The sequence below is a fragment of the Xiphophorus hellerii genome, chromosome 14 (assembly GCF_003331165.1).
Source record: "Xiphophorus hellerii strain 12219 chromosome 14, Xiphophorus_hellerii-4.1, whole genome shotgun sequence".
NCBI classification, from domain to species: Eukaryota; Metazoa; Chordata; class Actinopteri; order Cyprinodontiformes; family Poeciliidae; genus Xiphophorus; species Xiphophorus hellerii.
The window spans coordinates 21,384,648-21,519,203 of record NC_045685.1 but is presented as its reverse complement, the minus strand read 5'-3'; the positions used below and the strand labels follow the sequence as shown (position 1 = coordinate 21,519,203).

The 134,556-nt window shown below is 37.5% G+C and overlaps 4 protein-coding genes across 4 annotated transcripts; all 4 read right to left on the bottom strand.

Moving 5' to 3' along the window:
- Positions 1–478: 478 nt before the first annotated feature.
- cldn7a (claudin 7a) lies at positions 479–7,890 on the bottom strand. Its single transcript, XM_032581993.1, has 4 exons — positions 7,525–7,890; positions 4,009–4,173; positions 2,840–2,924; positions 479–1,379 (listed from the first exon to the last, which is right to left on the bottom strand). The coding sequence occupies exons 1-4, from the start codon at positions 7,745–7,747 to the stop codon at positions 1,211–1,213; spliced, it is 642 nt and encodes a 213-aa protein (XP_032437884.1). The 5' UTR covers positions 7,748–7,890; the 3' UTR covers positions 479–1,210.
- A 3,175-nt stretch (positions 7,891–11,065) lies between these two features.
- chrnb1l (cholinergic receptor, nicotinic, beta 1 (muscle) like) lies at positions 11,066–26,466 on the bottom strand. The gene is made up of 11 exons (XM_032582253.1): positions 26,005–26,466; positions 22,804–22,937; positions 21,790–21,834; positions 20,517–20,626; positions 20,274–20,382; positions 19,926–20,073; positions 19,649–19,834; positions 18,744–18,967; positions 17,788–17,969; positions 13,846–13,984; positions 11,066–12,575 (listed from the first exon to the last, which is right to left on the bottom strand). The coding sequence occupies exons 1-11, from the start codon at positions 26,090–26,092 to the stop codon at positions 12,435–12,437; spliced, it is 1,506 nt and encodes a 501-aa protein (XP_032438144.1). The 5' UTR covers positions 26,093–26,466; the 3' UTR covers positions 11,066–12,434.
- Positions 26,467–30,435: 3,969 nt separating this feature from the next.
- Positions 30,436–47,416, bottom strand: chrnb1 (cholinergic receptor, nicotinic, beta 1 (muscle)). Its single transcript, XM_032584343.1, has 11 exons — positions 47,184–47,416; positions 44,282–44,415; positions 42,731–42,775; positions 42,265–42,374; positions 39,170–39,278; positions 38,940–39,087; positions 38,490–38,675; positions 37,879–38,102; positions 34,764–34,939; positions 31,205–31,352; positions 30,436–31,097 (listed from the first exon to the last, which is right to left on the bottom strand). The coding sequence occupies exons 1-11, from the start codon at positions 47,245–47,247 to the stop codon at positions 30,951–30,953; spliced, it is 1,491 nt and encodes a 496-aa protein (XP_032440234.1). The 5' UTR covers positions 47,248–47,416; the 3' UTR covers positions 30,436–30,950.
- A 10,394-nt stretch (positions 47,417–57,810) lies between these two features.
- Positions 57,811–132,930, bottom strand: fgf11a (fibroblast growth factor 11a). Its single transcript, XM_032584119.1, has 6 exons — positions 132,559–132,930; positions 131,403–132,239; positions 91,459–91,569; positions 78,339–78,442; positions 60,396–60,594; positions 57,811–59,342 (listed from the first exon to the last, which is right to left on the bottom strand). Exons 2-6 carry the CDS (start codon positions 131,593–131,595, stop codon positions 59,200–59,202), a joined length of 750 nt encoding a protein of 249 aa, XP_032440010.1. The 5' UTR covers positions 131,596–132,239; positions 132,559–132,930; the 3' UTR covers positions 57,811–59,199.
- Between the last annotated feature and the right edge of the window lie 1,626 nt (positions 132,931–134,556).

Sequence of the window (134,556 nt, the reverse complement as noted above, 5' to 3'; positions counted from 1 at the left end):
TTTTTCTAGAAACTTTCTGGTAAGTCTCAAAATATTGAGGTTTTATCTAGTAAACTTTTGACATTTCAAGCTCAGAAATTTCCAAGTTTTTTCTAAAAGATTCTGAATTTTGAAATTGCTTGAAATCCTTTGACTTTTCAAGCTCAGAAATTTTCATGTTTTTTTAATTCAAATTTCTGATATTAATCTCAAAATTTGACTTTTTTGGCAGAAATGTGCTCCCTTTCTTTTATCTACACCGACCCTAATACACTGTTGTAAATTTAAACATTGAAAATGTTTGCTAGGTGTTTTTAGCAACATTTGCAGTATTTTCTTGCAGTTTCTCTCAAAGGTTTTCCAAATCTCCAAAAATGCACTTATCATTGTCTAATGCTAACATTTGTTAGATTTAACGTAGGTCTGAGAAAAAATTCCAAACAAATCTGTAAAAAGGATTTCACAACACTGTAGGTAACAATTTGCAAACATCCCACACTTAATATCTGCAGTGTTTTTATTTATCTATATATTGGCATGTTAAAAATACTTTTTTCATACATTTTCTACGTTCCCATTATTCTGTAGTTACAGCTCAGAGTATAACAGTGTAAAATCTACATACCATGACACTACAGATCCTTTAAATCTACAAAAATAAATAGGAGTATAATCAGGGTAAAAAAAAAAAAAGGTGTTTATCTGAGCAGAGTTTCTAGCCGGCTGATTTGAAGAGTAATGGATGTCGTTTGGTGTACAATGAGGCCAGTGTGAGAAGTCACACCATGCTCACTTTAACGTCTATTTTAGTACACTGATATAATAAAACCTCACATGGACTGAGCTGCAACCTGCACACCATGGAGGAACTGATTACTTTCAATTACAAGACATGTGCTAATTACTGCTAGCGCTGACATACGGCTGCAAAAGTTGGCTTTAGTCCATAATATTAGGCTGCAACACAAAGTCTTGTGGATTTAATAGGGGGATCCAATTATAATGTGTCTGAGAAGACCAATGGTAAACAATTGTGGAATGTGAGGACGGAGTATGAAACATCTTTGATGAAACAATTCAGAGCAGTGTGTGACAATTAAATGCTCATTAAAGCCCAACAAGGAGTGTCACTGTTTCACATCTTCGGTTCTGCTTCGTTGACGCTGCAACAATTGTTTTTTTGTTTGTTTTGTTTTTTTAACCCAGCAGTTCCAGCCAGCAGGGGGCGCTCTCAGACATATTCCTTGTTGCTGCTCGGAGGGCTGGAGCGAGAGCCGGGCATGTTTGGGTACCTGGATACCTGCTTCTTCCTGGGACAGGAGGCGGCCAGCATGGCGCCGCCCAGAACGTCGAGGAGGGCGCCGCCCCAAGCGATGAAGATGGCCACTCCAAATTCAAACCTGGGAAGACAAAGGTTACATTAAAGCTAAAATAATCAGTTTTTAGTTTTTCTGTTGTGTTTTTATTTCTTTTAAAGGGTACCTATATTAGAAAAATTCACATTTTTGTTATAGGTTCTTTCTTGTCCTCTATCTCTTTTAGCCTACTTTTTAATCTGCTTACACGCACACGCTGCAGCTTACATGACCATGTTTATGTGTGTCTGCCGGCAGTCATACATTAACAGACTGAAACTGATTAGACAAGCCTGGGAGGGCTCAGATTGAAGAAAAGAATAAAAAGCTAAACGCTACAATCTTTGCCTCACTTGGTTCCATCCATAGCATGAGCTCAGTGTGGCGCAGCGCTGGACGGTGAATGTAACTCTGCATATGTTCCATTTGTATGACCTGTGTGGCTTATAACATTTGATCATCTTTCAGCATTAAAGCCCGTTTTTATATGTAACCAAATCTCATTATTTCTCAAGGTAATTTACACTTAGGGGTTCTGGTCGGGTCCTGAAACTGGTTAACGGACCTGGTGGAGCACAGAGACAAAAATGAATTAACTCCAACATTTTCTATGTTTTTATATTTACATTTGGGTCACAACTGCTTAAAGAAAAACACCCAGTCATTTTCTGGCAACTAGTTAATGTTTTATGGTGTCTGGAAAATGAGCCATTTCAAAAACCTTCCAATTGTAAAGTCATATAGTGGCGCTACCTAGCAACCTAAACCAAACCCAGCCCGTTACCTAGCAACCTAAGCCAAAACCCAGCCCGTTACCTAGCAACCTAAACTGAATTCCAGCACGTTTGCTCTGCTAATGTTTTTCAAAGACGTACGGTTGTATAATTACGCATCTGTTTGGAGCCATTTTCATATGTTGGTGTAAATGATGAGTTGGGGACGTGGCCAGCAGCAGCTAATGTGGATTTAAAGTGACAAGACGCCCTAAAACAGAACTGAGCAAATCAAGCTAACAACTCCAAATGAAGCTAGCACCATCAACGTAAAGATAACAAGCTAATAGTCACTTGGAGTGTCTAACATTCACTCTGAAGCTAACACAAATAGCCCCATGAGCATATTTTCCAATATGGAAAGGTTTGAAATACCTTTTTATAATCATTTAAGTTAACTGGTCATGATACTTTTGAGCTTAAAGAGAAAGTATAGCTCTGGTGTGCAGAGTTTAGCTACATGCATGTAGCATAGTAGAGAAAATGCTGACAATGGAAACAATTTAGTTTTTTGAAACACCAGAACAAAACTCAAATTGAGTTACCATTTGTCTTCATTCTTGATTAGCATTTCTCAAATTAAGTTATTCCACAAAATCCACAAAACTAGGACTTGGCCAAAAAATAACAACAGTGATATGTAAAATGTTGCAATAACTAATTAAAGCAACAAACACAAAGGATTGATTTTACAATCACACAAAATACAGTGAAATATTTAGCTTTCCTTACTTGGTGTTGACCGGAGTGTAGGGGTTGTAGAAAGCTCTGATGACGTTGTGAGCAAACCAAGAACACGCCACAATGGCACACAGGCCTGCAGAGAGAGAGTCAACAGGAAAGATCAACCATTTCATTAACACATCAAAATTCAACAGGACAGAAACCATTTTTATCCCTTTTAACAGCAGCCCCCGCTGACTCCAGCACAATTGGCTGTCAGTGAAGTTTTCAAAGCCCTTTGGACGTCAGATGTTAGAATCAGAGCCAGCAGTGCTGGCTCTGAGGGCAAATGAGTGGGAAGAAAGAGCTTTGGACTTGGGATTAAACGTTCCCCGAGGTTCACTTATGGGCAGCAGCAGAACTGAGTACGTCTTTGATTCACACCAGTCCGGTTTAGACCGCTCCAGTACGTTTGCATAGGAAGTTTGAAATGTTTGGGGAGGTGTGAACGTGCAATCAAACTCTGATGCAGACCAAACAACTGAACTCGGGTTCGTCTACAAACCTTCGGCGAACCTTTGGTACGGTTTGAATGTATATGTGAATGCCAAGCGGACTGGAAACCACTCCAGAAGCAGGAAGTGAACAACGGTGCAGGGCTTGCTGGGTAAATAAAGTGACCCAGAATGCCAAAACAAACAAGCTAATTTTGCGCTAGCATGAGAAATGACTTGTGGCCTTTTACCAAAAACAAAAGAGAAATCCTACTACTGCTAAAATCTGACGCCACTCCATTTTTGTTTACATTTCATAAAGAATGAAGTTGACCAGCAACCCTCCCGACCTCACGACAGACACGGGTGTAGAAAAAATGGATGGATGGAAAGAATGAAGTTGCTCTCAGTGTCTTCTTCAGAGGTCTTCATGTCATTTGCTTCAGTGTTTCTTAGTGCAGCGCCACCACAGGCGAGGAGGGGAAGAGATTTTTCAAAGTGTTTGTTTCAATTGACACAACAGAGAGTGAAAAAGAGCTGCACCAGCAGAAAATGTAACAAGTGTAATGTTGATTCTCCAATTCAGCCAAGACCAGTTAGGAAACAACAACTGATACAACTGATTCTTTTGCAAAGAAATGTATGAAAATCTACAGAATGTTGGGAATGCACGTTTACATCTTAAATTAGTCCTATTCTTTAGCTCAAACTAACATCAACAGTTTGGAGCGTTTTCATCCTCACCTCCTATAAGCAGAATAATCCCTCCTATCATGGCAATGCGAGACTTGCGTAGTTTGTCACTTCCTCCACAGGTGGTGCACTTCATTCCCATGCAGGCCACGCCCAGACCCGCCACGGACACGATGATGCCGACTATCATCAAGGCGCGGGTCGCCTGCAGCGAGCCTGGAGAAGGAAACGAAGCAAAGATGGTGAGGCAGCTGGATATTCCCAGAATAAAGGAACGTGACGTTTTACGGCATTTACAAATAAAACAAGAAAAGGGAGAAGTAAATTTATTTTAAAAAAATCTCAGGAAAGATTTGATTTGATTAATCTCAGAAGTTTTTGAGAAGAAAATTGGAAATTTCTGAGTTTCAAAATGTGAACATTTGGACTTTTGAAACTCAGAACATGTTCCTTTTTTCTCCCAAATTTTCCAAAACTTTTTCTAGAAATGTTTTTAAATGGAAGAGTCCACAATTTGCTAAGAAAAACTCTGAATATTTAATATTATGTTGAGTTTCAAAAGTCAAACAATTTTCAACTGAGAAATTTCAAAGTTTTTCTAGAAAATCTCTGACATTGAGAAATCAAACATTTTCTATGTAAATGTAGAATTTTCCAGAAATCAGAAATTTCAAAAATCTGAAAATGTTTGGCTTTTGAAATTTAGACATTTCTACATTTTTTTCTACAAAGCTTAGGACAAACTCTGTCAATACCCTCAATATTAGAATTTTTTGACAGAAATGTACTCCGTTTTTTTTTCTTTCTACCAAAATACACCATTATAAATATGCAACTCCTGCTCAGGAAGGTTAGAAAATATCAGAAAAACACAAAAGTGGAAGTAGAAACATAAAAAATAGGGCCTGAGGCTTTATCTGAGTGACTAGAGGTTGTAAATTGACTTCCTGTTACTGGCAGGGAAGCCATGGGAGACTCATGAATACGCCAACAGTGAGAAACAACACAATTTTCTTCACTTGAACTGAATCCAAGTGGTAAAACCTTTCGTCAGCCTGTAAACCTTTCACAGGATGAGGCCCCTCTTTGTCCAAATCCTGCCTCTGTCCACCTAGAACCAGTCTGTGCCAGCCGAGGCCATCCCTGCCCTCCCCAAACAGACCAAACCGCCCAGCAGGGAGCGAGGGAGACTCGATATGACATGTAAATCAGAGGGAAATGGGAAACAACACGCAGGATTATGCATCTTACTTCTGATATAATCACATTCTTGTTTCTAAATTGACCTTCAAAGTCAAGGAGAAATCCACCGAGAAACTTTCACTTGTCAGGAGTACAAAAGTTAGGAAAGGGCCGTTTTCTGAACAACTGTAGATTCCTGTTGTCAGTTAAAACTTGAATGTTTCACCACTTTGCAAAGGTCTAAGCTTTTCCCCTGACTGGATTATTTAAAAACAATCCAGAAATCACAAAGTTTCCAGGGTCGAAAGTGGAAACTTCTCCCATAAATGCTTAAATTTCAACACAAACCATCGATCCAACCTTTTTATATTTGTTTATTGAGACTGACAATAGAAAAATAATTGATTTTAATAATTTCAGAGCAGATAAATTAAAAGATTTTACTTTAAGATTTAAAGAGATGCCATTTTGTGTTTTCCAAGCAAATAATGCTATTCCATAGCACAATCAGGTAACTGCTACTCTGAGTTAGGGTTGGACTATAAATCAGTAACAATATTTATCGCGATAAACACTTGATCAATATCAATAGTTAATAGATTTCTCAACAATTTCACTGAACTCTGATCCAGAGCCACACAGCTAATCTTGGCTGGTGGAATAAACTAGCTGACTCACTCCTTGGTTACCTAGCAACTCATTCATTCTTTGGTTTCCTAGCAACAACCTGCTGAGTAACTGCCACAGCAGCAGTTTAAGGCTTCACCTCATAACTGCTTAAAAAAAAATAAAAACAACGACGTGGAGTGAAAACTGTGGATAAAACAGGAAAGATCAAGCCGCCAGTCTGGCTGAATTTCAGATTAATCAATATTTTTATCAATATCGACTGATATAAAACATTGTAATATCGGGATTTTTCACCATTTTCTGACAGTTTATTATGAGACAAATAATCTGTGAAAAGATCAACAATTTACAGTTACAGAAAAACCGTTTATCCATCATGGTAACTAGACTGAGCATTCACAACAGGCTAAGCTAGCTGCAGCGTACCAGACACCAGATTGTGATTGGTAGCTCTAAAACCCGCCTCCTGGCTCTGATTGGTTATTTCTAGTTAGCGCTAGGAGAAGCTACATTTTTTCACAGATTATCTGCATCAGTCATTTTGTGACTGAGCATTTTGTCAGTCACAAAATGCTGACAGTTTCAAACAATATGCAAAATATAAAAGTTAAGTAGCTTTAAGGGTTGTAGAAATATCAGTATTTCTTTCTGAAGACGGATTATACGAGCCGCACTCGGCTTGTGACAACAGCTTGTTGACAAAAGGGTGAAACTCAGAAGTTTGTGTTGAATGTAACACAACCAGACTTCCTGTCACCGCCCGTCCTGAGAATCACACGGACCGTGTGCCGAGGGGTCAGAGGTACGAGACGTAGAGAAAGAGAAAACAACACATTGTTCACTGCAAAAACACAAAATCGTACCAAGTGTTTTAAAGTGCAAACATCTTAGTACTCTGGAAATAAGACAAAACTAACTTACAAGCAACTTTTCAGTAGGAAATAGGAGCTTGTTTTAAGTAAATAATCCCTAAATATTGATTTTAAAAAGTACTTGTTCCATTGGCAGATTATTTTGCTTATAAAAATACATTTTTCCATGTTATAAGGAAAATAATCTGCCAATGTTGAATCCTTAATCAACATTAAGGAATCAAAGAAATTACTCAACTAAGAGTAAAAAAAGTATTTGGTTAAAAGTCTACTCAGGTACTGAGTAACTGATCAAATTATCAATCATTTAATATGTAAATTTTACATCAACAGGTGGACCAAAATATGAAGTTAAGTGGAAATGTTGGTATTTTAAGAACTGGAATGACAATAATTCATAGGTAACAAAAAAATAACAAAATCAGGCACAATAATTTTTTTTCCAAATCAGTTTCTTTTAATAAAAACCTTATGAAACTTTAACTGCAGGTGTTTCTGTGTCTGGTGAATTTTTGGTTTAAACATGCTTGTTCTTCACTCAGTGGGTAGAAAATCCAGAAATTTTACTCAAGCAAGAGTAGAAATACTTGATAAAATTATTCAAGTAAAAGTAAAAAGTACTGTGTCGTAAAAATGCTCCTAAAAGCAAATTTCTAAAAAAAAAAAAAAAAAAGTTACTCAAGTAATTGAGTACCAACTCTGGTTATTTACATGAATTATTTTGATTTTGGTCTCATATTGTAGCTCAGTTAAATATTAAATGTGTGTAGCATTTCTACCAAACACTTTTTTTTCCCTCTTATTGAGTCATTTCTAATCTTTTACGTGAATAAAACCGTGTCAAAGTGTCGCTAATTTCGCGCGTGTTTTCGTCTCGTCTTACTGTCGAGCTGCAGGATGGAGTCGTATATTTTGCACTGCAGCTGCCCGGTGCTCTGGAAGGCGCAGGACATCCACAGCCCCTGGTACATGGCCACGGCCGTGATGATGTTGTCCCCGATGTAGGCGGACATCTTCCACTGAGGCAGGACGGTCCCCACGATCAGCCCCACGATGCCCACCAGAGACAGGAAGAAGCCCAGCAGCTGGATCCCGGAGTTCGCCATGATTCAGTCAAACGACGTTCTGTCCGCAAAGGTTAAAAATATCAAACTTCCGCAGCTCCGTTAGGTTCAATAAGGGGGATAAAACCTGCAGGCAGCGCAGATGGAGGTGAGGGACGGAGGGTGGGAACCACCGGGGGGGGGGGGGGGGGGGGGGGGGGGGGGGGAGTGGGAGTGATGCTTCCCACTTCTGTCCTGCGTGTCAAACCGCAGGAATTATTTAGGAAAATAATAATAAAAAGTTTACAGTTTGGTTCAACTTTTATCAGATTTAAACAGAAGATAAAAACAAACATTCAGGAGTTACTACAACATATAAAGGAGATGGAAATTTCTACCAAAAAATATGAGACATTTTCTAGAAAACAAAAATAAAAACGTAGAATAAAGTAAAAATAAAAAAAGTGACTTTTTAAGTCAGAAATATGGAAAATTCTTCTAAATAAATACATCAAAATTATACGGAAGAGGATTAGGGCCACCAAAAAAAAAAAGAGTTCTGACTTTAAAGTCAGAACTCTTTTTTTTTTTTCGGTGGCCCTAATCCTCTTCCGTAAAAATGAAAAATTTTGAGATCGACCTAAACACTTTCTAGAAAAAAAAAGAGAAGAAAATTTCTGGTTAAAAAGTTGAAAAATTGCTTAAGAAAATAAAACGATAACGATGGACATTGAACTCTGAATGAACATGTGAGATTAATCTCAAATTTGTTTTTGAAATAACACGGAAATTTTTCTAAAGAGAAAATTTTTGACTTATGAAATTCAGAAAATGTCCAAATGTCGAAAATGTTTAACTTTTGAAGCTCAGGAACTGTTTTTTTATAGACAATCTCAAAATGTCATTTTAAAAAAATATATTTTTAGCATGTTTTCAAACTATAAAATTTCCAAGTTTTTCCTAGAAATTTTTTTATATTAATCTAAAAATTTCTTTTTTTTCTCTAGCAAAATTGTGACTTTTCAAGATCAGAAGTACCTCATTTCTAGATTAATCCTAACATTTGCAATAAGAAAACCTGAATTTTTCTAGATAAAAACTCAGAACGGGTGACGGCCGGACTCATGGGATGCAACTTAACACATTTCAAAGTTTGGGGTTTTTTTTGCCCCCCAAGAAGATTTCTGAGATTAATCTAAACATTTTTGAGTTTTTTCTTATCTTCTCAACCTCAGAAATTTCTACATTTTTTCTAGAAAATTTCTGAGATTCATCTTAAAAATTTGCAAGAAAAACCTCCAAAATGTTGAGATTAATCTTGTAAATTTTCTAGAAAATCTTCAGTTTAAAAAGTCAAAAACCTGAAGCAAGATAAGTTTAGTCTGATTTAAATTCAAACAGCGAGCAAAAAAGGTTTATGTGTCTTTTTACTAGGTGGATGAAAATATTTGCTTTCAACTGTAATTCTTTTGTTTTTACTTTTTTGGCCCCAATTGTCTTCCATAGGTGTCACAATAGCTTATTTAGCTGTTTATAGTTAAAAAAAATGGTTTAAACGCAGTCTAAAAAAGGTCATACTCGGGTTAATGATGATATTTTGATTGATTCATCTCAAAGCTCGGTTCCTGCATATCAAACTCCTCTCCGTCTTGCTCTGATCCTTCAGTTTCTCACATTCTTGTGTTTCCAGCCTCTCCTGTCACTATAACTCTCCTCCATTCAGCTGCTGAAGCAACGAATACCCCATTGTTGCAGCGAGGAATTAATCTGCTTCTCAATTGAAACAAACGATAAAAGATTTCTACATTTTTTTGTATATTTGGATTAGAGAAAATAAGGAAAATTTGTGGATAAAAAAATCTAGAGGTCAGGAACATAATGGATGAGGAAGAGGAGCAGGAGAATCCCAGTCCTTCCAGTGCTGTTACTACTGGAAACCTGATTTATATGACATCCTAATCCAAAGAAAAACTCCCCACACCACCCATTTCCAGTCATCTCTACCCTTTTCCCACTTCTTTAAAGCGTAAACACACATTCATCTTGGTGGTTTCGCCGTCGCACAATGCTCAGAAGGAGCCAAAGAAGAAAAAAACGTCTAAATCAGCTTTGACAGCATTCCTCCAGGGGCTCTGCCTCCTCTTTCTGAGGCCTCCTGTGGGGCTGAGCTGAGCAGTACAGTACAAAGTCAACGGCTGAAGTGCTTTAAGTGGAAGTCACTGAGGCATCAGCGATAAAACACTTTTCTCCTGAAAAGGCTCTGTGGGGTGTGAATGAGGGCGGCGGCGCCTGTCCTCTTCTTGGTCTTGTGGCTTCATTCTTCTGGCCTGCAGTCGCTTCATTGGGCGTCAGGATGGAATGCAAGAAAAACAAGACTTAAAAAAAAAATGCTAGCAGAAATAAAATGCAACTAACCCCTAAATATATATATTGCTGATAACTTGTCTAAATAGATTATTTAGGGTTCTATTTCTCTGTTTGTGTGAATTTTGCTGAGCTGCAGTGTTGTTGCCATAACAACCAACAGTTTAAAAAAAAAAAAAATTTTATAAAGAAAAGTCAGAGTGGTCTAAGAAGTCAATAAATACAGCAACAAAGTGCCTCTATCTTCCTGACCAAGTCCCTCCCCTCCATCTAATTTCCAGTCTTAGCCACGCCCCCTCCATAGCTCCTGGCTCCGCCCACTTGGGCATTTTGCAGAATTTGTCAAAAGGCTTATGGTTTCATAGTTTTCACTTACACTGTAGAGGTGATCTATTATGCTTCCCTGAACAGGTTAAAAATATATCTGTGGTCTATTCAAAACATTTTAAATACATTTATTAAACAAAATTCTTTCAGTTCTGCCTGTTTTGAGCTTCTTTCAAAATGAGCTTCTTTAACAACTTCAAGCTGCTGCTGACCACACCCCCCATCTCAACGTTTACACTCACACATGAAAATGGCTGCAAACAGATATGCAATTATAGAACCGTACAGCTTTGAAAAGCAGAATTGGAAACTCCTGCACAACCAGCAAGAAAACAGTAAGTGGTGTCTGGATGGTAAGTCAACAACAAACCGCTTGTCTTTTCCAGCAGCCAATCCAAATGTGCTCGAGTTCAGCTGGGGTTGCTAGGAAACGGGCTTGGCTCGTGGAATATGACTTAATTTGGAGGTTTTTGAAACGACTCGTTTTCCGGAAACCAAAAAACATTAATTTATTGACAAAAACAGCTGGGTGGGCAGAGCTTGGGCCTTTTCAAACCAGTAAAGACACAAACAGAAAATAGAAACGTGCAAAATGTGAAATTTTCATAATAACTGAATTCATGGTTGTATCTCATGAAGATCTTTTTCATTTCCATGACTAAGTTTAACAAATAAAAGAGGAAAAAGAAATGAGTGATGAAGTTTTATTTACATAACCAAACTTAGTTGTGCCACTACAAACACTTTAGTCTTAATAATCCAGTTTCAGTTAATATCGTAAAAATTTAAATGCAGATTTATCCAACGTGGAAGAGGAGAATTACTGACTGAAAGCATTAGTTTGGAGTTCTAACCAATGTGTCTGTAATTCACGATAGTAGGAAAACATCACTTATGACAAAAAACTGGAGGCTAATCTAAAGCACAAACACTCTGACCAAGCAGATATATTTATGCTCCCCTTCTGACCAGCATTGTTACTCTGATGTGCTCAGGTTTGTTCAAATGCATGTTTACCCTGAATAACCAACTTTAAATGAACAATTGGTTGGTTGTGTGAGCCTCACTGTTTTCCACATAAACGTTTTTTCTTTTAACTCCACTACATCAATGTAGTTGTCAAAAAGTTATTTTATCCGTTACATGACTCAACCTGCGTAAATTTGTCCTAAAACGCTACTTTAAGCTAATGCTACACATGCTGTGGATGGAAGGGAAGTTAAAATTCGGATTATACTATAGATCCTGCCTAATGCTATCGCTTTCATTTTGCTCAGACACAGACGGGAAAAAAAGCAGCAACTAAATGTTGCTACTCTGTGTTGCTAATTATGGTAGCAACACAGAATAGCAACATTGGGTTGATTTAACATGATCTGTGAATGTCAGTGGATGTTTTGTACTAACAGTAAAATGATTTCTATTTTAAAATATGTACACTTTTGAGAGCCAGTAATAAGAAATGTTCTCATGTTTGAGATTTTAACTTATACATTTCTTCAGAGTTTCTTCCAGACTGTAATTTGGTATCTCAAACAAAAATAAAGGGACAGGAAAGTAAATCCCTTTAAGGATTTTAACAAATAAAACTACAGTTTTCAGTTGGATTTGACTGAAAATCCAATAAAAACACTAAATAACTATTACTATTATTATAATAATAATAGTAAAATCCCTGCTTCAGAATGTGGCTTTCTTAAACACAACAACAGAAGTGCAGCAATAAAACATGAAACAGCATTACAGAGGTTCCCTTAGCTGCTGCAGCCTTGATTAAAATACATACACTGCCCTCTACTGGATAAAAATATAAACTACACCCAGTGAGTTTTAAGTGCAAAATGCACAAAATTCAAGTTTTTGGTGCCATAAAACAGGACTGAATACATAAATTGTAGAAAAATAACACATTTGATTCAACATTTGGCATCTGTTTACTTTTCAGAGAAAGGCAACTTTACAAAACAAGCTGACCAGAACCAAACAGAACAGTTTGGTCAAGGAAAGTCCAACTTGGGGAGCGTTTGACCTGCACAGCGTGTTTTAGCGATGCTGTCCTTTATGGGAACGGGTTGTCCGGTGTGTAATTAAAACTAGCATCCAGGAACACGGCCAGGGTTCCCAGGGTGGTGATGATGACAAACAGCCACAGGAAGAGGCGGTCCACCACCAGGGCGATGAACTGCCAGTCTCCTGTCATCTGGAACACAAACGGTACTTCCTGTTAGCGCTGACTCGGCTCCATTCAGCGCCACAAATCAGAGCTGGTTTGGGCCTAATGGTGGATAAAGAACTCCGCTGTAGTACTTCAGTAAAAGTATTGATACTCATGGTTAAAGCTCGCTCAAATACAAGTAGCTCAGTCAAAACGTTCCTCAGGTTCAAGTACATAAGTAGTTACATATGAAAATACTCAAAAGTACAAATTGTGTTTTCTAATATCAATACATTTCTGTATATTTTATCTAAGTGCTTTTAGAGAACCCTGGAACTGGCTGACATCTACTAAAAGTCTACCCCCTGTGAAAACTTCTACGGCAGCATATTAGGGTCATTGTAGGAAGGAAAAAAACTTTCCACCAAAAAAAAACCACTCCAATATTTGTCACTTTTTTAACTCATGGAATGTCCAATTTGTGAGAAAACATTCTGAAATTTTGAGATTAATCTTTGAAATTTTCAAAGAAAAATTTTGAAATGTCTTAGTTCACTAGGTTTTTCTCGAACATCTGAGATTAATTGAAAAATGTGGGGGGTTTTTTTACAAATTGGACATTTTTTAGGTCAAAAAGTCAAAAACAGACTTTTGAATTTCTTTTTTAGTTTAAAAGTTGAAACTCTACATTTCCAAAGAGTTTCAAACGTCAAACATTTTTCAACTTCTGAAACTGAGAAATGTCCAAGTTTTTTCTAGAAATGTTCTGAGATCAATATCAAATTTTCGGAGTTTTTTTTCCTCAGAAATTTTGACTTTAAATCAGAAATTAAATTTTTTTTCTTCCAGAAAAGTTCTGAGATTAATCTTAAAATATCAAAGTTTTTTGGCAGAAATTTGTTCTTTTTTTTCTGTCTACGATGGCCCTCATATGCTGTTGTACAAACTTAAGAATAAAAATGTAATTAAAAAGTGACAAATATTTTCTTTTTCTATTATTATCATCATTTAAATCATACCAAATCCTATAAGAAGGAAAAAACAAGGAGATTCTCCCCACCAACAGCAACACTGGTAATGAAATGGTGCCATAATTAACATAGAAGCTTACAAACATCAGACATTGAGCTAACAGCGGACTACAAAGCCATTCTGAGTCAAAAGAACGAGCTTCCTAGAAATGTAGTGCAGTCGAAAGTTAAAAGTTCCCCAAAATCAATAATCAAATAAAGATACTCAAAAAATGTACTTAACTACAGTACTAAAGTAAAAGTATTTCTTTACAATCCGCCACTCGTACGGCCCAAACACTCACCGAATCGTCCGTGTCCTGCTTCTTCAGCTGCTCGGCTATGTAGGTCACGGCATCGATGGCCGACTTCAGGTTAGGAGGGAGGATCAGGCAGAACCGGTCCGAGTCCGGGAGCTGCTGGAGCTGCACTGTGCTCTCACACCTGAAATAAACGCACAAAGGGAACGAGTGAGGAATGAATTTCTAACTAACCCAAAATGTGGCTAGCTTAGCTACCTTAGCTTACTACCTCGTCATCATATTAATTTAATGAATTTTTGGTACCTGAATGAAAAATGGTGGAAATTTTGGCCTCAAAACATGAGTGACAATATAAAAACTAAGATAAAACTTGGCAGTTAGCAGTAACGTACTAACAGTTAGCACACCAGCTAGCATACCGTGTTAAAATTCTATCAGTAACTATGGTTAGTTTTTTGTATTGTATCAATTAAATGAACATTATTAAGATTTTGATAACAAAACATCTGACTGTACATACAAATTGATGCATCCAAACGGTACTTAGCATGTAAGATTAGCATACCAGCTTAGCATACGAGCTAAACGTAATCCATTAAAATTCTGTCACACTTAGCAGATTTAATGTGATGACTTTCTGTGTTGTTTCAGTTAAATAAACATTTAAGTTAGAATTCAGACCACAACAAAATCAAAACTGATAAATTCAGAGAAATCCTAGGATAAAAATTTTGCATATTAGCTTAAAACTAGAAAATTCCTGAAGAAATTTAACTGGGGCCTGCCAAAGTGTGCTGGTCGGTTTAGACACAGAGTTCTGATGCTAAAAATTAGCATGAAACTCTGCTTATAAAATATATATTATATATATAAAATATTAAAATATAATACTTATAAAGAAAGCACAGAGTAATTCAAACTACAGTTACAGAGAGCAACAGAAAAATGGGGGAGGGGCTGACAGTTACTGGTTGCCACGGCAACCACCAACTGCCAAGGGCGGAGTAACAGTAACTCACGTAGCAACAAAAGTCAGGAGAAAATACCTTTTTGACTCTACAAAATGAATTTAAAGAACAAGTAAACCAGTTTTGACAAACTTTACAGGTTATAAAATTGTTAAAACAAAACTCGTTTTTTAAAAGCGTGTGAGTTAAAGGCTCGATTGTAATTTCTAAACATTAGGGTGAGCGTTTTACGTTTTTAGCTTCGTCTCAAACCCAGGTAATCACAATGTTCAGCTCTCCAGCAATCTGCGGTATTGAATGTGGCCGGTATGCATCACGCACAGCACTATTAACTGTTCCTTTTCACTAATCTACAAACACACACATCACCCTTCAATCAGCTGCTTCATTCATGTGTTGTCACACCGTCTCTGTGTGTCTGGCTCATCTGAGCCCTCCCTCCTGCTGGTGCCACACTTCACCACCACGCACGCCGTGTAACTGTACACTACATACACAGACTGTATAATAAATGGCCTCACTGTGACAGGTGTGTGCACACTTATACAACCGGAATGCATTCAAAGAAATAAAAGTGTTCCAGGAATCGATTGATGAAGGACCAGGAAAGCTAATTGTGTATCCAGGACAGTAATTTGATGATAACAAATTTGCTGGACATTTTGAGATCATTTTCAAGTAATATATTGACAATAGTTCAGGTTCGCCCACTCGAAGACCAGTAAATTTTAATTTTGTACAGAACACTCCACACTGACACTGGAAGACATTTTAAATGTCCAAAAAAAGACCAAAAACAATTGTTTGTATTTATTTATTTCAAGTAGATCTATCACAATAAGTAATAAATCAATTAATCAGATCATAAATTAAAACTAACTAAAAACAATTTCCATTTGCATGATTTATAATTTTTCTCTTTCTACCAAAACCTTGACACCAGAGTCCAGTCTGGTGTTTTGGTCTCAACTAGCTCTATTTCGGAGGATAATTAAGTCTTCAGAAACTTCATAATTCATATTATTTGTCGTTTATCTATTTGGATATTCCAATGTTAAATGTTCATTAGAATTTAAAGTTGTGTTCTTGCATTATTATGCCATTACCTCCATATTACTTCAAAGTAGTTTCAAAACAACAATATTATCGTTTATCGCAATAACTTCTGGGACAATTTATTGTCAACCATCTGGACATGAGAAAAACACTTTTTTCCCCACAGTTTCTACCAAATTAAAACTCACAAACGGGTAAAATTAACCAAAATACCTTCAGTCTGCTTGCCTTGCAAGCTAAACAGCACAAGTAAAATGCAGATATGTCGATGAAAGCTCTTTGTTTCTACTCCATTGAACATCAGGCCTCTTGTGGCCCGATCACTCAACAATGGCGGCCATCTCTCCCTTTCTGTTCTTTCGCCACCCTCCACCTCCTTTCAGTGGGATTACCCCCTAATGCCCAACCTAAATAGAGGCTTAGTCGCTGGCGACTGTCAATGGAAGTGCGGGGCTTAGCTGAGGCTGAATCTGATGCCTCTGGAACGGGCCGGGAGATGCCGAGGAACCGGGCCTGGTTCATGAGAGCGCCGAAATGCTTCTGATGCCAGAGTCAAGTGGCAAGTTTCAGGAATTTTTTTTTCAACATTAGCCACAGTGAAGTCAGCTGTAACTTTATATCTTTAAAATAAACATGTACAAATGAAATAATTTATTTTTTTATTTACATTCCAAACAAATCCCAAAAAGTAGGCCGAGTTACAAATTCTGAAATTTCAAAGGTTAGGATGGGTCTGTCAGTTATATAAAACATGCTTCTTACATTTTTTTTTTTTTTACATGAAATCATTTGTAGATGATGAGATTTCAGTCGGGTTATTTCAGACTATTTTCTGTTTTAGGACGTCTTGTCGCTTTAAATCCTAATAAGCTGCTGCTGGCTCCCAAATCAACGTTTACACTCGCACGTGAAAAAGGCTACAAAAAGATGCGCAATTATACAATCATACGTCTTTGAAAAGCAGAAGTGGAGCTTCCTGCACACCCAACAAGAATGCAGCAAGTGGTTTCTGGATGGTAAGTCAACAACAAAGCACTTGCCTTTTCCAGCAGTCATTGTACAGCGCATACAGCGGTAAATAGCATAAATAAAATGAATAATGGAGGTGAAGACGCAAAGAAGGATTCATCATAAAATCAAAAAAATGATGGACAACCCTGACCATCCTCTTCATGAGACTGTCTTGGGAAAACAGAGTATTTTCAGTCAGAGGCGTCTTCAGATTCACTGTAATATAAACTGCTACAGGAGATGTTTCCTGCCAAAAGCCATCACTGTCGACGATAACTCTGACAAGAATTGAATTAATGAGTTACAACATCATTTAATTTCCTTTTCCTCGGCTGGGTTGCTAGGTAACGGCAAAGTGCTTTTTGAATGTGACTGTCACAATAAGCAATAAATCAATGGCATAATTAATTAAAACGCACTTGTTAATTTCCTTTCTGATATTTTTTGAAGGGCAATTTTGTTGAGATATCATATTCTATTTTATTTATGGTTTTATTTGCAAGTGGTTTTTATTTCCGTTTTAATTGTTTTTGTTGTTGTGTTTTATTTTGAATAATTAACAAATCTTCCAGTTAGAGTGTGAAATGTTCTGTACGAAATTAAAGTTTGTTTTTAACAGGGCTAGCTTGCATTATTGTTCCATTATCAATATATTACTTGAAAATGGTCTCAAAACAACAATAGTATCATTTATCGCAATAATTACCTTCCGGCAGAATATTTCATTGTGAAAGGCGTAATAGTGACTTAACAATCGGGGGGATTTTGAAACAGCTCACTTTCCAGACACCAAAAAACATTATTTATTGCCAAAAAGGTTTTATTTTTGTAAGCAGTAGAGACCTAAAAGGAAGTATAAAAATGTCCAAAATGTGAATTTTATATAAAAGGTCTCCTTTAATCTAAGAATTTGCTTTTTCTTTGATGTTAGACCTAAGCATAACCTTACCTCCCTCTCCATGGTAAGACAAGATCAGGGTTGATCTTGCGGAATAAGTACTCTCCTCCAGGTTGGCGTCCACTGAAAGCACGGAACGACGTGTCGTCCTTCTCAGAGTCCTTCTCCAGTAAAGGTTCTTCTGGGTTTGGTCTCATCATGCCAATGTATCTGGGCAGGATGTGAATGAACACCTGCAAATTTAGGTTTAACAGTAAAGCGAAGGTGTCAAATGGGATTTTTAAAGTGGTACTGACCCTTTACACGTAACATTACACTTTTCAGAAAGTGTGCCATCCGCCATGATGCATTAGATTTGTAGCCTACAGTTGATAGCCTAGCATCACTTTTATTCAGTTGATTTCACTGTAAAATGGTCATAGTTGCTACATGATCGGCTGCAAACAGACAAGTATGCAAACTAAACTTATTTTTTTGTGTAACTTTTAATGAGGAAGGAAGATGGTGGCAAAGGCTAGCAGGAAGGACTAGCAGACCTCAGTGTACTTGTGGATTTGAGCCAACACTTTTTTACAAAGTACACAGAATAACGTTCATATGCTTTATAAGCAAGTATGATGCAATCAGATATATGCATTATTGCACGTGTCTGATCTTTAGTAACCATGGAGACAATGCCGCACCACCATGTAGCCCATCATGTATGAACAAAACGGGTTAGCATCTAAACTTTTAAGTCAAACAGTGAAACGGTGTTTATGACAAGCCTAGCTAGCCATTTCCAACTTTTGTAACCACTGCCGTCTATTAGCCCCAACTATGTGTGCTACTTTAACAGACAAACTAGCTCAACTTGAACAAGCAGAAACTATAACTATATTGGAAAAAACAACTTGGAAAAACAATCATGTTCAATACTCCTGTTCCTAATTTACGATGTCCATCATGGCACGTCAACGTGATTAAGTGACGTAGTTGCAAAGTGTCAATAGAAAGGCGATTCTTACCTTTCTAACCCAGTTTGGCATGATGTGGGTGCTGGGCGTTCGGTGGTGCAGGTTGAGGACGACGACGCTCAGGATGACGGAGAAGGTGACCAGGATCATGGTGAACATGACATATTTGACGATAATAGGGATGCCGAGTGAAGTTTCAGGGACTCTGTCGGCCAGCAGCAACATAAAGACAGTGAGAGCGATCAGGACGGAAATGGAGAGAGTCATCTTCTCCCCTGGAAACAGAAGAGTAAAAAAACAAGTTAGGATTTATACACAAGCTCCCTATTAGAGCAAGAATAAATAGCTCCAAACAGTGTTCATATTTGCTTTAAAAGAGAGCAATTCTGATTTAAAAGATTTTGCCCATCTTTTACTTTTCCAAACCTAATAATGGAGTCATCATCTTTCGCTAAAAGTCCAATGGTCTCCTCACAATCTGAGAGCCTCCAACTGGTCAAACATTCATCGGCTCAGACAGAGTGTCTGCACCATGCAGCATGTGTCGTTTATGGCAAAGTAGTTTAAATCATGTGGAGTAAATTCAGGAAAAGTTGGCATTTTTTATCAAATTAAGGAGGTTTGGGTCGTTCTTTGAGCTAGCCATTTCCAACATTTGTAAACACAGCTGTCCATAAAACCCAAGTTACGATGACACATAAAGGACACTGTTCATAAAAAAAGAGGAGTACATTTCTGAAAGAGATTTGAGTTTTGAAAGTCAGAAAAGTTTCGACTTTTGAGACTTTTTTCTAGCAAACGTTTTACTTTTCAAACTCAGACATTTCAATGTTTTTTGTAGAAAATTTCTGACAATCTCAAAATGTCTGTTTTTTCTAGATGTTTTGCAAAAGGTCAAGAACAGCTTATGATGATCCCACATAAGGCATCAGTTTCTGTATTGATTTCATGCTGACCTGCTCCAGGAGGCAGGTAGAAGACGAATATAGCCAACACACTGGTGAGGATGCAGGGCACGATGATGTTGATGATGTAGAAGAGAGGCTTCCTCTCTATGATGAGGTAGAAGGTGATGTCCTCGTACAGATCATCTCCAACGTTCTTCCTGCTTGGTTTGTGACGTATGGCCCATTCTCCATTCTCTGTGGCGAAGGAAAAGACACGCCAACATGTCAAAGAAATTAATAAGTACCAGAATAAATGGGTTTAGATAAATGTCTGTTTGGAACAAACCTGTGAAAGCATTTTTATCAATTACGATCTCATGGATTTCTGTCCCGTTCTCATCAAGGTAGACCTGCAGGTCGACCTCTGAAGCGTCGTAGGTGTACGAGCGGAAAACCATGCTGCAGTTTTGCCAGTCAAATGGGAAATATGCCACCTACAGATTATATAACAGAACCAAACACAATATACTTTTATTTACCATCAACAAGAAGCTATATTTTTTGTCTCAAGCTACTACCAGCCTGTTTACAAGCTTTCAAATTTTTGACACCCAGTTAATGTAGTTAAAAGCCAGAAAATTGGGATTTGATAGACACAAACTATTCATTTACAGGATCTAGGTTAGTTTTATACCTCAATGGAGCAGGAGCTACGGTAGATGGCAGGTGGCAACCAAGAGACCATACCATTACTGTAAACCAAGACGTTAACGTACAGAGCCACGTCAAACTGCCCGTCGTGACTGTGAGGGGGAATAAAGACAAACGTGAGATCTTTACACACACTTTATGCATAAAATCACTCATTTATTTATTGCATCAAACCTGTTGCCTCAGTCATGATGGGTTATTGTGTTGGTGGAGACACGTCACTCACTTGTTTATGAGGTAGATGTCAGGACGCCACACCTTGTTGGGAGGAATCCTCACAACAGCAATGTTGTCGTATTCCTCCGGTTTCCATGACAACCTGTAGTCTGTCCAGTTCTGGGATGGATGCAGGAAAAACAGAAGACAGGATTGAAATGGAAAAAAAAAACAAACAAAAGAAGACCAGATATTTTTTGAGAGACTGACGTCAATGTTGGCTACCCTGAGCAGAGATTAAATCCATTAGTTAAATATATTGAAGTTTTACACTATATTATTAAGTTTTACAAAGTAAAATGCTGTATTATGCCCATTGTAGAAAGAAAAAATGGGAATAAAATTCCACAAAAAATATTAGATATTTACTAGAAAAAAAACTCGGAAATTCCTGAGTCTGAAGAGTCAAAACTTTTCAACTTTGGAAACTCTGAAAATTTCCAAAAGTTTAACATTTTTGACTTTTGAAATCTCCAATGGAAATTTACAAGTTTGTTTTTTTTAAAGAAAATTTCTAAGCTTAATCTTAAAATTTCTAGAACCTTTTCCACTTTCAATTTCAGAAATGTCCTTGTTTTTTCTAAAACATTTCTGAGATTAATCTCAACATTTCTGAATTTTTTGGCAGAAAATTTACTCCCTTGTTTCTTCTATCTACAACGACCCTACAATCATTAAAGGGATCCACAACTAGTTGTAACAATAAACTTTGATAAATATTCTCTTCAGATGTGAAAACAATACAGGGAAAAATACCATAGGTCAAGTTTTCTATTAAATTTAAAGAAAAATATTGCTGCAAAGACATCATGTTGGATAGATGATGTATGCTACATGCTAATGCTAGCTCCGTTCACTCTGAACAGTAATTTTTGTGCTTTGTTCCGTGTTTACAAAGATTTAAAGATGATTCATTGACACTTTAAACATCCATTCATTACCCACTGATTAGTTTAGATTCCATGTTAGCTCCTGCTAATGCTGTTAGCTCCTTCTAACACTGCTAACTATAGCTAATATGGTAAACAGTAGCTCAAAAGTCAATCACATTTGTTTGGTTCAATAAATATTTTGTGTATATATATAAAAGGCAAGCTCTGTAAGCAATAAATATAATAAAGATTTTTGAAGTAATTATGAGTTTTTATGTATGATAAACAACAACGTTTAGGTTGATGAATAAATTACAACATATTTAGGCCAGCATGTTCATCTAGTGGTGGATCCCTTTTGGGAGTCAGAAAGTGGGTTGGTGTTACAGAAAAGTGTTTTTATGTCCATACCAGATTCATGAACACGTTTGTTGTCATCTCGCTGTTCTTTTCATTCTGTAGCAGGACAGAAAGGAAAACGTTCATGTTCGTTAATGTATGCTGTTGACATCTAGATGTACTTTGTCACAATATGTTGTTTAGGATAATCAGGAAAATACACTGTCTAGTCATACTTTTGCACATTTATTTAGCAGGAAAAAACTGTACTTCTTTAAAAACATTTTTTACATGGCACCATATGTATCTACATTATTGGTTTCCCTGCTTCTAACAGGCTGTACGACTCCTCTGTGCCTGTAGGACAGAACTTTGTGTTCTTTGGTAATATTTCCAAAGCTTGTAGCCTTCAGAGTGAGATTATTTATCCTCCTTTTTCTATTTAGAAGACTGTCAGTTACCTTTACAGTCCTGAGAGCCATTTTTTCCATCCATCTAGCTACATCAAATTTGTTTAGCGCCACAAAAGCTACATGCAAAAAAATTTATTATTTTTACAATATCTACTACAAGACATTTATTTAGCTTTTTAAATTAAAGAACAACACTGTCCACTTTGTTTTTAAGTTTTAGAATAATGAAAATGGTTTTGTATTCTCTCAAGTTTAACATTCTAAAAATTTTACTTGGTCTAGTTTGTAGTACAAATATCTTTGTTCACACAATAAGACAAAGCTAACTTATTAAGCAAGATATAGAAGCTTGTTTAACATCAATATTTCCTTACTATTGATGAAAAGTACTAGTTTCACTGGCAGATTGTTTCATTTACAACACAGAAATAAACAAAGTAAAATAATCTGTCCGGAAAAATACTACTTTTTATCAATATTAACAAATTTTTCACTCAAAAAAAAAAACTTCTATTTGCACTCAAACCTACAACCAAAAGGTAAGATTTTGTTTTTGTTTAGTTTTTAGTGTAATTGCCAATTCTAAAATTAGCTCAATAAGTCCCACCTCTCCTGTATACACATCTTAATCAGTAATAAGTGAGGGTTTCTATTGGTTTTGCTGGATATTTACCAAGCCGATGAGCTGGGACAGCGTCATCCCCACGCGCACCGTCACCCTCTCCTTCCAGTGGCGAGCCGGCCTGACCTTCACGTTGTAGTCCTGGAACAACTTCTCATGGAGTCTTCGCTCCGTCTCTGAGGCGCCTGGAGGACCAAATATTCACTGTGACGAATAGTGCAGGAAAGAAATGTGAAACGGCTTAAAGCGAGTGACAGGATGGTTGGACAAAGTGTGCTTGAACTCCCAGCGTAAGCCTCTGAAAGGCAGCGTGTTTGATCTCTGGATCGATAAGTCACACCTGCTGCGGTTTGGTGTTGTGTTCAATTCCCACTAAGATTACAGGCTAAAAATATCATCTGACTCCATCTACAGGATGCACGGGTGATCTGTTATTTAATGTAGAGGTCACCGACCTCATGGCCGCTCGGTGGCAAAGAGAGAGCGTCTCATAGTAGGCGGTGAGTAAACTCGCAAAAAAAATTTTTTTTTAAAATGTGGTGATGAGGACTGTTGCTTCCTGGGAGACTCTCAGTAAAAGATGACCCTAAAGTATTTTTGTCTAGTTTCTACACTAGAAATAAGACAAAACTAACTTACAAGTAACTTTCAGCAAGAAATAGGAGCTTGTTTTAAGTCCTAAATTCTTGAATATTGGTGAAAAAGTATTAGTTCCATTGGCAGATTATTTTTACTTAATGGAACAAGTGCTTTTTAAAAAAAATCAATATTAAGGAATTATTTATTTAAAACAAGTTCCTATATCTTTCTAAAAAGTTATTTATAAGTTCGTTTTGACTTATTTCAAGAGTGCTAAGATATTTGCACTAGAAATTAGGCAAAAATACTTGGTAAAATGTTGTCTTTGCACTGAATATATATCGCCATAGAAACGTGATAGATGATACAAGTGATATATTAATAATATTCAATATGTAGAATATTCACTGAATTCTGACCCAGAGGAAAGGCTTGAGCTGCTCAACCTCTCACAGCCAGCTAGGCAAGGTTGGTGGACTCAACCAACTCACTCACTCTTTGGTTACCTAGCAACTCACTCACTCTTTGGTCACCTAGCAACAACCTGCTGAGCAACTGCCACAGCAGCAATTTAAAGCTCCACCATTGTGCCTCATAAGTGCTTAAAAATAAGAAACAGCAGAGTGTAAAAACTGTGAATAAAACAGGGAAGACCATAGTACCAGTTTGACAGCGTTTCAGATATTTAAAATAAATAATAATTAATTATCAATAGACAATTATGGATATCGACTGATATGAAACACTTATATCGTGATAAGTTTTTCAGGCATATCATCCAGCCATACCCTAAAGATATGATGGGATGGATTTGGTGAACATCCTTGGCGGAAAATAACGTTTAACTCGACATTCAAAGCCTTGTAAGATTGATAAAACTCAGTGATCTAAAACAAAAACTGTCTTAACAACCACAAGGGTTTAATTACTGTATTTCAATAAAATAATTAGTCCACAAGTCTCAAGTCCAAAATTCAACATAATCTGCAGTTGAAAATCTTCTAAATTTCCTTCAGATGCGTCTAATTTTCACAAAGTTTTCATCTTAACCTCCGTTAGAAAAGAAAAAAAACATTTTTTTTCATATAACTTAAATAAATAAAATGTGAATTGTGTTCAAAAGCTGTTTAAATTTTATTTTAAAAAGGTGATTTTAATCTGATGATCAAGCCTGATCTGAACACATATCCTGACTAACTCAATATGACTGTAAAAACTTTTTAAAAAGTTATCGTAAAAAATATAAATCAGACAGATGAATTAATTCAGGTTTTGATTGCATAAATAGAAAAATCAATCTTCAAAAGTAGCTGCAACCACATTTCAATATTTATTTTAAAATTTTAAAAATGTTTGAATTATTCGAGAAACGGAATTTAAGTTTTTCACAAGCTGTCAGACCTAATCATCAAAAGCAGCAGAAATATTCTTATCTTATCAATGAATCTGTGAAAAATTATGATATTTAAACTAATTAAAATTATTAATATAAGTAATTAAAATGACACACAATTTTAGTCAGTTATCAGAAACCTTTAGAACAAAACAGCTTTTATGAACCACCAATATTATTCTCCTGGTAACAGCAGGAAATAGGATTATGAGAACTGAACTAGCTTAATAAATATAATAAATAAAATATAATTTTCAGGAGAGACAGTGAGGAACAAACAGGACACACAAAAGGGTCAACGAGTGTCATACAGTGAGCTAATGTGACGGATACGCTACGAGGAAGATGGATCAAAGGGATTTCTGGGACACCATCTCCAACGGGGACGGAAATATTTTCTGATTAACAAACAATGACGTGTTGATTTCGTTCATTAGATGGTCCTGTGGAAGAAATAGATGACAGAAAAATACAAACAGAAAATATTGATAAAAAGGTAATAAAAGTAAATATCCTGGGGGTTTTTCCCGCGTGTATTTCAGCTGTAGAGGTTTATTTGTGTCTTTATTTTGTATTTGATGTTGTCAATAAAGAATATCGATGTCGGACTGCACCACAGGCCAAAAACCAGAAAAGGTCAACACCTTGTTTTCCTGAGTGTTATTCGGGGTCAAACAGGAATTGGTTTGGTTTGATTCTATGTATTTTATTTACATAGAATTATTTTATATCTAAATTTGTTTTAAAAAATTGCAAAAATAAAAAAAGCAGATTTTTTCACTTTAATATCAATACATTATAGTATTATGTACTGCTGCTAAGCAAAAACAATAAGGTTTGATTACAATTATTTTTTATTAGTTTGTTTACACAATCAGCAGAGAAAATATACAGAAAATATTTTGCTATTTTGATTATGTATGTATAAAAATAAATAAAGATATAATAAATGTACACCTTTTTCAGTCCACACTTTGTGTTCTTGCCATTGACAGGAATTTAAACATTGTTCATCTATTTCTGTATTAGTTTTGTCTTGTGTTTTACCCTTCTTTTGCTTTTTAAATTTTTTTTTACTTGTGTATGGAAAGGCTAAATCCTTCAATCAGACCTTATGAAAAAACTGAAAAATTAGAAAGCAAACAATAAAAATACAAAGCAGTAGAAATTGAAGCAGAAAGTGACCGAAATAAATAAATAAAAATAATAAAGATTTTAAAAATGCAAACTTTTAACATGTACATAATAAAATACTTGTTAAAAATAGGTAGATTTCCTACCTGTGGAGGTGAAACAAAGAATGCAGCAAATTGTGAGAAATGAGTCCATGTTGAAACTCAACCTCATCCGACCCATGATGGCCACCATTACATCCTTGTCAAAGGCTGCAGTCGTTTTGACTCCTCGGTACCGAACCCCTGAATCCAGACTACGTCCTCCAGCGGGACACTCTGTCCGTCCGGCGCGCGTCTCTCCCGCCCCTTCGGATCTTTGCGGCTCCACTGGTCAAACCACGGCCTGATTGGGCACCCCATGCTGGGAGTCACGAAAGGGTGGAATGTGTTTGTACTGGGAGGCCTGCGGCGTGGACACCTGTTGGTGCTCACCAATCTGAGGTTAGGGGATGGGTGGGTGGAGGAAGAAGAGAAGGAGGAGGAAGAGTAGGGGATGGGATTATGGCAGTGGAGATATTTTCAGGGCAGAATGAGTTGTGACGGGTTTTTTTTCTTGGAACAGGTGGAGGATTGATAATCTATTGAAGATGAAGAAAATTACTGCAGGCATCTGTAGTTAATTGGACTTCTTTCCCATCCTGTAACTCAGAAGTGTTCAAAGTAAAGCTCTGGGCCATTTGTGGCCCTTACAACAATTCTGTATGCCCTTCATCCTCAATAGTACAAATTTGGCCCTCTTCTATAGGCATTTGATACAGATTGATACCCTTTTGCCAATTTTAGGGTGAGATTTTCACAGATATTTTAGATTTTATTAAAGAAAATGTTAGGATAGGCCTACAGGTGATACAAAACATGTTCATTAAATTGTTCCACAAAATAATTTTCAGGTTTTAGTCTGGTCAGTTCTGCCTAATATGAGCTCCTATCAGAATGAGCCGTTTAGGGCGTCTTGTCACTTTAAATTCAAATAATCTGCTGGTCCCCAACTCAATGTTTACAATCACACTGAAAATGGCTGCAAACAGATGTGCAATTGTACAACAGTACATCTTTGAAACGCAGAAGTAGAGCCTCCAGCACAACCAACAAGGAATGGTTTTCTGGTGGCAACTCAACAACAAACCCCTCTTCCTTGCTGCAGCCATTGTACAGCGCATACAGTGGTAAAACCAGTTGACCAACTGGTGAAGCTTCTCTTGACTTGCAAGGTGAGGGCCGCTGTTTTGTGACATTCCAGAGGTTTTTGAAATGGTTCGTTTGGTTCACTTAATCAACAGCCAGATGTTACTACCTGTGGGAACGACAAAGAAAACAACAAGAAATAGTAGGAGGATGATGGTTTGTTTTTGGTTCCACAAAATCAAACCATCAAACAGTTCATAGAAAGTTGTGTGGCTGATTGATGATGACGACCGCAAACACCATGAATGAATTATGAATATATCTCATGTAACTGTTTACATCAGTTGCTGCCATGATTTTTAATGACTTACCATGTGAACAAAGTTATTCAGATTTTTATTTTGTTTCTAATTTAATGGAAACACCTCAACTGCAAATTGTGTTTCTCCGACATTAGCAGAATAGGAACAAAGATTTGTGCACATTTGTAATGGAAACGCAGACAGACAGACAGGCTTCACTGCCCTGTGGTGTGATGTAGTGATGACAAATAGACTGGGTGAGCTTTGACCCCAGTCTACCAGTTGACTGAACCACTTCGACTGAGTCTTTTTGACACCTCTGCAATGCGGTTATACTCATAGCTGTATTTGTTAGCTTTTGTCAGATATTTTGTTCCATAACTTATGATACATGCAGAGGGCTGAGACATACAGTAGATGAACTGGTAAATCAAACAATCTGACTTTTAACTCACCTCTTTCTTCATCAGGACCAGCCGAACTTGCTCTTTATGAAGATGATTCCTGTGATTTAGTGCTTGCTCTTCTGTCATACTTAGTGATACTTAGTGCTATCCAGCTCTTCCTCTCTGTCCTCTCCTGCCTCCTGTGTCATGTTATGCCCTCTCTCTAAAAAAAAACCCCTGGCCGTAAATCAGAGCCACAATGAGGACTGAGAGAAGCAAAATGTCTCAGGTTTGCCCCGTGCATGCCAACGCACCGGGTATAAATACATCGGTCATAGGGGCCCCTGTGTATTTTCATGCATCCGCTAAACAGCTAATTTGCAGTATAATGCAAGGCCAGAGTGTTAACTACGAGTGTGAGGGAGGAGATGAGTGCAACTTGACCGGTAGGGCAGTGGTAATGCTGTGTAAAGGTACATAGTATTGAAGGGCTATCAGCAGTGTCAACAGGAAGAGCTGATGAGGTAGAGTGTAAAGTTTCAGCTTTAAATGCTTCACGCACTTCAAATCAGGAATATAGAAATGTCACTGAAGAAGGCATCGCTGACTGGCTACTCATAAAACAATCATCTTGCACACAGTCATGCAAATGTGGATTAAATTTGACTTTTTCACAGCAGTCTGAACGGCTCGATTCCAATATTTTCAACCTCTCAAACAATCTGATTTGTGTTACATCTGAATGTGGTACTAAATTGAATACATATCCGGTTATTTTTTAAAGCGTCCGCAAACTGAACGGTGACGTTCCTTTTTATTTGACTTTTGTATCATTGGTGTCTGACATTCATCATAATTCTGCACCAACAGAAACCAGACTTGGTCAATCTGGATGTAAACAACGGCTGAAAATTGTAATTATGAAAATTTAAAAAAATGATTAAATAAGTCCGTTTCAGTGAAGCGCATCACATCACAATCCCTCCACTGCTGGTTCTGACTACACATCCAGACTGACTTCCTGTAACCGTTTCAGTCAGAGATCCACCAAAGGTCATTGCCACACCACTGATCAGGTGCGTCAAACTACTAAATTTAGATCAGGGAACCGCCATTTTAGGTTCGGACGAACAAGAGCGGTAAGCTGCCTGAACAGCTAATTTTGTTTGTGATCCTCTGATTTAGGTTATTAATATGTACAATTGTTGTTTGACAACCACAAATCAAGATGAAGAACTGTTTTATATGAAACGGAGCTGATAAAGTAACGGTGATAGCTGCTGGGTGTTGCTCACCAAAGCTTGACAAGAGAACAGGGTTTGCCAAATTGATATTTAATTGCAAAAATAAACCGCAAAGCATTAATAAATCAAATTTTTTTTTACCTACAACTATTGTAGGCGCAAGAACTTGGTAAGGTAATCCAAGTTAACTTAGTGCTAGCAAGTGCTAAGTGTTGGCTGCCATACGCCCGCAGCTAAAACAAAATCCCCCACCTTTCAACCAGCGGTGCCTTCTTTACGCTCACATTACAACCAAGGTTTAAGTTTCTCCACGCAGTGATTCTGTATTGAAGAAACGAAGCTGCGCTCCTCATCTTCCAAAGTTACACCCTCTTCAAATGTCGCCATTTCTGTTCATACTTTTCTTGTCCGCACATCCGGGCAACACTGACGTCATCTGCGATCAGCGTCTTCAGTTCTTTCTTTTTTTATTAGCTTCCTTCGTCTTGTATGATCGTGTGACAATTCCGTTATCTCACATTGGTGAATAATTTTACTATCGATCCATACACAGTGGGATCTATTTTTATTTTTTGATCCATTTTTGTTTTTTTCTGTAAACAGAGCGCAGCTGGGTGACGTCAACATCCTTCTTCTGCGCATGCGGGTCGCTTTGGGGTCATTAACGTTTACTGAAAAGTCTGATTGCGGTTATTTAGTAGCAAGAAGGACTACGCAAAAAATCGGACAGAAAAAATGTTGTTGTTTTTGACCTGATTCTAGTTAGCAGTTAGCTTGACTCCACTTAGGTGTTACTTTTGTTTTAAGTTGCTGTGTGTTTGACTTACAGGCAGATGTGTAGAATCAGAAAATGCCATAAAACAGAATCCGACTGACATCAATAAGTAGGTGGAGATAAAGAAAATGTAAAATTATCTCCCCAATATTAAATAAAGATCATAAATCTCCTGCATGTCTGGCTCATCATTAGCTTCCCATCTAAAAATGTGCTGCCTTGAATGCAGCAAATCTGTGTTTATAGTTCAGTCGTAACTTTAGTGCAACTTTTGGCTATATTGTATATTCAGTTTCTTTTATTAAGCTTTAAATTAACATAATGATTTATATGCATATCTAAAAATCACTAGTAGGTGCTAATTTAATTACAATGAACACTGAAAAAGACCAAAAATGGAACAAAAATAATACAATTGTTATTTTTGAATGTGCTCTACAATAAAACTGCACCTTTTCAAGTTGTAGTTGTAATCTGTATAAACATTTGTAATAAATAGTGTGGATCCTACATTTTCTTTGTTAAATTCAGTTTTTCTGTTTGGGGAATTGATAAAATAACTGATAGATATGAGGAACATATCAGGAGAAACCCGGTGTGCAGTAACCACCGCCTATTATTAGACCTACTAATTGGTCTAATATTAGCTGAATGGGCAGGTGATGCGCAGTGTTGAAGCATTGTGACAACAAACGAAGCCTTTGATATATATCCTCCCCTCAGATCTTTATTGAAATGACAAAAACAAAAGCACAGTTGCAGCTATGTATGTACCATAAAGGACACGTGGCGTCCTCGTGTCCCCTGACAAAGTGAGACACGGAGGACACTGATGTTCTGGACTCCGACACAAGATTAGCCTATACACCAGTGTCTAAAGCACAAATAGGATTACTTTGGCTGCAGAAATATCCCCCAGGCATGTGCCACGCTCTCTCAAAGGCAACTAGCCAGTTTATTACAGCAGCTGCTTTATCATGGTGTTTATGTGTTAACAGCATGCTGACATATCTGCAGCTAAAATGCTTTAAAAACACCAAAGTCACATCATAGCATAATATGTATTATGGATTATGCTATATTTAGACGGGTTGTTACAGTCCAAGCAATAACCGACACCAAGGGATTACCAAGTTCGGGCCAACACTACTTATATTTTCCTGTTGACGCTTGTGGGAGAATGCTCTCCATCATTTTCCTGAAGGAACACCAAACCGTTTCAGGCTAATTTGAAGGGATCTGTGGGCGTGTGATTGAAACTGGCGTCGGCAAAAATGGCCAGAGTGCCCACAGTGGTGAAGACGACGAAGATCCAGAGGAACATGCGGTCCACCACCATGGCCACGAACTGCCAGTCCTCTTTCAGCTGTCGACAGTGAGGGATTTAGAAAAGGCAGAGAAGATAGAAACCAGAGAACATTAGGATTAGTCTGCAGGGATCTTGTGATGTAACCAGAGGACAGGAAAACTCACCGCTTCATAGTCTTTCTCAGCCTGCAGAGCCTCAGCGATGTACGTGATGGCGTCGATGGCCGACTTGAGCTCGTCAGGCAGAGTGAGGTAGGAGCTCGGGCCGTCAATGAACTTCTTCAAATCGGTGCAAAGCCCCTCTGGCTGGAACCTGCAGAGCAAAGGACATAACAGGTTTTACAGATGCTAAAAATGAGTCAGAGGTCCAGAGAACATCTGGATGAATGTAGAGTTCATAACAGAAAGTTTATTGCAGGGTTTGTTTACCCATAATACTTCCTTGAACAGGTTAGGACAGGTCTATGGCCCATATACAACATTCTCATTACATGTTTTGCACATAATTCTTAGATGATGAGATTTTAGTCTGATCAGTTCTGCCGATTTTGAATTGTTTTAGGGCGTCTTGTCACTTTAATCCAAACAATCTCTTTTTGTCCGTGCCCCCCAAACTCATTTTCTTGTGCCGTTTGCAGCACATGGAAATGGCTGCAAACAGATGTGCATTTATACAACCCTGCATCTTTGAAAAGCAGAAGTGGAACCTCCTGCACAACCAGCAAGACAGCAGCAAGTGGTTTCTGGATGTTACGCCAACAACAAAATACGTGTCTTTTCCAGCAGCCATTGTACAGCAAACGCAGTGGTAAACATGCTGGAGTTCCACTTGAGTTGCTAGGTAAACGGGCTGGGCTTCACTGGCGTTGCTAGGTAACAGAATAAGGGCTGCTGATTTGTGATGTTACATTCCAGAGGTTTGAGAAATGGCTCATATTCCAGACACCAAAAAACATCAACTTATTGCCAAAAACTGGCTGGGTTTTATTTTTGTACACTTCACACTGGGACTGGAAAATATTTTAGATATCCAAAATAAGACACAACAACCAAAGACAATAAATAAAATAAATAAAAACCACACACAACTGAAACTATAAATAAAATAGATTATGAGGTCTTCTAAACAAAATTACCCTTCAAGAAATATTTATCAGAATGAAATTATCACGCTCATTTTAATTTATTTTTAAATTTCATACATTTGGGACATATATATTCCAAAAAAGTAACATTTATATTTCCAAACTGCAGACACACATTGGGTTGCAGATCTAGTCCAGGTCCAAACGCAAATTAAAATCTATAAAACTGTGAAGCAGGCAATACGTCTGGCTTCCTCTCTTCTGCCAGTCAGAGGAATAAAGGGAAGGTCAGGAGCTCCGGTACCGCTGTGGGAGCCGCTGCTTGGATCCTGCTGACCGCCCAGAATCTCTACGTGAGAATGTGTGAATGTTTCAGTGTTTACTTGTTTCCCTCAGTTACCAACCATCAGCCGGTGCCAGGAGCCGCTGGGGGAAGCCAGAAAAACGCTCCGAGGCCGTCTTGCACAGCTGCCACTGAGAAATGTTCACAGCCACGGTAATTCACACTTTCTTTCCCTCCCAGTGACATTAAATTATATGGAAAAAGGGAGACCAGGCCGAGAGCTGAAGCACAAAACACAACCACAGCTTCTACACTCAACCAAAATATTTAAGAATATCATAATAAATAAAAATACTTACATTTTTACCAACAAAGTACGCAGAAATACAAATTTAACACAAAAAGAAAACAAAACTGCATTTCAAATAGTATTTTGTAGTCCTGAACATGTGGTTAACAACTGCATATCTACAATGGGAAATTGTGAATAAAAGAAGAAACAAAATAAGTACAACTTTTGCCAAAAACTCAAAAGTATTAAGATTAATTTCAAATATGTACAGGAAACAACTTGGAAATGTTCTGATGTTGAAAACTTGCAAATTTGCAAGAAAAACAAAATTTCCATATGTTTTATTTTATATTAAAAAGTTTTATATTAAAAATTTCTTTACTCTGGTAAAATTATGACTTCCTTCTAGTATTATGATGACTTCATTCTCATAATATTATACCTTTATTCTGGTAATTTTCTGACTTAATTTTTTAAATATTATGAATTGATTCTCAAAATATTATGACTTTAATCTCAAAATACTACAACTTTATTCCTGAAATATTATGACCTCATTCTCTTAATACTATGACTTTATTCTCATAATATTATATCTTCATTTTGGTAATTTCCTGGCTTTATTCTTGAAATATTATGAATTAATTCTCATTTGTTTTGTTTTTCTTAGCCTGGTCCTAAGACTTTTGTCATAATAATCAAAAGTATTCCTATTTATAATCATTTCTTGACAAAATAAATAATAATTTTCATACATTTTAAAAATAATGTTTGTTTAAAAACACTGTAATAAACAGAAGTTTCATGCCACTGCAGACGCCGTCCACCAGAGGGCAGCGTTGCTCTGTAGCTGCATGCAGCAGTAGGAGGATAACGACCAGCTGCTTGGTATTCTGCTCATGAACCGTTGAGTTTACGATGCAGAGCTGCCATCACGCGGCAGGTGAGGAGGCTGTGACCTCAGACAGGTGAAGCTCCATCAGGTAGACGGAAACAGAGAGCGGGGAAAGGATGGAGAGCAGATACCATTTGACCTTTCAACCCCTTCCGTGCTCTCCGTCTTTTACGACACAGACTCTCACTTCATCAGCAAGAAGAAAATTACTATTCAGGAGATTAATTTTAAGGAAAACTGGCCACGTCTGGTGCCAAGACATCCGCTAAACCAATTAGAAAGGTGCATGTGAGTGTATATATGGCCGACCGGGAGATACTGCTGTCTCATCAGATTGTTCTGACACAACCGCCCCTCCTTTTACTGAGACACACATCTTACCGCTCTCCTGTGTCAGAGTCAATTTGTGCGGGTCATTATTATTTCAGCGGCTGTTCTTTTCCCTCCAGACATATTTTACTTCTCACAGAGGACAGACGCGCTGCTGGGACAGTTTGGACAGTTTAGTGGAAAAAACATGAAGGAGGGATTGAGAGTCTGGGAGTAACTAGTCACATTTACTCAATTACATTCACTTTTTATTTTGAAAAAATAAAAATTACTTTTAGGAGTATTTTCACTTTTTACTTGAGTAATTTTATTATGAAGTATTTCTTCTCTTGGGTAAAATTTCTGGATTTTCTTCCCACTGAGTGAAGGACAAACATGTTTTAACCAAACAATTTACCAGACACAGACACACACCTGCAGGTTTTGTTAAAGTTTCAGCAGTTTTGTTATATAAAGAAACTGATTTGGAAAAATGTATTTTGTGAGAATGATTGACAGCGCTAAGACCCGCCTCCTGGTTTTGATTGGTTGTTTCTAGTTTGCGCTGGGAGGACTGGGAGAAGGCAAAGGAGCTTGAATTTTGTCACAGATTATCTGTCTCTTTTCACATATTTCAAAAAAATATGTAAAAAAGTATATTTTTAGGGATACACTGATTTATTGGTGCCGTTTTCCTTAATTTTGGGAAATTGGTGATCGCCCTCTGGAATCCGCTAGCTCCTTGTAAATAAAATATTTCACATGTCTGCCTGCGTTTGAACCAGTTTAATTCCAAATCAAGCTGTTTCTTTAGCACCTAGCTGGTTTTATCCAGTTTGGTAGCGCCTCATGATGCTCACCTGTTGGGCTTGGGGAACAGGATGGACAAGTCCGGTTTGCGGATGAAATACTCGTCGGCTTTGCTGATGGTCATCACCATTTGCTTCTCCCTGCGGGGAATCATCTCGAGGGAAAGCGGCGTCTCCACTTTGGGACGCATCATGTAGAGGTAAGGAGGCAGCATGTGGATGAAGATCTGGGTGGAGACGGAGAGTGAAGGGCAAACACATAATTTGACAGATTATGACGATACAAATGTATTTTTCTTACTAACTAGATTATTTATGCTTCACACTAAAGATATTATCTTATTTTTTAAATACCAATTTCTGTTGTATTTATATCACAAAAGTCTGTTTGCAGTTCAATAATTGTTGGCTAATATATTCCAAGTGTTATTATCTTACACCAGGGGTGTTCAAACTGTGGCCAGGGGGTCATTTGTGGCCCTTACAATACTTTTGTGTGGCCCTGGCGGCAGTTCCAGTCGATGCAGATGAACATTTTTGTAATTTTAAAATTAAGTACAACACAAAGAATTTTTCTCTTACTAAACTTTTTTCTTTTTGTTTGTTTTTTTCCCATAAAAATTCAGCAATCTTTACTCAAAAACTAAGGCCACCAATCCATTATATTTTGTTAAATACAAAGATTTTTTAAGTTTTATATTCCAAAATTTTAAATGTAGATAAAATTTTCATTTTTTTAATTTTAAAATGGAATTGAATTGTTTATTTGTGTCTTTTAATGTATATCTAAAACTGTATAAGAAGTCTTAAATGAAAAAACTGCACAGTGTACCTTTTTATTATTCAATTAATTGATTAATCGTGAGAATAATCAGTTCCTTAAATAATCATTAGCTACAGCTCTAAGTTTTAGTTTCATGAATAACAATTTTCATCACATTTGGCTCATGAATTACAGATGACTGAGCTTTTAAATCCCTGTGCAGGGGGCTGGTTGGTTAGGTCTCCTGGCTAATTTCTTCTATTTTCCTTGCTCTCTCTGGACAAATTACCATTTTCAATTTATTGTGTAAATTAGCAGCAACACATCCGTTCAGAAACGTTGGATTAGAAACCATTGCTCTGTAATTCATGTTGCTTTGAGAAATAAAAAAAACAAATTCCTCTGGATTTTCCAAAGAAGCACTTTGAGTTGGACTCGCGTTGGGCAACACCCAAGTTTCTGCTGTTAAATTCAAATTTACAGTTTGGTGGATCAATGTGAGAGAATGAATAGTTGCCTTTTAAAGAGCTAGCAGGGCACTCAGTGATAAAATAGCACACCATACGGACAAACGTTGGCCTTGATCGATATAATAAACGTTTTAAATGGCTCATTTCTGCTCTGTTTGATGAGCTTTAAGAAGCTTTTTAAATAACTCATCATGTCAGAAAGTGAGAAAAACAATTCTTTTTATATGCAGTGAATAGAGATATTTACTTTAATTGCAAGAACTGGGATTTCTATCTCTAATGAAGCCTCAAACAAATATAAATGTGCTTTCCGTTGTGCAGAAGTTTACTTCCTCCATCATTTTATGAACCCAGTGATCTTCTGGAGAGCAGGACTGAAACAAGCTGAACATATAAAGGTCATCTTTTCCAGCTAAGCTCCATTAGGCCGTGTAAATCACCTGTATGCAAGTACTGAGGTACAATCTAAGGTGAGCGTACCCTGAAAAGCGTGACAGACCGACGTAAAGAGCCGTAATTAGCTTCACATAATGTACAGTGAGGGCAGCAGCAGCTGATGGGGGTTAATGGTACAGGATGACATTTACATTGGCGACTCTGTTTTAATCCAACAATCGCTGCCTCCTCACACAGATTAATGCTAAATTAAACCCAATTCCGTCTACTGGAACAGGAAATTGGAGTCAATAACATTTAACTTCTTTAAGCTTTAAAACTTAGTTAAATTAACGATTGATCAGTTGTTACAATTTGTTATATTAACCTAATTTACGAGAATTTCTTCTGAATAATGTCTAAGGTAGTGAGAAGTATGATACTCCAGTAGACTCGGTTTGGACCAAAAATGAAACCTTTGTTGCATTTTCAGCTTGTTTGGTTCTCTTTCCCGCTGGACTGCCTTAAAAGATAAAAATTAATTGAAGAACCTGTTCCCCTCCTCACCTGTGGGGGCGCTGCAACAAGAATCACTGAACGAATCGACATGAAAACCTCTGAAGAAGACACAGAACGCAACTTCCTTCATCACAAAATGTAAACAAAAATGGATCGACATTTTTTTGTAGGATTTCTCATTTGTCTTGACTCTGGTCCACTTGGTGTTCACATATACATTCGAACCACATCAGAATTCACTTCAACCGAACCAAGACTTAGGTTTTAAGTTCACCTTTTTGGTCCTCACCAGTTTGATTGCGCATTTGCACTTCCATAAAAAAACCAAACTTTCTAGGTAAATGAACTGTAGTTTGATTAAAGTGGACTAAACAGGCCTGGTGTGAATGCAAGTTAAGGGTACATTTGTATGGGGAGGTGTGAATGCACAATCAAACTCTGATGCGAACCAAAAAAGCAAACTGTGGTCCACCTACAAACCTGGTCTGGGTTCAGTTAAAGTGAACCCTGGTGCAGTTTTAATGCAGATCTGAATCCCAAGCGGACCAGAAAGCAGGAAGTGCACTACAGTGCATGGCATTCTGGGTAAATACAACTAAAACAAACGCTGTAGTCTAGCACTAGAAGAAATGGCTCATGCTCTTTTTCCAAAAACAGAAAATAATCTGACGCCACTCCATTTTTGCATACATTTTGTTAAGAACAAAGTTGCTATCAGTGTCTTCTTCAGAGGTCTTTGTATCATTTCCTTCAGTGGTTCTTGGTGTAGTGCTCCCACAGGTGAGGAGGGGAACACGTTTTTCAAAGAGTTTGGTTCATTTGACACAATAGAGTGAGAAAGCGAAACACAGCAGCTGAAAATGTAAAAAATGTTGCAATTTCAATCCCCAATCAAACTGAGTCTACCAGACTGTCAGGTGTGAAAGCAATCTAATAAGAATACAATGTTATAGAATTCAAGTACAGCTGGTTGTGTCTAGATTGTGACAGTTTCTAAATCCCCAGTTCGGCTTGATGCTTCTGCGTCTGCGAAGCTGACCTTGCGTATCCACATGGGCATCATGTGGGTGTTGGGGGAGCGGTGGTGCAGGTTGAGGACGACCACACTCAGGATGACGGAGCAGGTGACCAAGATCATGGTGAACATGATGTAGTTGACGATGATGGGGACGCCCAGCGAGGTTTCTGGGATCTTATCGGCCAGCAGCAGCAGGAACACAGTCAGGGTGAGCAGCACGTTGATGGACAGACCCATTTTCTCTCCTGGCAGAGATGGAAACAGTTGAGCATCAGGTTGTTCAATCCCAGAGTCAGTAAAAGAAAAGATGTGTATGAAAAATTAAGTTGGTGGTTGATTCATGATGATCATTAGTAATATTAGTCATTAAAAGCAGGAGCTTCAGTTGTTGTATAGGTCTGGTTAGAGTCATAACCAACCAATTTGAAGTCTGTCATTTTGAATTAGTGTCCATTGGACAGAAGACTTACTTTGATCCGCTTTAATCAAACTCCAGTTTGTTTACCTAGAAAGTTCGGTGACTTTGGTCACAAACTTTGGTCGGTCTACAAACCTCAGTCTGGTTAAAGTGGACCATGAATTCCTCTATTCATGGTAGAGGAGAGTAAAATTCGAGAGTAAAAAGTGTTTACCTGCATCGGGAGGCAGGTAGAAGTTGAAAATGGCAATGATTGTGATGAGGATGCAGGGAATGATGATGTTGATGATGTAGTAGAGAGGTTTTCTCTCTATGATCAGGTAGAAAGTCATTTCCTCGTACGTGTCGTCGTTCATGTTCTTCCTGCTTGGCTTGTGTCTGATGTACCACTCGCTGCTCTCTAAAGAAACATTAAAACAGGAACATTTTAATTCACAGACACCTTGGTAATCTTCAATACACTGCAAAAATACAAAATATTACCAAGTATTTTTGGTCTAGTTCCTAGTACACTTGAAATAAGATAAAACTAACCGACAAATACCTTTTCAACAAAACATAGGAGCTGGTTTTAAGTCAATAATTCATTAATATTGATGAAAAAATACTAGTTCTATGGACACATTAATTCACTTATAACATGGAAGAACATTTTGAAGCTCACCACTGAAGCCAACTGGATCCAACTGGATCTCCTTGATCTCCTTGCCTTTCGAGTCTCTCGCATACTGCAGGTCAATCTCCGTCGAATCGTACGTGTAAGAGCGAAACTGCATGGTGCAGTTCTGCCAGTCGAACGGGAAATATGTAACCTGGAGAAAAAACAAGCAATCACAGATTAAGTGAACAAACTGAAGGGAAAACAACAGGAAGAGTAAAAAAATGTCCTCCCACCTTGACTCCACAGGAGCTGCAGTAGAGAGCGGGGGGCGTCCATGTTACCCTGCCGTTACTGTAAACCTGAACGTGGACCTGAAGGGCAACGTCGAACACGCCGTCATTACTGCAAACAGAGACACAAAGAAAACATTTACTGCTTTTACATCTTTTGTTACGTTTATTTGATGCTTTTATTCTAAGTGATTTGCAATTATGAATCAACATTGAAGGTTCAGGAAAGTGGTTAGCTTAAATCTGGCTAGCTGCTAGCTTAGTTCCTGTTACTAATGACTAGTATGACTGTTGCTTTTAGCTTAACTTTATGTGGATGTAAGATTAACTTTAATTAGCTGTTAGCATTTATTTAATTAGCTGTTAGCTTCAGTCTGCGCACTGGTTAGCTTAAATCTGGCTAGCTTAGTCCCTGTTACGCCTTTCCGTGACTAGCATGACTGTTTGTTTCTTTTATATTAACTTTGACTAACTGTTAGCATTTCTTTAATTAGCTGTTAGCTTTATTACACGATGCTGTTAGCTTCACTCTGAGCACTAGTGAGCTTAGCGCTGGCTAGTTGTTAGCTTAGTCCCTGTTACTCCTTTTCGTAACTGGCATGACTTTTTGTTGCTTTTAACTTAACTTCATGTAGCTGTTAGACTAATTTTGATTAACTGTTATAATTTCTTAAATTAGATATTAGCTTCTCTCTGGGACGCTAATAGCTTCAGTCTGAGCAGTGGTTAGCTTAATTCTGGTTAGCTGTTTAATTTTTATCAAAGCAGCTATTAAAAATGAACTAAGTATGTTTTATTCTCGCTCTTTTTCACTGTTTGTTCGACTCTTAGTAATTTTGATTAGCTTTGACTTTACTGAGCAATTAGCTTGGATATGAATACCAGTTAGCTTGACTCTGTCTAGCTATAACCTTGACTCACACGAGAAATATTTTTCTGATTTTTCTCAGCTACTCTACTGAAATGTAAAAACAAGATAATAAAAAAAATTGATTATTAAAAAAATAAATAACCACATTAGTTCTTTGTTTTCACCACATCATGAATATGTAGATATTCCTCTTGTGGTTAATTAACATAAAATGTAGCTTCACCAACATGGTTAAAGACGATTTCAGTTTCTTTGTTACAAACTTCTTTCTGAGTTTCCTGTTGGCTTGTTGGCTATAGCCTCATTCTAACCCAACATCACAACATTTTATGTGGCATAAGCAATAAAAAGAAAACATTAGCTAAGCAGTCGGGCCGGCCAACGTTGGATCATGTACACAAAGCTTTCCTGGCAGATAAACTCACAACTGAGATATCAAGCTAATTAGAGACTGATTTAACCTTCTCACAGTACACAGTTTTAGGCTTTTATGATACAGGTAATTGAGCAGACTTTGTGTTAGCCCAAATAAAACCCTACTATCTGTGACGGCGCTGTTGAAATTAGCAGTATTGATCAGCCATATTGGGAAGCACACAGAGGCTTGTGTTGATGCAGATATTTGTGTGTTGATGTTCCAAATGAAGGTCTTGTGTGCTGAAGTTGCTGAACGGCGCCATCAGCCCAGTTATTAGAGAGCCGTGCTGCTTAATTGCCTATAAAGTGTTGATAAATGGAGCAGTGGGGACAGTTACAGTGGTGTTAATGGGGGCATGCACATGTGTTGGAATACGGGGACCATAAAGCCTCCTCTTTCTGCTCTTTGAGTCTCTAATTTGATGCATTCTCATGCAGTTTTATTCACTGAACAAATGCTGTATGCTGTCCAAATTGTGGCCTTTGGACTGATTTTGTGCAGCCCCCAACTGCAATTCAAAATTGTTACAAATTTGGCCTTTAGATGCAGATGGGGACTTTTAATTTGTAATCAGGTTAAAAAAATATTACCAACGTAATTTTCTTACACAGGAAAATGTATAACAAAATGTATTTGTTTTTGTAACCAAGTTTATACAGAGATTTTTACCGAAAAGCCAACTTTGTTTTTATTCTTATCAGAAACTTGGCTAAACATAGCGAGCGTTTTGAAAGAATTTGATCCAAATCCTGTTCTTATTACTGAAAATAAATTTATTCAATTGAGCCCAAAAGAAACTGAAAACTAGAAGTCTTTATTTTAATTCTGCAAACATGCAAAATCTACTACAGTGCATTTGGGCCGTTGTGGAAAAAAATACGTAAATTGTTTTTACCAAATAACTCGTCTCAGAAAACTTCTAGGAAAAATTAGGAAATTTGCTAGGAAAAAAAAATCTGATTTTAAGATTAACATCAGAAATTTTCAAAAAAGAAAAGAAAAAACAACAACAAAATTTTAAATCAAAATTTCAAATGTCAAATTTCTGAGATTAGTCACAAAATTCCTGAATTTTTGGAGGAAATTTACTCATTTTTTTCTATCTACAATGACACTAATACATTGTCATAGAAATCCCTTTCAAGTTTTTTATCTACAATAAATATTGAGCTACTTAATTTTCTTGTTTGTTTTTTTAAAGGTTTGATTCACAAACACGAACACTAGTAACGTTTCCTAAAAGGCTAAAGATTCACAGATCAGAAAGAGAGGAAGAAGAAAATAAGCATCTATTCCTACTGATATCCGTATTATCACCTTTGGAGGATATATTTTATAGCGTTCAGTCCTATTTTACAGCGTTTTATCTTCATGAACATGAACAGTTTTGTTCACATTTGCCATGGGCTCTCTACAGGAAACCTTTAGATCTCTGGGTAGGGTGCTGGTTAGCTAGGTCTCCAAACTGCTGCTCCTTGACATTTCACCTGATTTTCTTCTTCTAATTGGACATATTGCCATTTACATATTCACCTTATAAACCCAGATTTGAGCTGGAGACTTTTTATCTCTGATTTTTTTTTGGATTGTCCTTTTGGTTCTTCATTAATGCCCAAATTTGGTGTTTCTGTTATGACATCATCTCTGCTACGCAACGTCTGGCAACTTTGAGCTCATTTCATTCCTCTGATGTAAACATTATTATAATAAATGAATTTATCAGTCACATGTCAGAAGAAAAATTTGTAAAGATCATCATATCCACCTTATATTTATACCAAAGAACAAATATAAAATTGATTTACTTACTTATTAATGAGAACGATGTCAGGAAGCCACACCTTCCCAGACGGGACGCGCAGCACCTCAATCCCATCGTGCTGCTTGGGTTTCCAGTTGAGCCGATAATCCGTCCACTCCTGTAAGAACAGAAAGTTTTGGATTATTAGAAAAATAGAAACAGCAAAAAAAAAAAAAAAAGAAACAGCAGGCAGAAACTTTTTGCCCATTCAGTACAAATGTGAAGCATTTTGTCATTTCATCACTTTTTCTCCCTCTTCTCATTTTGCCGCCACCTTAATTTGCGTCCTCAGGGATGATTTTCCTTGCATTTGCATAAAAATAACAGTATTTGCAAACGCTTTAATTCTGCCTACTGAACTCCAACTGTTCTGTTCTGAGCTGAATATGGAAACAACCGTAAAATATGATCAGAACCACAAGCTACAGAGCGGTTCTGGACCAACACCCAGAGCTGAACTGCAAATAAACTTACCAGATTCATGACAACAACGGTGCTCATTTCCTCATTTTTCATATTCTGAAAGGAAATATGAAACAGCGCGTTAATAATAATTAATAATAATAATCTGAAACACGTCAGATTTTCTGCCAAGTATATAACTTTTATTAAAAAATATTTTTTATGTATTTGTTGAAACTGTCATTATGTCATGACAGTTTGGAATAAGAGATAATCTGTGAAAAAGAGAAAGAATTGAATCCCCAGGGCTACCTAGAAACAATCAGAGCAAAGAGGCGGGGCTTAGCGCTGTCAATCACAATCCCGTGTGTGTGCCTTAATATGCTGCAGCAAGCTAAGTCCATTATGAATGCTAGGGTTAGTTAGCATAGCCACAAATGACAGCAGATAAACAGTTTTCCTGTAACAATAACTTGTTTCTCCGCTATTAGCACATTTAGCAGTGAGTACATGAGGATGATTGACAGCGCTAAGACCCACCTCCTGGCTCCGATTGGTTGTTTTGGTGTTTTTAGACAGTAATAAATGGAGGAGAGTGATAATTTCACAGATAATCTGTCTCATATTATACTGTCACAACATGGCGACAGTTTTAACAAACATGCAAAAAAACATTTTTTTAAAAATAAAAGTTACGTACTGCACCTTTAAGACAAAAACCAAGACGTTTCAATGAAAAAAAAAGTTTGCCAATGTCTTCTGTTTTGAGTTCAACACTCGGTGAAATTATGGGAGGGTCTAAAAAAAAATATTGACCTCAGAATCGTAACAAACTTAGCAGGAAGTTGACTTGACTTGTTGTTTGAAGCAGCCAATCAGACGTCCGGGTGTCCCGTAATCCCGCCCATTACGTATGAAAGTTGTCAGCACAGAAACATGAAATAATATGTTGTTTTTAAAATGAAATCAAAAGGTTCTGCTTGCAAAGCAAAATGTGCTTGTTGTTGTCAGACAAGCAAATAAAAGTCCAAAACATCATAATATTGATAGTTTTAAAAATATTATTAAAAGAGGAAGCTGAAGCTGAAATGATTTCCGTTCTTCTGTCTCTAACTTTCTGAGCCTGACCTGCTATTTAAAACACAAACAGGAATGTTAGCAAGACAACTGGAGCGACATCAGAGGAGAGCGGGGCTCTGAAACCCCAAACACATTTCTGCCATTACTGACACTTCCTGTACCAGTTCACCTCCAGCTGATCACTGGGAACCAACAAGCGTCTCACTTTCCAACGCAGCGTCCCATCAGAGCCAAAAGAGTCCTGTTCCTTTAAGGAAGCAGGCTCACCTTGACTGGAGGTAACAGGGGCTACAGCTGCTGTGTATCCTGGCGTCTACATCGATGTTATGAAGGTTTAGTTACCAAAAGCCATGACACTTTGAATTTAACGGGGGCTGTTATGTAAGATTTATATTTTGTATGTTTTTATACCTCCATTTGTTTCTCAAGTGCTTCTAAAAACAGCCAAGACTGAGGACAGTGATGTAGCTACATAGTCTGTACATTAACAGAAAAGTTTTCTAAGGGACATAACAGGAAAGAAAAGGTAAAATATTTGCTCACCAGCCCAACGAAGGAGGAGAGGATCATCCCCACGCGGACCACCACCCTCTCTTCGGGTTTGCGAGCCGGCCGGACCTTCAGGTTGTAATCAGTGAAGACTTTCCTCATCAAGGCCTGCTCTGCCTCCACAGCGCCTCAACAACACAAAGAGCAGAAAACATCATGGAAAGGAGAACGTGGAAGAAAACACAAGAAAAGCAGAGTTAAAAGAATCAACCAGGAAAGAAGACATCTTTCAAACCACGGTATGTAACTTTTATAAAAATGTTTTACTTTTTTACATATTTATTTGTTAAACTGTCACCATGCTGACAATCTGTCAAAAGATCAATCTCCTCCACCTCTTCCCTGAAGAAATGAATCACTCCCAACCAAAAACAGCCTATCAGAGCCAGGAGGCGGGCCTTAGCGCTGTCAATCAACTCTTGAACGTGTTGCTAAATGTGAAAATGGTGGAGAAACTACTTAATGATACAGAAAAACTGCTTAACCGCCATCCAATGTGGTTATGCTAACTAGCTGTAGCATTCTCAACTAGCTGTACCATAGCAGAAAGCAAAAGGGTGAGTGACAGCGCTAAGACCCGCCTCCTGGTTCTGATTGGTTGTTGCTAATTAGCACTGGGAGAAGGCAGAGAAGCCAATTTTCTTCACAGATTATCTGTAACAACATGGAGGCAGTTTCAACAAATATTTTTTAATAAAAGTTACATACTGTAGCTTTAAGAGAAATTAAAATAACCCAACTTAACTGTCAATTGATGCAAAATCTTTAGATTTTAAATATTTAACAAAAACTTTTAGTGCATAACTAATGGAGAACTCCTTCCAACACTCAGAGAAAAAAAGTCAGATCTTTAAAAACTCAAAATAGTTGATCATTTGGCTTTAAATCCTGTGCCGTAATTTTAGACTAAAGGTCTTTGACGGCTTCAGTGCTGCGCTATTAAAACCACATTTCTTCCCTTTAAACTGAATTTCTGCACACAAGTCGCCCCCATTTCCTCCTTGGTGTTGGAAGGTTAGGAGCGTTTATAATCAGCGGCACTGGTGACGTGGCATCCATCATGTTTGGCTTCGCTGTGGCTCCAGCACAATCTGACCTGACAGGAATAAATGACAACAATCACCCAGCAAGGCGGCGCTATTAACGAGGCACAGGGAGGCGACGCTGCTTGGAGACAGGAGGAGGTTCTGACTGGCTCCTTATCGCAGAAATACCATGACTAGATGCAAAACAACAACCAGAACTCTGGTTTTTAAAACAGAAAGCAAACTTTGGTTTCCTTAGTGAGGATTCACATAAAGCTTGTCTCACTTCTTTAAGCTGAAAGAGGTGATGAGCATCATTTAAAAACTGGCAGCAATAGTTTGATTTAAACGTCACTGTCAGAAGAGTTTTACTTCGTTTCATCGTAAAAATGATTGATTTCTACAAAGAAAGGCCCCCAGATGGAGATTACATCAGTATGGTTTCTCTGTTAGTTTGCTGGTTTAATGAATGCCGACATGAATCTTAAAACTAGTTTTGAACATTTTTTTCAGTTTCAAATCTTTATTTTTTATTTAAATTTTCTTTAGTTTCAAAAAAATTTTTCAGTTTCAAATATTTTCTTTCAGTTTTTATTTTTATTTTAATTTAACTTTTTTCAGTTTAAAATTTACATTTTTTAGTTTATTTTTTTAGTTTAAAACTGTTTTTTCAGTTTCAGATCTCTGGTTTCAGTTTTAATTTTTGTTTCAAATAGTTTTTTCAGTTTCAGATCTCATATTCAGGTTTTTTTTATTTTATTTTTTTTGCAGATCTTTAAGTTTTCATTTTTTTTAGTTTCAAAATTTTTTTCAGTTTCAAATCTTTATTTTTGCGAGTTTCAATTCTTTATTTTCAATTTTTATTTTAATTTTAAAAAATGCAGTTTCAAATCTTAATTTTAAATTGTATTTTATTTAGTTTAAATATTTTTTCAATTTAAATTTTTTTTGTTTTTTTTTTTCTTCTTTTGAACAAACTTTATGGCCCCAATTTAGCTCCATACATTTCCATTGATCATATAATTGCAAAATTTAAAAATAAAACTGCTAAATGGAAATAGGCCAGTTCTGAATAAAATGTTTTGGTGTCAGGATATTGTGGTTTCTTTGGGTGCATGAAATTGGATTATTTCACTAAACTGCCACAGAAACATTTTTTCACACCAAATGAGTCACATGATCAACAGCTGGATGTTGCTACTGGTGGAAACCTCAAAGAAAACGACAACAGGAAGTAGTTAGTGGATATTTTTAATAACTTATTCAAACTTATTCACGTGATTCTAAATGAATTTCTTTAATGGAAACACCTCAATTAAGAAATTGTGTTTTTTCAACATGTAGACAAAGTTTTGTGGACATTTGTAATCAAGGCACAGCTAGAGTCAACCTGCCATCATTTTTGTGCACCTAGCTAAACAGATGAACACGTTAGCATGTTTGAGTTAGCATCTGGTTAGTAGCAAGTCACCCTCCATTACAGCTTCATAAAATAAAATGTTTATTTAGTAAAACTGAAAGATATTTATACAGCATTTGCCCTAAAGCTAAAACAATGTTACTATTTAATATTTTTAGTAGAGTTTGAGGCAAAGTTGTGGTTTATTATCATTGTTTATATTCTTCTGCTGTTGGTTGTCAGGGTCAGAAGTTGATGCTGCTTTTATTTTGAAGGTGAGAAGAAGTTTGGGAATGAAGACCAAATAAATCTTTTGGATGTTTTTAATCAGAATATGTCTGGTATTTTAGTTTTTCTGTGAAATCAACTACAGTAGAGCAACAATATTATTCCATACTTTTTGTTTTGATCTCTATAAAAATTATATCTTGACCACAGCTCCAGTTTGAGTACGTTCTGTGATGTGTCTTACCTCCTAACGCGCTCAGGCTGAATAAGCAACATGCTAGCAGCAACTTGCTCAGCAGGTTTTCCATGACGGACCTTCGGACCTTCAAACCAGTTAATCCAACTCCTCAGATTCAGAGTTTCTCCTTTCTGATCTGGGGAGCGTTTTGACGCTGAGTTTGGTTTGGCCGGTTTGAGCTGTTGTTGTCTGTCAGTCAGGCCCGCCTGGACAACTGGTCGTGTCCGATTACCCCGAGGAGGGAGGGGCTCCCAGCCTATGTGGGTCAGGCATGTCGGACCAAAACTACCTTACAATGCAAAGACTTAACAGTACAATGATCAAACCAGAGACTAGCCTCTGATTTCCACTGGGAAATTAGTAAATCCAGAAATTGTTACCATCCTGAGGGACATTTTTGCCTTTGGTCTGACTTAGGGGTGTCCAAAGTGTGGTGCGGGGGCCATTTGTGGTTCTTGGGATGCTTTTGCATATGAAGATTTTTTTTATTTGTAATTAGGGTAGAATTATGTCATTTATTATGTATTTGACTTTTTCTAATTATGTTTTTATAATAAGCAGAACCAGGTTGATCAAGTTATTAAAGTCAGGAAGCATTTTTGAAAGAAAGTGACAAAATCCTATTCTTATAAAATTTGTTCATTTGAACCCAAAAGAATTCTTTCTCCTTCTTCTACCGTTAACTTTCTCCCTACCCATTATTTCATCATCTGATGGTTCCTAAATCCTTATTTAAACGTCTTCAGCAACTTGTTGCAGAACTGAAATCACCAAAAATGTCAACTTCATTCATCCATTCGCTCCCTAAAGCTGTATTCAGTTGCATTTGACTGAATTATCTGATAGAACTAAATACCAGAAAAAATTTATTTGAATAATAGAAATATGAATGTTAGATACAGAAACACAGAAGCAACCTGTCTGTTTTCCTAACAGAGTTGATCAGATTTACCCGCCAGATGCGGTTTAATTCTTCGAAGGCTCGTGAAGTGAAAAGTCTCTCTCTTCTTTTAACACATTCCTACACTCATATTTTCACGCCACTCTGCTCTAACACTCATCTTTCACCGATCCACTCAGCCTTAATTTACGATCTGCTATCTGTGCCATTTGGCCCGCGGCCAATTTAATTATGAAAGAAGGTAACTATTAACAGCTGGCAGCCAGAGTCACTCAGCACATCTGTGGTCAGGAGGGAGTAGACAACTCAGAATCACAAACGGCTCACTTACAACACTTTAAATTATACTTTTCATCTGCAACAAATGATCATTTCTTAATTAACAAAATTACAAGTTATTGTTTGAAGTTACGTATTTGGTTAAACTTTCATAAAAAATATGCTTTTTTGTGATCTCCTCCACTTAGTCACTGAGCTGCTATTGCCGTCTGAAGACGTGAACAGCTAAAAACCAAAAACAACCAATCAGAGCCACGAGGAGGGGCTTAGCGCTGCCAATCAATATTGTGCATGCCCTTACAAATTTACTAAAGGAGGAGAAACGGCTTACCATTACAGAAAAACTGTTTATCGGACTTCGTCAGTGGTCATGCTCATTGGCATTAGCATTCATGACAATAGGAGGTTGATTGACAGCGCTAAGATCCGCCTCCTGGCTCTGATTGGTTCTAGTTTCTAGTTAGCACTGGGAGAAGGCAGAGGAGCTCAATTGTTTCGATTTTTTTTTATTATGCTGTACTTTCTACTTTTACCTGAGTAATTTTATTATAAAGTATTTCTACTCTTACTTGAGTAAAATTTCTGGATTTTCTTCCCACTGAATGAAAAACAAACATGTTTTAACCAAATATTCTCCAGACACAGACACACGCCTGCAGTTTTTGTTAAACTTCATCAGTTTTTTAGTGAAATAAACTGATTTGGAAAAACTTTATTTTGCTTGATTTTGTTACTTATATGAATAATTGTCATTTTCATCCTTAAATTACCAAAATTTCCACTTATCTTTATTTTTCAGTCCATCTGATGATGTATTTTTTATTATTAAATAATTGACCACTTGATCAGTTACTCTGCACTTCAGTAAACTTTTTACCAAATAATTTTTTAGTCTTACTTGAGTCATTTATTGGACGGCTACTTTTTACTTTTACTTCAGTAGAAATATGTTGAAGTATCTTTACTCTTACTTGAGTACAACTTTTGGAAACTTTTTTTGTACAAAACTGTCACAACATAGTGACAGTTTCAACAATTATGTAAAAATACATATTCTTATAAAGTAATATAATTCAGTTTTAAAGAGTGTTGTGAATGTAAGAACTAACCTGTTTGGATCGGATCCAGGTAAACGTGGCAAGCTGCACTTTCCGTCCTGGAAGAAAGTAAATGGTCTTTACTGACAAAGCGGCTTTCAGGACTTATCTTACCTCCTAATGTGTTTCTCGTCCACGCAAACGGGGCTCCTTATCGCATATTTGCATTGCTTTTTGTGTTGTAGTGGCTTCATACACACACAGATATCGAGGGAACTTTGAGACCCGGATGTGCTGCTAATCGAGTCGTAGATCTTCACAGTCAGCTAATGCGGCACAAGACCTGAGTGTCTGGTGGTCGACAAAATAAAAAAAGATAGCTCAAAAAATAAACTGTTTCTTCTAAATAATGTAATCACACACTGGGTTAGGATAACTATCCAAAAATTGTGTTAAAGCAACAAGTAAAAATGTTCATTAAATCCTAAAATAAAGCAATACATTGTAAAGAACCAAAACAACCCTTACATTATCGGTCTCTGCTCGGTTGAAGTGAACTTTGCTGCGGTTTGAATGTGGATAACAAGCGGACCGGAGAACGCTCCAAAAGCAGGAAGTGGACTACAGCGCAGGGCATTCTGGGTAAATGCAACCAAAACAAACGTCCGAGTCTAAAACTAGTGGGAGAAATGGCTCATAGCCTTTTATTAATCATAAAGCATAAATCCAAAAACAATTAAAATGTGACACCACTCCATTACTGTTTATATTTCAGGAAGGTCACTGTGTGGCGAATCATGGACAAGTTAGTAGAAGAAACACTGCCACCTGCAGGTGGGAGTTAGCATCACTGAAACCCGATGTTTTAAATTTATTTTTGTATTATTATATATACGTATATATAAATAGATTTTATTTTTTGAAAATTTGCCGTAAACTCTCGATCCATTAGCACATAAATATAATGGCGTATTAAAGCCATTGTAGATATAAAACAAACAAAAAAAAGGGAGTAGTATATTTCCACCAAGAAATATAGAAATTTCTGTTTGAAAAGTCAAAAATTTTCTACCAAAGACAAGGACATTTCTCAATTTCTCCAGAAGTAAATTTTTTTATAGGAAACCCTTCACAAATTTTGAGACTAATTTCATAAATCTTTTAGCTTGAAAAGTAAAACATTTTTCAACTTTACGAAAATGTCCTAAAAGCATAATTTTCCAATTTTTCAAACTCTGACATTTTCTGATTTTTTGTTTAAGAAAATCTCTGAAGTCAATATCAATTTTTTTGACAAAAATGTACATTTCCTTTTTTATTTTTCCATCCACAATGTCCCTAAAATGCAGTAATGCATAAAAATGTAGGAATTGTTGATTTAATTTAAATTTCCGCCATCATAGAATCACGAAAAACTGGAGGGTGGAAGTACTACTTACTGCATAGTACCACAACAGTGGTAATACATCACCAGTGGGTTTTATTGCAGAATGATAATCCCATTAACTTCCCCATTAAAAAAATTCTTCAGAGACAAGTGTTACAATCATACAAATATATTAGTTTGTTTTATTCAATTATATCCAATAATACATCTCCGTTGACTTTGTGTAAGTTATTATAGAAATAAATACAGATCATATTGCAAATGCAGAGAGTTTGGGATAGTGAGAAGAAGATTAGGTGGTTAAAGGGGCTCAAAGAGTAAATACTGGGTAACTCCTGTCCAGTAAATGATCAGCGCATGCATGCTCACAGTCCCTCCACTTGGATGCAGTCTGAGCTCCAAGGCTCTCTCAATGATCCCCTTTTAGCTCCTTTTTCCCCAATGATCCGTAGGTCTGGATGGCAGAGATTTAGCGCCGTTTTTCCACCCAGCTGGAAACAGGAAGAGTCGCCCCGTTTCCCCCGGCACGCTTGCATGGATACACATATATAGAAGGAATATATTTAGATATATGTACTTTTTTGCCCCAGTAGAATATAAAAATAGTCTCATTGTGGCTTTGATAACTGGAAGCACTCTTTTTGCATTTGGAAGACGGGAATTGAAACAAAAAGTTTGCAATGATTTCTTTATGGTTTCTCTGGAAGACTCACACAACAGTTAAAAGAAAAATAATAACATGAAGAAGGTGTTTATAGACTGATGACGGTTGGTCAGTATGAAACGTTTCCTCTATAAGTTAAAGTTTCATACTCACATATGCCACAATGTGGAGCCAAAACACATGGTGAAAAGAAAGTACACCCTCTTTTAATGTTAGAGAATCAGGAAAACTATTTGATCTTTACCTGGTTTTAAAATTAATGCATACTTAACATCAAGACTACATAAAAAACTCTCAACAGGATCCACACTGGCTATATTTAATAAACAAAGAAGAAGTCCATAGGAAACGTTTTATGTTCATATCGGCATTTTGGTACCAAACCAAACACTTTGGAACCAACAAGGGCGTCCATGTTGATTCCAAAGGGTTTGGAACCAACATGAGTTGGTCCAATACATGTTGGTTCTCAAGGGTTGGTCCCTTTGGAACCAAGGGACCACCAACCATGTTGGTTTCAAACTGTTGGGAACCAACATGGGTTGGTTTGGTTTGTTTTGGTTCTAAAGGAACCGACCCTTTGAAACCATATTGGGTGGTTTTGGAACCAACATGGGTTGGTTTGGTTTGGTTCTAAGCCCTTGGAACCAAGAGTTTTTCAAAGGGTTTGGATCGTTGGACATAGTGCAGTGTGAAATCAAACCGCCCAAGCTAATCAACTGAACCAAGTCTATCAGGTGTGAAAAAAAATCTCGTTTGCTGCGTTTCCTCTTTCCATATAATTGTGCAATTTGGCATTTCAAATATAAATTTGCTTAATGAAAATATGCCAGTTTCAATAAACTCTTTACTGTATTTTATTTGGCCATATTGTTTTCTGTTTTCATGTCGTGTGTTCAATAACTGGATGTTTCTACTGGTGAAAACAGTCATGACAGGAAGTAGTTAAAGGATAATGGCGCGGTGTGTTTTTTCAGTGACGGATGGCGTGAACAAACTTATTCACAGGATTTTAATTGCGTTTATTTAATGGAAACACCAAAATTGCGAGATTGTGTTTTTTGTCATTAGTGGAATATTGATATTTGTAATGGAAACGCAACTTGAGTAATTTCCTTTTTTAAAGTAACAATTAGGCCCAAAGTTGGTCATAAACAGGATTATTGTCCCAGAATCAAGAAACCCGCAACATAATGACCAAAAAGAAAATAATCAAGGTGCCACAATGGTCCAGTAAATCTCCAGACCTTGAGATATTACAATGTACTGAAGCAGCCAAGACACAGAAAACGCCTTCTAACGGTTCTTTTAGTCCATTTCGGCTGGGTTCTGGTTTGATAAATAAAGTCAGACAGGATCCTGTTGTTTCTTCTTGTGCACTTGAGGTTAAATTCACACCATTTTAAAAGTCAGTAAAACCAGATCAGCATGACGTTAGACACCAAATGAACTAAAAAAAAATCACACATATCTAGACCGAACATGGAATTACAATGTCGACACAATTCACAGTAATTCCACCAATAAATACCAACATCACAATCCATATTGCCTTAAAATACAGTCAAAACAGCCAGGGACAGGTAAGGAGGGAGTTCAAAGTTTCAAATAAAAAAAAGTGTGTAAGCTGCTAAGAGGTGGAGTCCCTCCCCGGCCGTCGTCCTGGTGGATGAGAGCGATGCACATGTGCCTTAAAAATGTATTCATGTGAAGTTAATGTGTTGCTACACAGGATGTGACAGTAGGCACTCTGGATTCCAGTGTAAAAGCACTTTAATGAAGCAGCTAAACCAAAAGTCGGTCTGAGTCAGAGCCTCTCTCTTCCTCCCTCTCTCCTTTCCTTTTTTTTTTGTGTTTTCTGCTGCATTGCAGATGTGGCGGAGGGACTCCACCTCAAACTAATGCACGCACACTTAAACAGCTGCCACACCAAAAGGGACAAAACGTTAGGGAAAAAATAAAAGCTGCAATAAATACACACACTTTTTTCCTCCAGATGATGTGGCTGCACCTTGTTAATGAACTTTATTGCTTTCCGCCCAAGGACCCGCGCGTATTGATTTCAATTTCTCACATGTATACAAAAATTTCACACCAGGCGTCTCGCACACTCGCTCTGCCTCCAGGTTAAAGGGAAGGTGGGTTTTATTGGAAGCTTCGCCTCTCCGAGTCCTTCGAAAACAGAAAAGCCGTGCGTGACCCTCCCTCTCTGCAGCTGTAATTCGCTCTGTAAGCAGAGGGAGGCCCTGACTCGAGAGAAACGGGAGTGAAGGGAGTCCCCGGGGAGAGAGGTGTGTGTTAAGAGAGCGGCTGAATCAGATATACATCATTTAACTCGCTTTCGATATCCGCTCACATCCACTCCTTTCATTCGGACAAACGGCGACGCCAAACTCTTACGAGGGGAAGATGTTTAACGTTTTGGGAGTCTGAAACCCGGAGACGCTAAAGGCGGTAAATTCAGCCGTCGGTTCACCAATCAAACCTCCGATAGATGGGAAACTTTACATGGTGTGACTGGCCTGAAGGTTTGGGGAGGCAAAACGCACGCTCATGCAATCATGCACTCCACTCGCAATAAATGATCCAGAAATGTGTCATGATGTGATAATCAAAATAAATTAATAACCCTCCAATCACAGAGTCTCATATTTAAAAATATGTATTTACTGCTGAAATGCATGAGATTCATTCATGCTGGGAGAGAGAAACTACCAGCAGATAACAGGAAGGCCAAAGGCATTACAGCTAGGGGGCGCCATTTGATCTACAATTTTGAAGAGTCAGTTAATGGAAACAGCTAAATCTGAAAAACAAAAAACCTTCTTTAATTTTGTAGAGAAGTTTTACTTTCACTTTAGATGGTTTTTGGCTTTTCCAAAAAGATGGAAACATATTTGCTGAATAATTTGTGATGTAGAGAACCTTCCCACCCACTGGTGGGCCTCTCTGCCTTACCAGAGGAACAAAACTCAGAAAAATGTCCAAACCTCCAGCTGAGGGAGAAGGACTCCATGTTTTTCTAAGGTCCATGCTAGTTTTCATCCTCTGCTTCCTGTTTATTACAGCCATGCGTAGCGTCACGCTTTGTGTAGCCCGGTTGATCTGCTTCAAACCAGAACATAGAAACACAGTTAGTTCGAATTTTCTTCTATTTTTTTTTTTACATCGTTTTAAAAGTTCACTGAAAAGTTACTTGTGCCAGATTTGGAAATGTTGGTAGCCTTTGGAGATTTTAGAGTCAAGGTAAGAATCTACATTATGCTAAATGCTAATATATGATGCTAACAAGAGTTTAAAATGTCAACTCTACAATCATTTTGTCTTAAAATAAAATATGCTGAATGTTGTTATATTTTTCTATATTATAGCTTTTAAATATAAACCAGAACAGTGCAGAGTTAACGTGGAGAGGCCAGTGATTTAAAATTTGGCCTTCTGACATGATTCTTAGTTGTTGTTAACAGCTAAGAGTTAAGATTAGACTCAAAATATAACAGCTACCTGCAGTTAAGCTAACAGGTAAATAAAGTCCAGCTCCAAGCTAACAGAGTGAGGCGAATGGCTACGCAGAATCAGGCTAACGGCTAACCAGAATCAAGCTAATGGCTACTTAAACTGACATCAAGCTCACAGCTACTCAGAGTAAACAGTGATTCAATGTGAATCTGTAAAGTTACGTTTTAACTGTGCAAGAATCAAGCTGTTACTGGCGCTAACAGCTAAACTTACCTTGTACTTACTAAGAGTCAAGCTAAACGAAGTGATCCGAATCATGCTAACAGCAATGAGTTAAGCTAATGGTGAATCATTCTTAAACAAAACTAATCTGGAAGTTCAGGGAACAAAAAACATCTATTTTTAATTTCTATTAGTAATATCAATTATTCTTTGCTATGCTAATATGTCACATGGGTTTTATTAATATCTTTAAAGGTAAAAATATATACTTATCTGAAATCTGTGGAGTACCCCCCGCATACAATAAAATATCTGATAAATCCTGTAAATTTAATTTTATATGCGACTTTTGTTTAAAAGAAAATAAATCTCTTAAACAAAAGTTTTAGCCTTTAGCAGGTTTTCTCAAACTTGAATGAAACTTTGATTTCCAAACTTCACAATAAGATTACGGTCATTTTGATTAACTTTTTCCATGTATCTACCAAACATTATCCAGACCCAGTTTATACTAACCTGATAAACTGGAGGAAGCCCCATTTAATTAAACATTTAAGTAATTACTTAGCAAAGCATTGAATACAGAGATCCATACAGGCCGTGTGTTAAACAACCAAACCAAAGCTGGTGGTTAATTAAAGGAGGTTTTAAATGTAGCTTGAGTAAAAAAAAAGAAATCAACAGATGATGAATTATGAAACCCTTTTCTCTCTTCTTTGCTTCCTCATTTTGTCTCCTAGTATATTTTCCTCTTTTATTTTTTATTCATCACCTAACTATTTTCGATTTCCTCTGGAAAGCTTTATCTCCCAGGTAGCAGATTACTTTGCTCAACGCTTTGCCAGATTTGGTTATCACTTATTATTATTTACAACTACAGGTTCAAGGGAGCAAAAGATTATGCATGGAAGGAGAAACGTGCAAAAAAGAGCGTCCGTCCAGTGCAGTAATTCCCTCTTCAATCTCTTTTTGTTCTGCTTATCAACACTAATTGCCCTCTCTAAAATGTCCTTTTGCCTCCTTTAAACAATCCATTTTTCTTCACCCACATCTTCTACGTTGCGTTGCTTTACTTCCACTCATTTCCTATAATACATTACTTTTATGCTATAAACAATTACTCTTTTGATCAAATTGTACCAAGAAAGTTTAATGTAGAAAAATTATTTAATTATGTCTCCAGTTCCCATCATCCCATTTGATGACATCTATTTATTTTGTTGTAAAATAATAAACAGTTTAGATTTAAGTTTTAAATTTCGTTAATAATGTTTAAATGCCGGTAAACATGGAGGTCATTCAGAGTAAAGTTTGTGGGAACGTTGACCTGTTTCAACACATATGGAAGTCCGCATAGGTGAAATATCACCTTGAACATTATTACCACACTGTAAAACTAGAAGGCTAAAAAAATGACTTCTTTATCTGTGTTGATGACAATAAAAACGTAATAAGACCATAAAAAAGAAAGTCACTGCCGTCCCTTGCGGTTCATGCACATGATCCAGCCCTTAAATTTATCTACATGAACCGAAGTTAGGAAAATAATTGAGTTACCTTGAATGTGGAGGCAGAAAGGAATTTTGGTTCTTAACTTTGGATAAATAATAAAATATTAGAGAGAACTTGCTCAATTAGAGTGACAATGGGTTTCAAAGTTGGAAAATATTTCTTCCAACAGGCTCTGTTTTGGACAATTATTAGAATGATTGTAATTAGTCGCTAGTGCCACTTTAAGTGGCTGCTAGACAACTTCTAAACTCTGAGCAGCTGTTAGCTTCACTCTACGTAGATGTTAGCGTAACTCTGGTTAGCTGTTAGCTCACCTTGACTTTGAGCAGCTAGTTTGAGTCTGAGAGTAAATGCTAGCTTGAATCTAATGGCTCGTTTCCCCTGGAGGTCGTTTACAAACCGAACTGCACCATGTTGTAAATGTAGCATTAACTTTGAGTAAATGCAAATTTGACTTTAGGTAGCTGCTAGCTCAATTATGAGTAGCTGTTAGTTTGACTCTAAGCCGTTATCTTGACTGTGAGTAGCTATTGACTCAACTATGAGTAGCTGTTAGCTCAGCGTTAGAAAATAGTAGGTTTGGTTATGGATAGCTGTTCACTTGACTAGGAGCTGCTAGCTTGACTCTGAATAAATGGTAGCTAAACTTGGAGTGACTGCTAACTCCGAGTAGTTATTAACTTGGCCCTGGAAAATTGTTGGTTTGACTCTGGATAGTTGTTATCTTGACGAGGAGCTATTAGCTTTACTATGAGTGACTGCTAGCTCAACTCTGAAAAATCGTTAGCTTGGTTCTGAGAAATTTGGTTCTGGATAGCTGTTAGCTCAACTCTGACCTATTAGCTTGACTCTGAGTAGCTATAAATTCAGGTTGCTGTTAGCTCAGCTTTGAGTAGCAATAAGCTTTCTTATTCGGTAATTGTGAGGTTATGTCTCTATGCAGCTGGGCTAACTCCAAACAGCGGTTAGGTCAAAAAGTTGCTAGCTCAACTGCCTAGCTATTAGCTTGACTTGGGGTGTCCATTAGCTTATATTTAAATAATTATTAGCTTGAGTTTTGGGAGCCGTTGCTTAAATGAGTTTCTTTGACTCCCCATTGCTAATTTTCACCTTGATTTTTGTCTGTTCTCTACTGCTAATAGACGCTAAAACAATAACAACTCACTTCTCTAATCAAATTATTTACGCTTGATGTTTCTGTCTTAAACTTAAACTATTCAATAAAAAGAAACCGTCTGCATAGCTGCATGAATTGCCATTTTTCTCATCACCAACATAATCAAACATCAGCATCTCGTTCTCATGGACGCTAACTGACCGATGTGGGGCTTAAATATCCATAAAACTGGAGTTGAACCGACTCCAACATGCTCAGTAACGTGAGCATGGTCAACAAAATGCTTGACCTTTTGACAGTGTGTTCGATAATCTGCATATGCAGCTCAACACGCGTTTGTAGCGCAGTTTAGATTCGTAAAAAAATAAAAAATCAGCATATTTAGTTTGGCAGCAATGACATGCAGATGCTATGTTGCCCTGGAGGGTTTGTGCAAAAGAAACGCCATTGCAATGCAATCACAACGGCTCCATTACGACTCATTATGTCTTCCATCACCTCACACCTGCTGCCACTGAGTGAATGCATGTCATCGTAATGGTCATGAGATCATTTTCATCTGTAAGTACAACAGAATACATATGAGTGTGTGTGTGTGTGTGTGTGTGGTTACGGAGTGTGTCGAGGGAGTGATTGGCTGCTTGTTTAAGGGTCGAAAGATTCTGATCAGCCTCTGACTCCATTAGCAGAGCCAGAGGGACGGGAGGGAGTTTTATTGTGCCGCAGAGTGGAAAATTGAGTCCATGTCACAAACTAATCAAATTGTGCCAAAGGTGAGTGAAAAAGAACAGAAAACACTGCGATATATACATACACACACACACACACACACGCCCCCTCACAGACATTCACACACACTCGCCTGACGAGACTTCAGGCCATCTTTGAAAGTTGCTGACGCAAACAGAAGATGTGGACGCAGCAGATGGCCGCAGAACTGAAACAGTGTGACAGCCTCACATTAACATGGCTTTGTGTCAAGCTAACATTAGCAGAAAACCCTGCAGGGAGATAAAAACCCATTTGTGAAGAATGTGCTGCGGGGGGACAGATTTTCTCGTTGCACCCGTCGCGGTGGAACCAGGAAGACCTTGCTGGGATATTTGGTTGACCGGAGGGTTTCTCGCTGGCGTGACGGCTGGAGGGCGTCCTTCCAGCTGGTGAGACAGGCTGTGGTGACATGCTTTAAAACACTAGGCCACTGTTCAGCTCTACACTGAGTTATTGCTATTACACCCCAGGTTCAGATGACCGTTGAGGGCAAGAAGGTGGAGGGCTGGTGTGGTAGAAGACAAAAGGGGTCTTCCCCTTTCCCAGCATCCCCCTGCATGGACCTTTGAACACCCGGACGTTTCAGGTCCACATCCCGAGTCAAGGTTTGCTGTCCGCTGGTGAGCGCCGCCCGGCGTCGTCCAGCCTGTCCTCTGCGCCGCGTCTCTCGGTGCTAGGAGGAGGAGGTTTTGGTTTTGGACTGAGCTTCTTTCTTGCCGTTGTTAAGCACGGGTGAGTCACTGGAGGTCTTCGGCGTTTTTCTGGGCGGACTCTGTTCGGCGACGTCGTGTAAGGACGGCTCCCTGTACATCGCCACTGAGTGGGGAAAACATACAGACAGGAAGCTCGTCAAAACTGAAAAGGTTCGAACAAAACCTTGTTAGACCTCTTTATTTGTTGATTGAACTGCACAGTTTGGTTCCATTTAGACCAGTCAGAATCGTTTTCAGTGTTTTCCAAGCCATCAACAACATTCTGGCAGAGATCTGGTGAACTGGTTGGTTTCCTGGAAAAGATCTGCAATACATTCAAACTTGTTTTGCTGATAAACTGTCTACACAGGTTATTTAGGGTTCTGTCATTCTGTGTAATTTTGACATTTTATGTAATGTTATTTAATTGCACAATATTTTGGGTCAAACGGTGCCTAAGCAGTTGAATTCTCCCGTTTGTTTAAAATCTTTATGTCACCAGTTGATTTTTTAAAAATAAAACAGTTGCCAGATGGGTCTGAAAAGTTGCTAAATACAACGACAAAGTTTCTAAGCTCGTCCTGACTACAGCTCCTTTCATCACCACATTTGGCCACGCCCCTCCGTTTCTCTTGGCCACGCCCACTTTGGTGAACATTTTCAGGTGGGCGTTTCTCAACAGGTTCACCTGATTGGACAAGCAAAAAACAAAGAGTTCCTCAAATTCTCACACCTGATTGGACGAAATTAAAGTTTGTTATTCGACTTTTTCTCATTGTAATTTTCGCCAGCTTACTTTTCTGCCACCAAACCTGCATGAATTACTTTATTTTCACGAGTTTGCTGTTGTAACCCACAGTATCAGAAGACTTGGGAGGTTAGTTACACTTTGAATACGTTGATATAATAACAGCAGGCAGAATGTTAGCTGGCAGAGAACGTCCGGCTTCATTCACTCTGTTTTAATAACTAACAGTTGTGATTTTTCATAAATATGTATAAGTATTGAGAACTAAATGTTGGTTCCTGGCCATTACATTAGAAACAATATCCGTTTTCATTACTAAAATAATGTAAAACTTACATAAGCAGCTAAAAACAAATAAAAAAGATGTAAAAAAAAAAACAACAACATACAAACAAAAAACCCCTAAATAACTGCGTTTGTCCTTCGTACCTTCGATGAGTTTGGGCAGGAAGTGAGCAGCACCCTTAGTCTTCTTGACACGGTTTCCCTTCATGACCTGACCGTCCCGGTTGATGCCGATGTACCAGGCTCGCCCCGACTGGGTCTGCCGGTACAGGATGGACGAGTATGTGACGTAGTAGTTCTCGAAGACGCACTCCTTAAACTTGCACTCCGGCGTGAAGTGTTCCTGTAAGACACACAAAGCAGAACGTATAGGCAGGGGTTAGTAGTAACCAGTTACATTTACCTGAGTAACTTTTTGGAAAAATGTACCTTTACTGCATAATTTACTATAAAGTATCATTTTTCTTACTAGAGTAAAGTTTCTGGATACTTTGCCCACTGTGAGTGACTTCACTAAATGAAGAACAAACATATTATAATCAAAAATGCACAAACTACAGAAACACTCATACAGTTTATGTTAAAGTGGGAATTACTATTTGAATACAAGCTTTGGTGTCCCGATGTTAGTTTCATTAGAGACATTTGATGGTCAAAAAGATACAAAAAACACTATATATAAGTATAGTGTCACTAGAATGACTTTATCCTGTTCTAACATATATTATATATTTATAAAAGTGTTTCTTCTGCCTTAATTTGTTATTTTGTAATTATGTCTACACATGAATCTAAGCATGTATGTTTAATACGTCCCCTGACCAGTAGCTCCATGTTGCCACCCCAAACATTATTATAACTTCATAATTTTCAAATACTTCAATAATTTTTATATTCATAAACATCCCAAAATATTATTACAATTCATCTGATATATAAAATACAATGCAAAATACACTTTTATTTATTTTTTTCAAATATAAAGTCTGGGTCGCCCCAAACAATTGCAGCCCTGGGCTACCACCCTGTCTAATGTTTGTTCCAGCATAAAGAATTAAACTCCCAGCAGAAAAATAAAACATTTTCACTGGGGGGAAATGAGCTAAACATTTCATTGTGACGGGGTAACAGGATCATACGCAGCGCATCGACTAACTAAGCGTGAACAAACTCGATCGCGCATGTGCAGGACCGTTTAGTCACGAAACAAACGGTGAACCCGGTGTTCTGTCAGAGCGTCATACTGTAGCACAATTATCTCTCCCTCTTTCTCTCCGTCTCGTTACTTATTCCATCTTTTATTCCGCCTCTCCTTGTCCAGCGCGTTCCCTCCGTTTCCCCGTCATTTGGTGACCTTGTCGGGGAACAAACCAATTTGCAGGATTGATTTGGAGCCTTGATGTGACGGAAAAACCGCCTGAACAAGGAGTTTGCTTTCTCTCTCTCCCTCCATCTTTCTGATTTCTATCTCTTTTCTGTGTCCCTCTGTCCGTCCACAACACTTACAGCACATAAACAATTACATCGCTCTTTAATTACACATCCATTAGTTTCTCTGTCACTCATTACTTTAACTCCACTACAGCAAATGGAGTGGGAAAGTGTAATCAGATTACTATTACTGTCTGTGGGTGTGCAGAGCGGAAAGCCTGATCAATATCTTGCACACGATCTGAAGAACTACCTGGATCATTAAGTGATTGATCCGGTTAATTAAACTGAATATCTGTGGTGCGTTTGCTGTGTGGGAAACCAGAGCATTCATCAGATCCTGACCCAACTGCACTCAAAAAATTCAATTTGTTGAATGAACGGAAGAGGAAAGAAGGAAAAGAGGTGGAACAATCCGTTTAAAGGTCAGTCCTCTATGAACTCCACAAATCGCTGAAAAAAGGAGCAAATTTCTGCCAAAAATCTCTGAAATTTGGAGATTAAGAAATTTTTTAGAAAAAACAATTTCATTTCTGAGCTACAAAAGTTGAACATTTTTAAATTTAAAACATTTCTAATTTTTAAAAAAAAAAAACATTAATTTTCAAAATTTCTAGCATTTTTCTTTTACACAAGAAAAGTTCTTCTTTTTTCTTGAAATTTTTTAAAAATTAGTCTAAAAATATCTGAAACTTTTTTTCTTGCAATAATTTGTGACTTTTGGATATCAGAGAAAAATATTGTTTTCTTTTGCTTAGGCAAATAATTTTTTTTTCCTGTGTTGAATGAGAAGAAAAAATATACTTTATAATTAATTTTAACTTGCCCTTGAAATATAAGCCAAATAAAAATAGAGATAAAAAAAATAATAATAAAAAAACATCTTTTCAACTCTGTTGGTTGAAAGAAATACATATTTATATTTAGAAATGCTTTATAGAAAAACACAGTGGGTCAAATTTTGAGGTCACATTTGTTTTTATTCAGGGACAAAATGCTCCTCAAGGGAAAAACATTTTAAAAATATTCTAATCTTAAAGATTTTTATTACTTTCCCCTTGAAAGTCGGGAGTAAAAGAAAACTTGGCCGGACCTAAAAAATGGATCCTTAAATAAAATTTTTTTAAAAATCTGCGCTTCTTAAAGCAAACCCACCTAAAATATATATTCATATTTATAAATTATTATTAAAAACAAGCTCTTTTAAATAATAATAATAATAATCTAAACCTGATCAAAAATAAACAGCATGGAAAAAGAAAAACAGCAACAAACACAGAAATAAACTAAAATAATTGATTTTATATATGAATCAATGAAAGTTTCCTAACTCACTGCGTAAAACTATTTTGAAAATTTTCTTTTATTCCAGCAGCTTTGAAAGTTTGACTCATCGTGTCAGCCGCTGTGAAGCTTAATGGGATAACACACTATTAGGTCTCGTTTGCACACATTATTCTCACCGCAGGCTCACAGGAGACAGATGCACATCTGTCTGCACAGACGACTCTGGCAGACAACAGGAAGTGCTTTGACAGGTCACTTCCTGTTTGTCTCAGAGGACAGGCGGTCCACTGTCCTCTCACGTTTACATCCTGACCTCCAAACTAGTTTGATCCTCCATCTTCTGCCTGTCCTTCTTTCTCCTCCTGCTAAACAACCCAGACATTATTATCAATGGTGCAGTTCCTCCGGTGGCCAGCAGGGGGCGCTCAAAACAAGAAGTAAGTCTATTTTTTTCCTCTGAAAATCTCTATTTGTATCTAAAACAACTCAAGACACAAGACATAATCTAAACTACAGTTGTTTTTAAAGTCCATTTGAACATTTTTAAACATTTTAAACTCAAAGTTTAGTTAAACTTAAGCTAAAATGTCTCATATGACAAAGTGCCACAGACCAGGGCCGGTCCAAGCCTCTTTGGAGCCCAAAGCAGATTTTCATTGGGCCCCCCCATCAACAAATCAACACCAGATGCTTCATTATTCCTAAATACTCTGTGTGTGTAACATACCTACTATGAAATCCAATATCTGTTAGCACGATACACAGCTGTTAGCTTGATTTAGGCTAGCTTTTAGCTTGACTTCAAACCAAGAGACAACAGACAGATACATCGACAGGCAGAAAAGTATTAAGGGCAACTATACAAAATGATCGTTTGTCTTTCTTTGAGCTCTTGTTTCAACTAACACTACCTGTTGTGTTGCCTTTTTTAAATAATTAGTTTTAAATACACATCCCCGCTGCAATGTTTTCTCTGGAAATTTGACCGAAATTACTTGGTAAGAAGATTTTGTACAGATACATCAACAGGAAGAAAAGTATTAAGAGCTGCTGTAAAAACCGATATTTGTTTTTATTCCAACTGAAATTATATCCTTTAGGATTGCCTTATTTAAATAATTAGCTTTACATAACAATGTCAGCTTTAATTATACTAAAACTGAGAGAGAGAGAAAGAGAACTGAGGTAAATGGAAAATGTTAAATAATAGCTTAATCAAACACTGGTTAATTAAATTAGGAGGCAAAGTGAGAGACAGTTTAAGCAGCCAGATTTTGTGTGTGTTTAAGTAGGTGTGTGGGTGTGTGTGTGTGTGTGTGTGCGTGATTCGGGGTGTGTACGTCCGCTCATGCATGTCTGCTGTTGTGACAGAAAGACATGACGGATCCCCCGTACATCAGTGGGAGGCCACCCAGCGCCAGATGACACACACTCACACACCGACACGCGCAGCATCCGCGGTGACGGATGGACCCTCTCCGTCCCTCATCACTCACGCCCACAGACAGGCCGCACAGAAACAGGAGGAGGAGGGGAAGAAAAGAACCATAAAACGGCGGGAAAACGACATGAGAGACGAGCGGGGCGAACCAGACGCAGAGCGGATTAGTCTCCGGTGGCGACACAAACGGACTCCTCGTCTTATTTTCGCCGGATGAGATCATTCAGCGCCGCTGAACAAGCAGCCGCCCAATCCACTGAGCGGGGATTGATTCCACGTGAGATCTCTGCCAACGGTCAATAAGCATCGGAATGAAAAACAAAAACTGGACCAGGCGTTTATGGTGACAGAGTGAACAAACAGGTTGATCCAGAAACTTCACAGAACCAAATATCATCCCTCAACTTGTGACGTCTGAAAACGCCGAGTTACATTTAGCAACATATTGTTATGTGAATATTTATGTATTTACAGAAGTGGGTAGAGTCACCAAGTATTGTACTCAAGTCAGAGTAGAAATACTTCAACGTATTTTTGCGAGAGTAAAAGTAAAAAGTAGCCATAAAAGAAATTACTCAAGTAAAATTAAAAAAAGTATTTGGTAAAAAGTACTGAGTAACTGATCAAATTATCAACCATTTAATATTTACAAATTACATCATCAGACGGACTAAAACATAACGTTAAGTTAAAACTTTGGTATTTTTAGGACCAAAATGACAATAATTCATATAAGTAACAAAACATAACAAAATCAGAAGAGATGAAATTTTTCCTAATCAGTTTATTTTAGTAAAAAACTGATGAAAGTTTAACACAAAGTGCAGGTGTGCGTCTGTTTCTGGTGAATTTTTTGTTAAGTCATGTTTGTTTTTCATTCAGTGGGTAGAAAATCCAGAAGTTTCACTCAAGTAGGAGTAGAAATACTTCAGAATAAAATCACTCAAGTAAAAAGTAAAAATACTCCTAAAAGTACAAAAAAGTTACTCAAGTAAATGTAATTCAGTAAATAGTTACTTCAAAACTCAGCCAATCATCCAGACATTTTACATGACCAGATATTGTTGCTCAGCTTGTTTGGTTTAGATCACTGCTCGGTGCTAAACGGATCTCAGGAAGTTGGAGAGAAGATGAGAAAAACCTTTTTTTGGAATATTTACAGGTTCATGTGACTGAGAACTTTGACATATTTTTATTAAAACAACATAGCGGAGATATTCGTTTTTATAAACATTTCTTTTCAAATCCATCTTTCTCATAAAACCCTGTTCAGTGAAGTTAAGAGTTTTCCTGAGCTGCTCTTTGATTGAGATTAATCATGTCATCGAAGATCCGAGGGATAAATCTGGCTTCAGACGCTCAAGGCCGCCGGCTGCCTGTCTATGACATCACATCCTCAGCCTGATGTCATGACCTGCTGTCTGCTCTCCTCACAATCCAACCGAGCCAAAGCATTTCCTGTGGCACCAAAACTTCAGCACAGTGGATGACATCAGTTCAAAACTGCCTGCACGTTTTAAATAACAGGGTTTTTAACTCTTTCTGGACGCTTTCTAAAACTTTCAGGTTAGTTTTGGGCAACAGGTTGTTTTCCTGGACTTCCAGGTTGTTTTCCTGGACTTTCAGGTTGTTTTCCTGGACTTCCAGGTTTCTCATCTAAAACTAAAGCTAATTTCAGGTAACGTTGTACCAAGTTGGGACTCACAGGCTAATATTCACATACATTGCTACTTTCCATCATTTAGTCTCTTTGCTTTAACAGGAATTTACCATAAATATAATAAGTAAGAAAATAAGCGTTTTATTGCCTAAAATTCAATATAGCAGGACTAATCTGTTGACTATTAACTGAGTAATAATTGGATTATTATTTATTAGGCTTAATTGATGGGCCAGACACACATAACCATCGACAAATAGAATAAAACTGCAGTGCTTATTCACTAGCTTATGCTGCAAGTTGATTTAGCTATAAGCCACATATTTTTGGATTTTTGCAGCTAAATTATAAGCTATAAGATAATTTAGTTTATGCTATAAGCCAAGCCATGTTTATAGCATAAGCTAATTTAGATGGGCTTTTCTAAACGATATAAGAAGTGAAATGGTCAATAAAAAGAAACATTAAAATGGACATAGCTTTGTTTCTCACATGGCCAGAGTTTTGTTTGTTTTGTTAAAAAAGCTCACAAGGAGATTTTTACAAACTAAATATGTAATTTTTAGGTGTGTTGTTCTTTTACCAAATGGCTCTTTTTGTGTTTGTATACTCCAGATAAATGGATTACTAAATTTGTTGAAGATTATTTCAATAATTGTTTCAGTTAAAAAAATAAAAAGTTATCCTCTTACCAGCAGTAGAAACTCTGCATCAAATGCTTCTACATGACACAAATTGCTTAAATAATGCAGAAATCTGAAGAATAAACCACAAAGCTTCAGAATGGTGTGCAGGATTTTAGCCGAAACAAACGCGATCATTTCAGGAAGTGAGCGACGCTGCGGTCAGCAGGATGAGAATCAGACAACGGCGAAGGTTGGCCTCACAAAACATCAGCGCAGCTGATTATTATCTGAGCAAATGAGCAGAAAAACAACTTTAATTGAGGAAGCATCACAGGGGGCTGAAAATCAATTCTCTGAAGAAAGGCACCATTATTGTTTATTAAAAAAAAGAAAACCCGGACTAAAGCAATCTGCTTCATCATCACTGCTGCAAGTTGATCATCAAATCCTGAAAAGCTTTGAAGCAAAAGATGAAAAACGTCGACATTCGCTGCCTTTTGAAGTCGTTTAGTTTAACTTTCAAAACGTCTGCCTCGGCTTTATGCGTCACTTTTTCCGTCTCAGTCGGAGAAAAAACGATCAAGACGAGACGTTTGAGGAAAAGAGACGCGTCGTTTTCACTGAGGCTGCAGCAGAGGAAACAAAACTCAAAAAGTTTAAAACTTACGTAAAAATAACAAGTAGTGATTTATATCATAAAAATATCAAATTAATGAGACTTTAATGCTTTCTTATAAGATAAGAGGTTCAGGAAGATGATTTCTGAACATAAAATTAACAGTTTTCCCAAAACTTTGGTGGAAAGTAAACAGAACAAGAAAATCTAAAGAGTTATAAAAAAATGAAGTCTCTAAAATCAAAGTAGAATTTTTTTTATTTTTATTTTGTTCAGAAATGAACATGATGCTACTTTATAACTCCTATTGACTAAATATGGGGAAAAAAACAAAAAATGTATTTAGTTTAGAAATAAAATAAATTAAGTTTAAAAAAAAATTAAAACTAATAAAAATGTAAAATAAGATTAAGCTAAAAGTAAACTAAATAAAAATAATGATGAATAATGAATAAATGATAAAAATGAATCAAAAATTCTAAATTAAGCAAAAGAAAATAGGTAAAGAACAAAACAAAAATAAATATAAAAACATCTCAAAACTCATTTCAGACAAAAAGCAAAGAAAAAAAATCAGATTAATAAAAACAAATAGTGAGAAAACTAAACTAAACTAAACTAAATAAAACTGAAGTGAAACAAACCAAAAACAATAAAAAAGAAACCATTTTAAAAATGAGAGAAAATACACAAAACAAACAAAAAAGTTCTAAATAAAAATCAAGTAAAAAACAGAATGTGTTAAACAGAAACAAAATAGAACACAAAATAATCCAAATTAAACCACAAATAAACCATGAAAGGAAAACTAACTAAATTAAATAAAAACAGAAAAAAAATCATCATATTTAAATTTTTCAGTTGCTGTAATCAGTTTGCACACAAAAATAAAAAAAGTGACACAATTACTCTTAATAAATCAGAAAATAAACTGAATGTAAATCCAACCGTCAGATTTTTCTGAACTCAAAACCCTGATGAGCAACTTTGAGTTGCTGACGAGGAAAATGCAATAATTTCACATCTCAAGCAGAAACAGAGAGAAGAAGAGAAAAGAGAGAGAGAAAGAGAGAGAGAGAGAGAGAGAGGTGTTTGGTCTGCTGTGACCTCTGACATTTGGTTTGGTTGGATGACACGGAGAAACTGGAGTAATGCTGCGTCTGTCAGGAGCAGACAGAATAATAAACGAGATCTGAGCCTGAAACACAAACACACACTGAGGAAAACGAGTCGACAGAAAACACACAGAAATCACACACACTTATAATGAGAACAGCTGCAGGGGGAGGAAGAGGAGAGACGAAGGAGGGATGGAGGGATGTCCTCTGGTTCTCACCTTGCCCGCCTGACCCTCGCCGTGTGTTTGAGGATTTTCCAAACCTCCCTCCCTCTTCATCTTTCTCTAACTTCGCCCCTCCATCTTCCTCACACTTACATCACCACACAGCAGAAAGAGCAGGAAAAAAAACAAGAAAAAAAGGAAGGAAGAAGAGAGGAAGAAATACGGACGGCAGGACAGGAAACAAGAGTGCTGAGTCAGAGGAAAGGAGCCGGCGTTTCTCCCATCCAAAGAGCCGGTGAGGAAGGTCAGAGGACGAGGAGCGGGAGGTCTGACCGCGCAGAGAGAGTGTGTGTGTGTGTGTGTGTGGGCGTGTGTGTGTGTCGGGTTGTTCTGAGAAAAGACGCTATTGAAGGAAACCAACTAATTGCCAGTTTAGCAGCTGTCAAAAGCAGCTGGTTGAGAATGAAACAGGATCTGCTGCAGAGGCATTAACATCTATAAATACGTTTATATGCAAATAACTGGAGGTAAATATATGAAAAATACTGATTTCTGTTTTTACTTATATGGTACTTGGTGTGTTGTGACAGCTGAATAAATTTCATAAAAATTTAATCTCATACGACGGAGTATCACGGCAATTTGAGACACATAGAAAGCAGGATTACATTTCTGTCAAAAAACTCAAAAAGTTTTGATTAATCTCAGAAAATCTGTAGAAAAAACTTGGAAATTTCTGATTTTGAAAAGTTGAAAGTTTGCTAGAAAGATAATCAGAAATTTTGAGATTAGACTGAGAATTATTTTAGAAAAACTTGAAAATTTTGTTAGTTTCAAAAAATCTAATTTTGACACTAATAAAATTTCCAAATTTCTGACATTACACTTAAAATTGTTGAGTTTTTTGGCAGAAATGTCCTTTTTTACTATCTACCAAGGCCCTAATACTCCATTGCTGTCTTAACATTCTCAGTTTGGTTATTTTCTTTCATCTATCAGCCTAAATGCACTAAAGCAAACAAACAAAATCCCACCTTTCTAAACATTTTTATAAAAAACATTTATGCTATTACCTGACCTTGCCAAAAGGGGGCGCCAGAAACAACCAGCAAGCGAAAAGTTGGCCTAAATCAGAGTGAAACGCCAACCACTGTGAGATCCCCATTGTTCGGCTGTGTTTACGTGAAAACATCTTTATACTTTCTAGAAATGTTTACAAGTCATATATTCCAAAAGTCAAGTCAAGTTCCAAGTCTCTGCTGACTGAAATAAACATTTTATAATCAAATGTGTATCAATAACAACATATATCGCGATAGAGATGTGATCAATATTAACTTTGTTCCAGAACTGCACAGCATTCTGGGAGATGTAGGCAGAGGAAAGACTTTAGCTCCTCAATCTCTCATGGCTACTAGCTAAGCTAGGTTGGTGGAATCAACTCACTCACTCTGTGGTTGCCTAGCAACGCACTCATTCTGTGGTTACCTAGCAACAACCTGCTGAGTAACTGCCAGAGCAGCAGTTTCAGGTTTCTCCTTATAACTGCCAGTTATAACTGCTTTAAAATAACAACAAGGACGTGGAGTGGAAACTGTGGATGAAAACACAAAGGTGACACCTCCAGTTTGGCTGTATTTAAAATATTTAAAACAAAAAAAACTTATCAATAATTATAGGCATTGACTGATATGAAATGCTTATGTTTTCAGCTATATTGTCTACCCTTAAGTGAACTTAACTTTTTTATTTTAAAAAATCCTCCAAACTCAAACCTATTATATAACCTAACAGCTGAAATCAAGAGGAGCAGCTTCATCGCCATAGAAAAGCCGAGCGGAGCGTGAGCCGAAGAGGCCATCCATGCTCTCATTCTCACTCTCAGCCGGTCTCTACAGACAAACGAAGCGCTCTCAGCTACACAGCAGATGATGGATGTGGTAACTCTCTCTATCACCAAAGACCATCCATCCCAATTAACTGCTTCTGTGAGGGAGGAAGCTGCTGCTGTATAAAACTGATGAAGAACAGTCCACTTACAGGAATTAGCTCACGGTGGAAAAAAAGCTTGTGAACTTCTCAGAACCATTATGGTAGGCATTTTGTAATGACGGTGTAAAATGTGCCATAAATACACCTTTCTTGTGTGTAGCAGTTAAATCCAGCCGTTCAGGGCGTTGAGTAAAGCGGTTTGAAAGGCAGCAAGGTTGTTGTTATTGTTCCTCACAATAACCCTGAAGTAATTTTTGGAGACCAACATATTTACTTTCTCTAGACAACTACACACTACTTCCTCTAATTCTCTTGCTCATGTCTTTGGCACCGCTTCAAGGAGAGTCATGTGAGCAGAGGCATTCCCTATTTACAGACCAGGAGCTCCATCCGTCTCCTAACAAGTCCCCAGTGGAGAGCTGAGAAAGGGCCACAGAAAGAGCAAAGAGGAAAAAAACAAACAGGAAGGTCTTAGTAAGCGTTACTAACAAAACTCCCTTTGGGTCCGGTTAAAGGGTCTTCAACATTACCACCAATATTCAGGCTAAGGCTACATTCCCAGCAGCCTATAAACTCCAGTCCGTTTGTCTATAAAGTCCGGTTCGTTTGGGGAAGTGTGAATGCGTACTGAAACTCTGATGAGGACCAGAGAAGTGAACTCTGACCCGCCTAAAAACTTCTGTCTTGGTTTGTTTTAAGTGAACTCTGGTCCATTTTGAATTCATGAATGAACTCCAAGCAAACCAGAAACCGCTCCAAAAGCAGGAAGTGGACTACATCAAAGTGCATTCTGGGTAAATACAATCAAAACAAATGTTTGAGTCTACGCCAGTGGTAGAAATTTTACCAAAGACAAAAGAGAAATCCTACAACTGCAAAATCTGATGCTGATCCATTTTTGTTTACATTGTGTGAAGAAGGAAGTTGTGCTCAGTGTTGCCTTCAGTGGTTCGTGGTGCAGCGCCTCCTCAGGTGAATGGGGGAACATGTTTTTCTGTGAACGTCAGCAGATGAAAATGTAACAAATAGGGTAATGTTGCAATTTTGGTCCCAAATCAAACCAGTTTACTGGCATGAAAACACACTCGGAGTCACAATAACGACTGTTAATAGCAACTGGTTGTCAAGGTAAGTTAAGCAGCTAAACTTAAGGCCAACACCTTCTTTATATTGACTAAGTATTCAAATTTCAAGCTAAAAACTACTCAGCATTAAGCAAAAAGAGCCTAGAACCAGTCAAGCAGCAGCGTTCAACTACCAGTTATTCAAAGTATGACTGCATTTTGTTTGACCACATAATTGTGTAAACTGGAATTACAAAACTAAATTAGCTTAATGGAAACATACCAAAAAACTCAAGTTTTTCGATAAAATGTTTTTGCGATAGGATAAGATGTTTTTTTTAGGCCGTATCAAAATTGGTGTATTTCACAAAACTGCAATGGAAATACGGAATGTTGCTACTGGTGGAAACGACAAAGAACACAACAGGAAATGGTAGGTTTTGATTTTTACTGATTTATTAACGTAAGATTTAATCCTGTTACTTATTTAACAGAAATAACGCAATTTCAAAAAAGTGTTTTTCCGACATTAGCAGAATATCAGTGAAGCTTTGCACACATTGAATCGGTAACTCTGCCAGTTTTTCAGCTGTTTTTCAGTTTGTTCCAGATCTGTGCTGCATAGAAGCTGCCACAGTATTGTTTCGTAGAGCCGGCTCGGTGTGGGTGTTTCCAATCTATTAAAGCGCCGTGTTCCTCCAAAGTGGGTCTGGACCCGTCTCTCCTCTGTGTGCATCCCTGAAGTCATCTGAGGGAAGTTTAGACTTTGCTCAACTTTCCCCTGTTAGCTGCAGAGAGTTTGGCCAGAGCCGGTCCCGGGTATCGAGTCCGACCCAATTATGTCTGCCTGCCTCTGTCAGATTGTTTATACCTGGCTGCACCCGTGTGTTTGTGGGGATGTGGGGGAAAGTGTGTGAGTGTGTGTGAGTTCATTCCTTTCCGTGGCTTAGACTCTCCCCATCAGCCTGCTAAACCATTCATCCCTCCCTCCACCCGGAAGGCTTTCCACAGCTAATAAAGTGGGCCAGGTCCGTGGCTGAACACTATTTTTATCAGGAAGTAATTTCCAGGTGGCGCCCGCAGGTAAGCAGCGCCAGCAGCTTTAAACAATGGAGCTGAAACCAGGAGTCCTCCATTAACCTCTGCTGGCCAACATGTCGGCCTCTTTCTTTAACAATTCAGTTGGTCGTCACTCATTTCAGAAAAATATGGATTCATTTCACATTCGTTTAAGACTGAAAATTATAAAGTTATATAAGAATCAATTTATCTTTTAAAACAGAAGAGTCGTGCTTCTTAAAAGTATTTTCCTTTTTAATGAAGTAGTGCATCGACGCGGGAAGTATTGCTATGTGTATGTTGCTTATCATATTTTTTCTCACAATATTCATATTTTTTAAGCTACTACAATTATTATTTCCACCCAGTTTTCTATAACATTTTTAAACAATTTTTATTTTTGAGTTGCTGCATAATTCCACATCGTCCTTCCACTCAACTTTCTAGGCATATATCACTTTATACACAATATTCTAATTTTTAGAGAAGCTAAAGTTTTTCTTTCCGCTCAGATTTCTAGGTATATGCTGTCACTTTTTCACAATATTCTATTTTTTTGAGCTACCACACTTTTTCCTTCCACTCAACTTTCTAGGTATGCTATCACTGAAAAGAAATCCACCAAAAAGAAACAATGTTCTAATTTTTTTAATTGTGTTTGCATTGTGCTGTGAAAAGGAATTTCTTCTGTTTTTTGTTATTTTATCACCGTTAAATGTTTCAGATCCTGAATAAATACATAATAAATAACTTAGACTGATAGCTGTGCTATAAGGCTAACAGTTTATCAGACTAAAGCACAGAGGCGGTCGTGGTGAGAAGAAAGAGAGGAGAACCGGACAGACGTAGAGGACAAACCCAGGACTCATGAGGGGAACACGCAGGATCCATCTTCTGAATTAAAGAGGCTCGCAGGATGACAAGAAGCAACGGATGGTACAAAGAGGAGAAAAACGACAAGCCACAAGAGACAGAGATGACCAGACAGGGAGCAAGACAGACTGACAGGCGAGCAAAAGCTGAACAAGTGAGACGGGGGGCGGAGGAAGAGGAGGAGGAGGAAGGATGGAGGTGGTTGTTGCTCCCAGAGGAGACGTTACGCTCGCTCCCAGTCCGGTCCTGTCAGCCCATACTTCTCTCTTTTTTTACCCCAATCTTTCCATCATTCCTTCCCTCCAGACAACAATCAGCCCATTTGAAGTACTGGTGCTGAGATCTGGTCTGTCGCGCTGCTCAGCCCGACCCGACGGCCCGTTTCTCTCAACCAGGCTCAAATATTATGCAAATTAGCACCAGGAAGCGAAACCGCAAGTAAATAAACATTAAAACTTAAATTTTTAAACTATTTCTTGTTCTATTCTATTGTATATAAATGTGACTGTGTAGCTTTAGCAGAACAAATCTCATTTACACATCAGCAGGGGCGGTCCCAGCCTTTTTGGTGCCCTGGGCAAACATGAGGCACAATCATGGGGACCTCAAGTTTATTTAAAGCTGCAGTATGAAACTTTTATTTAAAAAAGCTTCTTTTTTTACATTTGTTAAAATTGTCACTAAATTGTGACAGTTTGTGTGACAGATAATCTGTGAAAAGATTGATCTCCAGCTCCTCTGTGAGCGGCCGTAGCCGTCTGGAAAACCAGCAACCAATCAGAGCCAGGAGGAGGGTCTTAACGCTGTCAATCACTCTCATGTACTTGCTGCTACTGGCAGACATAGGAAAGAAGGAAGGTAGGTAGGAAAAAAGAAAGGAAATTAGAACATAAGGAAGAAAAGGAAGGAAGGGAAGAACACAAAAGATGAAGGGAAGGATGGAAATAGCCAAAGGAAGTAAAGAATAAACAAACTAACTGCCGCAGGAAGGGAGGAAGGAACCGACAGAAGCAGAAAGATGCGCTGAAAGGTTAGGTAACCTGAAGGAACGAACGAAAGACAGAAGATTAGAAGAAAAGTAAAAATGAAGAAATGGATGGAAGAAGGAAGGAACATCAAAAGATAGAAATAAACTGATAAAAAAAGGCTGGAAATCCAGATTTCTTATAATTTTCCTAATTCAGCTGCTAAACAAAGCAAATATTAAACACCCTGACATCCTTAATTAATGCCTTCTAATTACTTCCTTCATTTAAAATGGAAGACAAAATAAACAGTTTTAGATATAAAAATATCATATCAGGGTAAACCGACGTCGTCAGAAATGTGTCAGTTTATTAAAGGTATTCAGGGAATTCAGACAAAATAAAAAAACAAGCAATTCGACTGGAATAAAGACAAACGACGGGGTGGAAAAGTACTTTTTGTCTTCCTGTGAGTCACTGCTGGCCGCCGACCAGCTGGGAGGGGGAGTTTTATTTCCCAATCCTTTAAATAAGTGTTGTAATTATCTCCTTATCTGTGTGTGGCTGCAGAGGGAGAGCAACGCGCCACAGAGGTCCATGAAAGATTAATGCCGCCCGGCGGAAACGCCGTGAGTCTGGGGTTCCTCTGCATCAGAACGTCCTGACTTCAGAGGAACGCAAGATCAAGACCATGTGATGCATTTAGGCAACAAACTGAGCGTTTCTCATGTCGTCTCTTGGCTACGAACAAAAGTTTGAATGTTGGTGAGAAGAAAGTGTGCTGGCGGTTTGTCCGCTGTCAGAGGGATTTTCTCGGAGGATTCTCCGCCTGCTGTGGTTGTTCCCCTCAGTGAAAATGGGTCACCTTCTTCTCTGTCAGGAGAACAGCCGGGAATACGCCGGCTTACTGGGGGTGTTTATGCTCGTACGACATTTCGCTTTCTGCAGGGAGAGGTTACAAACGCCTGACACGTTCTGGAGCTCGTTAGAGGAAAAAGTTTGGACCGTTTTAAAACATTTAAAGAGGTCATTTTATGTATTTTTCAGGCATGCAGTGACATTTTACAGCACAAGAAAGTAACTGGGTTACCTTCAGTTGTTATAAAAAGAATGCAGAATACATATAACATGACTTAAAAGAAATGTTATTTTACATCCTGGCTGTATTTGAGGCCTTGACATTGGGCCTCCGTTTCTTTAAAAGGGAGCTGTTATGCAAAATTCACATTTTGTACATTTTTATATTTCCATTTGGCTCTCAACTGCTTCTAAAACAGCTAAAGCTTAAATAAACACCCAGGTGTTTTCTTTGGCCATAAGTTAATGTTTTAGCTTTCTGGAAATTGAGCTGTTTCAATCCACTGTTTCCTAGCAACCCCAGCCAAGCCAAGCCCGTTACCTAGCAACCAAGTGAAACTCCAGCACATTTAAAATCTATGTAATTAATTAAGTGCAATTAATGCATTAAAGTACAGGCCCTAATTAAAGTTTAATGCATCAGTCAAAAAATGCTTCATGAAGAGGAAACAAACGTATAAAAGCCACACCTAGCTATAAGCAAAAACACTTAAAAAAGTGACTCATAGTCCAGAAAATACGGTAAATCAATTTTGAGCCTGACAAAGACAAATATAATTTTTGTTATTGTGTTATTTTTTACAGAACTTGATGGACGTACAAAATGGAAACACAATGGAAATACTATAAGCTTAGCATAAAAACAAAAATGCTTCCATGAATTTCTCAACATGGGATTTTTTTCTCCCACTAATTCCCAAATTAAAGGTTGATTTGTCCACATTTTCCAGTGAGAAATGAAGCTGTTTCCATAAAAGCTGAGCTGATTTTAAACCTTTCTAAAGACCAGCTTTGATCTGAATCAGATGAATTCAGTGTGAACGTGTGTGAAGCCGGCAGGACGACATGAAGCGGCGCGTGGTTCTCGACAGCTGAGCGATGTTCTGGTTCTGTTTATCTGACAGCATGAGGACGGTTTTCATCTCCGCGGTTCCTCCTCACCCGTTTTCGGGTTGTTGAATGTGACAGAGACCCGCTCTCCTCCGCTCAGGCGGCGCGCCGCGTTGCTTCACTTCAAAAATAGCCTCACACACTCCGCCGTCAGAGGCAGGAAGTGCTTTTATTTGGATTCAATCCACCTGTTAAATCTGTCACTTCTCGCCTGCACATCTATGCTAAACACCCCAGAGGAGGTTTTGTTTGAGCCGTTTCAGAGAAAGCAGCGGCGCGTTCTGCTGGGAGCGAAAAACAGGAACCTGTTTGGTACACAAATGTTTGCTGGCATCAAGCAAAATCTCTGATGTTCAAACCTCAGTAATGTAGGCACCGTAGCGTGGAAGCACAGGATTACTGGACAGGATTACTGGAGAAAAAAGAAATTGCCTTTGTTCACAGAGTTCTGATCAAAAGTCAAAAATCTGGGAGGACAAAAATCAAAATTCAGAGAAAAAGGCAGAATTCAGGGGAAAAAATCTCAATTTTGAGAAAAAAGTCAGAATTTTCATATCAAAAGTCAGAATTCTGAAAATTAAGCGAGTGAGTGACTTTCGACACTATTTTGGCTCAAGTGACAAAATGTTTGGACACCTCTGGTTTGAGGGGATCCAACTGTTGGAAAGTACTATAACCGAAATCTTTATTTAATAAGAAAAGTTTACATAATTATTGTAAAATAGAGAAAAAAATTGTAACTGAGAAAGATTAGATGAATTATAATTGTTAAAAATGTTTTATTGGCACTAGTGGCTTTTAGTCATTAGTAGTTGGACAGGAAGAAGGTTTGGGAATCGAACCTGGGACAGCTGCATCCCATTTTACCTTAGACTCCGTTTATTGTACATTTCCTTTATTAATGAGATATACTGTATATAAATACTTTCATATCTGCTTCAACCTGTGGAAACAGTGCCTCCAGTTATCAGGCGACGGTAAACAACATGTCACAAACAACGTTAGTCTTTGAGAATGTGGCGCTACTTAGACCTTCCAGTCATTTACATTATAATATGCTGCTTTTTATTTAGAGGTAGGTAAGAATTGCTAACTTTAATGCTAACTGACCGTAGGTTGGAAGTTCAGTCCTCCTCTCTGTGAAAAAGATGCAGCACAATCTTTTTAGTCAATATTCCCCCAAGACAATAAGACTGTAGGAAAAATAAGTCTCATCTCATAATCAGTGGCGCTTCCAGAAAATTTTAACAGGGTGGTCAGACCGGGGCAGTAGGGGTGTAGAGGGAAAAAAATTACAATTTTGTTTATTTATTTGGTTTTACATTTATGTTTTGAATGAAGAAGATGACTTCTCTATAGCTTGAAAATGATTCTGTGGGTTGGCCGGTATTTTCCCAGAGGGGCCCATGGCTCCTCCAGGCCCCCCGTTGGAGGCGCCACTGCTCAAAATGTGTTTCTGAATGTGCAGAGCAGTTGGTTCCTTAAATAAAAGTATATGTTGTACTGCAATTTGCTGCTGATGTAATAATGTAATTTAAAGTCTAGCAGATCTCAGCATGAAAAATTGGTAATAAGTGAATATGAGGCCATCAGTGTTCAGCCTGATATTCAGCTGAGCGATTCTGCCACACAGTCTGACTTTAAAAGCCTCCATAAGCACAAGGAACCTGTGAAATATGTGAACATTACATCTGTTAGAAGGAGCCTGGTTCCTCATACTGGGCTCATCTCAAACAGCAGGAGTAAAATCACCAGGTTCTCCAGCCAGGGCGGGTTTAATGAAACCACATGTCGGGTTTCTAAGCCTCAGGTTCTGACCGTACCGATGTGTAGAGGTAGCCCTCGCTGTTCATGGCGACGTAGAGCCCCGTCTTGGTGCTCTGGATGGCCACTATCCTGAGTCCCACAGGAATCAAGTTGAACTGCACTGCAGGACACGAAAACAACAAACAGCGTTAGAAAAATAATTCATTCACAAGTTCATCCAATGAAGGCGAGAACAAAACGAAACAAAAGGAGTTAAAAAATGAACTCCTGGTGCTGACAGGCTGAATCTGCTGGAACCGGACGGCCGCTGCAGAGAGAGATACTTCAGCTGAAGCTTTGCAAACTCAATAAATTACAAAGTGACGTCGTGTGAGTCTGCTGAAAACTGATTGTATCTTTACTGACACAGTTAAACTGAGTCGGTGATGCAGTTTACTGGATCCCCTCTTCAGGAGGACTGGATTTATTACAGCTCCACAGATAAACCCCAAAATGCAGTCAGAAGATAGAAAAAACATTCAGGAAACTACCAGCAGTAGTAGAAGTCACACATCCTTATAGAATAGAATAGATCACAACAGTAGAGAAAAGAGCTGAAAAATTAAACAAAATGTCACAATGAAGACGACAGCAGTTGCCCTCTTTACGTGTTCAGACACTTTACTTGTGTTTGGCATTAATTTTCTTTTCTTTTATAGAATTTTGCTCCAGATTTTGGTGTTTCTAAACTTTAGCATCTATCTGTGTAGCCATGATGTCACATCCGGCTACACAGATCGAAGACCTTTGTTATTCTCACATCTGCAAAGTTTAAGTCCTCAGAAGGCGATTCCTAACAGGAAGTGACACGGCCGGCTGAGTGATGTTGACATTTACAGCCTCCAGCTGCTCTGTCATAATGTCATGACGACCAGACTCCACCATAAAACACATCACAATAAAAATTAGATAGATAAAAACTTTAATGCTGTGCTGCTGCACTTTTCTCTTCCACATTTTCTGGCTGGGCAGGAAACGTCTAACTTTCTGAGAAAGTTATTCCTGGATCGGGATGGACCTGCAAATGTTTTAAAGTCATAATCCACATAAATAAAACACAAAATACTCCAAATAACATATTGGAAACTATTCAAACTGGTCCGTTTAACTGTTGGTGATTTTATACTTTATTTAATATTGTTATTTTTAATCGAAATACTAATGAGAATCTGATAATATTCAATCATTTATCTAGACAAACCAGCGTTCTTCGACCTGATTATTATTAGAAATAAAATGTTGCTGCTCATTTTATTGTTTTATGTCTCAAAACAATTTCCAAGTTCAGTTTATTAACTCAATCATTAGCATTTAATGAAGAACTGCTCAGTTTGTGAGATACTCAACAAAGAAGTGCAAAGGATTCACCTTAATGTGCATTTTCACACTTAACACAGTAAAACTTTTTAAAACTATAAACATTGGCAACCTGTCAGCTTCTTAAGTTTACTTCTTTTCAAAAATATATGACATTTTAACATTTTTTGTGCAAAATTTCCAATAATAATGCTTATATTTCAGCTTGTGAAGAAAAGTGCATAACAGTTTCCATTCACAGTAAATAGGCTTAGTCTATTTACAATGAATTTTATTCATTGCAGGAATGAAATTGTAAAGTAATTTTATGAGAACTCTACACCAAGCTGTTAAAGTGAGGAATACTGAGCATCTTGTAAATTTATAGTTAATATCTGCTTTACAAATGAGAAAATGTTTATCAGTCAAGCATGAAAAAAGAAAACAGTAAAGCTCCTTCCACCCACTGAGAAATACTGTGTTACTCCATGCATATGCTCAGTCTGCGCCAATAAAGATTCACTGAACTCAGTTTACTGAATGGTTGAGGACATTTTATAGAAACCTTTTGACCACTTGGTGTGCTCACCATGCTAAGTTTGTTTTAGTGAGAATGGGATACAGCAGCTTTAATGTCATGTACTTTGCACAAATTTATCAAATTGTTGAAAATCTATTTGAAAATGTTTTTTAGCACTATTATGTGGTTTTACTCAAGGCTACATTTATCCTCCATCCCTTCAAAGGAGCAAAAAAAAAAAAAACGAAACAACGACAACAACCCCCCTGGAAAAACACGCAACTAAAAAAAAATGATATTTTGATTTTGAAGCACAGAGTTATTTTAGTGTCATGTTATTTTAACATTTTCACGGTAAAATCAGCTGATGAGGCAGAGCCTCACCTGTCCTCATGGAAAAATAATATAATGATGAAATCATTTATATTGCTATTTTCACCCTGTAGTTTGCACTACGAAGTACCTATTTATCATTTAGCTTAACCAATTATTTTTTCTTAAAAATTGCTGAATTTTCGCATTTTCCTATTCAAATGCTCAGAAACGAAGCCGGTGAGGCAGCAGGAAGGGATTGATCAACCTCTCACTAACTGCACTGGCTGCTATTCTATGGGAGCATGCTCCCCCCGTCTGTACGTCGCCAATGAAATGGCTAAAAAACACTTAATATATAAACTGATTTTCCATAATTTAGGTTATGTATATAATGTTCAGTGCTTTTTGTCACCAACTGTGTGTGACCAGCAGTGTGACACCGACACAGTTGGTGCCATAGCAACTGACAACAGCGCCCCTAAAAAAACACAGAAATATTTCCCACACAAAGAGCAGAACATATATATATATATAATTCTAGTTTGGTGTGCTCTTGGAGGCCCCCTGGTGGCATGGGGGCCCTCAGCAGCTACTTAACTCGCCAACTGTCAGGTTTCTATACTGAGAAAATTGCTTTTGCTATGGTTTTATTTGGGTTTCCACAGCAGAGTATCCACCTCTTTTTTCTTATTTGCCTCCCAGGAAAGAAAATAAGACGTGAACGAAAGGGGTTACTTATCTATTCACTAGTTACGATTTTTAAAACGACACACAAGGGAAATTTGAAAGTCTATTTCTTCAGAAGCTCTCTTCCACATTTCATGGTCTTAATCAACAGAAAGCACTTTATCGATTAGTTTAGTTACTCTCTAATGGAAGAGTCTGTAATATCCATCTGTAAATGAAAACTTAGTTATGTTGTTAAAACCTCATCAGCCGTAAATCTAAAACTTCTGGGAAGGTTACAGATGAAAGTTGAGTTATGAGACTGTCCAGTAAAGTTGTCAGCTCTGAATTTAAGAAAAGTTTTAAATTTAAACTGCAGGAGCATTTGCATTAACAGAAACTTTCAGGTCAACTTTAAGGCTAACTATGGTAAATTTGGTGATGTTTGTAAAGGTGTTTGTAAAGTTTTCCTGTACTCTACAGTCCTGTCAGCCCAGACAGTGATGAGTGCCCAGTTTTAAGGTTGAAATATTGGTAATAAAACCTGACCATAAATCTCAGACCTGCACCCTTTCTCTCTCTACCTTCCTTCTCTGTATCTCCAGGGCTCCGCTCTTCTATTTGCTCGATCGATCCCTGCATCTCAAACAACGGCTTTCGCAAATGAACAAGGTGTCACCAAAGAGTGCAGCCGGGATGACAAATAGATCAGGAATTTTCACACACACACACAAAACGCCTTTTACTTTGTTCCAGTCCTCTCCCACTCTTACTCTTCCTACTCGGTGATCTCACAAAGCAAAGTGCACAAACACATAAAAATTCCCATGTAACAAGACACTGTTGTGCCGTCCTCTTTTATGAAATAAAAATGAAGCAACAATCACTCAGCATGGATCATATTTCTTACCAAATTGTTTCCAACTAAAGAAATGCATCAAAAAGAATACAAAGGACAAGAAAAATAGATCATGTCTACAACAGGTTACTAATTAGCATCTAGAGCTAACAAGTTTACGGTTGTAAAATGTAAATTACAGCATTATTTATTAAGATGATTTTTACCAATTTATGAAGAAACCTTTTGCAACCTAAAGAGCTACACAATAGAATCTTTAAAGAAAGAAAATATTTGTTTTTAAAACAGGTTTACTGCTAGCTTCTGAAGCTAACTAGCTTACTATTTTAAGTAAAATTCTAGAAATAATTACTTTTCAAGAGCCACAATTCTTAAGTAAATCAGATTATTGAGTATCTGTTTAATGACATTTTTAAAGAAAGGAGAGAAATTTGTCTTAACAACTGGTTTACCGTTAGCATATGAAGCTAACTAGCTTCAGATCTTTGGTGTTTAAGAAATGAACAAGCATTACTTCTCTATAGATTAGGTGGTTGTGTTTTGTAACTCTTTCAAAACTAGAGCTATGGTCTAAACTTGCAAAGAAAACTGTTAATTGTTTAAAACATGTTTTACTGTTAGCATTTAAAGCTAACTTGCTCAGTTTTGTAAACAAAAATTAAACACTTCCTCTTCCTCAGCTAATTGACACTTGGACTGTGCAACTCTTTCAAAAATAACTTTATAATCAAAATTGTGAAGAGACAAAGTCTAATTTTGGAAGATTTATTGTTGCCATCTGCAGATACCTTGATTTGTTTAATAAAATGAAAACTGTAAGATTACAAACCAGGAGTAATTGACAACCTTTTTCCTTATTCAAGCAGATTATATGGTAACTTCTCCAAACCAAAAAATATGTTTTCAGATCAGTAAAGAAAAGAGACAATTATCTTCCCCCCAAACAGACTATAGCATCTACAGCTAACTAGCTTACAGTTCCTAAATGAAACTCCTTACATAAATGGGATTTTGTTGCCAAGTCAAACTTACAATTTGTTGTATTTTAACACAAAAAATTAGTGTATTTAAGACATAAATGTCATGAGCTCAGTATGAAATACTGTATTTAAATTACCCCAAATTTGCAAGAAAACCCCTGCCTACGTCACGATTCATTAAAATTTTATCACCCATATAATAAATGACCATCATAACTCAATTTTCATTACATATTATAAGAGATATTTTCTTACCCCAATAAAAAGAAATGTACTTATCACATGGGTCTCATAACTGTAACTCTTTTTAAGCTTTTTCTCATCTGTCCTTACATTTGAATTAAAAGCTCAAAGCGGACTTCTAGTTTAATCAAAAGTCTTTGGAGGGAGGGAAAATGGAGGAGCGGGGCATGGAAATGAAAGGGAAGGTGTTGCCAAATCAATCCCACGAGTCAATTTGAATCCTGAGATCAACTGAATAATGAATAAACAAGGAGAAATTGGACGAGAGAAGGTTGAGCACAGCAGGACGTCTGAACGCTGAGCTGCAGATTTAACCCGCCGTAATGAGAGGAAACATCACAAACGGAGGTTTATGACGTTTCCTCTTGTGTGAAACTGTCCAGATTGAAAGCATTGTGACTAAAAAGCAACACAGATATCTAAATGAGCTCATTCAATGTTTGTCTGGACACAATTTTTCAGGCTCTGGGAATGAGCTGAAAACACATTGATCGGGCTCATTGAGATGCATGGTTGATTTTAGAAGTGGCCAGGCGGCTGGTGAGTCAGCACATCAGAAAAATGACCTTTAACTCGTTATCTTTAAGAGATGGCTTAAATTTCCTCTAAAGTAGCAGCAACTGTGGAGTTTATCTGAGCAGTCAGTATCTTACATGATTTATACAGCTTTCATTTTAGTTAGGAAGGAAGGAAGGAAGGAAGGAAGGAAGAAAGGAAGGAAGGAAAGAAGGAAGGATGGATGAATGGTTGGATGGCTAGATGGATGGATGGATGGATGGATGGATGGATGGATGGATGGATGGATGGATGGATGGATGGATGGATGGATGGATGGTTGGATGGATGGATGGATGGATGGTTGGTTGGATGGTTGGTTGGATGGATGGATGGTTGGATGGATGGTTGGATGGATGGATGGATGGATGGTTGGATGGATGGATGGATGGATGGATGGATGGATGGTTGGATGGATGGATGGATGGATGGTTGGATGGATGGATGGATGGATGGTTGGATGGATGGATGGATGGTTAGATGGATGGATGGATGGATGGATGGATGGTTAGATGGATGGATGGATGGATGGTTAGATGGATGGATGGATGGATGGATGGATGGATGGATGGATGGATGGATGGTTAGATGGATGGTTAGATGGATGGATGGATGGATGGATGGATGGATGGATGGATGGATGGATGGGTTTACCTTGTATTATCGTTGAAATGAAACTCAGTTTGTACTCTGGTGTAAAGCAGCAGGCAGATAATCGAGTTCAGTTATCCATAATTCTTTGATCATTTAAATTTTTCATCATGATCTGGATCTTGAAAACACTCAAATCAAATTCCAAACTGTTACAGACTGTTTATAAACTGGGACAGAACCCAAACCTTACTTGAAGTAGACCCTAAAAACTGATCTAGAAGTCCAGCCGGGTCAGGACCGAAGCATCTCTGTGCCTCCATCACCAGATTCTCCATCTTTTATTATTATTGGTGGCTCAGACAGGAAACCCCCATGCTGGCATGAAACCAATAAATAAAACTAACTGCCTTACCAGAGGATGCTATTCCACCAGTATGTCTATTATTTTTATAACATTAATTAATATTTATGATATTTAATCAGCATCCTGATTCCAGTAAGGAAGTGAGAAAATGAAGCTGAGTGTTTGGTGGAGCGCCCCGGGCGCTGGGATCATTAAAATGATGCCTGAACTAATAAGGAAGGAGAAATAAAGAGTCGTCTGGACTGGAAACGGCTCTGTTTGCTCATTTCTGTCTAAAACACCAGAGTTTAAAGGTCATGTCTGGTTTCCATGGCGCTCTGTCCATCCTTCCCTTCATGAATTAGCAGCCTACTTCCTAACTCGCCGTGCTGTATTATTTTATGTGTGCCGTTCCATTTTTCCTGCCCCTTGCCGTTCCCTGTCGTGTGAAACCAGTACTTTTTATTCCCATCCATTCATCTTTGTCCCACTTTTGCCCTGCAGCCTCTCCTGCCTGTCTCTTTATTACTCCCTCGTATTTGACTGCTATCCTCGCCTCATATTGTGATTGTTCTCTTTCTTTTTCTGCTTCATATACTCCACTTCTTTGCTTTTCTTTTTCCTTCTGGAGGTCCGCTGTTCTCCCACAGAGCAGGTTTCCTCTCTCACCTCCAATTAAGGGGAATATCAAACTCTAACTGAAGGTAGACCAAGGCCTAGTCCACACCTAGCCAGAAATCAAGGAAAACATATAAACATTTTTATGTGTATAGGCCACACATGAACTCTGTTTTACATTAATAAATTAATAACAATATATATTGCGATATATGTATGATCAAAATCCGTTAAAAATAATTTCAGAGAACTCAGAGGAAAGACTTTAGCCGCTCCACCTCTCACAGTTAGCTAAGAAATGTTGGTGGAATCCACTGACTCACTCTCTTTGGTTACCTAGCAACCCACTCATTCTTTAGTTACCTAGCAACAACCTGTTGAGTTACTGGTGCAGCAGCCGTTTAAGGTTTCGCCTCATAACTGCTTAAAACCAAAACACAACGGTGTGAAGTGAAAACTTTGTATAAAACCAGAACAATCACACCAGCAGTTTGGCAGCATTTCAGATAATTAAAACAAAAAACTAATCAATAATTATTGATATCGACTGATATGAAATTCTTGTATCGTGATACGTTTTTCAGACATATTGTCCTAATGTCAATTTTGATGGATTTCATGGGTGGCTGTGATAGCCAACCACTATCAATACTGTTGGTTCGCTGATTACAAATAAAATTTTATAAAGCCAGTTGTTTGTTTGTTGATTCCTTCACTAATCGTGGTAATAAATCGGCATGTAATTTTAAAAAAGGTAGAAAGATCCTGATTAAAGTTGGACGTAGAAAGAAAAGTTAGTCCACAAAGGGGCCACACTCATTCTCTTCTTGTCCAGGTCCAACCTCTCCGTTATCTGGACCAAAGAGAACCGGTAGGTGAGGCGGAAAAAAGGAAGCAGCTAAAGCCCTGAGGGGATCTAATGAAACAAAAAAAAGAGAGACGGGAGCTGCTTTAGTTTTATCACTTCTTCTTTTTTATGGAAGTTCCCCTAGGGCTTCCCTAACTAGGTGATAGTTGTCACAAAGCTGAAAGTGGCTCCGTGTTAAAGCACAAAGTGAGACGGGGGACGAAAACAAAAGAACAAGAGGATCAAACAGGAGGGAAGAGAGGAAGAAAGAAAGAGAAAGGAAGGCGACCTGCTGTAGAAAAACGAGTCAGCGAGACAAGATGAGCTGGCAGGGGAAGAGACGGAGAAATGTAAAAAAAAAAAAAAAATGTGAGGATGACAGAGAGGAAAAGAAGAAGGAGACGCAGCAGCTGGCATGGAGCTGATGGCTCCTCAATCACTGCGTCTCCCCCTCTGTTGGGAGGTCAGAGGAGCTGCCATCCTCCTCCTCCTCCTGGTTCCTTTAGGCTGTTATGTAACAGAGCGAAAAGAAAAATGAGCTGAGGAGAGGAGAGGGAGAGTTCTTCCTTTTACTTAGAAAGCAGCTGACAGATTTTTAAAAAAACTTTAATTACCTTACCCTTAATTCTGGCTGAAGTGGGTCACTCTCTCAGGAGACCAAGTCCCCAACAAGAAGTAGTAGCTTGTTATCATTTCAAATGGATCAAAAACACAGAGGACTAAGTTTCACAAGTCTGACTCAATAAGCAATGAATCACTTGATAAATTAAAATGAGCTCAATAATTTTCTTTTCAATAATTGTGTTTATCGTTTCTGGATATTTTAAAATTTCTTCAGGACTAAATTAAAGTTCACTAGTCTTTCAGGGGTCAAACTTGCATTATTATACTACGAACATTGAAAGTGGTATCAAAACAACATTATTATCGTTTATCGCGATAATTTCTGGGACGATTTATGGTCTAAAAAGTTTGTTATTGTAACAGACATATCAGTAGGATATCAGGAAAGTCGTGTGTTACTGATAAAGCTGAGTTTCGGAGATGCTTCTTGGTTAACAATGACTCTTCTCCAGTCCGAGTTCCGTCTCCATGGCAACCAAATGCTGACCAATGAGCTGGCAGTCTTTTACCGCATAACTCACATTTTCCCCACAAAATCTGAAGATACAATGCAGTATCTTATAAAATTGCTGTATATCAAATAAATTTTACTTTAACGAAATTTGACGCAATTTAACGCCTTGAAATTGGGCTTCTGTCTCTTTAAGAAGCTCTTTCCGTCACTCCGATTTCAGCATGTCATCACAATAATGTTTTGTATTAAGCCTTTAGCAACATTTTTACCAGCGTTTCACTGAGAAATAGTTAATATAATGAACTCAGTGCCGCCAGGTGTTGCTAATTGCTGGTGGCTAGTCTGAAGGAACTGAGTGGGTGAGGAGCAGCTGCTCTGTGAGGCTGAAGCTTTGAGGAGGAGCTGTACCTTGAAGGCGTGGCTAGGTCCACCTAGACGTTTTGGACAGCTGAATGGTTGCTAGTGGAGATTAAAATATTTCTCAAACATGCATGAAAGAACCAAGGCAACACTCAGGTAAGTGAGCGAATAACATTATGACATGATGTAGCTCTATTAATTCAAATCTTTAAAGAGTTATTTGATTTCATATGTGTTACAACAACATTTCATTTCCATCTGGGATCAATAAAGTACTTTTGAATTTAAAAGCTCAAAAAGCCCATTTTACATAACACCGCTCCTTTAAAACTGGTAGATTACATCCCAAAGGTTTTTGAAACGACTCATTTTCCAGACACCAAAAAACATTAAATCCACCGAATCTTTTTTTAGGGCTCTTTTTAGAAGCAGTAGAGACACAAAGGAAGCACAAAAACATTAAAAAATTGAATTATGCGTAATAGGTGCCCTTTAGCACACCACACAAAATTGGAATAAAAATCTTAAAGGATTCCTGATTCAACAATTAGAAAGGTAAAGATGGCTCCATGCAGCTCAATTATGAGGTGGAATAAAATCAAAACCATAAAACGAGCTGCTGAAAACCAAAGCTAGCAGCAGCTGATTCTCAGGAATCTCCCCACATCTTAGACATGACAGTGAGGCGGAGCTGCAGCTGTAACAGAAGGCTGTCTGCTCTGAAGTAACGCTTTACAGTGAAGGTCTCCGCCGTCTCTTTCATGCATATCCCACTCAGCGCTGCAGAACATGCTCACACAGCAATTTCCCCCTCCTCCTTTAATGCTCTGTGCAGTCAGGTAGATGATTGTGCTGCTGATTGATACCGGTTTCCAATGATGTGAGCGACTAAATAATCCAACTCTGGCAGGAAGGAAACAATTTCCGAGCTGTGACTTGAGAATGTAAAAGAAAAAAGAAAAAAACGGCGTGTGATGGAGTTACAGCCGTTATAAAACGAGCCGGCGAATGCGGGGGTGACCTCCGCTGACTGATGTTCGACGCGCCGCCACATGAGGAGCGAAGCGGCGTTACACAACAACAATCTTTACACCTGTCTGGGAAATGAGCCCCGCTCGCCTTCGGATGTGCCCTGCGGTATTACGTGATGAATATTTCACATTGGACATGAGACTGTTTAAAGTTCAGCCGCTGAGCGTAGGTGTGCGATTGCATAAGAGCGGGAATAATCTGAGCTTTCTGGACGTGGTCGGCGTTGCCAGGTTGGGCGGGTTTCTGCTCGATTGGGCTGATTTTGAAAACATTTGGCTGGATAACGGGAAAAAAACCAGGTTGTTAAAATTTGGGCTGCTTTTCACAACATTTGGCAGGTTCTTAGAAGAACAAAATTCTTTAGAAATAGTTGTGATTGTGCGGCAGAAAACACAACTTTTAATAAAATTTTGTGTTATCCATTGATGGTTGCTGTGGAAAAACGTAATTTCTGAAGTTATTGTAGTAGAAAGACCCGAGAAATTGTCTCAGAGTGAAATTTTATGTTTTTAAAAAGAAATGGGAAGGAAGTCTGGATTTTCTCAGTATTAAAAGGTCAGTAATGTGAACCAGAGTGATGTAGAGCTTTAAGTTTACATATAAATGGGTTACTTTTTTCACGTTATGTACATGCCTCCTGTTTCTGTTTTAGATATTCAAAATATCTAACAGACATGATATTATTGCACTTATCTTATTTGTAAATTTATTTTGAAATCTATAGATTCTATTCAAAGTGACATCATCAATGATTAATCACTGGTTGATTTAGTTAACCAATGATAATACATGATATGATATGATATGATATGATATGATAATGCATTGATGCAGCATCATGATTTAAAAGTAAAAATTGGCAGAAAAAACTCCACTTTCATTGGATTTAAAGAGTCAAGACCTTAACAGTCTCAAACGTTAGATTTGGTTCCAATCAGTGTATAATAAAAAACGGCCAAAAATGTTTTTAATTTTCACAAATCTGAGTGCAGTCGATGATGTATGGGACACAATATCATATATACATATTTACATGTCATACATTTCATTAGAGGTTGAGTTTTGGGCTAGTTTTTTTTTTTTTAGCTTTTGGGTTTTATTTTATTTTTGAGCTAGAAGCTGTCAGTCAAATCTGGCAACTCTGGATCACCAGGGCCGGCCCAAGGCACATGCGAGTTAAGGGGATGCTTAGGGCCCCCACATCACCAGGGGGCCCCCAACAGCACAAAGCTAGTGTGATATAAAAATGCATATAGTTTGAATGAAACTGACTAAGTGCTACTACATATAAAATAACAATTTTGATATTATTTTCATAGTTGGTACATTTTTAATAGGTTAATCTCTTCCTGCTTTTGGGGAAATATAAGACATTAAACTTGTTAATTTGTTTACTGTATATTTGGTGTTTTTCAGCCGATGTTACTTTCACATAGTTAAAATAATGTAACACACTTATGATTATAATATTTTGTTTAATTTGCTGCTCCTGTCAGGTTAAAATCAACAGCTATAATAGCATCAGCATGATGTAAGCTAATTACAAATGATGCTAGTAGTTATGTTAGAGTAGTTTAATGATGAAGCATCTGACATGTTGATATTGGGGGGCCCCAAATGAAGATCTGCTTAGGGCCCCAAAAAGGCTTGAGCCGGCCCTGCTGATCACATTCTTATCTGCTGCTCTTTCTCTAAAGTCTCAAACAGATGTTTGCTGACTGCAGTGCTCGTTTTACTCGGTAAAAACCCAAATGAAGGCGCTACAGGAACCTTGCCCAGCTTCAGGACAAATGTTTGGGTTCTGAGTCTGGAAACACTTCAGCTGCCACATCCTGACATTTCAATAAAAAACAACGAAATGTACAAGCTTTAAACTGTGATTTCTCTTTTTCCCCACCCGCTGTAGGTTGTAAATCTGAAATTGTGCCGACTAGATGTTTTCCACCTAAACTGTTGTTTTGACAGAAAAAACCTGCTGTGTTGCCACACCAGGGATATTGTATAATATATTATTGATCTGTGAGGGAACCCTGAAGGGATTCCTGGAGTCTGGGATCCGGCGGATTTAGTCAGTAATCACAGAGGAGGCGACCCACAGCGGGCTGATGATGTGTTTCTATGGAAACTGAAGGTGAAAATAAAAGGAAAAATGTTTAGGTTTTATCCCAGATAGTATCATTATTGTATGTTTTTTAAATGCTGGTAATTATTTAGCATAGCATATAATTATTGTCTTAAAACAAGCTCCTATGTCTTGCTGAAAAGTTGCTTGTAAGTTAGTTTTGTTTTATTTCAAGTGTACTAAGATATTTGCTTTAGAAAGAAGACCAAATTAACTTGGTAAGAATTTGCGTTTTGCAGTGTTTGAACTCATTTCCGGTTCAATAACTCCAATAAACGACTACATCTAGACAAGTGGCGGACAAAAGGAATGGCAGGAACTTAAATATATCTACAGAATATAAACAGTGTACAAATATCGTACTTTTTTTGCAATATTATGGAAATATTGATGTAAAACAAGCTCATGTTTCTTGGTGAAAAGTTACTTGTTAGTCATTTCCAGTGTGCTAAGACATTTGGACTAGAAACTAGACCAAAATACTTTATATGTATTTTGTGTTTTTGCAGTGTACATCATATTAGTGTTATTACAGCTACTGATTTTAACCTTATAAGAGCAGCAACCAAGCAAAGGTGCTCTAATTAATTTGCATTTTGCAGACAAATCCTGAATTTACAGTAAAAGTTGTCAAGTTTAATATCTTTTGGAGCAGTGTAAAATGTGAAATCTATCATCACAAAATAAAATAAAATGTTCTCTGACTCACAAAAGGAGCTGCTTTCGTCCTTTGTGCCTTCCATGGTGCCATCCGGCAGCATCTGGAGGTAGAATCCGTGTCTGCAGTAGAGTCGTGTGACGATGCCCTTCAGCTGGGGCTCTGCAGAGCAAACACAGTGTTAACAGCACATGTTAGCCTCCAGGAACACACACATTCACACACACACTTGTCAGGTGGCATTTATCACAGCAAATGGCCACATCAGAGCCTAGACACTGACTAAACAAGAACGAATTCTTACAATTTATCTGGTTAAATGCTTAGATGGAAAGGGGTTTACATGTGTTTAGCTTTCTTCTTTAGCTTAGCTTCTTTAATTCAAGCCACACATTTGGGAGTAGGAAGCACAAAATAAATGTGTTGCTAGATGGAAAACTAAAGAAACTTTAGTACTTTGAGCAAGACTTTCATTCATCACAACTAAAACTAAAACTAGCTTTGGCCTGCATGAGGTGTAGCAAATTCAACGTTGGCTTAAAATAACAAATAAATTATGCTAGCTAAACATGTTTTGAAAGTTGAATATTTTACCCAAAAAGCGCTTTTCACTTGATAAATGTAGTTGTATTAAAAGGTTGCAGTAAAAGGTTAATATTCAGTTTATAGTTTGCTTATTATTTGCTAACAGAAATGCTAGCAATTAGCACCTGTCTTGTTTGAGCTAGCATGAGTTTTTCTTCAGGCTCAGAAGTGCTGAGGAGGACCAGATGGAGGATCAGACGAAATGTCAGGGTGGTGAAGTGTGTCCACAATAAACATTTAATGAATCTCATCAAACATAAAGGAGGATGGAGGAGTGTGGGGGCAGCTGACAGTTTGCCCTCAATTGACAGAAAGGATATTTTAGTGCATGAGGACTAAAGAAAGATACGATCTGTGAAATCTGCTCATTTAAACTTTTCAAGTCGTACAAGCAAACATAGTCTCTGTGTTTTGGAATGTTTTTGGGGGTTTTTTCCACAGATTTCTTCTGTTTTTGCAAACTAAAATTGCAATGTCATATTACAATGAACGATGGGGCAAAACTGGAATGACAAAACTATTTATTTACCACAACCCCCCACCCCCAAAAAATAAACAGATGGATCTGTTTAGCGAAAACTATGCAGAAGATTTGTTTGGACACAGGCTGAGTTTTCTAGTCACATGATTAGCTTGTTTAGCTTAGCATAGCTTTAACTGTATACAACTCTGTTTTTAGAACCATTGTGCTAACTCTAGTCAACCTATTTATCAATGTAAGGTCAATATTACTGAAACATTATAGACTACATATTGTAAACAACTGTTTAATTTCCTTGTGGAGAAGTCTGAGGCTTCTTTTTTATTACTTTTCTTAATCATACACAAATGGGATTAAAGATGGAGATTAGCCATTTAGCTTAAATCTGATGTATTTGCATGTAAATGTTTATTAATATGCAATGCCATGTGTTTATAAAATACAATTGAAACAATCAGATTTGCCAAAAACACCTTGATAATCACTAAAATCACAGAGGACAGATGTTTCCAACAGGAACTGGTGAAATTCAGGTTGACTTTATTTTATATTCATAACCATCATGTTATGGATTTACTGAAGATTTCCTCTCTTTAATCCCCACTTCCATACTAAACCTGACTACAGCAATCCTTATCCATCCATCCATCCATCCATCCATCCATCCATCCATCCATCCATCCATCCATCCATCCATCCATCCATCCATCCATCCATCCATCCATCCATCCATCCATCCATCCATCCATCCATCCATCCATCCATCCATCCATCCATCCATCCATCCATCCATCCATCCATCCATCCATCCATCCATCCATTGCCAGCTGACTAGACACAGAAGGTCAGTGTGGTAATCTGTTACGTGTTAATCTCAAATTAAGCTCCGTGCCACACAGCGAGCCATGTGCATCTGCTGGCCACGGAGGACCTGAGCAGCAAACACGCAGCGCTGACCTTTAGCGAGTCTCTGCAGCTGCATTTCAAACAGAGGAAATACTTCCTGCAGAGAACGAGCGTGACATCAGCAGCAACACAAGCAGCCTGCAGATTTAACACGCAACGTCTGAGACACATTTTACTGACAAAACTACTCGTACCTCCTAAGAAGTATGAATAAGAGGTGGATAGAGGACTGAAAATTATACTCAAGTAAGAGTAGCACGACTTCCAATTTTTTTTTTATTCAAATAAGAGTAAAAAAGTATTTGGTAAAAAATCTACTCAAGTACTGGGTACTAATATCAATATTTTAAATATTAAATATCAGTATTTAATATTTAAAATATTACGTAATCAGGTGGACCAAAATATGAAGTTAAGTGGAAATTTTGTATTTAAGGATCAAAATGAAAACAATTTAATGTAAGTAACAAAAAAATAACAAAATCAGGACATTTTTTTTCATTATAAAACCTAACAAAAACTGCAGGTGTGTGTCAGAGTCTGGTGAATTTTTGGTTAAAACATGTTGTTTTTTCATTCAGTGGGAAGAAAATCCCAAAATTTTACTCAATTAAGAGCAGAAATACTTCATAGTAAAATTACTCAAGTAAAAGTAAAAAGTAACCATTCAGGAAATTACTCAAGAGTAAAAAATATTTGGTAAAAAGTCGACTCAGGAACTGAATAACTGAACAAATTATCAATCATTTAATATTTAAAAATCACATATTCAGACGGACCAGACTATAAAGTTAATTGAAATTTTTGGTATTTTAAGGATCAAATGAAAATTATTCAAATATAACATCATTATAAAATAACAAAATAAGACAAAACAAACATTTCAAAATCAGTTTCAATATAAAATTTATAAAACTTTAAAAACATCTCCAGGTCTGGTGAAGTTTTCATTCAGTGAAGTTACTCTCACTGGGTTGAATATCTAGAAATTTTAGTCAAGTCAGAGTAGAAATAGTTCACAGTAAAGTTACTCAAGTAAAAGTAAAAAGTGCAAGAACTGAATAAACGCGTGACAGAGACATGTGAGACGGTGTTAGTGACATGTTCTCTATTTGAACGCCAGTTGAGCTGTGAGCTTATTAAAGAACCGGGGATTAATTTCCCACATTAAGAATCTCAGCAATTAAAGTCTCTCTGAACCCTGGAGCCTCATAATGTCAAATGACAACTGGGCGGCAGATCGCCTTATTTTTACCTCACTGTTTATTTCCAACGTGTCCAACAGAGACGAGAACATCCGTTGTCAGACCCGCGCTGAACTCAGCAGGATACGAGCTACAGCAAGATTTATTATAAATGGCAGTTTGTGAAGTTTAGCCGCTCCACCTCTCACAACAAAATGAAGTTTGTTCAAAGAAAAAAACAATTATACAGAAAATAAAAAGATATGAAACTGACGAATTGTTATGAAGTCGAAAGAAAGTTTGAAACGGAAAAAAATAGTAAACTGAAAATACATTTTTGAAACTCAAATTAAAGATTTGAAACTAAACAATTATTTTAAAACTGAAAAAAGTTTTGGAAAAACATTTTTAACTGACAAAATTTAAACTAAAAAAAGTGAAACAAAAAAATACGCTGAAAATTAACATTTGAAATGAAATAATTATTTTAAAACTGAAAAACCTTTTATGACAAAACTGAAAATAATGATTTGAAACAGAAAAAATTATTTGAAACTGAAAAAAATCTCTGAATCTGAGAATTAATTTTTAAATTTTCTTTCACATTTTTTTTTAGATTAAATTTTATTTTAAGTTTCATTTTTTTCTTTTTAACAAACTTTATGGCCCCAATTTATCTCCATATATTTTCAGGAACATGAAGTAAAACAAACTATTTTCAAAACAATTATGTAGACTTTGATTTGCAGACTGGTTTAAAAGTCTTGATCAATATTTATTCTTCGTTTTTATAGATCTTAAAGATTTTGGCGTAAATAATACTTGTATTAAAACCAAAAAAGCAGAAAAAAGGATTTAAAATAAAAAATTGAGACATTTCATAACCACGAGTTTAAAGCTTGAGTGAAATATTAATGCAGAAACTTTTGTATGAGAGCCTACATTAAGGCTGGTTTACACATCTGAATTATTTTCTAATTTTCAGGCTGTTATTTAGCAATAACACATAGTCAGGTTTTGCATTTTACATACATTTTAACAGAATTGTCATTTATCAATCCCTCCTTGAATTAAACCCCAGTTTCTGCATAATGTAACTTTTATCAACCTCCCTCTTGGCCTTTTCCTCTTTCTCTTCTGTATTTTTTACCCACCTCATCCCTAAAACTGCAGAGCTAATCTGCAGGGAACCCCTTACTGTTGCTGTTTCTGAAGCGGCAGCACTTAGCAGCTGAATGACAGACTGTCACTCAGAGGGAGGAGGACAGGGCAGACCCGGGACTCGGAGGAAAAGCCGCAGATGAAGCTGAAGGTAAGCATTTAAAAAGTGTTTTAAACAGGTTTTTGGTTCACCTCAGCAGGTGTGCGAATTCTTCTCTTTCCGCCTCGGTCGGACAGCTTGAAGCCGACGGATTATTATACGTCCATCTGTTTGTCGGGTCGCTTTCTGAAGCGTTTCCCGTTCTGTCGGCGTTGGCATCCCCGGGGAGTCCAGATGTGCAACAGCGCTGACAAATTACGGTCACCGTAGATCATAAACTGTGAGGGTCGAGTAGAGATTCTTATAGAAGCTGTTCCCAACATTTACAGTTACACTCAGGTGAAGCCAACATTTTTCCTCACTAGCTGTGATTCCATCAAACATAAAATTGCACAAGTTGGACAAAAATAAGACAAGATATCAGGAAGAGAATTTGGGCCCTCAATAAGTCAGCTTTATATTTGGTTACAGTTTCAGATGCATGAAAGTTTCACGTTCATTTGTTGAAATGATTATATGCCATTATGAACAGCATCAAGCTTTCCCTCAGAAAACTTTCTAAGCCCAGTGACGGTAGGGAGTTCACCCAGCACTCAACAAGGTCCTTGTCTAAAAAAAGTTTACAACTTTGGAAGAAATTTGAAAATACGCCCAGGTACTCATGTCCTAAAAAAACACACAAAAAAATTCAAACAAAATAAATGTAATTGTTTTGCATTTTGGTTAAACCCTAATTAAGTAGTTTGTAATTATGGTCACATTTAAATGTAAAATAACTTCGAAGAAATATCACCCAAAACGGACAACAATAAGTTAGCATATTAACTAAATATCATAGGCTACAAAATTAAAGTATTTATTGTATTATGTTTTTCTAAATCTGACCATTTTCATTAATGTCTGTCACCTGGTGAAGTAATTTAATTAGCTGGATGTGATTTTTCTTTGTTAAAGATATATGCGCTCACTACAAATATAACATCATATGAAGAAGGTTGTTCTGACAGCATGCTAACACCCATGCTAGCTTGCACTCTACCACAAAATATTTTGTAATATTTGCAGATATGCATGATTTGTAATTATGTGACTTTTTATTTGATTATTACTTGACATCAAGCTGAGGAACAAATGTAGTAGAAATAAGATATACTGCCACCTGCAGGTGGGAGTTATCAACACAATGTTTTTAACCATTTTGGTGGAAAATTTACAATAAACTCATAATTTAAGCATTATCGTGTGCTACACAAATAAACTTGACTTTACTATGAAAAAATAATCCAAGAGATGAACATGTTTTGATGTGAAATGGCAGCATCAACCCCACAGTGGAAGAAAAACACCTTGTTCACTCTGTGGCTAGCTCTCTGTATTGTTCGCTTTTCCCAAAACACACAAATAACTGAGCTTTCCAAACAGCTGTCGGCTGGATAAACAACAGTTATTGGATGTATTGGGTTCATTTAGGGTGTTATAAAGCATAACTCCGCTCACAGCGGCGTGAACAATGTTTAAAGTTTGACCAAAACAAACTCTGTCAACAACCCAAACAAGATCAACATGAGGCGCCAACACCACCACCGAGGTTTTTCTATCCAATCTCTAAGCTGCCAAGCTGAATTGAATAGTTAACACTGCACCTGAGACAACCACTGTAAGTCAAGTCTGTGCGCTGACAGATTGTTCTTTGTGTGCTGCGACAGAGGGAAACAAAGCATAGTTGACTTCTTCAAGTAATTACTCCTCCAGGCTGAGCAGCACTAATTTACAGCTGCACGCTGCTCATGCAGTAAGGGAGTAATATTTCTACTCTGCCTGTGCTGCTGCTGCAGCACACAAACAGGGACACTCTATATTTACCTTCCTATTGCAAGTTTCTGTTTATATTGTTCATAAAAATCACTGTCTAAGTCAGACTATCATCAGAAAGGTGAAAAAATGTCGGCTGAGAGAGGATTTTTTATTTTTAAATACAGCTTTGTGGGGAAATTCTTGCTTGGGTTCTGCTACTTAACATGCAATGCCTCTGCACACCGGTCTGAGAAAATCTTCTCTCTGTTAATAAGCTTGTTACTCTCCACTGACTGTAATGTCTTTCTCACCACTTGCCTAAGAGCCTGAAGCCATTAATCCATGGACATATGGATTTTACAACTAGTTTTTGATCTTTCATTTATTCTGGCCAGGATTCTTCTGGCTCAGAAAAAAACATGAGATTTATCATCTACAGAACTGGAAATGAGTTAAAGTAAGGGGTTTATTAACCAAAACAATTAACCAAAATAATTAAAAAAAAAAAACTGAAATAACACAAAAATTGCATAAAATATGTCATATTTCACTTTTCCCTTTAAGTGGAGTAGTAAATTGCATAAAGCCATGGGCTCACAGTATCCCCAGCTGACAGTGAATAATGGCGATGAAGGCAGGTTGAGCCTATATGGTAATGACCATATTTACAAGGACCATCAATCACATAAAAATCACCATCCGCCTCATCCCTCATAGGATGCAGAGGAAATAAGAGGCGGGACGCCCCCAAAACAAACCGTCTCTCCCTGTTCTTTATCCGATCTTTTTCTTTTTCTGACTACATTCAAGCATCAGCTTTCAGGAAAATCAATACTGACAAATATTAGTACATTAATCAGTTATTATACATGTTTGGCAGAACTTACAACGTCTGTGCTTTGGTTAAAAGGGAGAGGTCAATTTGTTTAAAATGAAGCTATTCTAATTCGCTAGTTAAAGTAAAGCTAATGGTTTATCAGATTCATGGTAATAGATATTATCAAGCAAATAAAGGCTCAAACTCAAGCTACACATTGAGTAGTTACTAGCTTCTAAGAGGCATGCTAACAGTAACCAAAATTCAAGCTAATTCAAGCTAATAACTACTCAAAATCAAGCTAACAGTGAACCCAAGACAAATTAATGCCTTGTGAGTCATGTCACTGCCTTTTTAGAGACAAACTAATGGTTAATCAGACATAAACTAGCTTAAGCTACATAGAGTCATGCTAATCATTACTCAAACTGACATATTCAACACTTTTTCTCCCAGAATTTACAGAATATGTCCGGAAAAGTAACCAGTAAGATCTGGACAGTAGCCTACAACTTCCAAGAAAGTCACTAGCAAGAACCGTAGAAGTTCTTGCTAGATTACGAAACATTGCAGGTAAACTGCATGAAGTTAATCCTCAAGTCCAGCGAAAGTTCCCCGATAGTAGGGCTGGCCATGTGACAGAAAAACAAATCACGATATAAGCGTTTCAATGATATCGATAATCATTGATTAGTTTTATCCACAGTTTTTACTCCATGCTGTTTTTTTAATTTTTAAGCAGGTATGAGACATGGTGGCGAAACATTAAACTGCTGCTGCGCAAGAAACTCCACAAGTTGTTGCGAGGTAACCAAAGAGTGAGTGAGTTGCTAGGTAACCAAAAAGTGAGTGAGTTGCTAGATAACCAAAGAGTGAGTGAATTGGTGAGCAAACTTCCTTAGCTCACCATGAGAGGTTGAGAAGCTAAAGTCTGTCATCTGCCTACCTCCCCCAGAATGCTGTGCGGTTCTGGATCGGGTACAAAATTTTCATTATTGGTAACTTTTCTTTTTGATTCAAATAAATATTTTAGTTAAACATTTATATGTATTATAAAAAAGACTGATGAAATCTATTTTTTTTATATTATTTTAAATTTCAGAGTATAAAATTATTTAATTTTTTTTCAGTTTTAACTGTAAAATGTACATCAAGTCAAAAATAACCATAACACAATGTACTGTGGAAGATGTTCAACAATGAAGTAATCCAGAGAAAGAAAATCTTCTTTTATATGTTTACACTGTATTTAACTCAGGATGCAGAAGATCTGATGTTTCTGATTCTGTCTGAATATATATGAGGAAAAACTGTAAAGCAACTTTTTCACAAAGTGTCTGAAGACACATATCATGGGGTACATTTTTAAGCAACAGTCTTATACTAAGAGTGGTACAAAATTACACTGTAAAGAAGGATTTCACATGCTTAAAGCCAAGTTGCTAAATATAGAGAAGTTTGTGCCTGAAGAGAAGAATACACAAAACTGTAACTGTATGTTTAGAGGATAAAACCCATATATGTGTTATCTATAAGCCTATAAAAAACAGACTGTTCAGTTATAGTCCTTTAAAGACTTTGTGTACCAATTTGTAAAACTGACTTTTTTAAAATAAAAATCTTTATCCAGTCTGTGTCGTCAAGAGTTTTCACTGAAAACCTTAATATAGCAAACCATTTTTAAAGGTAACCAAACAAAATTTTAATTCTTTTCACCTTCAAACATGCCAACAGCACAACAGAGAAAACAAACAGCAGGAAAGTTGAATCCACAGCCTCGTCATAAATCACCGGCATGCGGTTTGAGATGTTGTGGATTGATTAGAAAGGAACTTTATTCTGGTGTTTTCCTGAAGCTTAATGATTTAAAACATTGATAAATGACCCACTGATGGAGTCAGAAACAAAGGGAAGGAAACAATAGCAGCTGTCTCCCAAAATTAGTGAGTGAGAGAATGTGGAGAGCAAGATAAGGACAGAGGATAAAGGACGTGACTGAAAAATGGACAGAAAGGGTGGAAGACTGGGACAAAGACGTGGGGCATTAATCAGAAAAACAGTAAAGGCAGCAATCCTGGGAGGAAGATGATGCACTGGGGTTGAAATGGAAAATACATGGAGAACAGAAAAAAAGTAAAGGCAGAAACTACAGAATAAGGTCACCAAATTGTGCAAGTTAAGCAGCATTTATAGGTAAAAACTATTGACAACCTACGCACTGGTAAAGCTTGCTAACAAAAACGGAAAGTTGGACGCCTGATGTCATTTTTATTTAGTTGATTTCACTGTAAAAATGCTCCGCCGAGACAGACAAGGTCATTTTATTGTAAAACTTTTGGTGAAGAAAGCAGCCGGCAATCATAAATAGTTCAAGGAAAGAAGATTAATATTAAAATACTTCAGAAATAAATAAAATTAGTAAGATGCAACCAAATATTGCAGAATGGAGAACGTATGTGTCTAATCATTAGTAACCAAGGAGAAAATATTCTAACATTTACAAAAAAACAACAAAAACAACAACAACTGGTAACCATGTTTGAAGAAAATTGTGTAATATGAGTTACAACCAAACTTTATTTCCCTCTGGGATGAATAAAGTATTTTTGATTTGGATTAATTCTTTGACAGGAGTTAATTAGAGAATTATAACGCCTGATGTACCAATTAAAGCTGATGCTTTAACTTCCTGACTTATTTCTCTTTTATAAATAAAGATAATGTGTTTATTTTAAAGTCATGCTGCCGCTGCTGCTGCAGAGGAAGGAGGCGGCGAGCTGCGTGAGCCACACTGTGAGGAGGTTTTCCGCATCCCAGGACCCTTTTCACTGAAGTTAATTACAGTAACGATCGACAGCCGGACCATGCCCGCCGCGCGCGGCTCAACGCCAGGAACCAATATCACCTGAGACAGAGCGGCGAAGAAGGATGAAGACACTAACATCAGGCGTTTTGGCAAGTTTTTTAACTGCCTAAACCAGACCACTGACCTTCAGAGTTCAGAGTATCCTCTATTTTAATATAAAGTCATTTGTTGTAGTTCTACGTTCTACCATTGGATGGCGACATAAAGGGAGGGAAACAGGAAGCATCTTATTTTTACTGTTTAACTCATTTATACAAACATTTGTGGATATTTTTTTTTCTTACATGTGTCGTTAATATGTTGTGTTTTATATTTGTATCACATAATCATTGTCTTGTTTTGCTAAAAACAAAACAACCTTGCTGTTTTTTTTGCTATTAGCTTAAACATGGTAGCATTAGCATGTTTAGCCGCTAGCAAAATGGCAGCAGCATTCATCTACTATATTAGTATTCACTTTTGCTCTCATTTCATTTTACACAATGATTATGTGAAGAAATGCAAAACCAAAAACTAAATTTTGTATATTTTTAACAAAACAAAGCCAGACTTTTGTAGAAAATTGATCTTTAAACGATTAACCATGTAAAACATTAAAAATGTGGTCAATAAGACAAAAATTTTGACTTGTCAGTGAAAAGCTCACCCAAAAAAATGTAAAAACTTGTAAATCACTCGTAAAATGGTCTGTTTACTGAAACCTGTAGATACCAGGTAAGTTAGGAACAAGTGTGGAAGAATTAAAGTGAGATGAGATGGAGTGAATAACAATGGAGGAAAAGGAGGGGAGGACGTAGATGGGAAAACCCTGTCAATGGTGGTGGAGGAGGAGGGAGATAGAGATGAACTATCCGAAAAATATTGTAGAGGGAGGAAAGAAAATCGAGCCAGCGAATTAACAAAAGACAAAGGAGCAGAGGGTGAGCGCGACGGGAAAGAAAAGACTGAGAAGAATGGAGAAATCAATCACCAGCAGCCCTGGTGTTGTAACGCTGAAAAAGAGTCAATGGCCAAGAACCAAACTTTCCACCCACGCACTTTTTCTCTCTTCATCACCGTCACCTCGCTTGTTCATACCTTCAAAAGCCCCAGCTTCACAGTTTATCGCCCCCTTCCTCCCCTCTCTCTAAACAACACCTTACATCTCGCAGCTTTTTAGCATCATGCCATAATTCTGCCCCTCCTGGTAAGTGCTGACCCATACGGAGATAAACAGAAATATTCCCTTAAGAGCCATTAGAGCCAGAAACAAGTCAGTTTCCAGTCTATAGAGGGTCTCTGGATGACACTTCGAGCACATGATGCTGTAATTCACAGCAACACACAACTGGAGGAGGAAAATATTCAACATAAAAACTTGAAAGAAAGTCACAAAGTGGCCAAAATTCACAAAATTTATAGCTCCTTGATAATAAACGTCTGAAAAAGCTGACATATATTTCCCAAGGGGAAGCTCTTACCATAATAGTAGTGAGTTTTTTGTTATGACACAATGATCATAGACCGGTGTTATATACTGCAAACGTAAGTATATACATTTGCAGAGAGTGTCATTTGTTGTAGTTTACATAATATACTATATACAGAATCTGAGTCACTAAATGACAACGAGAATTAATTCTCTCCTCACATGAAGTGACAGAAATAGACAAAAATATCAGCAAAAATTAAAAACTGTCCATTTGTTTTCATTTCTTTCCATAAGAATGCAAAAGAAAGCTAAAAGAAATGTGTACAAATTGTGATTTGGTGTTTTCTCTGAGGAAGGAAACTAATATTTAGTGAGAGTAACAAACAGCAGGTTAGAGAGTCTAGGTATTAGCTAGTCAGTGTCCAGCTAAAGGTAGTTGGTGTCATGCTAACAGCTAGACAGAAAGTGTAGCTAACGGTTATAAATAATGAAGGTCCAGTAAACAGTCAGAATCCAAGTAACAGCTAGTCAGTCGGTACATCTAACAGGTATTCACAGAGTCCGTGTCCAGCTAACACCTAGGAAGAGGGTCTAGCTAACAGGTAGCGAGCAAGACCAGTTAGGATCCAATTAACAGATAGTCAAAGTCCAGTCAACAGCTAATCAGAGTCCATATAACAGGTAATCAAGAGAGTGCAGCCAACTACTGATCAAAGCCAAGCTAACAGCCGGTTAAAGTCCAACTAAAACCAAGTCACACAGCTAGTCAGGCCACAACTAACAGCGAGACAGAGTATCCATTTATTTGTTATCCATTTACATATGGATTCAAACTGTTAGCCTCCTTATGAGAGTTTGTCTGATTCTTCAAACTGAGATCAGCCTTATCTGCTGCTGTTGGCTGGTAACACATTGACTGTTCACATCCTCTGCCCTGCGCCAGCGGCATTAGACACACCCTCCCTCTGTGAATTAGTTAACGGCCAATTGCTATCCTCCCAACAAATGCACACCGTCACAGGTGGACTATTCACTCTCAAGTGGAGATGGTGGAAGTGTGTCAGAGCAGATGGGTAATGGGCTGCGGGGAAGGGTGAATTTAAACAAACCAGAAGTTCTTCAGCTGGACCTTGTCCAAATGAAGTGGAAATAAAGAGCAGGCAGATTTGCTTAAAGACTGTTATCACAAAGGTATTACTGTCCTCTGGATAATTGTCAAACACACTGTGGAACCTTGATGTTAAGGTTAATCTGGCTATTTCAGATAATAAAGCATAAGTACTGAAGTATTCTCTCTGAGAAAATGCTAGTTTGGATTTGTTTGTTGTATGTCACTTGAATTTGTGGGACAAAGTGTTGAAATCAATCAAAACGTACAAAGAATACAGTTTGATTCAAAGTGAAACCAGTGGTAAAAGTTTCTTTTTCAGTCATGCAGCAGTAAGTCAATAACTTGGCAGTAGCTGTCAAACCGAAATAAAAGGGAGGAAACTAAACCTGACAAGTGACTAAAATATAAATTTACAGCACAGTTTGTGGTGTTTGACACTTTTGACAAAAAACTATGTTGTGTTTTGGCATTCAAAACAGTCCAAGTTTAAAATCTGCAAGTTAAAATGCTAATTTACGTCGACCCAGAGTTGTGTTTTCACACCAGATAGACTCTGTTCGACTGGGGATGAAAATTGCAACATTTGTTACATTTTCAGGTGATGTGGTTCTCTTTCACACTTCACTGTGTCAAGCGATCCAAACTAATTGAAAAACCTGTTTCCCTCCTCGTCTGTGGGGGCGCTGCAACAAGAATCACTGCAGGAAACAGCACAAAACCATGAGAAGACGACACAGCGCAACGTCCTCCTTCACAAAATGTAAGCAAAATGGAGTGGCGTAGGATTTCTCATTTGTCTTTGTTAAAAGATCATGCATCCTTTCTCCCACTAGTGTTGACTAGTACATTTGTTTTGAGTCCGTTTACCCAAAATGCCCTGCGCTGTAGTCCACTTTCTGCTTTTGAAGCGGTCTCCGGTCCACTTGGTATTCTCATATGGATTCGAACTGCACCAAAGTTTACTTAAATCGAACTGAGACCCAGATCTGCATACGGACTAAAGTTCGATTTTTTGGTCCACATCAGAGTTTGATTACTCATTCACACTTCCACTAACAAACCAAACTTTCTACACAAACGAACCAGAGTTCAGTTAAAACGGACTAAACACAGTTGGTGTGAATGAAGCCACTAAGTGGCTCCATTTTAGCTTTATTATAAGATACTGACAAAGCCATTTTATTATAGAAATCTTTTTGAAAATGGAAATACAACTAAAGTCTGCTAATTTAAACAACTATTTAACATTCAGTTATCTCTTTTCCATACTTTTATAGGCCTTTCATGACTGCACAGGGACATTTTATTTGACAATTATTGCCAAACATTATTTCCTCACAGCTCAAATGTGAGCGGCTCAGAGAATGTTTTCCTTCTACCAAATTAGTCATTTCCAATTTTTAAAGTTCTCATTCATCTTCTTCCCCAGCTCTCCTCTTCCTCCTGCTGAGTCAGCACTCCTCTGCCTCCGTCTTTCCCTCACATTTTTATCTTCCTCTTTCCTGAAGCCTCGGCAGAGAAACCCCAGGCACAACACAGATCAGCCCCTCGTGCTCCTCCGTCAGAGCGAAGAGGAGGAAAACCTCGTCTAACAACGCACTGGAATCATTTGCCTCATGCTTTAATTCTCCTCCATTTCTGTTTATTCCTTTTATGTTAGCATTATATCCCAAAAGAGGCAATCAAAAGCCATGATGCCATAATTCTGTGTTGTCCCTCAGGTTATAATACTAATATTCCACAGCCATCTGTCATGTAGACTCTGTTATCTCTGTTTGAAAGCTGAACAACATTATGGAGCTAAAACCAGGCTAAAATTAGGAAATAATGTTCTGTTCACGTGGAGACACAGCAGTGGACACTTAATAAGCATTTAAAATGTTTTAAATGCAAGGTAAAGTTTGAATTATTTATGCAAGTCAACGTTTCCCCCAGAAAACTTGCTAAGCCCAGTGTTTGGGCCCCCGGGCAGTCATTCATCCAGCATCGTGTTTTTGAGTTAAAAAATGTTTAAAGTTAACAGGAAATTTAAAAATATGACTTGATAATTATGTGTTATGAAAAGATTGGAAGATTAATACCTGAACACCAACAATAATGTCTTAAAAAATTCCAACATTTTAAAAAGACTTAAATAAATAGGCAATGCTCAGTCTGGTGGGGGCACAAGTAAAGCCTGGCCCGCCAGGCTTATAATACACTGGGGGAAACCCTGCAAGTTTGTCATTGGCTAGAAGAAGTTTAAGGAAATAAAAACTAAAATACTTTTAGACAGATCATTTTCCCCTTTAACAGTTCTCCAGTTTTCAGTTTTTGCCGCGCTGAAATGTTTCAGGTTTCAGTTTTTAAATTGGGATTTTATGTGTTTGTGTTCAATTCCACCAGGCCTCATTATAATGGCTCATTAAGGCCATTGTAGATAGAAAAATGATTTTCAAAAGGAGTGCATTTATGCCAAAAAACTCTGAAAAAAATGTTCAAAAGGTCAAAAATTTTCTAGAAAAAAACCTCTAAGTTTCAAATGTCTAATAATCTTTCGAATCTATAATTTTCTATATAAAATACAGCTCAGAAAGCTGAAGTACTTAGCAATAAAACCTGATACACTAAACCAGCCAATCCAGGAGCACCATTCATTTTCCTTTGTACCGATTGGCTGTAAAGAGCGGAAATCAGGAAGACTATAGATAGTAGTGTCTGTGGTACGGCTCAAATGGTTTCCACTGTGCGTATTAATGCACATTAAATGCGCACTAAACCCAAAATCAACTTTCTTTTTCTTTTTTTTTTTTTTTACAGATAAACTGTTTAAATTGACCTTTAAGGGTGCTATCCTCATGTAACTGCAAATTGTGGCATTTTTGTTTATTTTTGCAACATTTTGCAAATGTCCTCTTTGGGTTGGAAGGTGGCTACTGTAGTTGAATATGAATAAAAAAAGAAGTAATAGTTCCATTTTTTTCACTTATAACAAGACATTTATTCTGTTTTAATTAGAAGAAAATAGGTGAGTGGAACTAGTACTATTTGAATCTATATTCAATAATAAATGACTTAAACTTATTTATGTTGCTGAAAAACTACTTTTAAGTTATTTTTGTCTAAGTCTGTTGCAATAAGCAATAAGTTAATTAATTGCACGTTGAATTAAAACAAACTCAATAATTTCCATTTGCATGGTTTATCGTTTTTCCCTCTGGGTGATAAAAGTCTTCATTTTGGTGCTCTGCTCTCAACTAGTCCTGTTTTTGAAGTATAATTTTGTTTACAGAGGCTTTATGATTTATTTTATATATCTGTTGTTTGTTTATGTATTTTTGGATATTTAAAATGTCTTCCAGTTCCAGTGTTAAATGTTCAAATTTAAAGTTTATTGATTTTTGAGAATGTCTTCTTGCATTATTATTAACAATGTTATCGTTTATCGTAACTGGGACAATTTATCATCCAGCAAATTTTATAATCGTGACATTCCTACTTTTTTTTCTAATTTTAAGTGTACTAAGATATTTGCACCACAAACTAGAAACAAATCTTGTGTTTTTACAGTGTTTAATAATTGATTCATCATGAATAATCAGAGTAATCATTTCAGCTGTAGTTTGAACTTACTGAAAAAGTTGGAAGACTTTTTAGAGGTGGTCATGGATTTAAGAGATTCACAGGCAGCTGTGGTACTGCAAACAAATTTATGAGATGCATCTGCAGTGGATGAACCTGACCAAGATGTTAGTGGCTGTAAAATCCAGTTTTAAGTCTTGAAACACCATTAGTTGACTCCAAAGTAAATTCACAGTCATTCCCTGACATTATGAGTCGCCGCCTGTGGTGTAAAAACTTCTCCTCAGCGTTCCCGCCGAACAAAGGCACTCAGCAAAATCGCGAATATGAACACATATCCTGCAGCAGTTGTGCAGCAGCGTCTTTGAGACCATCCTAATTATCCTCTCAGCAGCAGACAGTGAGGTTTTCCTCACACGTGCACAAACGCCTGACTCAGGAGGAAACATCGAGACAGGAAACACCCAGGGTGCATCTGCAGTCTGAGAAGCCGCCCTGGGACCGCCGCGCTTCGCCCACCGGCGGCTACAACCGCGCGGTTTCTCCCAGATCGCTCTCTATGTGCTGCGCTCTCCGATTGTCTCCTCGTCCTGTGTAATCATATCCTTTACACCATCGGCTTCCCATCTAATCTCATGCATCGATACTCTTTAATTAAACTGATTCAGAGAGTCTGTCCTCAATTCATTGGCGGCCCCTCGGTACCAAAACGAAGGCGGCGTGGCACCTCCTCTCTCCCCCCGAGTCGGCGATATGTCACAAAAAGTTCCTCCTAATTATTTCCTGATTTCAGTGCCGAAATTGCTCTTTGATGGGTGACAACAAACAGCGGGACGCCACGACGAACAGCCACCAAGGAGAACATCAAGGGAGGGAAACCGTAGACTAGCTGCTGGTCAAGTTAATATGTGAACAGAAACTCAACCGCTGTTCTGTTGGTGTAGCAAACCGGATGTTTGCTGTCAAACCTGTCAATTTAACCTTCTTTATCCAAACATTATACCAATGTTTATGATGCAGCATGATGTTTTGATAGGTGCCTGTTCAATAGAAAACACAGTTTATAAGGTGGTATATTGTTTTGATGGGTTTTTGTTTCATATAATATACAGTTTATACTGTTTTTATACGTTTGTTTTATATAATACACAGTTTATGTTGCTTTTATACAATTTTTGATTCATATAATATACAGTTTACAAATCGGTATGCTACTGGACTAAAAATAAAGGCCACACTGAGATAACACATTTTAGATCCTACTGACTGTGTTGATAACAAATAACAGAACAATTATCAAAATTATCTCATCAGATACGTTTAAAATTAAATCAGAAAACCACATAAATATCCACGCGAATCGCCGGATTAGCAGTATTTTAAATGTTAAAAACAGTGAATGGGTGATTCTCACGAACCCAACCTATTGAATGTCTTAGAAGATTTTAGGGGCATACTCATAAAAAACTCAAAATAATACACTTTTATTTGGACAGTCATTATTTCTAATATTTGGCACAGATCATTGTTAGTTACTAAAATAAGTCTTTTAATGTTTTTTAACTGTTTTTGGAGTCACAAATTCATTACCGTAATGCGTCCTAAGGGGGAAAAAATGCTTTCGCCTCAATTTATCATGATAAATAATCAAGCAGATTTATAAAAAATATCATAAATTTGTTTAAATATACATAAATTAATAAAATATGATAATATATAATAATTTTCTGTTAAGTAATTCAGAATATTTTAATAAAAGTGAGTGTCCGGAGGTGCAACTCTCATTACCGTTACACCTTGTTCAAAGTCCTGTAATATTCACAGCATTTTTTAAAATAAAGTTATTCTGACCCATGATGCACCACAAAGAAGAGAAGACAAAAGATGGCTACAAGGTAAGATTGTTTGACATCTTTTGATCATGATAACTGTTAAGCTTCTCCTTCCATATGCCTATTTTTACACTATAGGTGATCATTACCGTAATGTATAATACCTCATGTTCTTAAAAAGTTATTAATAAGACACTTTTTTGTATAGAAGAAGTTAGGGGTTTCACACTGTTTGTGAGAAAAGTTTAACTGAGTCATCACGACATGCTAGAATTTTAAGCTAGCTCATGTGGATGTCATTCATTACCGTAATGCGTAACTTTCATTACCGCGTAATCTGAGGCCTGTTGTGGTAATGAGAAACAAGATTACGGTGATGAACAGTGTCATTTTTCAATAATAAATAGATAAATGTATAGGTTATTTACACTGTAATGTTGTTTGTTATAGTTTATTACACTTTACATTTTTTAGGTTAAATTTTTATGCTAATTTATGGTAATTGATATCAGCTAATATGAAGCGCAAAAGGAAGTGAACAGAAGAGGGCGGAATCAAGAGTTAGGGTGTGAAAAATTACAAAAAATGTAATACAGACCTGACCTTTTCATGTTTTTGCAGATAAAACTAAACATAATGTCTCCACAGGTTGTTGCTACTGACCCAGGAAATATTAGATTTTGAGAGGTCTCGTGCTTCTGTAGTCACTCTTGTGACTGCTTCTCCCCAAAGGAGTTTGTTTTCACTCAAAGGGAATCTGAAGAGACCATCAAAGTAGGAGCATGGGTCCTTGTGGACTATAACGGAGACCTCTATACTTGCACAGTAACACAGGTAGGTTTAAGACTGAGTGGAGAATGGGAAGTCAGGTGTGCAAGTATTGGATTCAGATTGTTAACATGTAATGTGGAGGTAATGATCATGTAATAATCAAATTGTCTTTGAAAAACACAGTTGATAAATGTTTTTTTGCTTCATTAATCCAGATTGCCAGTGGTCAGTATGAGGTTGATACAATGAGCTGTGCGGGAGACAACCGCTTCTACATCCCATCAATAAGATCTGCTGGTGAGAAGGTGTGGTATTATTTGGATGACATCAAAGAAATTATTCCTGAACCACTGCCTACCTCTTCAAGACACTTTTGTGTGGTGTCAGAAATCTAGGCAAAGTTCAAAAAGAAAGTCCAATGAATTATTAGCTACATTGGCATATTAAGGCAGCTGTAGATAGAAACAAAGGATGGAAAAAATTTCCACTAAAAAATCTAAAATTTTGTAGAATATACAAGTAAATTTGTAACTTTTGGATGTGGAACAAAATGTTCCACATTTGTTTCTCAAAAATTTCTGATTTTAATCTCAAAATTTTGTGGGTTTTTGTAGTAAATTGTTTGACTTCTTGAACTCAAAACTCAGAAAGATTCTGACATTTGAAAATAAAATTACATTTTTTGGCAGAAATTTACTCTTTTTTCCTATCTACAATGGCCCTCTTACATTGTCATTTACCAGTGTTAATGAGAAGGATTTTTTTTTAAAAACTTATGAAATATGTGATTTCTTGTGTACTAGCATTGTTTCCTGTTTATCTGAGTGGGGTTTTGTATTCCTCTTTTTCACACAGTGTTGTATCACTAGAAAGTTGCTAGCACAAAGTTGAAAAAATACATGAATTCAGTCATTTCCCAGTTGTGTCTCCTGTTATTTTGAATATAGTTCGATATCTTTTTTCTCTCTGTGTCTTTCTTCTGATGACCTATCATCTCCCTGTGCCTTGTTTGCTTTTGCATTTACCCTAAATCAAACTCATTGTTTCCCATTGTCTTTTGTGAATTTGTTTCGCTTCTAACAGATTCACAAATATGAACAATTTTAAACAGTGCACTATAGCACTATTGTAATGTTGCCCATTTATTTTAAATAAATATTACTTCAGTTTGTACTATTTCTGAACCACTGCCTACCTGTTCATCAGCAAGACACTTCCGATTCACTTCCTAGTCCTTATAGCTGTTACTGTAAGTACTGTGACGCAAATATGGGACTATTTTTCTGTTCAGTTTGTGAATGTCGACTTAATAAACTTAAATAAAATTTGCAAATGTATGTTTTACTAGGGTATTTTATTGTTTGTGTAGTTCAATATTAATATAGTTATGAAGGGTTCACTACCGAAACATTGCTATTCATTACCGACATATGTTTTTTCATTACCGCTATGTTAACTTTATGAGGATTTATTTAGATTAGTTATATGAATTACTTTTATATTTTAACCCCTTGATGAAATGTGCCAGACCCTTTATACTATGGTTAAATTGTTTTTTCAGTGTAATGATTTGATACAAAATCACAATCAAAATTAACTTTGAAATTTGCATCGCTGTTACGGTGATGAAATTATTTTTTGCAGTAAAATAAAACATTTTGCTAAAAATGCCTATTTTTGTTTATATCTGTCTCTTTGTGCACACTGAAGTCCTTGGTGTCCAAAAAATGTGAAAAAAAAGGTTTTGTGGTTTCTAATTTCTTCATGGAAATTGTGTTACGGTAATGAATTTATTTGCTCAAAGTTAGAATAAAATGTTTAAAAATACCTAGAAAATGTGCATATAGATTATAATTTTACAGTGAAAGGTAAAATTAGTATCCATTTTATAAAGAGTGAGTGTTTTTGTGTGTATATAATGTTTTTTAATTTTTGCTACGAGTTGGACCGTGTTCGTGAGAATCACCCGAATATTGAATTTTGTGAAGCATTTTCTTAGTTTTTGTTTTTGGACTTTATTTAAATCTGCAGCTTATGATGAACCTTTTGAGAAACAGTTGGACATTTCCTCCCACTTTCCCACTGAAAATAGAAGAAAACTGAGTAATAGTCATTTAAAAGTTAAACGTTATGAAACATATTCAATCTAAGTCAGTTTGGGGGACGACCTCAAACTGCAAGGAAACATTCGAACATCACATTTAACAGTTTTATGACTCCACTTGATAAAGGGTTAGGGTTAGAATACGGAGTTACTCTAACCCAAATGTGTAATTTAAGTAACACACAAAAATAAAGGTTCGTCACTTCTACCAGAACGCTTGTTCGGTTTATAATGGGGAATCCCAGAGTGGGGATTTCATTTGCTTTCATTTTATTTTATTTTAAATCCCGCTGCAGCTTATCTTTGCAAACAAGAAGCAACACTCCAAGTCTTCCCGCAGCTAGCTCCCGAGTCTTGCAGTTTAATTTGCAGAACAAAGATAATGGAAAATGTGAAACTACGGAACGCTCTGCTCTTCTTTTGAATCCCCCTCTCTCCTCACGCGCTTATCTACCTTCCCCTCCGTACTCGTCATTCCCGCTCCGGTTTTAACGGGATTAAATCCTCGCTCCGGCTGGTAAACCACACCGTCGTTATGCAAGCTGCTTCCCTGAACTGGACGGAGACGGGTTCCCCTCTAAAGCCTGCATCTCCTTCCTCGGTGTCAGCAGGTCATCTTGTCTGACTTGCTGCTTTCTTACCGACGCCATGCGTGTCGTCGCTACAGATTAAGCCGCTCCAATCCCATTAGATAACCGCACACCTGCACAGAAACTCTTGTAATTCTGTTTAAAGGAGTCGGCTATAAAAGCAGGTTTCATTTTAAGGAGGATTACATTTTGATTAGGGATGAAAGATAACTTTCTTTCAAAAACCTATTCCGTAAACTGACAGTTTTCTCATTCCAAAGGCCGGTAAGCAATAAATAGTGCTAATAACTGATAGTAAGCAGCGATAAGAGATAATAACTGAAAATATATTTGGAAGTAATGAATGCTAATAAGCAAAAATGCAAGGCCGTGACATCATCAATACTCTGACTGAGACCAAAAACTTTTGAATCTTTAAAATTTTGAAATAAAAACTAATACCAAGCCAACATTTGCCAAAAATATATCAACAGAAACCAGATCTCAGGTGAATGTCTATTTAAATAAGGTTCACTACTCATTGACGTAAAGAAAAACAGAAAACAAACTCTGTAGAATTGATCGGGGATTAAAACAAATACAAAAATGCTTTCCACGAGATTAAAATAGAAAATGGTCAGACCACTAAACATGTTATTGGTGCTATTCGCTACGATATTAGACCGATAATTTCTTATCAGGCGTTAATTATCAGGCCAATAGTTATCGTTCTCCCATAATTTTAATTAAATCGCTGTGTCATGATCTCTCTTCATTGGTAAATTACCATTTTTATGTTTTAAACCCCTAAGACGCCTAAACATTGTATCACCTAACACTATGTTGCACCAATTCTCAGCAAACGCCACTTAAATACCCACAGAGAATAAAAATTGGTTAAATTTATCAACAAATAAATGCACTGTAAGCAGAAATTCAATGTTTCTATCACAGAATGGTTTAAATTTCCAGTTTCACCTAAAAAGGACAGAGAAACTCATTGTTGTTGGTGCTTGAGAAAAACAGCCATTAATGACCCTTATAAAGGTTCAGATTAATAAAAAATAAGGATTTTGTGCAGCTAAAGTCACAATTTAAGAGCAATCATGAGAATAAATAAGCAAATACGACTTGTGAGTGTTATTTGACAGAAACCGTGTAAAAACGTTTATTTTCTTAGGCTCCTGTCTTCGCTTAGCAGTTTAAGGCTTGTGCGGCGAGCTGACATTCAAAGGTCATAAGTCAGATTTAAAGTGATGAAGCTGCAGATGAGGATGACTCACTGAGATTATCACTCCTGTTCTCCTGTACTTCATGTAATCCATTTAAACGTTCATTTAGAAGAATTCAGACCTAATAACGACGGGTTATTACGGAAGAGTTTTACCTCATTTAAACTAATCTACAATAAGGAGAGTCATTAAACCTCATATGAAGGTTTAAGTGATACATAATCAGGATTTAATCTCCTGCAGCTGCAGATAAAGAGAATTGACCAAATTTTCAGGTTATTTCTGAGGATTAATGATCAGATCAAAGAGCTGCTGGATGAATCCGATGCAGCGCCTGGTGTGAAACAGGCAATGTTTCATGCCATTTTCTGTAAAAAAAATAAATAAATAAGCTAACCAGTTAATATAAATATGTACATTTTTACATTTAATTCAGTTAAAAACAGTCTTAGAGAATTAAACTGTTTAAATTCAGTTAAAGTGAATTAAAAATAGTTACAGAAGTGAAGTAAAAATATTCTGCAACAAGACACATTTCTGTTTTGTTACAGAAATGTGACAAAAGAAAAAGCAACTCCAAACCACATGTTTTCTTCTTTATTATTACCATTTTATTCTCGTATTTGTCCTTTTTCTCGCAATATTATGACTTTATTCTCAAATTTATGTTATTTTTTCTTAGCCTGGTCTTAATATTCTATCTCAGAGATCAAATTTTGAAGAAAAAGAAGCAGAAATGATCACAAACATTCAGGTTTTCGCTTGAATAAAAACACTTTGTAATCCTCTGATGTGGTTTTGCATTAAAGTTTTAAAAATGTGTTTAATTCTCTGTGTGTAGGCGTGTGCGGGCGTGCGTGTGCGTGTGCGTGTGTGTGTGTGTCGCCAAGAGATTAGAGCCTGGTGAGGAAAAGATAAGCAGGCTTATTAAGAGGTCATTAATAAATTTGTTAATGAGCTCTCCATGTAAGACAATAAGAGGGAGAAGGAAATGAAGATCATGCGTCTCGGCGTGTGTGCGTGGGTGTGTGTCATATTCCATATCAACCGTATCTGCAGGCTGTAAGTTATCATTATGAGATGCAGCCTGTGACACACACACACCTCCATTTGCATGAAGAGGGCTTTTAGCGATGCCCTTGTACCCCCAATGACAGTATTTCTGCATAATTCAATAAGTGTGCAGATACACACACACACACAGGGAAGCCTGCACACACCTAAACACACACCCTCCTAAACACACATCAGGGATTAATTGTTTAATATATAGTTTATGTGAAAATTCTATTACTGGTTTAGATTAAAGAATATTCATGTGTTAGAATGCCCTAGTCAAAGTCCAGACACACGTTTAGCTCGTTATCTGTGGCAGGTCTACTAAATATGATACGACAGAGAATTAGGGACAGACTAATAACAAGAATAAACTATAAATAATACAAATAAAACCTGTCAATAATAGGAGAATAAAGTAGTAAATAATGTGTGAATAAAATCATATCACCAAAATAAAGTTGTAATATGAGAAAAAAATTGTACGACAATAAAGTTTAAATAATACAAGATTAAAATGGCAATATAAGGGGGGAAAAGGTGTAATAATACGAGAATAAAGTCATAATATTACTAGAATAAAGTTGTACTACAACAGTTGAAATAATACAAGAAAAAAAAATTATTTTCGGTAAAGTCGAAATAATACAAGACAAAAGTTTTACTAATAAGAAAATAGTGGCAAAAGCATGAAAAAGTCTTGATGTTACCAGAATAAAGTTGTAATATTAGAACAAATTAGTAAATTTATAAGAACTCACAAATAAGGAAATAATCCTTTAACATATTAGCATCTAATAATCAGTAGCACAACTTTGAAACGATTGAATCTCTCTCAAATAAACCACTTAACTAGAGAAGCTGTGTTCTCATTAAAACCACCTTTTCTCTCATAATTTTATGACATTTTTTGTCATATTGCATCTTCGTTCTACTAATGTTATGATTTTTTTCCTCATATTTAATAAATAATACTTAGCCTGACACTAATGCTCTGTTGTACTAGAGAAATGCCATAAAAGACAAAGAAATGCTTAGAAAGTGTTTCATAGAGAAAATTATTATATTATATAAGATGTGGATTTATATTTACAGCCATGAACAACTGGAGAAATATTAGAGCGTGAAGCAGCAACTCTGTGATCTGTAGTGTCAGCATGATGTGCAGCCTGGAGTTTGTCCTCTAACAACAAGCTAAAGATGTTTGTCTGAACTTTTCCTCTGTAACAATCAGAGCAGCAGCAGCAGCTTTTCCAGCATGAATAAAAACACGTTGATAACTTTTAACGTTCCTCGTGTGGATGACGCTCAACACACACATCAACACACACATCCAGTGATTTGTCAGAGTTGTTTTACACAGGGTGGTGAGAACCGCCGCAGGCTGGAAACGGAGAAATGCTTTGTGTTGCGCTTAGCGAGTAAAGATTTCTGAGTCGGGTTCGATGGTCAATATATGCCGAGTCGGCGCTTTTCAAGGCTGTGCAACTGGATGTGGAGCAGAGGGAGGACGACTGCAGTTTACAGACAAATGCTGTTATTTTATTCATGCTACACCACATGTAGCGGCGGTGAGGGCTGGATGCACTGCTAGTAGAAAGGCACTTTGTTTTGATGGCAGAAATGACACCATGATAGAGTTTATTCAGATTTAATTTAACATGTCCTGAAATTTAAACTAAAAAAATAAGCAAACAGTTTCAATAACCTTATTGCATAAGCTTGCACCTGTGATGCAACCTAGATATTTAGCTATGCAGCTAAATATTTAGGTTGCAAGCTAAATATTTAGATATCAACCTAATTATTTAGTTAGCAATCAATATTTAGTTAGTAAACTGAAAAATTATGTAATCCAGCTAGATATTTAGTGACCAAGCTAAATATTTAGTTAGCAAGTTAAATATTTAGTTAGCAACCTAAATATTTTGCTAGCAATTTAAATGTTCAGTTAGCAAGCTAAATGTTTAGCTAAGAGCCTAAATATTTAGTTAGCAACCTAAATGTTTTGTTAGCAAGCTAGATATGTAGTGACCAAGCTAAATGTTTAGTTATCAAGTTAAATATTGAATTAGCAACCTAACTATTTAGTTAGCAACCTTGATATTGAGTTAGCAAGCTAATATTTAGGTTCAAGCTAAATGTTTAGTTTAAAAATTAAATGCTTAAATATTTATTTTCCAAACTAAATTCTTTGCTCCAAATTCAACATTTAGTTTGTAAACTAAATATTGTGAATTAAATATTTTATTTAGTTTGGAATTATAATTTTTTTATATATATATAAAAACGTGGTGAAAATATGACTTTGAAAAATGAACACACATTTTTTTCTGTATGACAGACTAAATAAATCTAAATACCGCTGTTCATTTTTTACTGTGTAACTTTACAAACAGCTCCCCATGCTCTTAGTCTTAACACCAAACAGTCACACCTGAAAACCAAACAAACTATTGGAAATATTCTCAGATGCATGATGGGAGACAACACCTAGCAGTCCAATCAGCTAATGTCTTTAACGTCACTGTACACAACTTCGACTCAAGTTCCTGTGCATGAAGATGTAAAATGTAATTACTAAACTTCTGCAATTAGAGCAAAGTAGCCAATGACTCCCTCAACCAGTATCTCATGATCGCCTGGCCTTCCCTCTGATTAAACAGAAAGGAGGCAGAGAAATCAAAGAGCAAAGTAACAGAAGAGAAGTGATCGCCTTATTGGAAAGCTGCCTCCCTCCCCTTTAACCCTCTGCAAGCTCTAATTTATGGAGAAATGGAATCTCTGAGGATTTTAGAAGGAAGCAATTACCTCTGTTTGGCCTTGCTGTAACATGACAGTAATGATCGACCTGACAATAAGTCATTATGGCTTCGCATTTGGCTGCGAATCTGCAAGTGACCTGCGAGGCTCCGGTTTAGTCGCTCTCCTGGGAAACACCCAGCACCGAACTGTAGTTTCTCTTCTACTCTGCACAAACTGTGTATAAGAAAAATGATAAAGAATACAAAATACAAAGATAGAAGGTCTGGTATTAATAGTTTTCAGATTAAGGGGTGTAAAAAGTGTGGCCATTTTCTCTGGAAGATCAGCCCCTCTAACTAAATTTTTTTTGTGGTACAAGACTATTTCTGCTTTAATTGATTAAACTTTACCAAATACAGAAATCCCTGACAAAATGAGGAAAATGGATGGAAAAAAGTTTTGGAAAATTGCTTGCTTAATTTAAATTATTAATGTATATTATTGGATATATAAAAATAAAAAATGTCATAAGAATTTCTTCTTTTTTTTAGTTGTTTTTTTTTTTTTTAATTGTGCGCTTAACTTGACAAAATTATTTCAAAACCGGTTTATAAAATGTGGGTTAGTCGAAATAATGAACACAATTTTCTATAATATAGCAACATTAGCATTGTTAGCAGCCAGCAAACAAGTCTCCACACAGGGCTTGCTTTTCTTAACCTAAAGTCAATTATAAACGGACTTTTTTAAACTGAAATACAGCAAAAAAATATGCATTAATGGCTAATACACTCGTTATAATGCAACACTCAAAACGTTTTTGTAACAAAATATCACAGAATGAAGAAAAACATGTTACTGACTAATAGCCTATCTTAATGTTACACTCGGAAATTGTGTATATTTCTCTACATTTTATCAACCAACATGTATAAGTGTCTTCCAAACATATTAATACTTACAAATACGAAGGTTTTCCAAGCTACAACGCGTATAGAGTTCATTCATCGTGTTTATCAGCCGTTTACTTTCTCCTAACGGCCTAAATTCTTGTTGACATGGTTACCGGAGAAATATACGTCAAAGATAGTTTGTCGCTAAGAGTGCTCACTCGGTCGTGATTCAGAAAATAAACTCGAAAATACTCTCGCTGACAAAGATCGCTTGTAATACAGATGTCCCATTCATATCAAATTTGAACCCCCCCTGAATTTAGTCATAAATTCATTACAAAATTTATGACTAAATATAAAGTCATAAATATAAAGTTGTAAATTAGTTTATTTCCACTCTAAACTAATTTACAGTATTTTATTGAATAGCATCACAGTGATGATTTCTAAAATAATTTTGCTCTAATCGGGATATAATGATCACAAAAATGCTCAAATCTCATGCAATTTATCCTCCTGTACTTTATCTGAAGGTGTTGTATTAAATAACAATCCTGCTTATTTTGACTCTGATCCCCTTTTGAGTTGATTCGTTTGGAGCAAACCTCCTGCTGGCAGATAAGATTTACCGCTGTCACATAACCCTATTTCCTCACAGCACCCACATATGGGCAATATTAGATGCATCCATTCAACACATACTAGCATAAATTGGGCATAATCACACATTTTTGTGTGACAGAAGTTTGTACCTCCTTCTCTATCCCTCCAACTGATAATCTAATGTCTGAAGGAAAACCCTGAGTTTAGAGGAATCTCTCCTTCGTACTGAAAAAGAACCTCTTCAAAGATGAGGTATTTTCACCGTTTTTACTGCGTGTGTGTGCGTAGGTCGCGCTCTGGCTCGAATCCAGCCTCCCAGATTGATGACACATTAAAGTGAAGGACACGTCATGCAGCTCTGCTCGTGTGAACCACATGGGAGCTGCACACAGGTAGACAAGGTGCTGCAATCAGCAAGGTGTCCCTCACATATCAAAGACACTCGCTGTGGGTCTCACCTTCATTTGCTTAGGTTTGTTTCAAAGCAAGCACAACCATTCATGCGTTAGCTCTGTATTTATTTCCTATTCACAAACACACACAGTGCACAACCTGCTCCAGGCACAACACAGGAATTGAAAATTATATATAAATGTTTATATTGATTGTATTTGTTTGTATTTATAGATAAAATGTATGTAATAATCACATTTTCTGTCACAGTTTAATTTTACATGTTTGACCAAGTTAGTCAAGTCTTTGTCAGTTTCTTTATCATTTATTTTACATTGATTATGTTCCTAATTGCAGTGACTAAACAAAGTAAAATTATGTTGTTTCTACACATTTGACCAAACTCGTGAGATAAGCCTGTCGCAATTAGCAACGAATCAATTAATCGCATGATAAATTAGAATGAGCTTCACAATTTCAATTCTGATTATTAATCATTTTTGAATGGAAATTTAGTTTACAGAGACTTTGTAATCAATTTTAATTATGACTTAGGATGAAGGTGATTTTTCTTTCTGTTTTATTTTTTGTGTTTAATTGCCATGTTTTATTTTGAATATTTATAGTATCTTGCAGTTGTAGTGTTAACTCTTCTTTACAAAATAAAAGTTTATCAATGTTGTAGAGGGAAAAGTTGCATTATTAATCCATTATCAACATATTATCAACACAACAATATTATTGCCAGCCACTGTGATCTTCTGCTAGAGAGGTTTGACTGACAGACTGGCCCACCAAGTCATGTCTGCACGTTTTCAGTTAACAATAGTTGCCCCACTGTTACCAACTCAGTGACTTTCTTGCTATATTTAGAAACATTTCAAAGAAATGGTATCGGACAAAATCTAAATCAGCAGGTCAGGCTTTTTAAAGATGGCTGGTCGGCCAGAAAACTGCATTTACACCCATATTATGGAGTCTCTAAACAAACAGACCAAACCTTCAAAATAAAAGCTTATGTCATCCAGGTTTTGGTAGAAAGAGAGAAAAACAATAAATTATGCGAATGGAAACTTGGCTATGTTCACATTGTAGGCCTTAATGCTCAGTTCTGATTTAGTTTGTATTTTATTTCTTTCTTTCTTTTGCATGGAAGTTCACTTCCAAACATACTGGACCTGTATGTGATCTCCAGTGTGAACTGCAAACGACCTGAAAGTGTCCCGCATGCGCAGTAGAGGCCCAATAACGTCACACAGACAGGTCATTCTCAGTGTTTTGCCAACCGCCATAAAAGAGGAGAAGAAGAAGCAGTGCTCAGTGTTTGCGGAAGTAAACATGGATGTTAACAACATTTTTATGGTTTTAAAGTTGTTATCCAACCGGAATAAGCATATTAATAACATAATCCTCATCATTGTTCATTATGGTTGTTGTTTTTCTTCCCGTTTCGTCGAGTAACAAAGACGGTCCGGTCGGATGACTCTGACTTGGCTGCGCAAATTCACGTTATATATGAAAAGATAAAGATACATATTGGATTTAGGAACACATAATCAATTGGCCTGTGTTGTTCAGACGGCCATAAAAAGATGAGATCAGGTCGCATTTAGACAAAAATAAGTCCGATTTGGTCACTTAACGCTAGAGTGAACGTAACCTTTAATTTATCTTGTGATCTATCTATTTATTGTTTATAGAAAAACTAGAAATGAGTAAGTGATGATTTCTAAGTTTCTTTCCCAGAGGTCTGGTCTGTTGCAGCAGCTGTCAGTAACTCCCTCTCCTCCCGGCTGCCTCTGTGATCAAAGTAAATTAGCTCGTAATCAGATACATACGCAAGCAGAAAAGCATGCAGTCTTTTCCCATAAGGCCAGTTTGTTATGTGGTTTCACGGGCAGCAGGTGTGTGAGAAGTTAACACACACACACACGCACAGAGAGAGAGAGAGGGGGAGCGGCATGGTGTGATTTAAAGAGCTGTCTTCTGGACAGTGTTGCTCCGGTCAGGGACGCTGTGGCGGCGCTGAGAGAGAGATCAGACTCTCCACACTTCGCTGGGATTCCAGCTCCTCATCTCCCCTCCACGTTTTGCCACGCAGCCCTGAACCGCCGTCGCCATGTGGCACGCGTCCCGCTCAGCTGTGCACGCAAGCCATGCGGCAAATTGATCGCATGTGAAATGCTAATGCGGGCTTTACTGTCCTCTGCATGTTAATATCACAATTTGAGCCATAAGATATCGATTAAAAGGTCCAGCGCGCTCTTCTTGTGACATTGAGGACACTGAGGTTTAAGAGCTCTGAAGATGTGGCATGCTTGGGTAGATAAAATGTGCGCGGCACAATCTCAGCTGGAGGTCATTTCAAGTGTAGAGCCACCAGATCCGAGGTCCCTCTGCTTCATTGCCCTGCTCTAATTACACTTTGGTGTTGTCTGCGCGGTTCTGTGCCAAGAACGATCCACATAGAGTCCAAACAGCTCCACTTGTTCTGAGAGAAACCAAACATACACCAGATATGACAGGCTGATAGAAATGAAAGCTGTTTGGAGGGAAAACAATGATCACCAAATGTCCAAATTATGAGTTATGTCTGCAGTTGAGGCTGGTTCAGAGAAAAGAGTGAGTCTGGTTGACTTATGGTGACGTATAATATAAAGTACAGAACAGGTTGGCTGTCATCAACAAACCTCTGGGAAATTGTAAAACAGCCGAAACACAAAATTTTTTTTGAAAGTTGCTTTGATTGAGAAATCCGTTAATCTCCATGGAAACAATTTGGCTGTGGGAAACGCCTGGGTGGACATAGCTCCGCCTTCTAGACGCAGCTCCTCCTCAGTGCTGCCGTTCAAATTCAAAAATACTTTAAATAGGCTTTTTTTTTGCTCTTTCAGGCGTCTCTTCCAAGCTACCAAGACTCCATCTCACAGAGCAGCTCCTTCAGACTAGCCAGAAGTAATTAGCAAACACCTGGTGGAACTATGCATCTTATTTTATGAGCTTAAATGTTGGTAAAAGCCCTTGTGAAAGGGTTAATAGAGGAGTGGTGTTGTGATGAGCCGGAGTTTTTAAAGAGACCCTATTTCAATCAGGAAATAAAATTTTATTTAAATCATATTTGATTAATGTAGTATTTTTCTAATGTCTGGAGCTAACATAGTTGCTTGATTTGGCTATAAAATGGAAAATACATAAAACTGCCCCTGCATATTTTACTGATATAGATATTAATATCAGATCAGTGCATCTCTAGTAGCAACTAGACCAAAATTACTTGGTAAGATTTGGTGTTTTTGCAGTGAAACGTTGTTGAGTGGGTAAAATTTCCAACAGGAAGTCAATAGCAGAGGGTCTGAACAAAACGCAGATTTTTTACCAAACTAGCTGACATGGCCATCGTTATATTGTGACTGGACCAAAGACGAGATGATTAGGCACAGTGAGAGACGAGAGCTGGAAAGACCCTGGGACAGACAGTTATAAGAGTCTAGATGTCCTTGAGATGATAAGTGTGGAGGGGGATCAAGGCTGTGGCAAAGAGGGAGAGAGAAGAAAGGGAGGTTAGAATGAGAGAAGAGGAGTGAGGTGATGGATTGAAAGGAGGGAGGAAGATAAAACAGTCCTCACTAAGCGTGGATTTTCCACAGCGTCCGCCCAGAGATGAGACAGTAAATTTCCCCGGATTCAGTGTGCGCTCTCCAAACGCCGCTGCACATTATTGATAAATCAGTATGTGTTAATGAGAGAAGCCAATGTGGTCTGATGAATCATGACACAATGAGCCTTAAACACACACACACACACGCAGAAAACGGAGAGTGTGTGACACACAGAAACTAATTTGCAGCACCAGGACGGACACTTAGCCTCTTCGCCGCAACAACAGCAACTCCGAGTGTTATTCCAGCCTGTTAACATCGAGCTATTTCTGTTTGATATCCAATAGGCGGCTTATCATCCTCATTAGATTATATCACACACACACAGAAAGCCGGGGTGAAATTATCTCTCACCTACACTCCCTTTCTCAATTATCACAGAATCTCATCATTTGTTTGTGTTTGTGTCTGCTGATTTATTAGTTTTTCTAAATGTGTGTGGGTGTGTTTTATTTTGCTGTGATTCTTGGTACCTGTGTGTGTGTGTGTGTGTTGTTGCAGGGCGAGATGACCTTGTTATAAGCTGAGTGGGCTGTAGTGCCGGGGCATCATTAGTATGGGTTAGGTTAGCCGGTGTTTGTGTGTGTTTGTGGAGGTTAGAGGGTAACACAGAGGGGGAGAGATGGGGAATAGCCACATAAGAGCGAACCAAAGGGTCAAAAAGGGACACACAAATTTGTCACCACCACCATCCGTCACGTAGAGGCAACAACTGTTTGAGGAAACACACACACAAACACACACCAACATGCATCTGCTATATTGTAACACCTCCTCCTCTCCTACAATAGCTTCAAATGGCCTTCAGCAGCACAAAGGGAGCCTGAACAATCCGGTCCCAATGTAATGACGCAGTAACAGACAGCGTTAGATGCATGATAACGTCTACACACAGGGAAAGACGTGGGCTTAAAATGGAGAGAACAGATTTTTACACCGGAATCTAACAATGTGCTGATACACTGAGGGTGCATTCACACCAGTTTAATCTAACTGGTTCATTTGGGGAGACGTGAATGTGCAATTGGACTCTGGTCCGCCCAAAAAACTCGGTCTCCGTTCGGTTGAAGTGAACTCTGAATGCATACAGTATATGAAGTGGACTATTTACCCTGGGCATTCTGGGTAAATATAATCAAAACACATGGAAGAAATTATTTGCGGTCTTTTGCCAAAGACTGAAGTACCAAGTGCACGATCTACCAATGAGTTAAATTGAGTAAAGCTAACAGCTAATCTGAGTATAGCTAAAAGCGAATCTGAGAAAAGCTAAGGGTTAATCTGAGTAAGACTAACTTCCCTAATTGTTTTGTAAGCTAATTTACATAATTGTTTTATGGTGTTTAAGACCCATCTAGAGACATGCATTGCAAATTAGCTAAGGGCATAAATGAATATATTAGCTAAGCTAAATTAGCTAAGGGAATAAATGTTTGTGTTTATATGTAACACCTGTCTCCATGTAAAGAAATAATAAAAAAGAAACAATTTCTCTGAGTTAAGCTATCAGCAAATTAGAGTCAAGTTAAAATCTAGTCAGATTCAAGCTAACAGCTAATCAGAGTCCTGCTAACTACTAATCTGAGTTAAGCTAACAGCAGTGCAAAACGCCTGGGTGGACCCAAGAGTCTGATAGCTTGACAGCTAATTACAGTGAAGCTAACATCACCTCTGAGTAAAGCAAACAGCTAATCAGAGTCAAGTTAAGAATTAAGAGCTAATCAGTCACTCTAACAGCTAATCTGGGTCAAGCTAACAGCTAATCTGAGTCAGGATAACTGCTTATCTTAGTCCAGCAAAGGTAAATATGTGAAAACCAGCTCTAAATTCAATATTACAGAGAAATTTACTAACTTAATATCTAGTGCATAAAATTGTGATTAGATGCAGTCACTGATTTTTTAAATTGGTACATCTTGAAATCACAAATACTTACGGTAAAGCAATGACATGCCGGAACATATTTTACCATCCAGATGAAGATGGCAAAAAAAAAAACAAAGACATTCTACAGATTCAAAACAAGACTGCTACTACTACCAATATTTTCAAGATAGAAAAATGACAAATATTAACAAAATTAACACAGAACTGTTTGACTAATATTTCAAATATATAGCAAACGGTTTCTCAGTTGTGCCACAATGTTAAAGAAAGATGTTATAGAGCACAATATTTTATTAAAACATGCCACTATTATTCTCTGGCTAGTCAATGGAAGGCAGTTAATGGCATAGTGATGGCAAACTGTAAGCAGGCCACTGAAGTTATGCCAGCAGGAGGAAGAAGAGAAGGAGGAGGAAGAGGAGGACACGACTTAGGAATATTCTAGTCGATTATTCTTGGCCAAGGGTCAAACGTGGCCTAAGGATGAAGCTCAGCGAGGGAGGAAGAAACTCACAGATGAGGAGAATTCACTCATACACACATATTCATGGCCAGAGGTCAGGAGTGTCCTACATACACCGGAGTGGAAAAGTATTTCCCCATTATAGTCTTCTTTACTGTCATACTTACTAGTTTCAGATCATCACAAAAATGTATCCCAGGCAAATACAGCCTGATAAATACAAAACAGTCTTCAGATGATTTTGTGTATTGAGAATAAAAAGCTACCAAGTCAAACCTCGCTAGGTGATAACTGGCGGTAACTGAATTTCCATTGACCATAAAATAATACAAAATCAAAGAAATTTGCTTCATGGAATCACTGTAAATTAGAAAATAAAATTAATTTTCAATAAAACGTTCTTGCACTAGGATGAGGTGATTTTTCTGCCATTTCAAAGCCCTTTTTGTGCTCAACATGATCAACAGCAGGATGTCACTACTGACAGAAACCACAAAGAAGACAACAGGAAGTAGTTGGAGCATGATGGTTGGTTTTTGTTGTTCTTTTTGGACAATAACTGTGTGCAAAACTATGTTGATGTTTCACTAATGTAAAAAAAACCCAACACAATTTTACAATTGTGGTGTTTCCAGTAAATAAAAGAATTGCACGTGACTGTGTTCAAACATGCTGCACCATCATTTCTACCACTTCCTGTTGTCTTCTTTGTGGTTTCCACCAGTAGTAACATGCAGTTTTTCACTTGTGTGATGTGAAAAAAGTGTCTCCATTGCAGTTTTACAAAATACATAAATTTTCATACAGTCAAAAAACCACTCACATTGCTTTATATTGAGCAAATATTTTTGTTCATAATTCCAATTTGTGCAATTATATGGTCAATGGAAACGCAGTTAATGTACAGTTGGTTTCATATATTTAATGAAACACCTGTTGCTACCATGATTTTTGATGATATCACATTAACAAGCTTATTCACGTGTGATTTTTATTCAGCTTCTTACTTAATAGAAACACCATAATTGCGAAATTGTGTTTTTTCGAAACAAATCTTAAGATAATTTTGTGGATCAACAAGAATGCAGAAAGTGGTTTCTGGATGGTAAGTCAACAACCAAACGCACTGGAATTCCGTTTGGGTTGCTAGGTAACGGGGCTGGGGTCTCCTGGGGTTGCTAGGTAACGGCGCAGTGCCCCTGGAATGTGACTTAACAACTTGGAGGTTTTTGAAATGTCTTATTTTCCAGACACCCAAAAATTAATTTATTACTAAAGCAACAGTTGGGTAGACTTTTTTTAAGCGCCTGGGCTGTTTTTAAAAATAGTTGAGAACAAAATAGAAATATAAAAACGTGCAAAATGTGAATTTTCCACAATATGTTCCCTTTGGAAAGGTTTGGGTAGTGCTTTTCAGTTAACAATGAAATGCTTGTTTTAAAACTGCATTTTGTATTTACTTGTTTGATGATTTTAAACACCTAAGCCGAACAAAACCAAGCAAAAATAGAGAAAATCTTCTAATCTTGTCCAATACAGCATACTAAATACTCAGAAAGCTCAAGGGAAAGATGGAGATGAATGTTCATTCACACACACTCAGTCATCCCTGCGCTTTTATGGATAAATATGTCATATGTAGCCCAATTTCAACTGAATCCATATGAAGCTGAGAGGTTGTTCGAGTGCAAATTAGTCCAAACAATAGCTATTATTCACGTGTGGCCTTTTCTCAAAGAGCCCTCACTGCCACGGCCTGTCCAACAAATTTTACAACCATAATTACAATAAGAGAGCGGTCGCCTCCATGGCAGCTGCTGCTTCCCCGTTAGAGGTTCCCCGCGTAATTATCATGATGAACTTGGCATACTCAGGTAATAAATACCACAAGTCACTCACACACAGCTGCTCTTACACAAGGTGGAAGGCGACACACACATTATGTGAAAATGGAGTCAGGTAGAAGAAGGAGCAGCAGTCAGGAAACCAGGAAATGGGTAATAACATGAAAACATGCTCCACGCAAAGACTGGGTCTATTCAAAGTATCATAAATGAATGTCCCTTTCATGTGGAGAGCAGAAAAAACTAATTAAACTACCCCCAAAAAATTATTTAGACAAATAAAGCAAGCAGAAACTAACTAAAAAAACCCCAAAAAACAATTATCAGAAGAAACTTTGTACTGTGATGTAATATTTACAATATATTTTAAATGGCAGTATTTGTGGTGATATGTTGTTAAAGTACTGCATCACTAATAAATGGTACTATTAAACAAATTATATCTAATCATAATTTTAATCAAAAAAAGAATAACAAAAATTCAAAGAAATGCTGTAATAACTCCTCCACACCTGTAGATGGCGGTAATGTCAACATAGTCAACCAATCAAATTACAAAATAAATGCTGAGTTGTGTTATTTTTGACATAATTTTAGCATTTTTTTATTTTAATTAACCTGACTATGGCACAACAGAGCCAGATGGATGTAAGAAAATAAAAAAGGAAACATCTAAAAGTTTTAGTTTCTACCTACATTCATAACGCGGAGGTGATGTAGCTAGCAAGGAGGATTTAACATTAATATACATTTAAAACTTTTACTCTGAAACATCAGCAACAATTTCAACATATGTGAAGTTTATGCTGCATATCTCAGTTTTTCTCATTAAAAAAGTGACATTTTCATGTAGACTGGAGGCTCAAACACAGAAAAAACTGATTGTTTTCCAAAATATTCACTAATGTTCACTGAATTATTTCCTCTGGGATTTAATGTCTATCTTACTAACACCAAACTGTTACAGCAACATTAATAAAACGTTACTTTGCTGTTATCTTACATGGTATTACCTCCTAAAATTTCAGATTAAAGTTGTACTGAAGTATTAATAGCTTTATCAGTAGCTTTGTTTTCATCCAATTGTCAAGTGAATCTCGAGCGAAATTTTAAAATGTAGAGAAGAAGAAGAAGAAGAAAAAAAATGTGAATTAAGCTTAATATACAGGAAGTAGAGGTTGAAAACTGGCATAAACTACTCAGAACTTAGTTGGGAAATGTGCTTCCAAAAAGTCCAAAAACCACCTCAAGCGTACGTAACAATTTTTGGTGAAACTGAGAAACTTATTTTAAAAAAATTTAAAACTCCATCAACATTTTCTAATGCGATACTTTAAAAAAAATGCTGATGGAAACTCAGTTAAAAATGGACATAAGTATAATGATAATGATTTATTCAAAATGTTGATTTTTCTCTCTACTTAATCTTAACATTTATCAGATAAATTTAGTGTGTAAGAGAAGCATTTTATTTGGTTTTACATTCAGTAGTGGTCTCTAATGAATGAAAACAGATTAAGCTGAAATTATAAGACTGATTTGATTAAAACCATCTAATAGCAGCTCATTAAAAAAAACAAAGTTAAACTGAGAGACCATCCAATCCTCGATCTGTTCATCATACTGAGGGTCAATGGAGCCTTTTACCCAATCAGACGACTTTTTTCCATGGTGGGAAACGTCTTCCCTCCATCTAAACACCAATAAGACCAAAAATATCATTATTGATTTTAGGAGGAAAACCCAGAAAGCACAAAGTCACTTTAGTCAAAGGTCAAGTCTGCTTAAGGAAACTCTGCCATTTTTATATTAACCATGTTTTACCGTGTCTTTATTGAGATTTATCCTTTTAATTGGTGTCATGATTTAACACCAAGGACTTCCCTTCAGTAGAATTATTATGAGAAAAAGTCAAAAAATAGTTTTTCAGTGGCTCTAACTCTCTTCCCTATGTAAACAATAACTTATTTGTCATGTATGTGAATGAAACACATTTCTATTTAGCAAAATCAAACGTAATGTGGGCAGATTTCTTTGGTGTTTAGATAGAAGACATGGACAAACATGTTTTCTCAAATATATAGTCTGTGTTTAAACTGAAGTAGCAACAGCAAAGTCTAAACCAGGGTGTCCAAACTTTTTTGCCAACTGGGCCAAAATTGTCAACTCCAAAGAAGTCATGGGCCAAAAAACCCAACGTAACATCAAGCAAATAAAGTAGCTCGATATTTATTGTAGATCAAAAACTTGGAAGTGATTTTTATAATGATGTTTTAGGGTCATTGTAGGTAGGAAAAAAAGGAGCAAATAAATTTCCACCAAAAACTCAGAAAATTTGTGATTAATCTCAGAAATTCTCTGGAAAAGTTGGAAAGTTTCTAGAAAAACATTCAAATGAAAATTTTCAACATTTGAAATTTTCCACGTTTTTTTCAGAAAATTTCTTATGTTGATCTAAAAATGTGATTTTCTAAAAGTAAATTTTCTTGTTTTTTCTAGGAATTTTCTGAGATTACTCTCTAAAGTTATGACTTTTTTTGTCAACAATTTACAGCCTTTTTTTCTACAACTGCCCTAATACAGCTTAGCAGATTTTGCATGTTTGCTGTATTAAAGGAAAGACATCGATTTCCAGTTTCTTTCTGAATAAATTTATTATCAGTAATAAGAACAGGATTTGGGTCTCTCTATTTCATAACGCTTGCTATATTTAGCCAAGTGTAAGAAAGAATAAAAGCTGATTTGGGTGCTGCAAAGTTGACTTTCAGTAAAAGTCTCTGGGTTTTACCTTTTGTTAAAGTTAGAAAAACAAGAATACTTTGTTCCTGTGTAAGAAAATTATGTTGGTAACAATGACCCTGATTACAAATTAAAAGTCTCATCTGTAACATTTTTTAATTGCAGTTTGGGGGCCGCACAAAATAAGTCCAAGGGCCCCCGGGCCACAGTTTGGACACCCCTGGTCTAAACTAATGTAACCATGTTGTTGAAATGGTTTTATGTTTCCAGAATTGCGCTGCAAAAATACCAAATCTTACCAAGTATTTTTGATTTCTAGTGCAAATATCTTGTAAGACTTGAAATGAGACTAAAATAACTTATAAGTAACTTTTCAGCACAATATAGTAGCTTGTTTTAAGTAAATAATTCCTTAATATTCATTTTAAAAAGTACTAGTTCCATTGGCAGATTATTTTACTTATGTCTCATTATAAGTAAAATAATCTGCCAATGGAAATAGTAGTTTTTCACCAATATTAAGGAATTATTTACCTAAAATGTGTCCCTATATCTTGCTTAAACGTTACTTATTTGTTATTTTATTATTTCAAGTGTACTAAATACTTTAAGATTTTTTGTTTTTGCAGTGATATTATATGGTTTCAACCTTTAAAACGTGCCCAAAATGCCCAAAACTAATTACACAGCAGGAAAAAAGGTAAATATATGGCAAAAGCTTAGATAAAACCGAAGCAAAATTGTTGTCTTCATTGGTTTGTAATAACCACAATTAGCTGCAACACATGTAAAAGTGTGTGAGCTGCCTTCACTAAAGCCCTGGCAGAGTCCCGGCCTTCAGAATCAGAAATGAGACGTCTCCTGACATTTTTATTTAGTGCTGTGTATCACTGTCGGTTAGAGCCAAGTTCACCGTGTGCCTCCAGATTTACCAGCATGTGTCCGTGTGCCGACACGTGCCCCAACAGAGCCATCTCTGCAGTCACAACGCGGTGGTCAGTGTAACTGAACCGTGCACGTTAAGCTGGAGTTTACTCCCCTTCCTGCTGATGCTGTTATGCAGAGCTGTGAAGAAGGATTGGTTGGGACGTTTTCCAGATTCAGATTAAGTTCTGAAGTCTGAAATTAAAAGGCTGTGCATGTACTCTGGTGAGGCTTTCCAGTTCAGGATTAATAAAAATCCGTTTAGCTGTAAAACTCAGCAAGGAAGGACAGAAAGTCAACTCACCCGGTCTTTTTTCCATTTTTCTCCCTCGACTGCCACATAGTCGAACTTTCGATATCAATATGAGGATTTGTTTCTGGCAGAGCGACTTGTTGCTCTTTGGGCACGGCTTGCGCTTGCTGGCAATCTGCCGGTTTGCTTGGGGGTCCTTGACCTCCCTTCGCTGGCGAATGAGGGAGCTGGCGAGAGCGGCCATCTTCCCAGTGCCGAGCCTTACCCCTCTTCGCCGGCCTTTGGCGGCTCGGTGGCGCCCAGGGGTCCAGGGGTTCCTCGGGCGACCCCCACCGCCCGCTCACCCAGCACGTTGAAGCACCGCTGAGGGGAAAGCTGCAGATTGGACGAAGACGTTGGGGTGGTTCCGATTCAGGACGGTCCAAAGAAATAAGGAGGAAGATGTGAAAACAAGGGTGGCTACTTCAAAATCCCGTAGAGATTCGATGAAAGCAGGTGAAGAAGGTGAAGAAATAGATGATTTTTTTGGTTTGAAGTCACCGATCTTCTGCTGGGACGAGCCATTTCCAATTCCCCCGAGAGCATTCCCGGCTCCGGCCAAGTTCAGCTCAACCAAGTCCAAAAGGACACCGAACCATCCGCCACATCATGAGCCCAAACACAAATCAGTCCAGATTTCAGCCCCTTCACCTTCTGTCCTTCACCAGTGAAATTTCTCCATCCGTGACCGCGTCGGAGCAAGACGAGTCAGAAGAAGCACTCCCGTCCGGCCCGTGTTATCAGGTCTGCAAGCTTGTCAAGGGACGCGGTCCTTGATGAATGGAGCGTGCCTTGATTCCAGGCTCTCTCTCTAGCTCCCCTGGCATCACCCCTCTGATCACTTGCGCGCTGAGAGAAGAAGGAAAAAGAGACACAAAGGCTTGATGAATCCACTACTGCCCAGAGACAGAGGTGACATTCAAAAACAAGCGAGAAAGAATGCAGGGAAGAGGGAGGGGGGTTCAAGAAGAAGAGCATTCAGTCTCTCGTATTCCCCCCTTCTGTCCGATCGAGCTCTCCAACTCTGAGAGCGGAGCGCGGCGCTGTGTCCTTCAGCCAGGCATGCCGCCTCACAGCAGGGGGACAGGGGATGAATGAATGTAGAGGAGGAGATGAGATGACGAGGGTGGGGGTTAGTGGAGTGATCTTGCAGGTAGATGTGCCTTACTCTCATGCGCGTGTCTCCGCTGGAGGGGGACAGTGGTCCGGTCCGGTCGGGGCGCAGGGGTGTCCATGAATGTGTGGAGAGGAGTCAGTGATCGGGGGGCAACCTCTCTGAATGCGCACGTGTAGATGGAGCGGTGGCACAAGGTGAAGGTGTGTGACAGAGGCATGTGAAGGGGTGAGTGAGTGTGTGTGTGACTCGGCGTCTCATTCGTCCCTGTTCACAGTGCATTACTGAGCGAGTATGCTTCACACACACACGCCAACACACACACACACACGCAGTCCCGCTCTCTCTCTTTAATTCATTTCCCTGAACACTCCTCTTTCTCTTTCCCATTTCTCCTCCCCCTCCGTCTTTCAGATCCCGCCTTCCACGTCGGAGATTTTAGGTCCCACCTATCGCCTGGGACGGGGTTGGGTTGGGTCGGGCTTGGCGGGGGTTGGTGGGGTACCCCTGGCTCCACCCTTTCTCCCCCTCAACACCACGCTCTGAATGATGTTGGCTTAAAGAGACAAACTGAGCCAGCCTGTCAGTGCTGAGCTCTGGAAAGGACGTAAAGATGCCGTGACACAGTCTGGGCCAGTCAGCAACCTTACGTCACCGCCGTCATGTACGCCAAACACTAAAACGCTCCATCAAACACTTGTACCGCCTGGCTTAACATGACAAGAAGTCGGATTTGACCGGATATGAACAAGGACCTTTGCACAAAAACTCTGGTCTACAGAGATCCCGGCTGCTTGTTGTAGGTAGTTCTAAAGCCAACTTTCAGTAAGTCAAAGATCTGAATGCGAGTATTTGACTGTTTCTCTTTTTTATGCTTTGGTGATCACCTGATGATTCATAACTTGTAAAATTGTGAGTGTTAAATGGGTTTTTGTCATGTTTTTGGTCCAAGACACCCATGTAAATGAGATTTTAAAACTCAGAGTGTTTCTGCCGCTTTAAGGTCACCTATTATGCTTAGTCAAACAGCTTAGGATAAGTCTATTGGCTAAAATGAGTCTTAATAATGAGGTTGTATTCTGGTAAGTTCTGTTTTGAGTTCCTTTCAGAACCAGCCGTTTTAGTCACTTCAAATAAGCTGCTGTTGCTGGCTGCGCCCCCCAACTCAACTTTTACACTCGCACATGAAAATGGCTGGAAACAGATGTGCAATTACACAACCATACTCCTTTGAAAAGCAGTAGTAGAGCCTCCTGCACAACCAACAAGAATGCAGCAAGTGGTTTCTGGATGGTAAGTCAACAACAAAACACTTTTCTCTTCCAACAAGCATTGTACAGCGCATAGAGTGGTAAAACTAACTGATCAAATGTGCTGGAGCTCTGCTTGGGTTGCTAGGTAATGGCGCAGTGCCAGTCCAATGTGACCTAACAATTGGGAGGTTTGTGAAACGACTCATTTTCCAGACACCAAAACACATTTTCTAATTGCCCGAGAGCAGCTGAGACTCACATAAAAGTATAAAAACAAGCAAAATATGAATTTTTAATAATGGTTCCCTTTAATAAAAATGCACAGTGGCTCAGTTTTAGGACTGCTGCCTTGCAGAAAGATGGTCCTGGGTGTGAATCCCAGTCTGGGGTCTTTCTGCATGTTCTCCTTATCCGTATCTGGGTTCTCTCTGGGTACTCCTGCTTCATTCCAGCCATGAAAGGACACGAAAGATACCAAACAATATTGAATGAGTAAAGTCTGTACCCCCGTTCCCTTCCATAACAGTGGAGTTGACAAGGCAGATTCTGTTCCTGTCTTAAAGTCAGGGTAGTTTGCTCACTTATAGGAGAAAAGATGTCATTTTTGGAGTTAAACAAGAGTTTTAGATTTACTTAGCAACCGTAGGAGAAAATTCACTTAGTGGAGCCGCGGTGATAAACTGCCCACACAAGCTGAAAAAAGGGTGAAAAATAATTTCCGCTCTGATGTTATACAAGGTTTGCATTAAACTGAGATGACAGCTAAGCAAGAGTGCTCACCCCTTGGAGCAGCCGGCAT

Coding starts and splice junctions, on each gene's coding strand:
- cldn7a (XM_032581993.1), bottom strand. CDS start 7,747: ATGGCGAACTCCGGGATCCAGCTGCTGGGCTTCTTCCTGTCTCTGGTG. Junction 2,925..4,008: donor GATTATTCTGCTTATAGGAG/GTGAGGATGAAA, acceptor CTCTCTCTGCAG/GCCTGTGTGCCATTGTGGCG. Junction 1,380..2,839: donor TACACTCCGGTCAACACCAA/GTAAGGAAAGCT, acceptor TTGTCTTCCCAG/GTTTGAATTTGGAGTGGCCA.
- chrnb1l (XM_032582253.1), bottom strand. CDS start 26,092: ATGGTGGCCATCATGGGTCGGATGAGGTTGAGTTTCAACATGGACTCA. Junction 18,968..19,648: donor CTACCTGCCTCCTGGAGCAG/GTCAGCATGAAA, acceptor TTCTGTTTCCAG/GGGAGAAGATGACTCTCTCC. Junction 12,576..13,845: donor AGCAGGACACGGACGATTCG/GTGAGTGTTTGG, acceptor TTTGTGTTCCAG/ATGACAGGAGACTGGCAGTT.
- chrnb1 (XM_032584343.1), bottom strand. CDS start 47,247: ATGGAAAACCTGCTGAGCAAGTTGCTGCTAGCATGTTGCTTATTCAGC. Junction 42,776..44,281: donor TCTCCTCCTTCGTTGGGCTG/GTGAGCAAATAT, acceptor ATTTCCTTTCAG/AATATGAAAAATGAGGAAAT. Junction 38,676..38,939: donor GGATCCAGTTGGCTTCAGTG/GTGAGCTTCAAA, acceptor ATGTTTCTTTAG/AGAGCAGCGAGTGGTACATC.
- fgf11a (XM_032584119.1), bottom strand. CDS start 131,595: ATGGCCGCTCTCGCCAGCTCCCTCATTCGCCAGCGAAGGGAGGTCAAG. Junction 91,570..131,402: donor AAAAATGGAAAAAAGACCGG/GTGAGTTGACTT, acceptor TTTGCTCTGCAG/AGCCCCAGCTGAAGGGCATC. Junction 59,343..60,395: donor CCTGCCCAAACTCATCGAAG/GTACGAAGGACA, acceptor TTCCCCACTCAG/TGGCGATGTACAGGGAGCCG.